This window comes from Xiphophorus hellerii, chromosome 9 (assembly GCF_003331165.1).
Source record: "Xiphophorus hellerii strain 12219 chromosome 9, Xiphophorus_hellerii-4.1, whole genome shotgun sequence".
NCBI lineage: Eukaryota > Metazoa > Chordata > Actinopteri > Cyprinodontiformes > Poeciliidae > Xiphophorus > Xiphophorus hellerii.
Window position 1 is genome coordinate 28475658 of NC_045680.1, and position 142699 is coordinate 28618356.

Consider the following 142699-nt stretch of genomic DNA (forward strand, 5'->3'; position numbering starts at 1 on the left):
TTCGTGTTTATTTCTGTTACTTTGTAATGTTTGTTCGGTTACCCAAATACCTCCTAACCAAGCTGATCTTGATCCTCATTTTATTCAATATCAGAGGGGACCTAGTGCTTTTTTTTTTCTTTTTTTTTCCTTCTTCCATTTGACTCCTGCTATATCCTCAGCATGCTTTCACATTCCTGACCTGTCAGATTCTGGTCCACTCACCACTCTGACATCCACAGCTCTTCCTCTTCTGCGTCTTTGTGTGTTCAGTCCTCAGGAGGGCTCTCACTCTGGAACAAAGCTTTGTCAGGAACTCTTCCAACCTTTGTTTTCTCTGCTCTTCAACGCTCTGTCACCAAGGACCAACAAATACAATCACTCTTGGTTGAAACTCCAGCAATGCTGCTCAGGCAGGTGGGGTGGGAGGACTACAATAAATCCAGTTTAAAACCGAAATACTGTTTTGTGTGTATTGATCATTTTTAACATTATCTAAAACTAAAGTAGCTGAAGGCAGTTGTTCATCAAGTTTGGTAACATGCTTGTATGCTTGTAAATGTTGTGTTAAATAATTTTCCCACCACATTTTTATAGCACTTTATCAAGTCCAAAGGACTCCAAAAGTGCACAACCTTCAGTCATTCACACATTGATGGTGGAAAGCTGCTATATAGCAGCCGCTGCTGCCCTGGGGCAGCCTGACAGAAGTGAGGCTGCCATGCACTGGTACCACCTGCTGGCGCCAGTACATGGCAATAGTTTATATGTTGCTACATACAAACTAATTGCAAATGTAGTGGTATAGAAATATACATATTCCTATACAAATAGTTTCCAGGTGTGACGCTCCAGTTGGGTAAAGTGGGCGGAGTATATAAGCGGCCGCTGTGCCCAGTCAGACATGTGTCTTCCTCATCATCCACTGTGTGGCCCGCGTCTCTTGGGTTCCGGCGGAAGAAAAGGCAACATATCGCCAGTGTGGTGCATGCTGTTTTGATTCCCTGGTGGTAGGTTTCCTCTCTCCCTGCACTATTGCTGATCTTTGTTAGAAAATCTAAATTTAAGTATGATTGTAGGTGAAACGCTATTGTGCTGCTCTCCTCTGCTTCCTCGTTCAGCGAGTGTGTGTGTGCGTTTTTGCCTGGATTGACAGGTAAATAATTAACGCTCATTGGAAGCTCCAGTTTGTTGCAGTTCTGTCTAAAATGATTAACTTTCATAGGTTTCCCCATATTCGAACCATTGCTGCTCTTTTGGATCCCGGATTTTGCACGTCATCAGTCAAACTTGGACTGTGGTGGCGCCTATACGCCTTAATTGGAGCGGTGTTTGGGGTGTGGCATCGGCGCGCCGAGCTCGCTCCCTGTAGTGGCGTGACCAGAGCCACACCGGATCTTAATATTTAACTTGGATTTTCTATTTGTTTCTTTATTTAGTTTCCAGCCTTTTGGTTCCTTTAGATAATTATTTATTTGGGCTGATATTGTTTTTCTTTTGTTGTATTAAGTATAAGGTTGTTGTATTTGGTTAACTGTTTTTCTGTTGTTTGCAGTTGCTGAGGCCCGGTGGCGGTGCTGGTGTGGTGACGGTGTCTCCCTCTTTTTTGTGCCGTGATTCCTGAGTTTGGGTTGTCTCACTGCATCTGGTGCTTTTACGGTTTTTTTGTTTGCTGTGTTTGGTGGATGCCGTCCCTATAGTGGCCCCTTCTGCCGGTGACCTCAGCTACTATAGTTTTTTTTTCTGTCTTTCCTTAGTTTTTTTGTTGTAAAGAACTGGTTTTAAAAAGAGTTTTAAAAGAATTTGATAAATAGCTTTTTGGTGTATTTGAAATTGCCTCAGATGTTTTAATTCATGCATAACCGAACCTGTGTGCTTTAAAAAAAAAAGAGGTAATATTCTCTGGGTGAAATTCCCAGGGTGGCGCTGTGAGCAACTTAATTGGGTTTAGAAATTTAAATTGCCCAATATTCTTGATTTTAACCTAGTCTCGCCACACAAAGCATAAAGTACTCCTTTAAAACACTTTAAGATCTACACTACAATAAGAAGTGTTCGATTTAAGATTAAAATCAACAACCCTAGTTTCATTTTCAGGAAGCCAAAACATTCGGTACATGCTGAGTTTCATTATGTACATTATCAAGTTGCACAGTTTATTAAAAATTGATTATTTTCCTCACACATTTAAAACAATGACAAACTAGCATATAAATATGATTTTTTCTAATACAGTAAGATGATCCTGTAGTTTCTGATTTAATCATGAAGGCCCTGCTCCAGTGTCTAAGGTTTCCTTTTAGAGTTCAGGTGTGGTTTGAGTTTTTAGTTTATACTAAAGTCTCTTTTTCGTTCTTGAGTTAAAATGTATTTTGTTTTTAATAACCCTTAAGTATGTGTTAGATGTGTTCTGATGTAAATAAAATATATGAAAGCTGTGATTATTTGAGACCAGACAAGAAGCATTAAGCATTTAGGACATCATAATATTTTTTCCATAATTTATGGTTCAATCTTGGATCAGTGAAAAGCATCCATCCATCTATCCATCCATCTTCTTCCGCTTATCCGAGGTCGGGTCGCGGGGGTAGCAGCTTCAGAAGGGAGGCCCAGACTTCCCTCTCCCCAGCCACTTCTTCTAGCTCCTCCGGGGGAATCCCGAGGCGTTCCCAGGCCAGCCGAGAGACATAGTCCCTCCAGCGTGTCCTGGGTCTTCCCCGGGGCCTCCTCCCGGTGGGACGTGCCCGGAACACCTCACCAGGGAGGCGTCTAGGAGGCATCCTGACCAGATGCCCGAGCCACCTCAACTGGCTCCTCTCGATGTGAAGGAGCAGCGGCTCTACTCTGAGTCCCTCCCGGATGACTGAGCTTCTCACCCTATCTCTAAGGGAGAGCCCAGCCACCCTACGGAGAAAACCCATTTCGGCCGCTTGTATCCGCGATCTCGTTCTTTCGGTCATGACCCAAAGCTCATGACCATAGATGAGGGTGGGAACGTAGATCGACCGGTAAATCGAGAGCTTCGCTTTTTGGCTCAGCTCTCTCTTCACCATGACGGACCGGTACAGCGCCCGCTTGACAGCAGACGCTGCGCCAATCCGCCTGTCGATCTCCCGCTCCCTTCTTCCCCCATTCGTGAACAAGATCCCGAGATACTTAAACTCCTCCACTTGGGGCAGGACACCCCCCCTGACCCGGAGAAGGCACTCTACCCTTTTCCGGCTCAAGACCATGGCCTCGGATTTGGAGGCACTGATCCTCATCCCGGCCGCGTCACACTCGGCTGCGAACCGCTCCAGCGAGAGCTGCAGATCACGATCTGATGAAGCCAAAAGGACCACATCGTCTGCAAAAAGCAGAGATGAGATCCTAAGGCCACCAAATCGGATCCCCTCAACACCTTGGCTGCGCCTAGAAATTCTGTCCATGAAAGTGATGAACAGAATCGGTGACAAAGGGCAGCCCTGGCGGAGTCCAACTCTCACCGGAAACGAGCCCGACTTACTGCCGGCAATGCGGACCAGACTCTGACACCGGTCATACAGGGACCTGACAGCCCGTATCAAAGGGCCCGGTACCCCATACTCCCGGAGAACCCCCCACAGGGCTCCCCGAGGGACACGGTCGAACGCCTTCTCCAGGTCCACAAAACACATGTAGACTGGTTGGGCGAACTCCCATGCACCCTCCAGGACCCTGCCGAGGGTGTAGAGCTGGTCCAGCGTTCCACGACCAGGACGAAAACCACACTGCTCTTCCTGAATCCGAGGTTCGACTATCCGACGGACCCTCCTCTCCAGGACCCCTGAATAGACCTTGCCAGGGAGGCTTAAGAGTGTGACCCCTCTATAATTGGAGCACACCCTCCGGTCCCCCTTTTTGAACAGGGGGACCACCACCCCAGTCTGCCAATCCAGGGGAACTGCCCCCGATGTCCATGCGACATTGCAGAGTCGCGTCAACCAACACAACCCTACAACATCCAGAGCCTTAAGAAACTCCGGGCGCATCTCATCCACCCCCGGGGCCCTGCCACCGAGGAGCTTTTTAACCACCTCGGCGACCTCGTCCCCAGAGATTGGAGAGCCCAACCCAGAGTCCCCAGGCTCCGCTTCCTCAGTGGAAGGCATGTTGGTGGGATTGAGGAGGTCTTCGAAGTACTCTGCCCACCGGCCCACAACGTCCCGAGTAGAGGTCAGCAGCACACCATCCCCACTATAAACAGTGTTGGTGCTGCACCGCTTCCCCCCCCTGAGACGCCGGATGGTGGACCAGAATCGCCTCGAAGCCGTACGGAAGTCTTTCTCCATGGCCTCTCCAAACTCCTCCCACGCCCGGGTTTTTGCCTCAGCAACCGCCCGAGCCGCATGCCGCTTCGCCCGCCGGTACCCATCAGCTGCTTCCGGAGTCCCACAGGCCAAAAAGGCCCGATAGGACTCCTTCTTCAGCCTGACGGCATCCCTCACCGAAGGTGTCCACCAGCGGGTTCGAGGGTTGCCGCCGCGACAGGCACCGACAACCTTGCGGCCACAGCTCCGATCGGCCGCCTCGACAATGGAGGCACGGAACACGGTCCACTCAGACTCCATGTCCCCCACCTCCCCCGGGACGTGTTCGAAGTTTTGCCGGAGATGGGAGTTAAAGCTCCGTCTCACAGGGGATTCCGCCAGACGTTCCCAGCAGACCCTCACAACACGTTTGGGCCTGCCAGGTCTGACCGGCTTTCGCCCCCACCACCGGAGCCAACTCACCACCAGGTAGTGGTCAGTGGACAGCTCCGCACCTCTCTTCACCCGAGTGTCCAAGACATACGGCCGCAGATCCGATGAAACGATGACAAAGTCGATCATCGAACTGCGGCCTAGGGTGTCCTGGTGCCAAGTGCACATATGGACACCCTTATGCTTGAACATGGTGTTCGTTATGGACAATCCATGGCGAGCACAGAAGTCCAGCAACAGAACACCGCTCGAGTTCAGGTCGGGCGGGCCGTTCCTCCCAACCACTCCTCCATGGGCTGCCACCTTATCGTGGTGGAGGGGTTTGAGTGTCCCAATGATCCTAGGAGCTATGCTGTCTGGGGCTTCATGCCCCTGGTAGGGTCACCCAAGGCAGACAGGTCCTAGGTGAGGGACCAGACAAAGAGCAGCCCAAAGACCCCAATGATGAAGGAAAACTTTGGACTTGGTGTTCCCTCGCCCGGACGCGGGTCACCGGGGCCCCACTCTGGAGCCAGGCCTGGAGGGGGGGCACGATGGCGAGCGTCTGGTGGCCGGGCTTTTACCCATGGAGCCCGGCCGGGCTCAGCCCGAAGAGGAAACATGGGCCCCCCCTCCCATGGGCCCACCACCCGTGGGAGGGGCCAAAGGGGTCGGGTGCAGTGTGGGATGGGTGGCAGCAGAGGGAGGGGACCCTGGCGGTCCGATCCTCGGTTGCAGAAACTGGCTCTTGGGACGTGGAATGTCACCTCTCTGGTGGGGAAGGAGCCGGAGCTAGTGCGTGAGGTCGAGAGGTTCCGGCTAGAAATAGTCGGTCTCACCTCGACGCACGGCTCTGGTTCTGGAACCAGTCTCCTTGAGAGGGGCTGGACATACTTCCACTCTGGAGTTGCCCAAGGTGAGAGGCGTCGGGCAGGAGTGGGCATACTTGTTGCTCCCCATCTCGGCGCCTGTACGTTGGGGTTTACCCCGGTGAACGAGAGGGTAGCATCCCTCCGCCTACGGGTGGGGGGACGGGTTCTGACTGTCGTTTGTGCTTACGGGCCGAACGACAGTTCAGATTACCCACCCTTTTTGGAGTCCTTAGAGGGGGTACTGGAGAGTGCTCCTCCTGGGGACTCCCTTGTTCTGCTGGGGGACTTCAACGCTCAAGTGGGCAATGACAGTGATACATGGAGGGGCGTGGTTGGGAGGAACAGTGAAAAGCAGATAAAACAAATTGGCACTGGAAAGGCAGAATACATTATGCATTCAATCCTCTCTTCCTCTTCAGAAGGATCGCAGACCCGGCTGGAATGGCACTCCTCCACATTTCCAGAGGATTCATGATCAATGACAGAAAAACAGACATCCACTGAGACCTTTTATGATTCATGTGTTAGAAATCAGTAGCAATGCTTTACTTTCTTTTCCTCAGTAGCCAACTCACAAGACTTTTATTTGAACACAGTCTTACATAATTACAATACAACCCTGCATTCAAACGAAGCAGACAACATGAGTCTTAGGATTGATCCTGATAAAATCTCGTCTCAACAACTCTCTCTTATTGTGCTTTAAACATCAACCTGCCAATGGGACTAAAGATGGAAACTAGCCAGCTGGCTATAATATTATGCATTTATATGTAAATGTTCATAACTACATATCGTGCCAGTTTTAAAAAATAAACTTGTGAACTTCTGTAAATTAAGTCTTCATGATAATGTGGAGAATTGTGTCTCTTTTTGTCTCATTGATCCAAATGTGGAAATGGTGATTCCTAACTTTACCAGTCAATATTGTTCAGTCCCGTGATCACTCTGTAGAATCGGCTTTTTGAGTTTTATCTCATGTTATGTTATGTGCTCACCAGACTCAAAGGTTCCAAGTGTTTGCCAAAAACTTCTGCTACTCCCATAGCTTTGTAGAAATAGGAGGGGCATTGCGAGAGCAAGAGTTTAGGTGCCCTGAATGGATTCCTCAAACGTACATAAAAGGATCAAATCAACACTCCAGGTATGTTTTTGATGATACGGAATAACATTAGGTCTTTTTTTGTAATGTCTGTAAAGGATGAATTGTAATGTTTGGTGTGGAACCTAGGAAGAATAGTGTGTACTATGGCACAGAGTAATGGGGATCCTTAAAAAAACAAATAACCAAATACAAACTACTCCTCAATCCAATGCTCATAAAAACAGATATATGAAGGAGGATTGTTGTGATGATGTGCTGAAAGCAGTGTCGGAAAGAGCAAGGGCTTTTTAAAGAGACAAAGGCCAATTTCAAGGCGTGTAAGTGGGAAGTCAAATTTCTTTTAAGTCATGTTTGATATATACAATATTTCTATACTAACTGAAGGTAACATAATTACTTTATTGTGCTATAAAATAGAATGATGTGCCTGGAAAATTCATAATACGGCCCCTTTAAGATCAAACTTACATGTTAAACTAAAAACACATACAAAGACAGCTGCCAATATAATTATTATATTGTACTCTGAGCAAACTTTTAATATTTTGCCTGGGTGTAATGAATAGAAAGCATAGGTTACAGACTAGCATGTACCACAAATCTAAGAAAAATTAAGAGGTTTACAAGAATGTGTGGATATTGGGCAAGCTCTGATTATTCTATCATGTAAAACTAGTGTTGATGATGTTACAGGCTGCCTGCCTGGAGACGTGGAGAAAGAATGCAATTCAAATGCACACAGAAAAATACTGCATCCACAGGAAATGGAAGCAAAATGGAAAATGCTGCAAATAGCAAAATACCTGCTCCATACTCCCCCTACTGGTCTAGAAGTTCCATTTTATGAAAAAATCTTTCAGCATTTCATACTTGCCAATTGCAGCATTTTCATTTTGCTTCTATTTCCAGTGGTTGCAACAATTTTTGTTTGCATTTGTTTTGTTGATTGGAGGTTTTTGCTCCTATATTCTGTGATTGCAGTTCTTTTCTTTTTGTTTTGGATTTTGCATCACATTTTCACCTATCAGGCACCCTATAGAATAGAGAAAAAAAAGAGAAGTCCAAAAGAAACAAGGCAACAATTTTCATATTGTTAAGGTATTTCATCATTGTGAGCAATATGTACAATATAATAACAGATACAATATACATTCTAGAGTTGAAAAGATTATAGCATTGTCCATGATGCAGTATAACAGAATTATTTCCTAAAGAAAGATACAGCATTTTCCAATTAATTCTGGTCAAACAAAATATGTGGATCAATGCAAATTACACTCATGGATCAATTCTTATAAACAAATCATTCATTAATATACTCATTAAGGGGTTCACTCTATATTACACTGTAGCACAGTAATATCTTTCCCTATGGTATGTGTCCAGTTATCTGACAACCTGTGATAAACTCTGATGTATTCTTTCATTTCAAACACATTACAGCTTGTAGCCAGGGTAATTTAAACAAGATATAATCCATCTGGGAGTGAAACCGGGAAGCTATATATCAAGGTTCTCAAAGTGATGTCATCAAAATACAAATGTTCAAAGATGCATGTTCAACAGAGGGGAACAAGTGTATATAGACACAGCAGTAAAAGATAAAATAGATTCAATATCAGTTGAAGACAAATGTTTTATCTACATCATGAAACATACGCTGTTTACTGAAGATTAGTTCTCAAAGTCTTTAGGGCATATTGTTTAATAGTCAGAACTTTTTATTCAGTGTACTTTAGATTATAGTTAGAATAGTTTACAGTGTCCCTGATTTAAAATGGCAGCTTTCACAGATTGGGGACCAGCACTAAATTTTGAAACGCAACTACTGTAGTAAAATATTTAGCTTTCACTCTTGGTCTTAAAAATATTGTGATGGAAATTTAAACAGTATGTGAAAGTGAGCTGAATAAACAAGTCCTTCTGCTGCTGACCCTGAAATGTAACAAACAGAAATGTGTCAGAACAAGTTAATTATACATAAGAAACGGTGTCAAACAGTTTTCTGAATATAACCACTAAGCATTTATTTTCCTGTCACTGTGCAGCCCAATAACAAATATTAGAAACAATATTTGAGTGTGTCCTGTCTGCAGGTGTAAAGTCAAAAACAGCAACTCAAAGTGTGAAATGTTTTGAACAGAATCTCATTATGTAGAAATGAGTGTGAGCTTTTCTCTGGGCCATGAAGCATAACATGTTGCAGAGACAAATCGGTTTCTGAACACCGAAATGATCATTTCCTTCAAAAGACATCTGGTTTCTTCCTCATACTTTCCATGATGATGTACAAAGAAGAAAATGTAAAACACATCAGATTTGATGGTTTTTTCTGCCAGGAAGTGATTTAACCATCTTTAGCTGATAAAAAGAATTTGTTGTGAATTAGACTTTCCAAGATGCAAGAACCCCTGACAGAAGAAATGTGTTTATGTTGCACCAATCAGTCCAAGCCCAAGATGGTCATTTACTCAAGGTTGCATGTGACTCTGCATACTGTGCTATTGGCATCACGGCCTTGTTCCACTTTTAGGCTCATAAGAGCTAACTCTGGTTGGAGCAGAACCCCTCTTCATGAAGCTGATCTATCAGTATGCAGATGAACCCCTTTAGCATTTCTATCTGCTCAAACAAAAAACATAACCAGCTCTGAAGTCAACTAAAACACAGTAAACAAGCCCCAACAAACTAACTCTGCAAAAATTGCCATTATGCCCCTGAGTGACATAAAAATCATTAGTTATAATTTTGTATCATCAACATCTTTTTTCAGGATTTCCACTTATGTAAAACCAAGTAAAGATATTTTATATTAAGAGCTGTTAAAGTAATTTAAGTATTTTGAAGTAATTCTGCAGCTATTAATTTCTTACAGATGTGCACAAAGGCAAGTCAGAACAGTCTCCTCAGAAAATATTCAGATCTCTTAAGAGTTTTGTTTTCACATGTGTATTGTATAATGAGGCAATGCAGCCACAAAGGAGACATTTTGTGTTTTTTTTGTTGTTTTGTTCTAGATAATGCAGAGGGTTGAGTCAGGCAGATCAGTGGAGCAAGAACCCCATTTATGTCTCAGATTTACACTGATTTATGTATCTATAAATCAGAATTATACTGATTTATAGATACATTTTCTACAAATGTTTTAATTCAATTCATTAAAACATAAAATTTTTAGTTTGCTGGTTGGGTAAAAATAAAAGTCACATTTCTGGATTTTTTTTTCATTTTTGGGGGTCCACATGTCCTTTTCAAGTCATAATTTTGACCTGTGTGGCAAAACATTTTGATGTAATTAAACTAAAACACTAAATACTCAGGCTGAGAATACAATAAAGAATATCAAGCATTTACCAGGAGACACCTGTTTTTGTGACAGGGCAGTGAAGGGGCTATGGAGAAGTTATTCCCTTCTTTCTACAGAAGCTATTAAAGAACAGCTTTAGGAGCGGAAGAAAGCAGCTTCAAGAAAATTTGCTGATGTCAGTAAATGTCAATTTCCTCTTTTCACATATTTAGCACATTTTACCAGCAGCATTTTTAACTGTATTGAAAATAATTTTAAAAAGTGGCTCTGAATAGTTTCTGAAGAGACTGTAAATCTGAAGTTATGGGATGTGTTTACTGTATATAGCCGCTCCACTCAGTGGGAGTACAAATTAGGGATGCAACAATATGAACATTTGGGCCAATATCAATATCAATATTGCTGATATGGCTAATAACCAATACTATATATGTCTCACTTTCCCAGTGCTTCTCTGTTTGAAGTTTGCTGCATCAACATTACTATCACATGACCAAAAAAATACCACACGACCAACCTCCTTCTCTCCCGTCCATAAACAAATGGCAACAATATAGAAAAAAATATCAGTTGTTAATATTGGCCTAGTTTTATTTATCAAATCGATGTATTAAAAAAGTTACTAATCGATTGATACTGATGTTAGTGCTGATATATTGCGCATCCCTAGTAGAAATGATTTTTAAAATATAGGAGTAGGTTTTCTAACAGTGGCACTTGAGAAAGTTCCAGCTTCTTCCTGCCAGAGTCTCACTGACAAACATCAGTGAATCAAACGAAAAAAAATTACAACAATAAGAGCAAGGCATATCTGTAGTCCATTAGAAAGAAGTACAAGTAGTTACAATCCTTTTAAATTACATGTTGAAGGCTGCAGTTATTAAGCTGATCAATGTCTGAGATCAAAGCCAAATGGATTACAACAGTCCACTGGTATTTATTTGCAGTCCTGAGATACATCTTCCCAAGTACTGACGTTGTTTTCTTCAGACTCAGAGAGTGCTGCTGTACACAGATCACTGAAGATATCTGGAAAAACAGGGAGAAAAACAGTCAGTTCAACTTCATAGTGAGCAAATGATGAAACATGAGAAACACACAGGGTCACATTCAGGAATCACAACTCAGACTGAAGTAAAGGGAAGAAACCTAGAAGGAAGACAGACAGGAGTAGTCATCACAGGCAGCAGAGAGAATTTAAAAAATAAATTCCAAATACAGTGAAGCTCAAATGCTATCCAGAGAGGTCAGTTTGCTTCAAATATATGTGAAATGGCAAGCAAGGAACAAAAGCAGAAAAAAAGGAGAGAGAATGAGAAGTTATTTTAGAGTCAAAACACCAAAACAAAATAAGCAAGTCTACCGTAATCATCCAGGAACCAGGTTCAGGTTTAATAGGAGGTAAAGGAGGATTTGTTAGAGACAGAGGGAACAAAGAACACAAATAGAAATGGATGTTTTAAGGGGGAAATCAGTCAGTGTTGTGACTGATGCAAATCTAGACAGTTCTTTTTAGATCATACTTTTAGTTCATGATCTACTTGCTCTTTACACATCACAATCAGCTGAAAGTTCTCAAGAGGGAATGGGAGTGAAAAAGTTCTTCCTCCAGTGTTACACCTCTGATCCACCCTGGAGGCAGAGGCAACTGTGGAACAAGTGTTACACAGTTATATGATCGAAGGCAAAGAAAGCAGCAGCACAGAGGGAGCAGAGACACTAGAGCATCTTCCAGTGCCTGATTGACCTAAGAAATAAGTTGATCAGCAGAATCTGATGCAGATAACATCAAGCGAGTTTTCTTCTACATTTAAGACCCAAATGACTCCTACCTCTGGCAGACTCATCTGTCAGCACCAGAGTCAAAGTTTGGTTCTGGCAGGAAATGAGACTGTTTCACTCAAAACATAAAACAAGAGCATCAGTAAAAATTACTCAGTTTCTATGTATATTTAAATAAAACAAAAAAGGGCTGTCAAACTATATTGATACCCCTTTAATTAGGCAGTGGTGATGAGCTCCACATCTTCAGGGTTGGAAGGCCTCCTTCCCATCACCCTAATCTTTTAAAGATTTAAAGATTCTCTATCAGATTCAAGTCAGAGCTCTGGCTGGGCCACTCAAAATCATTAAAGGGTATTCATGCAATATCAACATTGTTGAGCTTTATGTCATGTTGTAGTGTTATTCCCTCATCAAAAACATGTGTGTTGCTTTTATTCATGTTATTCATGTTTATGCATGTTTGAAAAATCCTTTAATCTCCCATGACAACCATTCTGGCATGCCGAAAAATTTACATGATTTACATGACTGTGCTACAAGATGGGATCATGTGCCTGGAAAATATACACTGCCTGGCCAAAAAAAAAGTCGCCACCAAAAAATGGTCACACTCTCTAATATTTTGTTGGACTGCCTTTAGCTTTGATTACAGCCCACATTCGCTGTGGCATTGTTTCAATAAGCTTCTGCAGTGTCACAAGATTTATTTCCATCCAGTGTTGCATTAATCTTTCACCAAGATCTTGTATTGATGATGGGAGAGTCTGACCACTGCGCAAAGCCTTCTCCAGCACATCCCAAAGATTCTCAATGGGGTTAAGGTCTGGACTCTGTGGTGGCCAATCCATGTGTGAAAAAGATGTCTCATGCTCCCTGAACCACTCTTTCACAATGTGAGCCCGATGAATCCTGGCATTGTCATCTTGGAATATGCCCGTTCCATTTGGGAAGACAAAATCCATTGATGGAATAACCTGGTCATTCAGTATATTCAGGTAGTCAGCTGACCTCATTCTTTGGGCACACAATGTTGCTGAACCTAGACCTGACCAACTGCAGCAACCCCAGATCATAGCACTGCCCCCACAGGCTTGTACAGTAGGCACTAGGCATGATGGGTGCATCACTTCACCTGCCTCTCTTCTTACCCTGATGTGCCCATCACTCTGGAACAGGGTAAATCTGGACTCATCAGACCACATGACCCTCTTCCATTCCTCCAGAGTCCAATCTTTATGCTCCCTAGCAAACTGAAGCCTTTTTTTCTGGTTAGCCTTACTGATTAGAGGTTTTCTTACGGCTACACAGCTGTTCAATCCCAACCCCTTGAGTTCCCTTCGCATTGTGCGTGTGGAAATGCTTTTAGATAGATAGCATTTATTGTCATTGAACAGAATTCAACGAAATTTCCATTGCAGCTCCCGTTCAAAAGGTCAAATATATACAGTAAAAATAAGCAAACACACAATAATAATAATAACAATATATACAACTAAATTAACTAAAGGCACTCAACCACACCAAAGAAGTAGCAGCAGGTCCAATTATGGCAAAGTACAGATGATGTGACAGTGCAAAGTGCAGAACAATATGGCTGTGTGGGGGTGGGGGATATGTATGTGTGACTTTTGCGTTCACAATTAAACATACTCCTGAGTTCTGCTGTTGTTTTTCGTCGATTTGATTTGACCAAACGTTTAAGTAATCGCCGATCACGATCATTCAGGATTTTTTTCCGACCACATTTCTTCCTGGAAGACGATGCTTCCCCACCATCCTTCCAGTTTTTAATGATGCGTTGGACAGTTCTTAACCCAATTCTAGTAGTTTCTGCAATCTCCTTAGATGTTTTCTCTGCTTGATGCATGCCAATGATTTGACCCTTCTTAAACAGACTAACGTCTTTTCCACGACCACAGGATGTGCCTTTTGCCATGGTTGTTTAAGAAATGAGGAGTTACTCATTGCATCAGCTGGGGTTAAATAACTTGTTGCCAGCTGAAAGATAATCGCCTATGCAGTACTTATCCAATAGGAGGCTTGTACCTGTTTGATTAGTTAAATCCAGGTGGCGACTTTTTTTTTGGCCAGGCAGTGTAGAACACCATTTCTTTATTATTATTTTTAATTTAGAGGGAACATGTTAAGATTATTTGAAACTCAAATCTGTCAGGTGTATGAATAATTATGAACTTAACTGTACATACCACGACCCTTTGGTTCTATGATCCCAACTGTGATCTCACTAAACTAAACTTGAATAAAGTCATTAAAAAGAGCAACAATAAATAACATAAAAACTCCAAATGATACATTGAAGTAGTTTATCACCATGACATGGATGAGGGGTCATCAGGGTTCAGTGGTGAACAGAGATCACAGAAAATTGCAATAACACCTCCCTCATTTCAGATGAGAAAAAACTAAATAAATCTTTCTGGAAAACTGGAATCACCAGCAGACCTGGACATACATCAAGACGTCCAGGAGGGACAGTTCTCCTGACAGGTCATATGTGCCTTGGTGGCTCAGCACTGCGCCGTGTGTCTGACATAGCACAGACCAACACTCACATCATGTAGATTTTAGTGACAGCAAGCCTTCTGATTTAGTTGGAACATCCACTGCCTTCATGCTGCAAAGAGCATTTTAATGAAGTTTTTAACTATTATTGTACTATAATAATGTATATATGTATATGTATATATATATATATATATATATATATATATATATATATATATATATATACACTGCTCAAAAAAAATAAAGGGAACACTTAAACAACACAATATAACTCCAAGTAAATCAAACTTCTGTGAAATCAAACTGTCCACTTAGGAAGCAACAATGATTGACAATCAATTTCACCTGCTGTTGTGCAAATGGAATAGACAACAGGTGGAAATTATTGGCAATTAGCAAGACACACTCAATAAAGGAGTGGTTCTGCAGTTGGGACCACAGACCACTTCTCAGTACCTATGCTGTCTGGCTGATGTTTTGGTCAGTTTTGAATGTTGGTGGTGCTTTCACACTCGTGGTAGCATGAGACGGACTTCACAACCCACACAGGTGGCTCAGGTAGTGCATCTCATCCAGGATGGCACATCAATGCGAGCTGTGGCAAGAAGGTTTGCTGTGTCTGTCAGCGTAGTGTCCAGAGGCTGGAGGCGCTACCAGGAGACAGGCCAGTACACCAGGAGACGTGGAGGAGGCCGTAGGAGGGCAACAACCCAGCAGCAGGACCGCTACGTCCGCCTTTGTGCAAGAAGGAACAGGAGGAGCACTGCCAGAGCCCTGCAAAATGACCTCCAGCAGGCCACAAATGTGCATGTGTCTGCACAAACGGTTAGAAACCGACTCCATGAGGATGGTATGAGGGCCCGACGTCCACAGATGGGGGTTGTGCTCACAGCCCAACACCGTGCAGGACGCTTGACATTTGCCAGAGAACACCAGGATTGGCAAATTCGCCACTGGCGCCTTGTGCTCTTCACAGATGAAAGCAGGTTCACACTGAGCACATGTGACAGACGTGACAGAGTCTGGAGACGCCGTGGAGAGCGGTCTGCTGCCTGCAACATCCTTCAGCATGACCGGTTTGGCAGTGGGTCAGTAATGGTGTGGGGTGGCATTTCTTTGGAGGGCCGCACAGCCCTCCATGTGCTCACCAGAGATAGCCTGACTGCCATTAGGTACCGAGATGAGATCCTCAGACCCCTTGTGAGACCATATGCTGGTGCGGTTGGCCCTGGGTTCCTCCTAATGCAGGACAATGCTAGACCTCATGTGGCTGGAGTGTGTCAGCAGTTCCTGCAAGATGAAGGCATTGAAGCTATGGACTGGCCAGCCCGTTCCCCAGACCTGAATCCGATTGAGCACATCTGGGACATCATGTCTCGCTCCATCCACCAACGTCACGTTGCACCACAGACTGTCCAGGAGTTGGCGGATGCTTTAGTCCAGGTCTGGGAGGAGATCCCTCAGGAGACCATCCGCCACCTCATCAGGAGCATGCCCAGGCGTTGTAGGGAGGTCATACAGGCACGTGGAGGCCACACACAATACTGAGCCTCATTTTGACTTGTTTTAAAGACATTACATTAAAGTTGGATCAGCGTGTAGTGTTATTTCACTTTAATTTTGTGTGTGGCTCCAAATCCAGGCCTCCATTGGTTAATAAATTTGATTTCCATTGATGATTTTTGTGTGATTTTGTTGTCAGCACATTCAACTTTGTACAGAACAAAGTATTCAATGAGAATATTTCTTTCATTCAGATCTAGGATGTGTTATTTGAGTGTTCCCTTTATTTTTTTGAGCAGTGTATATATATATATATATATATATATATTAGTGCATACCAACAAGAAAACACAAAATGCATAATGCAGACATATAAAAGGGATTTTTTGGGTTTAGGGTTATTTAAAGAATACAGAGAAACAAAGTTAGAGTGTCTTTCTATAGAGATGAGAAAATCTCATCAGACCTAATTTAATATTTATTAAATTTTCATAATACATATCCTTCTTAATGTTATAACCACATGACGCTGCCAATTATGACAGAAACAAGTAAAGGCTTTCATTTTCTGACTGCTGAGTTTCTTTTTGCTTTCTCTTCTAAAGTCTGACAGCACCAGAACTTTAAGTGGGTAAACATTAAGGCTGTGAACAATTACTCTTTCATAACACAACAATGGGCAATGGAGGGAGATCTGACCTTGTTAAACAGGATAAAATATAAAGACATGCAGTGGGCTTGAGATGGGTGGAGGGAAGAAAATAAAAGAAAAACTGCTGCGTATTTTCACACAGAGAAATTACATGGCTACAGTGCTTTAAAAAATTATCACATCCCTTCATCTCTTTTATATTTTATCACATTACAGCTGCTCCCTCCATGAATTTATCAGATAGTCCAACACAAAGAGTGAAGTAATTCACATCTGAAACAGACAGAAATGTGACAGGGGGGAAAAGATGAGATGTGCATATTTTTATAGATGGATGCTCAGTTTTACCTAAATTATTATTGAGCAGCAAATATTCAGAAAATATTTATGGTCCACATTGGTCTGCTACAGAGCTCCACTTGAAACCCATATTTCATCTATTCCTATGACATGTTCAGCTTTTCCTAATTGTGGTGGTCACATGAAGAATCTTATGGTCAGAAACTTGATCTCCATTTGGTCTCAATGCAGTTATTAAACAACCACTTATCTGGGCCCCTACAACATCAAATCCTCTCTCTGCTGTCAAAATTTGGCATAGCAAAGGAATAGATGCTAGACTCCAGGGCTTTGTTAGTAACTTGTATTCCCAGGTTATCTTCCCAGGACTCCTTTACCTTAATCATATTCATTCATCCTCTGTTTGCATACATCTAATGTCTAATGCAGTTCACGGTGTTTCATTGAACTAAAGCCAAATCGGAGAAGATATGATAACCTGGATGATAGCTTTCCTCAGTGCAGACACACACAGGGATATTGTGTTTTTATAAATCATAGCTGGAGTTTTGTTTTTTCTATACATTTGGCTAAGTCCTCATTAAATGTTCGTATGACGTACCACTAGGTGGTATGTATTGTTAGAGTTGTCTTATATCTGTCTGTCATTTGGTTAAAAATATAAAAATTAAATCTGAAAATAAAGTGTTTAAAAAAGATATGCATATTTCAAGCAACAGGCTGGATTCAATGATATTAAAATTCAACGCATCATACCAAAGCTCTTCCATCCCCACATACTCCAACCTCCTATCCATGAGCTATACTCTTCCTCCCATCCCTGCAGCACTGGTCTGCTCACATTTACCCAATCCATTTCCTTCAGTGCCACTGGAGAGTGAGGAAGCAATTATGAGGCTGGAGTAAAGGGCGGAAGACGGGAGAAGATGAGTGGGTGTTAGAGTAAAGCCATTGGCAGTTAGTCAGAAGTGGCCAGTATTGTTATTTAATAGAGTGACCTCCTTTAGATGGTGTTTGAAGTGTAGAGAAAAGGACCAGCCTTGGCCCCTCTGTTAAAAGGTTCTTGATTAGCCTAGAATATAGAACACAATAAAGAGAAGGGTCTTCACTGAGACACTGCAGTAGCTTTAAAACAATAACACTTTTCACAGTTTATATTCTGTATAAATCCCATCCCGAAACTTTATCATAAGTATATGAAGCATCTACACAGAGTCACACTAATTACACTAGAACTGTAACAAACAAAAGTTGAGATGAGATAAAATGAGAGTTACAGTGAAAACAAAGACAATTATAGCAATGGCAATCTTCAGTTCAATACTAAAGTTGCTCACAGAGCAATGAAGAATATTGTGCTGCTCATGTAAATGCCCTGAAGAAGGGGAGTGTTTTAATAAAAGAGCTGGACACGGTGCTTCTGCTCCAACGGTTATTATTAACTCGATTTAACAGCAGTATGTTAGCAACAGCGCTAACAACGGAGCTAACAACAGAATTTAACATTCGGAGTGCCAAAAGAACTCACAGCTTTCTGAAAGTTAATAAACTCATTTACAATATACAGGCGTGTATATATATATACTCATACCTGAAGAAGGGGAGTGTTTTAATAAAAGAGCTGGACACGGTGCTTCTGCTCCAATGGTTATTATTAACTAAGGAGGAAGTTCCGGTGCTCTTCACTATAGCTAGCGCAAGCGCTAGACTCCCCCTGCTGGTTGAATTTGACCACTGCTTCAGCCAAATCAGACTAGCCAGCCTCTGAAATAATCACATTTCAATCCATCACATACTCCCCCTCAAAGTTAGATGTTGTCCTCAACATCATGAAATACTTTTATAAGGGCGGTTCTACAATGAGTCTTACAAACCTGGAGTTATGAAACATACAATCTTTTGAGTCACATTTTGTCACTCGAAAAACTTAGAAAAGCTTCATGAACACTGCTAAAGAACAGTGAAATTTTAAATTTCCACATAAGTCAGTTCACAGTATTTCTTATAAATCATATAAGCAAGTTTATAATGTCCTCACTTGTGGTGCCTTAAGCATCCTCAAAACCAGTCTGCTTTTCTTTTCACTTCTTAAGTGCCACATTTGGAAAAAGTCCACATATTTCATTTTACAGTCCATACAAGTAAAGGTGCTGGTTGTTGCATAGCTGTACAGGATGCATCCAAGTTGGAAGTCTTGCATAAGTGGGAAGTGCAGCAATACTGTAACACGATGGAGAACCCATTTTATCATATTTTAGTGTCTTTGGGGGCCGACGCAGTCTTTGTGGTCGATGTGGTCTTATGTCCATTTCACATTCAGAAGAGCAACAAGTGTGATCAGTTGGGGTCATGGATGTCGCTGCACCAGTATCAGGTGAGTGTTGAGTTTGAATCACCTGGTTTCCTGACTGATGTTCAGAATCAAAGTCAAGCTGGTGAGCTTCCAATGCGCGCTCCATTGGTGCTGGTTCAGAAGAATCAGGTGTAGCTACAGGTGCCTCACTTGCTGATGTCGCTGGCTGAATTGATGAATGAAATAAGTTCATGGGATAATAATCATCTTCATCATCCTCTTCCTCACATTCCTCCCTAGTGTCCTCTTTTGCTGTAGCTTTTCTTTTATTCTTTACAGGTCTGTTTGTCCTAGTTTCCAGTGGTAAGTGATTGCAAGGCAAGATGTGATTCCTGTGAAGTGTTCTACATCTTCCTTTCCCATGTTCAGGTGTTAGTTCATACACTGGGACATCTTTTCCCACTTGGCGAACAACGGTATGTATGACATCCTCCCAATAATTCCTGAGTTTACCAGGACCACCACGAGGAGTCAAATTCCTCACTAGCACCCGGTCTCCTGGAAACAAAATTGAGCTCCTTACTTTTGCATCATAGATTCTTTTGTTTCTTTGGACAGATTTCTGCACATTTTCTTGTGCAATGGCATACGCCTGCTGCATCCTTTCTTTCCACTGTTCAACATAAGCATGGTGATCCTGGTTACCGGTTTCTGCTGGTAAACCGAACAACAAGTCAATGGGTAGTTTTGGGGAGCGGCTATATAACAGATAAAATGGTGAGAATCCTGTCACCTCTGTGCGTGTGCAGTTGTAGGCAAAGACAAGTTTATTCAGGGAGTCTTTCCAGTTTGTCTTGTCCCTGTCTGTGAGGGTTGTTCGCTCCACACTCACTGCTTTAATGAAAGCTTTTTCATTTCCTTTTTTCAGTTTTGGGAAAGCCATGTTCACTGTTTTTAAAAGTTCCTCTGTCTCTTCATAGTTCATTTGTTTCTGTCTGTTAATAATAATACGTTCAATAACATTAAAGCCTATTATGGGACGGGGAAGATGGCTGCCTCTCATAACAACCATTGGAACATAGAACCCTTCAAGACCAGCTGCTAGTTTAAACATTACTTCTACCCATCCTATGTATGGCATTTATGTGCCATTAGCACCCTCAAGTTGTAGGGGAACATCTGAGTTAACAATTTCTGCTATATCTCGAAGTTTCGCGTCTGGGATGTTCTCCGCTTTCCAGGCTTCATCAATTGCAGAAACCTGCGAACCAGTATCCCAGAGCGCCTGTGTTTTCTTCTGCTGTAGATAGCAGCTAACAAGACACTTCTTCCCAACAAGGTCAACTAATGTAGAGTCTTTCTTTGATAGTGTGTTTTTCTTTTTACCTGTCATAGTTGTAAAAAGAAAGATGTATGTTTTCAGCAGTTGTTTCAGTGTTTGTGGGTGGCTTACACTCTTTATGTTCTGGCCAATGACTCTCCTGGCACTCCTTGGAACAGTAAAGTACTCTTTTGCACACTGAACATTGTCCAAACGTTTGGGATCCTTCCATTCCTCCACAATTGGCACATTTTTGGGACGTTTTGGTGCACATGGTTACTCCCTGTCCCTCGGGGGCAACCTTCCTTCGTTTAAAGGGTGTTCTCTTGCAGTGGAGGGCGTGCGTTGATATCCTCTACATCCAGCCTGGAAATGTTCGCTGCTTCCACACCTGTAGCAGTGCTGGCAGAAATTTTCTCCCTGCTGCTGACATGCAAGGCACCTTGGTCTGGGGCGTGGAACTGGGTATCTTTGTGGTGCAAATCTCTGTTGAAATTGAGTAGTTCCTCTAATTGACCTCGGATCATAGGTTCCTTGATATTCCTGCAGAGGTCCTCTTTGATGATGAGCAGCTGCACCCTCGGTGCTCCAGGGAGCAAGCTGTGGAGTAGCATAAGCCCTGTGGTGGGGAAAACCATATTCTGCTTCTTGACACACATCAGGTTGTAATTTAGTTTTATCTTCTTTGTTGTAAATGGATTCTCTGATTTGTGCAACTTCAGTTTTGAGATCTTTGAGCAAAACCATATCTGCTTTGATTTCTTTCAGGTCAGACAGCACATCTGGGGGAAGTGCAGCAACATTTTGGTGTCCCCCATGTCTCCTTTCATTATTTGTATCATTAGACTGAACTGCGTGCACACCGGTGGACCTTTGTGTGGTGTTTCTCTTCTTATCCTGTCTCTCTTTGTCATTAGCAGAGGCAGTATTGAGAACCTCTAAGAGCAGCTCACATGAAGTACTTGATTTCAACAAGTGAGGTTGGAGATCAGTCTTTATGTTATCACTCTGAAGGCCTGTGAGAACCGTGTGCATGAACATGCTTTGCACTAATGCAGGATCGTACTTAAGGCCAGACTCAGCCTCTTGTGAAGCAAACAATATTTTTTGGCGCAAGTCCATTGCTCTGATCACAAAATTCTGTGCTGTCTCTCTGCTGCTCTGCACTTCTGTGGTAAGTTGTTTATATAACTCAGTTGCACTTCTCTCTTGATAATGTGAACGAAGGATTCTCCTAAGAGTGGGAAGGGACAGGTCACTCTTTCCTTCTAAGTAGCTGCGCAGTTGTAGGCCAGGTACTATTGCCCTAATGACAGCATCCACTATCTCTGGTTCAGGGTAACCTTTGCTAAGACCATTGTCTATTTGGCGGGCCAAACTGGAAAATGTTAACCTGTCCTTTTGTCCAGGGTCGCCAATTTGACCTGAGATCTTAAATTCTTTTCTCCATGGGGGGTTGTTTTCATGGGCAGGGGAAGCCTGGGCAAACACTGTTCTAATGTCCTTTGTATTTTTGTTTGCCAGGGTTTTCATTTCAGTTTCTTTCTGTTGAACTATGAGTTTTAGTTGTTCCAGTTCTCTGCTTAATTTCTCGTCCTCCTCATTTTCTTTTTCTGCTGCGTTGTTTTTGACAACTGTCTGCACTGATTTTATCATGTCCATTAAACTCAGCAAAGCTGACATTCCTTCATCCTCTAATTGTCTCAGTTCGTCACTTTCAATATACTTGCTGATCATTGAAACAAGAATATTACGACTTTTGCCTGAAATATTGTCATTGCTTGTTCCTGAAATTCCCAGGAAACACTGGTAAGTTGGAAGAGGGCTCCTTTAATTTCAAACTGTAGATTGTCCATTTCTGAATCCATTTTTTTCATATATGTATATATATTTTTTTCTTCTTCTACGTCAGTGGTAAAGTGTGCTGAAGAATAGTGTTTGCCAGTTACCGCAGAACTGTTGTTTCCTAGTAACTTTTCTGCACCTCAGAATACACAGTCCTCTTGGCTGGGCGTCACCTTGTTGTAGCTGCACTCTCCACTACCTGGGTTTTGATAATGGGATGGTTGATATGGGGCGTTCTCCTCTGCTGTAGGATTCCAGCGCCTCACCATCAACATCCGAGCGGTGCCTCCAAATGTAAATGCCCTGAAGAAGGGGAGTGTTTTAATAAAAGAGCTGGACACGGTGCTTCTGCTCCAACGGTTATTATTAACTCGATTTAACAGCAGTATGTTAGCAACAGCGCTAACAATGGAGCTAACAACAGAATTTAACATTCGGAGTGCCAAAAGAACTCACAGCTTTCTGAAAGTTAATAAACTCATTTACAATATACAGGCGGGTATATATATATACTCATACCTGAAGAAGGGGAGTGTTTTAATAAAAGAGCTGGACACGGTGCTTCTGCTCCAACGGTTATTATTAACTAAGGAGGAAGTTCCGGTGCTCTTCATTATAACTAGCGCAAGCGCTAGACTCCCCCTGCTGGTTGAATTTGACCACTGTTCAGCCAAATCAGACTAGCCAGCCTCTGAAATAACCACATTTCAATCCATCACACTCACAGATTATGCACAATATACTTCGGTATATTGTGCATAATCTGTGAGCAGCACAGACTCTCCGCACACAGAACAGCTCAATCTAAACACCAATTCTCACCGTATGGGTTATTGATAGATCACGATTGTCAATTTGGTAGCGTAACATATTTTATCACATTGTGACCATATGTTGTAGTACTATACCAACATGCTAGCTAATATTAAAGCAACAAAATAAACGTAGGTAACCATGGCAATCAGTGAGCATTTAAAGCAACTGTTTCTACAGTTAAGATGCACACATATCCGTTGTGTTTACAAACACAACAGATATATAGCTTGTCAATGGTAGCAGGGAAAACAAACAAAGCCATTCAGTCAATGTTGCTCATGCTTTCAAATACTGAGCAATTAAATTCCAAGCAAGGAGAATGTTTAATACATTTTAATGCTGGCAAAGATTTAATGGCCCTACTTGTTGAGTTGCTTACAGCGCACACAATTTCCGGTAAGCTGCATTGAGCTGGCAAATACACATCATGGCCAAACAATAGCAATTGGGTAAAACCAAATCTAATTGTTCCAAACCTCAACACAGTCCATGCCTCCAGCAAGCAATCATTCAAAGGTTCAGTAGAAATAGTGTAGAATGAGGGGTTGGTTTTTACCAGATGTACACAGTTGAAAAATTTACCTTTGCGCAGATTTGTCAGGTGAATGTCCACTTTGAGTCCACCTCGAGTATGCATGGCCCTCCGCAAAGGGTCGCAGATGAGGGCACTCCAGCATATGAGGGCTCCCACATATGCTGGAGTATGTGGGGGCCTTAAATTAAAGGCTAGTAACCTGTTCAAACCAGCTACTTTCTAGGTATAATGCGGCAGCTGAAGAGGGTGAACAGATCATAACAAGAAAATAAATCCATCTGTTATGTTTCTTCTCATAACTTAACTACATGAACTCAACAGAACCTCAGTGGAACGTGACTTAGTTTATTGAACATTTCTCCCAAGAACATAGTGAGATCAATGCGCTGATACCACATTTGGTATTCTTCCACATAGTACACAAAATAGTGCCATTGAATAATGTATTGTTTTATTACATACATAACACCATCCATCCATCCATCCTATTAAATGTTTAATTCGTCTTTTGAGCCAGATGGTTAACATCTCTCTTCGTTACCAAAAATTAAAAATCCTGTTGTGTGGTGAGAAACTAACTTTACTAGCAGAAGGTATTATGTAGAAGGACAATGGATTCAATTGTCATCCACCAAAACCAGATTTTTGGGTGTGGTTGAGTCCATTGTAAGAGCACAAACTCTCTGATAATAACCAACCATTACATCTGATTCAATCAACATTCTTAAAGAAAATCCAAACATGCTTTATGTTCCCTTAGTAAACTAGAATCAGTGACCTGAAAATGGTTGCAGGTGAAAATTAGAGGTGATTTGTTACAAGAAATAGTTTTATAACTTAGCTTGGCCTTTCTTTTCAAGCCAGAGAACATGCAAATGTGGGTGCAGACATTTTTCCCTACACTGACCTTTTGTGAATTAATGACAGTTTCATATGGCTTGAGAAGGTTAAAGTTTTAATGCATCATTAGTGTACGCTCTGCTGCCTCCTCTACTCAGCCACCAGCAGGCCTCAGCCCTCAGATCAACATTACTCTGAGTCTGAATATAAATAAAATTCAATAATTGTGCATGAATTTGATGTAATTCTTGCTCTATTTGGCTCATATTGTAAATTAGTGTCAACAATGTGTTTGAATGGGTTAGTGATATGTGATATGTACATATATGATATGTACATATATGTACATCAACCTATACTCACAGGAGCAAGGACAGAGTACACTGGATGTACAACACAGGCATATGCTTAATTTGGCTTCTGTAGTGTAATATACACCCAAACACACCAAAACACAAGTAGCATATTTAGGAATACAGAAAAATATGAAGAAAACTCTCCACACGCGGACAGCATACGTTTGGTGCACACAGCAGAGCACTATCAGTTCCGCTTCAGTTGATTCAACAAAAAACAAAAAAGAGCCACGGAATGGGGGACTTATGAATTCTTCATGCTCCTCATGGAGGCGAGACAAGTACGGGTGAGAGAGACCTTTTAAAAACCCATAGATGAAGACGACAGGAGACAGTCTTAAGAGCTGAAATATGTATGAGCTGATGAAAAATGAGAATAGTTACAGCAAGTCGAGCTTTTATCTAACAGAGTATCAGTTCCCTCCAAGTCCATGTAGCCCAAAACAGTCTTTCAGCTCAACTCCAGACACTGCTTGTTCATAGAGCTAGAGGCTTTCTCTTCTTTGCGAAGACGTACACTTAGAAGGAAACAGATTAAGTATTCATTAAAAGTAACTTTTTTGTACTCGCCTTCCACAATTTGCATTGGAGACCTTTAAAAACAAATATTGTGTCAGATTGCTTGATCATAGTTATGATGCAGTCAGAGATTCCTTGGAAGTCCCACCGAGGTCTGAACAGGGAAGTTGTTGCTGTGCTCCTTCCTGATTTGTCAGAATCATGGACATCTATTTCAACTATTGCTAAGTTTTATAAGTGAGGCAGCCATATTGGATAACAACAAACCTCCAACTGCTAGGGCAGGGGTCTTCAAATCCAGGAGATTTGGTGTATTGTCATTTTAACATATGTCTCTGCTTCAACACAGCCGAGTTAGAAAATCAAGTCATTAGCAGGACTGAGGAGATCATCCAACCATTTGATTCAGGTGTGTTGGACCATGGACACAGCTAGAAGTTGCAGGACTCTCGATGACCTGAATTTGAGGATGCCTGTTCTAGGGCACATCTGTTCTTTTTCCAAAACCAAACTCCATCCCAACAAAAATAAAACTAAATCACCTTTTTCAGACAGCAATTGGCAATCTTTGTAGCCAATTGCTACAAAGATTAATGTACATGTGTGTTTTTGTTTTCATACCATAACACTACTTTTGTAACTGTAGAGTAGTATTTTCATGCAATAAATTGTATATATTGTAAATCCAAATGAAACAAATGACATTCCAAGAACGATTGAGCAATTGTTCAGCTCAAGCTGAACTAAGAAAATGAAAGGATCTCGCCAAAATTGCGTATCAAACCGCACAGACCCATGTTGTACCGCTTAGTGGAAACAAGGCATAAGACTTCCATCCCTGGAGTCAAGCATGGAGGTGAAGACATCTACAGGCGTTTTCTGACAGAGACAAGTGTGTAGGAAGCCCAGGCATGTGCAGAGGAGGGGGGGAAGGAGGCTTGAGCCCCTGCCCTTTTTATCCTTGATGCCCCTAGTGCCCTTTTTGAGTTTTTTTTTTTCAAAAAATTTTTATTTTTATTTTTTATTTTTAATCTGTATGTCAGAAGGCCTGTTTGTGTCCCTCAGCAATAATATTTAGCTAAATATAATAAGTTAGTAAAAATAAACTAGTCTGGCTGCCCTCAGTCTAATAATGACTCTCAGAGCCTCCATGGTGTTCAAACACCGGGTCCATGGTGAGGACGGGGGCGGATCTGTGTCCTCTAACTATCAAATTATGGGCAAGAATATTTTTTCATACACTGGTTTGTGAATAAAAACGTAGGTCTGATGCTGACGTTAGAAAAACTGTTTCTATTTATAATTTTATAATTGTACTTGCAATAGCGGGCCAAAAACCGCCTGGCCCCTAAACTCAGAAATGCTTCGGCTGCAGAGAAAACTTCTGACTTTAACTTAATCATTCTGCTAAATGCCCGGTTCGCTACAGGCAGCTTGAGTCGGTCCACCGACACATATAAAGAATATCTGTCTTTATATCAGACATCCTGATATAAGACAAGGTACCGACTGTCACCGCGAGTCGCAACGCAGCTCAAAGCCCCGGTACCACCCGGTACCACCTGCTCTCTGTTCGCTCTGCTTAACGTTTCTACCAGGCGGTTTAAAGCCGCTGCTGACGGGATCTGGGCTGGAGGTTCGCGGCTGTAAATAGAACTTATTGCAGAACCTCAAGTGTTAAAGGAAGATTCGGCCCAGAGCATTTAGAGTTCACAAAATAAACGTCAGAGAAAATATTCTAGCAATAATTAGATCTGCAGCAAAAAGCCAAACATGCCACAATGAAATTAATCAAAATGTCCCCAAAGCATCGGCAGACTGATAGGGGCCACCGGGGGATTCCAGGTAGATTCCAGGTAGATTCCAGGTGGATTCCAGAGATGCGCATCGCAGCGGCTGTTCCTCCAGGGCCGGCCCAAGGTAATATGGGGCCTTAGACAGAAACCCCCCTCCCTCCGGAACCGTCCTACTAAGCACTTCAGCATCACTAACATGTTTAAATATAGATAAGGTGAAGTCTGTGAGTAGGAGACCAGGTTTAATGGCAGAGTTTAAAATCAATCACTGATTATTGGTTATTTGCTGTGATGTATTTGTGAACAAACCCAATTCAAACACAAAGATTACACCATATTGTAGCCATGGTAACACAACAATCAAACTATCAAGATGATTCTTTAAACTTTTACAAAGTAAACTTCCTAATTAAATCCTAAATGTACTATTAATTTTTCTCAGCTGAATGCATTAAATAAAATGTAATAACATTGTCATTCTCTATAAATGAATGCTACAGGTTTAGATCTATGATCTGTGTTACAATTAAACCATTTCTAGAGGCCCCTGAATGTCTGGAGGCCCCTGAATGTCTAGAGGCCCCTGAATGTCTGGAGGCCCCTGAATGGCCCCTACCAGCAGCTACTGAGTTTTCTTTGCCTTGATATCCCAGTCGTATAATTCTAGGTCTTAGAGGTGCTAACATCAAACTATTATATAGAGTAAACCCCTTTGAGTTTTTTGATCTATAAATCAGTCTGCAGCCAAGTTGTTCTAGAGTTTAAATAGACATTATTAGGGCTTAATTAGTAAACGGCAGCAATTTTGCTTATTTCATCACTTTATAACCAGAGACCTTCTCTCCTCTGGTCTGTTTAACAGCGACAGTCTCAGATCAGCTCAGACCTCCAGGACTGTCAACAGCAGAAACAGAAACTTTATACCTGTTGGGGAAAATATAGACTATATTTGCTTTGCATTTCCCCGCATGATGCCAATGATATAGTAGGATCCAATTAGAGTCTTGATTAATATGGGTTGTTGCTATGTTGTTGTATGGAGTTTTTGTTCAAAGTGCCCCTTTTTAAAATTTGAGCACCTGCCCCTCCATAGGTCTCTGCATGGCCCTGAGGAAGCCAGTAAGTGGGGTCATTTACTTAAGGCTGAATTTTGATAGTTACTATCAAGTGTGCGCGAGACAAGACAGCAATATGCTGTTATTTGTAACAGGAACGTAGGAGCTGTGTTTTCTTAAAATGAGTCTTCATAGAGGGTTTATATGAATGCCAGTGCAATAATACCTTCCATATCGCCCAGTTTTTGTAGCAGTAGTGCATGCAATAACCATTGAGTTACAAAACTTCAGAGGTGCACGTCCAGGCTCTGAGGTAGCACGGTGTGGCTTCTGCTCTCTCTGCCCGATTCAACACATCATCTAAAAACCTAGCTCTTCAGTGTCCCTCAAACAAGACACTGAAGATGAACCAAGGATGGATTTTCTAGCATATCAATTGAAAACATAAGCAAAGGAAACAAAAACAGGAGCAGTAGTAGACCGGGGAGCTCTATAGGGGGCGTGGGGGGTTATGACAATTCCAAGGGCCCCTGACCAACAGGGGGCCCTCCACATTTTTTTTTGTTCATAGAAATAAAAAAAAAAAACATGGAGCCTTGTCAATTACTAAATAAATTATATTATGTTTTCTAAAATTGTTTTTAGCAGTAAATATTAAATATTACCACTCCCAGACCAAAAAGCACACATTTGCCCTGAACACCCCCCTGGATCTGCATGAAATTATTCGTTCCTGCTTGGAGAGCTTGATGGTGACAGTGTTCAGCAGCAGTTAGAATGACTATGGCGGTTACTATGCTGCTAAGAAAAATAATAAAGTTAGGTTTTCAAAAATAGAAAGACAGAGAAAGAGGTAAAAGTGTCAATTTGTAACCCAGTTTTTCTCAGAGAGGTTGGTAGACTGTGTGAGATTATCAACCATTCAGCATAGTTAGACATAGCAGACTACAGACTACTGCTTGCCTCTATTTCACTAACATTTAATGAATTAAGGAAAGAATTACCAACATATTCATATATTGAACTTGTACCTGTACCTTTTATCACATTTAACAACAAATGAGACAGTCAGCAGCAGCTCTAACCCATGTCCCTCCTGACCAGCCTCTCCTAAGTGAAATTAAAGCTGCAGTATGTAACTTTTATGGAAAAAAAAAATCACATATTTGTTAAAACTGTCATTATGTTGTGACAGTATGGCATGAGAGATGATTTGTGAAAAATCTATTTCCTCTGCTTTCTCCCACTGCTATCTAGAAACAACCAATCAGTGGCAGGAGAGTTTTACTGCTGTCAATCACAATCTCATGTGGCTGCTCATCCTCCTCCCCCGTACTCTGTGCTATGCTGTAGCTAGCGCAGCCTATTGTGAATGCTCAGTCTAGTTAGCATAGCTACCAATGACAGCAGATAAATATTTTTCCTGTAACGATAAGTTGTTTTTCCACCATTAGCACATTTAGCAGTCAGTGAATGAGATTGATCGACAGTGCTAAGAGCGTCCTACTGGTTCTGATTGATTATTTTGGTCGGAACGTTGCATTACTTTAGCCAGTAATAGTAGTTCAGGGAGGAGGTGGAGGATATTGATTGTTTTCACATATTATCTGTCTCATAACAAACTGTCATGACATGGTGACAGCTTTAACAAATATGGAGAAAACATATATTTTATTAAAGTTATATACTGCAGCTTGAATAAAATGCAAATACATAGCATTTTTTGAGAAGTCTGGATTGCCTCATGTACATTTTGCATGTTGCCTATGACTGTTGCTCGTGGGGAGAGACATTTCAGTAATCTAAAACTAATAGAAAAAATTTAAGCAACCTACTTGCATACTGTATGTGGACTGTTGCGTGTAAAATTCATGAGCAGTAAATATTGTGCTAGTTATCAGTATTGGACCAAAGAAAGCAAGGCAGTTGAAAGCCTTTAAAATTGTGACGCTTTTGATAGGTCAAATAGACTAAAAAAATTGTAACAGCAACTGCGGGGGGGTTGGGGAGGGGGGGGGCAAATACATTTTTTGTCATGGGGCCCAAAATTCCTGACGGCACCCCTGGTAGTAGACTCTGAAACCCTCTTAAAAACCTGTTCCCCTTCTGGCCTGTAGTGGCGCTGCACAAAGAACCACTGGAGGAAATGAAACAAAAGCCTCTTCAGATGAAACTGAATGCATCTTCCTTCTTCACAAAATGTAAACAGAAAAGGAGTAGCATCAGATTTTAGCGTTTGTAGAATTTCTCTTTGGTAAAACACCACAAGGCATTTCTCCCGCTAGCACGATGTGCATTTAGTTTGGTTGTATTTATCCAGGATACCCTGTGCTGTAGTCCATTTACTACTTTTGGAGTGATCTCTGGTCTGCTTGGTATTCAAATTTAAATTTGAACCACAGCAGAGTTCACTTTAACTGAACAGGGACTGAGGTTTGTAGGCAGAGCAGAGTTCACTTCTTTGGTCTGGATCAGAGTTCGATTCCACATTCACACCTCTGGAAATGAACCAGACTTTCTAGGCAAACTAGAGTTTGATTAAAGTGTACTAAACAGGGCTGGTGTGAATGGTGTGTCAGCTTTTGTCTTGGTTCAAAAACTTATTTCCTCTGATGAAGAGCATTTTTGTTAACATTTTAGGGTTGATATGTTGTCTCCCCTCATTAAAATTAACCTACCATAAGAGATTGTGCTTCTGTTGCTAAATGAGCACACTTGCAGAATCAGGATGGGGTCAAACAACTGTTCACTTTATATAAAATAAAAATAGCTAGAGAGCTTTGCAAAGGTAAAAAGTGAAAGGACACAGTTTTGAATTCATGGAAGCGGTGTAGACTTACCAGTTTCCATTTTCTCCTTCCTCCAGAAACTGGAGGTCTTTTGCTTCACATGACGCATATGTCAGCTGCACCCGGTACCGGCTGCTGCCACCCTGCAGAAACATATGACTGTCAAATGCAGCACAAACCACAAACTGATGAAAAGACTAAAACTGATCCAGCTGAATCCAACACTGACTGAAGACAGAAACACCTGCAACCTAATAAGTCAGTCAGTCAGTCAGTTAGTCCGTCAGTCCATCCGTCCACATCCATGATGTAATAAGTTGAATTTTATCAAGGCTTCAACATGTTTGAATCTTTTTTAATGCAGGAACAATATCTGTATTAAACAGACACCCCAAAAATTTAAATATGTTATTTCCCTTTAAGGGTTCCCATTCATGTCTACAGTTGAAATGTATAATTTCACACAAAAAGGTTTTACTTTAGCTTTCATTGCAAAAATTTGACTGAATGCTTAAAAGTGAATGAACCACTACATCCCAGTATATCAATATGTGCAGATTTCTAATGTGACTCAGAAGAACTCTACTGACTTAGGAAAGGCCAACATGTTTACCATCACTGGTCAGCAATGTTTGCAACCCAGAGAGCCACTTAGAAATTTAGTCCAGGTTAACAAAATTCAATTAGAGTCACAAAAGCTACATGAAACGAATTCTTTTTACATCTGCTATTGGAAATGTGTTCATATTTTTAAATTAAACTATTTTATTTTGTTTTTAGGTTTTAAAAATATTGAAAATCAAACTTTTATATAAAGGGATTAAATACATTTCTTCAATGGAACATTTAATTTACATTGTAAATTATGTCAAAAAAGGCCACATTTGCAACCAAAAGACAAGCAAAAATATTTCTTACCTTATTGGTGTACATTTTTGCATAAATTGCATGGAAAAACTGCTTCAACTAGCATTATTAATTACGTTTAGATTAAAAGAAAGGTTGTTTAGCTCGGACAACAACTCGGACAAAGTTATTAAGATTCACAAAGAAGAGTCTTAAGAGCCACAGGCTGCAGACCCTTGCACCAGATGTATGCTGGTAGAATCCCTTCAGCCCTTCATTTCTCATTTCTTAAATGTCAAGTGGTCAGTTCCTCATGCTAAAAAGACACAAGTCTAGGGAACTAATTAAGCAGTAGAGGTGTCCAAATTCAGGAGGTTGAGATACATTTCAAAGAAATGAGAGGAAACTGACTGATGATGGTGACTGACTGAAAAAATGTGATGAATTATGCAAGAGCTATCTAGCATCAACAAGTGAAGAACGAGTCATTCTGAGCTACATTTTTTTTTATAAAGTTAAATTTGGAATAAAAATGTTTTCGCCTTATAATTCTTTAAGTTTCATTCCACTATAAAGAATCCTGAGCTAAGTTAAGCTAAGGTCACATACATTTTTATTGTTGACTTCATCCTCAGAAGAGTTGGAGGACTCCTCTCCACTGGACGGAATTGTCTCAAAGTCCTCTGTGTCCATGGAGAGGAGACGTCTCTGGGTCCAGCCTAAGGACACACTGACAGACATTAGTACTTTTCAAACAAACAAGTGTCACCACTGAGGGGGGATATTGCTTTAGAAGGGTAGGATGGGTAGTGTGACCCTGCAGCTGGGAATCAACAGAAGTTAATCTGCAGAACAAATAAACTCAGGACCCAAAGGGAAGGCTACCAGTTAGTCAGACAATGACCATAGCAATGGGAATGATATTAAAATTGACATTTTAGCTATATCTGTCACAATTTGAGGTTGTTGTTAGTGAGGATGAACATGAGATGAACCAAGGTTATGGTGTGAACTGGTTTACCAACTGGTTCAATGGTTTCACTGAAATCCAGAAGAGTACAAGGTCCAGGCAGCACAGGTGAGCAAAGGCAATAGCTCTGACACTGGAAGTAACTGGTTGTAACTCGACAGGACTGACGAAGCCATGTGACTTACAACTTATGACTTAAGAGTAGGATCCGACACAAACAAGAGACACAGGTGGGATAAATACACAGGGAAGGTAATCAGGGGAAAGAAGGGGCAGCTGGGGCAATCAAGGGGAAGACGCAACAATACAATAACTAATTAACAAAAAAACACACATCCCTACAATATCAGACCAGTATAAAGCAAGGCTGTATTGGTAGATTATAAAACTTTTCAGTTTTAATGCAGAACTACATTTACCGAAGAAGACTTTATTTACAGTTTTAAATATTAGTGGCAGAATGACTGTCAGCTAATTAGTATGGCTAATACAGCCAGCAGCCTCAGCTCGTGTCATTTTGCATATTCATGCAGATGCAGTACAGTCAGAAAACGGCAACAAATTAAAAAATTAACTAATTCAAAATTACATTAAGATTTGAGTCAAATACCATTAAAATAACTTTGTTCCAAAAAAAAACAACTTTTCTCAATACACTGTAAAACTATTTGAGAGGTGAGCAGCACAAGGCAAACCGCCGTTTCTTCTGAATAAACACATCTTCTTTCAACTTAGTAAGTTTTACGGGTTTTTTCACACCTGATAGTTCAGTAAACTCGGTTTGACTGAGACCAAAACTGAAAAATTTGTTACATTTTCAGGCGGTGTGGTTCACTTTCACCAACCAAAACCTTTGAGCAACCTGTTCCCCTACGTACGTACCTGTGGAGGCGCTGCACCTAGAACCACTGAAGGAATCTTCTGAAGAAGACACTGAGCACAATTTCCTTCTTCACAAAATGTAAACAAAATGGAGTGGCATCAGAAATTAGTAGTTGTAGGATTTCTCTTGTTTTTGGTGAAGGACCACAAGCCATTACTCACGGCTATGACTAGACTTTGTTCTGGTTGTTTTTACCCAGAATGCCCTGCGTTGCAGTCCACATTCTGTTTTTGGAGCGCATTTCTTGTCGGCTTGCATCCACATATGCATTCAAAGTGCACCAGAGTTTGCTTCAACCGAACTGAGGCCTAGTTTGGTAGGCGGACGAGAGTTCACTTTTTTGGTCTGCATCAGAGTTTGATTACTCGTTCAAATGAATCAGACATTCTAGGCAAATGAACAGAGGTTAATTTAAAGCAGTCTTAACAGGACTGTTATGAATGCACCCTTAGACTGCCTTCCAACAATGCAAACCAAACCTGACAACATATGTTTTCCTATACTGACAAACTTTGAATCGCTTGAAAAGGATCCTATACCGAAATAGATCCAGACTGGTGAAGAACTCTTTCCTCCCTGACATTGCATTATGGAGCAGCCAACCAGGTGAATCCCTCCATTATGGACCGATATGGAAGAGACAAGAAGCAGGATGAAATGTAAATCATCTGTAGAACTGTTTTACACATCTAAAACTCTATCATTATTTATTAATATATGTGAGATATAATATTGGATACTCAAAATTTTACATAAGGGTGGAAGACAATCTATCTGGCAGCTGGGAAACGTAGAAAGCAGCAAACCTCTTTAGTATTTCCACACAGCTCTTTCACACAGTGAGTTCACTGAAAACAAGGGAACAGGCTATGTAGTGTTTTATGCAATTAGTTCCAAAGTCTTACATTCAACATATGACTCCTCTACTCAAAAATTCCGAAAGTTGTTGGTGTTAATATATAGCTGACTTGAAGCATTTTGAAGTAAAACCATTCCAGAAAGGCTACCATACAGTTTAAGTATCAGTGAGTTGATATGAATCTGTCAGGACACAAAGCTTAAAGTCAGTGATAAAAGACGTCCTCACAAATGTCTCCATGCGTCCTGTGGTTACCTGGCTGTGAGGTTGATCTGGGGACGGCTGCTTTGCTACCAGTACCACCAGCGATGCTGCTGGTCATGCTTTGCTGTTTCCCGTGTGCAGCCATTGCACCACATAGCGTATCTGCAGGAAAGCCAAATCCTTTACACCAACCTTAGCAAATAAAAACTAGTTTCATAGCAAGGTTGGAGCAGTTGGAAAATGATCAGTTCAATCACAAAAAGCAGCACTACACATGCAGGACTCAAAATACCCACAAACTGAATAAAATAAAAACAATCTCATGCAGCGACAAACATTTTATCTAGTTTGCTCTTAATTTGATGCTCGTGCACTATATATATACAGTATATAACCCTAATTCCCAATTCAGGCAAGAAATATAGACATAAACAACCATCCACAACATAAAATGCCACCACCAATCACAACATTTATCAAGCCTCAGCAAAATGTTATGTTTCTTCATATACCTTCATAGCCAAATGGAGTGGGATCACTCTTTATCTCGTGTCTCTTGCTCTTAATGCTAGCAGAGAGGGGACCTAGGAAACAGGATGCAACCAGACACTTCTTCAGAAATTAGCCTATTACAAAGGAGAGCGTATAAAGTAGCCCAGGAACATCCATTAAGCTCCTCTCGCATATTACAGATTTAGTATCTGCCAGTTAAAAGAGGAAGCTTTTGTTCATTTGCACATTTAATAATGAGCATTACTAAAAAAAAAACCACATGAATCACACACACTGAAGAATTAGTCCAACTATAAAGAAGGATAAAGAAATAATTTTAAAAAATCATGTTTAGTCACTTTCTTGTCAGAAAAAGAAGGTCCTCAACCATGGTTCATGTACTAAAAGATCTTCATCTGATGGAAAACTACAAACATCTTAAAGTTAGGCGGCATTGGGAAAGTACTTCATTCCCATCTAGTTCATGTCTCATCAGTGTGAGTATTTACTGGCTCTGTAACGATGTGCAACACTCTGCTACAACCCTCGTCTGTCAGTAGCAGGTTAACTATAACTAGCTAACCTAACATTTCACGGGGATTTGTTTTTTAAATCTTAACACAAAACACATAAACTCATCAAACTCTGTACCTTTGGTGCGTCGCATGGCAGAGGAAGAGGAGGCAAGAGAGGAAGTGAGAGAGAAGCGTCGCGTGACCTCTGCCTCTTTTACTGTGGGTTCTATGACAGAATAAGAGGAAAGGAAAGGAGAACGGAGAGGGAAGGCAGCTACTGAGATCCATGCTGTTGTAACTTGAGCAAAGAGCAAAAGAAACAACAGATGAAGTTGGGATGAAAAGACAGTGTGTAAGAGGACACAAGTAATGTAGGGGTTATTATTATTTAATGTGCACTAAAACATCTTACATATGTGTAAAAGCTTAAAATGCAACAAAAGAGACTAAAACAAATTGATGGATCGAAGAATGACAAGGAACCATGACTCAATGGCAAGTTATACATGTGGCATGAAAAATTACAATTGAACAGTAAAGGAAAAGGACTTCCAGCTGAGATGATGCAAATAAACTGCTTGTTCTGAGGAGTTTCTCACATTTTACGTCCATGACAAGTTGAAGGAGACATCACAACACAATATACACAGTAAAGTCGGGACTAAGTATAACACTTCACAAGCTGCCGATGTGGGACTCGCCAGAATCAGTGTCAACTTGTGATGCAACACCACCGCAACATGACAGAGGAGCAGCTTTTAACTATCTTAAAGGGAGTTTTCAATCATATGACAAGGTTGTTACCTTGGGATTTCACTCAGACAGGTCTGAACTTCCCCCTTCAAACAAGCAGGTGGCCCTCACTGTTGGTAGTGATTAGGGGGGAAATCAAAACACTCAATTCGCAGTGTGACTGTCATCCTTTCTGCAAGCCATAGAATGTTTCAGAAGGGGTTGGATGTTGATCTCGACCCCCGCCACACCTTTATCTTTTCCCCATCATTAGTGTAATTAGGAACACATGCCTTGAAATGACCTGACACCCAATGTTGTGACGAATTTCAGGCAATGGTTTCCTCCAAAAATGTTAATGCAGTCAGTGGTTTTTTTGACATGGGTAACATGGGCAGCCACCCAAGGCGGCTTCTCGTCCAGTGCGGCATGAGTTCTCGGAACATCCTCTCCCACCCCCGCCCCTCTTCATGCGTGGTGTGCACACACCATCCTTTTGAGAGCTCAGTGTTGCTCTGAATGTTGTTCGTCCAGAGGGCCAAACAGATTGGGACCGCCCCTGAATGCACTTCAACATGTCAGGACAGCTGGAGTACACGAGGGTGACATTTAGTGCAAAGCAGATCTCAGATCAGATCTCTATATTTTGTTACCAGCCATCTGACAGATCCCAACCATATCTATACATTAAATCTTTTTAAAATGACTATATCAGAGTTGGGGAGGGGAAGGCTTAGAGAGTAATGTGAATAGAAGTTTTGCTTTTATAAAAAATATATTTTTAGAGACATAAACATGTGGAAAATGACTCAGTTGCATATCCCTTAAATCACAAATCTAAAACATTTATTTCTAACTGCTCAGTATTTTCTGTTAAAGTCCTGCATAGTTTTATGTTATTTAGGGGTGCACCAATTGCAGTTTTCTGGCTGATCGCCAATCTTTTATCTTTTATAAAGCTTAACCTGCCGATTCTGATTTTGGCCAAAACCAATTTTTTTGTCTCAAATGTTGCTCAATACAGCAAGAAAGTTGTAGAGTTGGAAACAGCGGGGCAACTCCATCCATCCATCCATCCATCCATCCATCCATCTTCTTCCGCTTATCCGGAGTCGGGTTGTGGGGGTAGCAGCTTCAGAAGGGAGGCCCAGACTTCCCTCTCCCCGGCCACTTCTTCCAGCTCTTCGGGGGGAATCCCGAGGCGTTCCCAGGCCAGCCGAGAGACATAGTCCCTCCAGCGTGTCCTGGGTCTTCCCCGGGGCCTCCTCCCGGTGGGACGTGCCCGGAACACCTCACCAGGGAGGCGTCCAGGAGGCATCCTGACCAGATGCCTGAGCCACCTCAACTGGCTCCTCTCGATGTGAAGGAGCAGCGGCTCTACTCTGAGTCCCTCCCGGATGACTGAGCTTCTCACCCTATCTCTGAGGAAGAGCCCAGCCACCCTACGGAGAAAACCCATTTCGGCCGCTTGTATCCGCGATCTCGTTCTTTCGGTCATGACCCAAAGCTCATGACCATAGATGAGGGTGGGAACGTAGATCGACCGGTAAATCGAGAGCTTCGCTTTATGGCTCAGCTCTCTCTTCACCACGACGGACCGGTACAGCGCCCGCTTAACGGCAGACGCTGCGCCAATTCGCCTGTCGACCTCCCGCTCCCTTCTTCCCCCATTGGTGAACAAGATCCCGAGATACTTGAACTCCTCCACTTGGGGCAGGACACCCCCCCTGACCCGGAGAAGGCACTCTACCCTTTTCCGGCTAAAGACCATGGCCTCGGATTTGGAGGCACTGATCCCCATCCCGGCCGCTTCACACTCGGCTGCGAACCGCTCCAGCGAGAGCTGCAGATCACGACCTGATGAAGCCAGAAGGACCACATCGTCTGCAAAAAGCAGAGATGAGATCCTAAGGCCACCAAATCGGATCCCCTCAACACCTTGGCTGCGCCTAGAAATTCTGTCCATGAAAGTGATGAACAGAATCGGTGACAAAGGGCAGCCCTGGCGGAGTCCAACTCTCACCGGAAACGAGCCCGACTTACTGCCGGCAATGCGAACCAGACTCTGACACCGGTCATACAGGGACCTGACAGCCCGTATCAAAGGGCCCGGTACCCCATACTCCCGGAGAACCCCCCACAGGGCTCCCCGAGGGACACGATCGAACGCCTTCTCCAAGTCCACAAAACACATGTAGACTGGTTGGGCGAACTCCCATGCACCCTCCAGGACCCTGCCGAGGGTGTAGAGCTGGTCCAGTGTTCCACGACCAGGACGAAAACCACACTGCTCTTCCTGAATCCGAGGTTCGACTACCCGACGGACCCTCCTCTCCAGGACCCCCGAATAGACCTTGCCAGGGAGGCTTAAGAGTGTGACCCCTCTATAATTGGAGCACACCCTCCGGTCCCCCTTTTTGAACAGGGGGACCACCACCCCAGTCTGCCAATCCAGGGGAACTGCCCCCCTGTCCATGCGATATTGCAGAGTCGCGTCAACCAACACAACCCTACAACATCCAGAACCTTAAGGAACTCTGGGCGGATCTCATCCACCCCCGGGGCCTTGCCACCGAGGAGCTTTTTAACAACCTCGGCGACCTCGTCCCCAGAGATTGGAGAGCCCAACCCAGAGTCCCCAGGCTCCGCTTCCTCAATGGAAGGCATGTTGGTGGGATTGAGGAGGTCTTCGAAGTACTCTGCCCACCGGCCCACAACGTCCCGAGTAGAGGTCAGCAGCACACCATCCCCACTATAAACAGTGTTGGTGCTGCACCGCTTCCCCCCCCTGAGACGCCGGATGGTGGACCAGAATCGCCTCGAAGCCGTACGGAAGTCTTTCTCCATGGCCTCTCCAAACTCCTCCCACGCCCGAGTTTTTGCCTCAGCAACCACCCGAGCCGCATGCCGCTTCGCCCGCCGGTACCCATCAGCTGCTTCCGGAGTCCCACAGGCCAAAAAGGACACCGAAGGTGTCCACCAACGGGTTCGAGGGTTGCCGCCGCGACAGGCACCGACAACCTTGCGGCCACAGCTCCGATCGGCCGCCTCGACAATGGAGGCACGGAACATGGTCCACTCAGACTCCATGTCCCCCACCTCCCCCGGGACGTGTTTTGAAGTTTTGCCGGAGATGGGAGTTAAAGCTCTGTCTCACAGGGGATTCCACTAGACGTTCCCAGCAGACCCTCACAACACGTTTGGGCCTGCCAGGTCTGACCGGCTTTCTCCCCCACCACCGGAGCCAACTCACCATCAGGTAGTGGTCAGTGGACAGCTCCGCACCTCTCTTCACCCGAGTGTCCAAGACATACGGCCGCATGGTGTTCGTTATGGACAATCCATGATGAGCACAGAAGTCCAGTAACAGAACACCGCTCGAGTTCAGATCAGGTGGGCCGTTCCTCCCAACCATGCCCCTCCAGGTCTCACTGTCATTGCCCACGTGAGCGTTGAAGTCCCCCAGCAGAACAAGGGAGTCCCCAGGAGGAGCACTCTCCAGTACCCCCTCTAAGGACTACAAAAAGGGTAGGTAATCTGAACTGTCGTTCGGCCCATAAGCACAAACGACAGTCAGGACCCGCCCCCCCACCCGTAGGAGGAGGGAGGCTACCCTCTCGTTCATCGGGGTAAACCCCAACATACAGGCGCCGAGATGGGGAGCAACAAGTATGCCCTCTCCTGCCCGACGTCTCTCACCTTGGGCAACTCCAGAGTGGAAGTATGTCCAGCCCCTCTCAAGGAGACTGGTTCCAGAACCAGAGCCATGCGTCGAGGTGAGACCGACTATTTCTAGCCGGAACCTCTCGACCTCACGCACTAGCTCCGGCTCCTTCCCCACCAGAGAGGTGACATTCCACGTCCCAAGAGCCAGCTTCTGCAACCGAGGATCAGACCGCCAGGGTCCCCTCCCTTGGCCGCCACCCTTCACACAGTGCATCCGACCCCTTTGGCCCCTCTCACGGGTGGTGGGCCCATGGGAGGGGGGGCCCATGTTTCCTCTTAGGGGTAAGCCCGGCCGGGCTCCATGGGTAAAAGCCCGGCCACCAGGCGCTCGCCATCGTGCCCCCCTCCAGGCCTAGCTCCAGAGTGGGGCCCCGGTGACCCGCGTCCGGGCGAGGGAACACCAAGTCCAAGGTTTTCCTTCATCATTGGGGTCTTCGGGCTGCGCTTTGTCTGGTCCCTCACCTAGGACCTGTCTGCCTTGGGTGATCCTACCAGGGGCATGAAGCCCCAGACAGCATAGCTCCTAGGATCTTTGGGGCACTCAAACCCCTCCACCACGATAAGGTGGCAGCCCAAGGAGGAGCAGTGGGGTAACTATTAATTGTAAATGTGCAGACATAACTTGGTGGGGTGGCCTGTCAATCAACCCGTTTTCATCGGAGAGCAAAAGAGGACAGTGGTTGATTCTTAGACCTTTGCCAAGCTAGATAACATCGGTGGATAAGATCGGCTTCACATGTAAAAATCGGCTGATCACCAATCTCCAAAAATGAAGGAAATAAGCACCGATAAATCGGCTGGCAGATAAATTGGTGCACCTCTATTATTATTATTACTACTATTGTTATTGTTGACCTAGTTTTTTAAATGCTGTTTTTATCAGTTTAGGAACTCTTTTAAATAACTTTTTTGTGTTAACATTATCTAACATTATCTAAAGGGTAGTAAAATATTTATAACATCAGTAAATATGGGTTGTCAAACATAACGGCAATATTAATCATGTAGATCCGTATCGGTCAGAATTCTTATTTCGGTGCATCCTTTGGATGGACACTTATGCAACAATTTTTGCAGCCTTGTAAAAAAATTCTTTAATACTTTTCTTAAAGCAAATTTACTCATTTTTAAGTTAAAGTATATACATCACATTAAAGGTAGACAAAGTTTGAAATTATAAATTTTTTATTTTATTTTTTTAAGTCACAAAAATCTGTCTTTATCAGGTATGCTTTGAAGAGACACTTATGTTATTGCCATGTTTTCTGGAATTTTGATATGAACACCTAATATGCGGATCTAAAGGGCATTTTGTGCAACATCAAGTCCTGTCATGTCTCTGAAGCAAGTGTCTTGCTTTAGTTGCACTCTTTGCAAAAGTTTATTTTTACTGAGCTCAGTGGGGTGTAGTTCACAGTGTTTTGCTGTGTCATGACAGGGGTCATTGCTTTTTTTGTGATGTTACTGTTTGGTTTCTGTTCATATAAAAATATCAAGGATCTATAAGGGTCTCCAACTGGTAAAACAATTATTAGACACATAATTAGGCATCAAGTGACGACTTCAGTTTCAAACGTCCCACATCCTAACAGGTGAGTAAAGCATCTGCACGCACTACGCAATGTTATTATGTGCACTGTTTTCTCTACCAGTGGCAAGCATATTCAGTTAAATAATAGGCAATAACTCAGCACAGGGAAGAGCTTGTTGCTTAAAGTACTCCACTCATCTATTATTTTCCATTAAGCCAAATTAGTAAAATGTGTATGGTCCAGGAAACTTTATAGCCTTTATTTTCCAGGGTGCAAAGACAAACGATGACATTAAAAACAATAAGAACGAAAAAGATGCTGTTCAAGACAATAATATGATATATACAGGGGTTGGACAATGAAACTGAAACACCTGGTTTTAGACCACAATAACTTATTAGTATGGTGTAGGGCCTCCTTTTGCGGCCAATACAGTGTCAATTCGTCTTGGGAATGACATATACAAGTCCTGCACAGTGGTCAGAGGGATTTTAAGCCATTCTTCTTGCAGGATAGTGGCCAGGTCACGACGTGATGCTGGTGGAGGAAAATGTTTCCTGACTCGCTCCTCCAAAACACCCCAAAGTGGCTCAATAATATTTAGATCTGGTGACTGTGCAGGCCATGGGAGATGTTCAACTTCACTTTCATGTTCATCAAACCAATCTTTCACCAGTTTTGCTGTGTGTATTGGTGCATTGTCATCCTGATACACGGCACCTCCTTCAGGATACAATGTTTGAACCAGAATGGTTCGGTAGTCCTTGGCAGTGACGCGCCCATCTAGCACAAGTATGGGGCCAAGGGAATGCCATGATATGGCAGCCCACCCCCATGCTTCACTCTGGGCATGCAACAGTCTGGGTGGTACGCTTCTTTGGGGCTTCTCCACACCGTAACTCTCCCGGATGTGGGGAAAACAGTAAAGGTGGACTCATCAGAGAACAATACATGTTTCACATTGTCCACAGCCCAAGATTTGCGCTCCTTGCACCATTGAAACCGACATTTGGCATTGGCACGAGTGACCAAAGGTTTGGCTATAGCAGCCCGGCCGTGTATATTGACCCTGTGGAGCTCCTGACGGATAGTTTTGGTGGAAACAGGAGAGTTGAGGTGCACATTTAATTCTGCCGTGATTTGGGCAGCCGTGGTTTTATGTTTTTTGGATACAATCCGGGTTAGCACCCGAACATCCCTTTCAGACAGCTTCCTCTTGCGTCCACAGTTAATCCTGTTGGATGTGGTTCGTCCTTCTTGGTGGTATGCTGACATTACCCTGGATACCGTGGCTCTTGATACATCACAAAGACTTGCTGTCTTGGTCACAGATGCGCCAGCAAGACGTGCACCAACAATTTGTCCTCTTTTGAACTCTGGTATGTCACCCATAGTGTTGTGTGCATTGCAATATTTTGAGCAAAACTGGGCTCTTACCCTGCTAATTGGACCTTCACACTCTGCTCTTATTGGTTCAATGTGCAATTAATGAAGATTGGCCACCAGGCTGGTCCAATTTAGCCATGAAACCTCCCACACTAAAATGAGAGGTGTTTCAGTTTCATTGTCCAACCCCTGTTGGACAAGGGATATATAGTATATCCCTCTGACCACTGTGCAGGACTTGTATATGTCATTCCCAAGACGAATTGACGCTGTATTGGCCGCAAAAGGAGGCCCTACACCATACTACTAAGTTATTGTGGTCTAAAACCAGGTGTTTCAGTTTCATTGTCCAACCCCTGTAGATATAAGATGGAAAGACAGGGGTCACAATGAAGAGGACGGTGCAGACAGAGATGCCTGTGTTAATGATGATGTGTTACCTGCTGGAAGAGACCTTCTGTTGGAAAGTCCCTGCAAGGTGAAATGCTTCCGAGCGTTAACAGCTGAGTGGGCTGAAGCATCAGCTGGGCAGCAAGGAAGAGAAGTTAGTAAAGCAGGGAAATTCCATCACCAGCAGTCCTCAAGAAGTGAAGTGATTGATAGACTCTGTCAAAGACCTGGAACCGGACCTCGGCGGTGGACTATAAGTGTTGTATCACTGTCAGTGTTTGCTTAGAACCTGCATTTCACACTAATACATTATACCATCATTTTCAAATACAGATTCCAGTACCAACAAGGTTGGTGTTTGATAGTGAGGAGAGCCCAATTTCAGAAACACAAACATGGTAAAATATCTAAAAAAAACCCAAAAATGCAGAAGAAAACTAGCCTAAACTCATCCCTGACAATGGATTAGCTTTTTGGTGTAGGGTCGAAAAGTTGCGTCTTCTCTATGGCACACGAAAGGTTTTTTTCAGGAACTTTTATTTCCCCTGGTAATTTTTGTGAGCATTTTCACAGCAGACGCTGAATGGTAACTCCTTTCACTATATCGATGAGTAGAAGAGAAGAAACTAGAACCAACATTTCTGTCACACACAATGACTGCTCTTTATAACATACAGAGTCAATAGAAATCCATTCAAAGGTGTAACTGAAAGATATTTAAGAGGGATTTTGGCAACACAGACTTCTGTGTTCTATTACTTCACAGTTGAGAAAAGAGAAGTAATGGCTTACAACCCCACTATTCTAGCCATATACTTAAAAGATAACACTGGATTTCAAGAGATGCTAACAGCCTAACATCCAGGCAGCAGAGACAATATTCCACAGTAACCTGTCTTGGACAATGCCATCAGTTGTTGACAAGTCCTGCCAATCCACCTCAGTTGCTTTTGCAGCTCCTCATTAAACCTTCCTCTGGCTGTATGGTTAGAATGAATTATGAATGATAGTCTATATATCAATCATGTGAGCTTTTGGAATGCTAATCAGCTGTTCCCATGTGTAAAAACAATACCTTCTTACCAGGCTTATGTTCAGGAGCAAAATCCTTTCACTGCTCAGCATCCAAATCTAGAGAGAATAATTTTCCAAATAGGCAATGCCTCAACCAAATAAATTCTTAACAAAAGTCTACAAAAAAAACAAACAAATCAAACCAGAACCAACACACTACAAACCAGACTAACACAGAAGTAATAGAAAATCAAACAAAATGTAATCTTGGACTCATTCGTAAATATTGTATTAAATATCCACCAAAAAGGGGATGCTGCGGTGGCGTAGGGGATAGCGCGACCCACGTTTGGAGGCCTTGAGTCCTTGACGCAGCTGTCGAGGGTTTGATTCCCGGACCCGGCGACATTTACAGCATGTCTTCCCCCTTTCCTGTCAGCCTACTTTCATATAAGGCACACTAGAGCCCACAAAAGACCCCCTGGAGGGGAGAAAGAATATATAAAAATATCCACCAAAAAATGATTCCTATCTCATTTTTTTCCTTTTTTCCTGAACTATGTTTTTGGCATTCATGTTAAAGTAGTACCTTAGGATCAACCCATCTTTATATCAAAAAAGAAACAATAAAAGATTGAAAAATCTATCTTGGTAGGAACTTTCATTTAATTGGACCACTGACCTTTTTTCTGCCTCATGTTGGGACTCGGGTTAGCTCTCCTGAATCCTGACTCTGGACTAGATGAATCTGACTGTCTCAGGCCCATCCTCCGGACATTCCTGTTGGGATAGAGAGCAGGTCTGCCAATCAGAACTTTAAAAAAAATTTTTGAAACAGGACATTTCATTGGCCTTTGTTTAGCCACAATAAGAAATAATGATCCAGTTTCTTTAATCGTTAGGGTTATTTGTATTGTCACTTACCTCATTGGGACTCCATAGTTATTGTTCTGGCTGGCCTCTGTGAATCCAACACACACACAGCATTTGATTTTGCAGTAAGTTGTCATATTTCTGTATATTCTAGAATGAAACTACAAATGTTGTAATCTACTGTCTCAGCAATTAGTAATCTAAACAAAGCCATATCAATAATTAGCCCACTGAGGCTTTCAGTCTGCAAATATTAATTCATATAAAGTGCCTTTAAATCTAGACTAGACTGCCTGTTTAGAGTTGCTTTTGAAAAAATTATCACTAAGTTATAAAAATTATAACTTAATTTTTTTTGGGGTCTGTGGTCATTAATTCAAAATACACTTCTCACTACTCCAGCAGCCGAACCTAGCTCTGGTTTTATTACGAGTTCATTAACTATAAACACATAGTGAGTGTTACAGAAAGTGGCGAGCCAGCCAGGAGTAGGAAATAGAAGCATAAAATTTATTTCTGACCCTGATCAAAAAAAAAAAAAAATAATAATAAAAAAAAAGGGCCAAGTTCAGCAAGAATAGAAAATATGGAAATAGTCAACAGAGAAAACGTCAAGGTCCCGAACTCGGTCATTGTCAGCGGTATTGCCGATACGGAGGCTGATGAGGATGTCTTAGATTTCCTGAACAGGTATGGGAAGATAAGGAGAATCCTAAAAGTAGATGACTCGCAGTCCTCTTACCACCAAAATGCCATTGTGGAGTATGAGAGTGGAACTGCCTTGACAGCACTTGAACCCTTACTCCCTTACATGTCTGAGAGCTCAACCAAAGTCTCTTATCAAATCACAGCCCTGTCCAGTGAGTACGTGTCTGACGTCACAGACAGAGCCACCCACCGTTTTTTTTGTGAGCTGCAAGAAATTGCTAAATTAGGTAGAAAATCCTTTGAAGCTGTCCTGCATGAGCATCTGTCCAAATGCTCTCAATCAGTCACAGGCAGCTCTGAGACACCTGAAACTGAGAGTTTCACTCTCGAAACACAAAGTGAGTTAATGAACCCAGTTGCCAGACCAACCCAAGAAAATTTCCAACTTTTTCAAAATAAAAATGCAGAGCAGTCTAAAACTACTCTAAGCAGCTCTGACTCTGACTCAGTTAATCAACCTCGACTCAATCTAGCCTCCAACTTATCACAGAACCTTGTCACTCACCCTGAGGTGCAAAAAGTCATTGTAGAGCATATAGTGTGAAGTGAAGCCCCAGTCTCACAGGTGAGTGCCTCTTTTCGTCTCAGGCAGTTTTCAGGCAAATTACCTTGTCCTAGTCACGAGGCTGATTTTGATACATGGCGCAACAGTGTTGAGCTCATACTTAAGGATCCAGATGTATCTGTCTTGCAATGCTCAAGAAAGATTTTAGACAGTCTGATGCCACCTGCATCCGATGTAGTAAAACCCTTGGGCCCTACAGCATTACCATCAGCTTATCTTGAACTGTTAAATTCAGCTTTTGGCACAGTAGAAGATGGTGATGAGCTTTTTGCCAAATTTCTCAACACCCTCCAAGACCCTGGTGAAAAAGCATCACATTACCTTCATCGCTTGCAGACAGTCCTCTCTAAAGCTTTGAGCAGAGGCGGAGCAGTCCCCACTGAAGCAGACCGACACCTTCTGCGTCAGTTCTGCCGTGGATGTTGGGACAATGCCTTACTAGCAGAGCTCCAGCTTGAAAGAAAAAGAAATGACCCCCCTTCATTCACTGAGCTGCTGTTGCAGTTGAGAATTGAAGAAGACAAGCATAGTGCAAAAGAGAGTAGAATGAAAAAACACTTTGCTGCTACTAGACCAAAAGTAGCCTCCCACACTATTACTGCAACTTCTGACCTTTTTGAACCCACAGTGCGAGACAATCTCACTGAGATGCAAACCCAAATAACCCAGATGCAGAGTCAGCTGACAAGATTGAAACCCCAAAAAGTAGTTCAACCTGTGGTTCCCCAAAGTGATCTGATCGCAGAACTAAAAGCACAAATTACTGAGCTGCAGAGTCATTTGGCTAAACTAAAACCACCAAATTCCATTAAGAAAAATGCTAGTGCACCTAAAGCTAAGACACAAACTAAGCCTAGAGCACCTGAACAAACCGCGGCAGTCCAAACTGTAAAGAGTAGGCCGAAGCCTTGGTATTGCTTTCGATGTGGTGAAGATGGCCATATTGTTTCAGCTTGCTCCAATGAATCAAACCCGTCCCTTGTAGCTGATAAGAGGAAGCAGTTAAAAGCAAAGCAGTTACTTTGGGACGAACAGAACAAACAAACACAGTCTTTAAACTAGAGGAGGCCCTCATTGCGGGACAAATGGGTGCTGTTAGTGAAACCAGTCCCACTAAACATTCAAGAAAAAACAGGAAACGTTTCCATCACAACAAATCAGCCAAAGTGAAGTTACCCAAAGGCCTAGTTGGAGCCAAGTACACTGCTGAGGTGCTAATTAATGGGCAGGCTTGTAATTGCCTTCTTGACACCGGGTCACAAGTGACAACCGTATCACAGTCGTTTTATGATAGTTATCTCTCACATTTGGAGATCCATTCCATACACGACCTTCTTGAAGTTGAAGCCGCAAATGGTCAGAATATTCCATATTCAGGCTATATTTGTATTGATATCACATTTCCAAAAAACAGTTTTGGACATGAAATTATCGTGTCTTCTCTTGCGTTGGTTGTTCCCAACACGCGCTCCAATGTCCAATCTTCTCTCTTGATTGGCACTAATACCCTTGACCTTCTCTTTGAAAGTTTTTCTCTCACTAACACAGATTCCAGTACCCTTCCTTATAATTACAGAGTGGTGCTGAGCGTGTTACAAAAGAGACACAGGCAGAAAGAGACCAGCAATCTTGGTCTTGTCAGACTGTCAGGAAATGAGCCTGAAATCATTCCTGCAGGCCAAAGTAAAGTCTAGGAGGGGTCAGTTCATGTGAAAGTTGACACTCCAGATAAGTGGATTGTAGTTGAGCCCCCCAATACATCTTCCTTACCAGGTGGTGTTTTGGTCACTAACTGTTTACTCACCCTTCCTGAGAACCGATCGCATAAGCTTCCTGTGGTCCTGCGAAATGAAAGTAAACATGACATAGATATTCCTAGAAACAGCGTCATTGCTGAAATTCATGCTATGCAAGAGATTTTGTCCCATTCTCATATCTCTGATGAGTCAAACCAAACTTCTAGTCCACAGCCTGCTGAGCTTAATTTAAACTTTGCAGATTCCCCAGCCCCTGCTGAATGGAAAGAGCGAATTATGCAGAAGTTGAATGCTATGCCAGAGGTTTTCGCGCAGCATGATACTGATTTTGGATGTACTAATAAAGTAAAGCACCAGATCAAACTGAGCGATCAGACCTCTTTTAAGCACAGGCCTCGCCCAATACGACCACAAGACGTCGATGCTGTACGTCGTCATTTGCAGGAACTGTTAGAGGCAGGGGTAATCCGTGAATCCGAGTCAGCTTTTTCCTCACCCATCGTGGTAGTAAGGAAGAAAAATGGAGATGTACGACTTTGCGTCGATTATCGAAAGCTAAACCAGAACACAATCAAAGATGCTTATGCACTTCCTAATCTGGAAGAAACTTTTTCAGCCCTTAGTGGGTCGAAATGGTTTTCGGTCCTGGACCTCAAAAGTGGTTATTACCAGGTGGAAGTTGAGGAGGCAGATAAGCACAAGACAGCTTTTGTGTGCCCACTGGGATTTTTCGAATTTAACCGTATGCCGCAGGGTGTAACTAATGCTCCTAGCACGTTTCAACGGCTGATGGAGAGGTGTATGCGCGACATAAACCTTAAGGAAGTCTTGGTCTTTTTGGACGACCTTATAGTTTTTTCAGAAACCCTTGAACAACATGAAACACGTCTTCTCAATGTGCTCAATCGTCTCCAAGAATATGGTCTAAAACTATCACTTGAGAAGTGTAAGTTCTTCCAGACATCTGTGAGGTATTTGGGGCACATAGTCTCTCAGCGCGGTGTTGAAACAGACCCTGAAAAGGTTGCTGCTTTAACAACTTGGCCAAGCCCTACAAACCTAAAAGAACTCTGTTCCTTCTTAGGTTTTGCGGGGTATTATAGACGGTTTGTTAAAGATTTCTCCAAAATCGTTAAACCCCTTACTAACTTAACTGCAGGATATCCCCCTCTGCGCAAGAAAAGTAGCTTTCGGCTAAACCGTGACCAGTACTTTCAGCCAAAATCTCCTTTTGGGGAGAGATGGACAGAGAGCTGTCAACGAGCATTTGAAACAATAATATACAAACTAACTACTGCTCCAGTGTTGGGCTTTGCCGATCCCAAGTTACAGTATGTATTACATGCAGATGCCAGTACAACTGGACTAGGGGCAGCTCTGTATCAGGAACAAGAGGGAGAGATGCGCGTTATCGCATACGCGAGCAGAGGCTTATCGAGAAGCGAAAGCCGGTACCCTGCTCACAAACTTGAGTTTCTTGCCCTCAAGTGGGCGGTAACAGAAAAGTTTTGTGACTACTTGTATGGTAGTCCTTTCACAGTGATAATTGACAGCAATCCTCTAACTTATATTTTAACCACCGCTAAGTTAGATGCAACAAGTTATCGCTGGTTATCTGCTTTATCGTCATTTGAGTTTCAGCTTCGGTATAGAGCTGGAAAACAGAATACGGATGCAGAAGGTTTGTCTCGCCGCCCACATCCTGAACCAGTAAATGATCTCGTCTCCCTGAAAGAACAGGAGCGAATTCGCCAATTTGTACAACATCACTTACCTGGCACAGATCCTTTCACTCATGTTCCTTCTTGTGCTGTAAATGCAATCTGTGAAAAACATCTAGTATTTCAGTCTTTTGATGCAGATCTTTATGATCTTACCTGTCCCCTTGTAACATCTCTGTCTATGACTGCTAACGCGGTCCCTGACAGTTTTGATCAGTGCAGCGTTTTTCCTGTCATCCCAAGCATGTCAGAAGAAGAATTGAGTCAAAGTCAAAGAAGCGATCCTGCTATCAATGAAATCATACATCAGCTGGAAACAGGTGAAACACCATCTCCTGTGGTGCGAGAAGAAATTCCACAACTTTCCATCTTTCTGCGTGAGCTGAACAAACTTGAGCTGCAGAATGGGATTTTGTACAGAAAAAGGCAAGTAGGTGAAGAAATCCAGTATCAACTTATTCTCCCTGAAAGCCTCAGATCTATGGTGTTGAAAAGCCTCCATGATGACATGGGTCATCTTGGCTTTGACCGAACCCTTGATTTGATCCGAACCAGATTTTTCTGGCCAAAAATGGCCTCAGATATTGATCAAAAAATCAAAACCTGTAGCCGGTGTGTTTGCAGAAAGACTCTGCCGGAGAAGGCAGCGCCTCTAGTAAACATTCAAGTAACCAGACCTCTCGAGTTACTGTGCATTGACTTTTTGACAATCGAACCAGATCGCAGCAATACTAAAGATGTCCTTGTTATCACTGATTTCTTATTACAAATAGTATGCTGTATCAATTCCTACACCGACCAAAAGGCTCGTACTGTAGCAAAAGCCCTGTGGGAAAACTTTATCATCCACTATTTGTTAACCTCATTCGGCTGCATTTGGGCTCAAGACCTTGCTTTTAATGTTACTTTGAGTCATCGCCAGCAACAATCCCACTCGCAGTATGACCAAGCTCTAAAATCTCACCTTCGAGAGAGTTACCAACTGGCTAGTAAAAATGCTGCTAAAGTGGCTGAACGGAACAAAATCAGATATGACCAACATGTAACCGAATCTGTCTTGGATGTTGGTGATCGTGTGTTGGTAAGGAATGTTAGGATTAGGGGTAAACACAAGTTATCAGACAGGTGGGAATCCGTTGTCCACGTAGTTGTAAATCAAAAAGACAACTTACCTGTATATACAGTTAAACCTGAGAACCAGGATGGTCCGACCAGAACTCTCCACAGAGACCTTTTGTTACCTTACGGGTTCTTGCCAGCTGTCCCTGAGAATCCTGCTGTGGTCCGGGAGAATTCCAGCCGCCCAAAAACACGCCAATACCACACTACTGATCATGATGAACCTGAAATTGAGTACAACTCAGAGGAGGAAGACAACTATCCTTTGTATAACACTCCCGGCCCTCTGCAAGAAATTTCTAGGGTGGTTGAAGAATACAAGGTTGTCGTTCCTTCTAAAACTTATCTGAAACCTGTTGTTGAGCAGCTTAAATCAGACCATACTCATGTCCCAGAACAAAACACATTACCTGATAATGTGTCAGCAGACAACAATATAAAAAAAATGGACAACTTACCTGAAATGGACAACTCGGTGGAAACACTGAATCTGAACCTAAAATAGTCAGGTTACCAGAAACTCACCTTGATGAGATGGGAAATGCTTCAGACCTTAGTCAAGCTAATACTATGGAAGTGACTCAGACTGAAGTGAATGAGACCGAACCTATGACCAATGAGGACAAAGGACATGACCCTGAGGCAGAGCAAGCTGCTAAAAGACCTTCTCGACAGAAAACAAAACCAAAATTCTTAACCTACCCGAAATTAGGGAACCCTCTTGTCAGTGTAGTTCAATCCCTGTTCCAAAGTTTAAGTGAAGCTGTCACAAGTTCTATTGAAATCCCTGAGATCCAGTTAGTTTAATTTGGATAGTATGCAAAAGGGACTTGCATAGATTTAAGTGGGGAGGGTGTAACCCAGGTTGAAATAGCCTCTTCATAAAAATAATAGTAAATTAGATAAATAGGAAATAAATAAATAGGAGAATAAATAGAGAATTAATCGATCTTAAAATTGTTAAAATATATATATATATAAATATAAAAAGAGCAACAATTAGAGACATTAAAATTGATATTCTTCAGATATTTCACAACGAGATATTAACATTCATGGAAAAACCTTACATAACCTTACATAAAGTATTAAAGCAGAAAGTACGGCGGCCACCGTAAGAAAGGTTTACAGTATTCAATTATGCCGCATAACTGATCAGTACAGTATTGCGAGGGAACGCAAAAGGTTTTGCGAGCTAACACAAAAGTATTGCGAGGGAACGCAAAAGAAAAAAAATTCCCCATGTCCCCTAGAGCAGCGCGGGGGGGGGGTGTTACTCATTCTGCTGCAAGTTGGCTCAATTTTGACGCGCAAGACGTAACCGGTAAAATCCGGTTTATGATTTTCAAAATAAAAGATCCGGAAGTAGTTCATTATTTCTTGCGCGGCCCGGTACCAATTGGGCCCAGTGGTTGGGGACCACTGCCCTAGAGGGCTCCGTACTAGAGGGCTCCTCTAGAACTACCTCTGTCATGAAGTGCGGTGAAGAGGGGGTGAGGATGACGCTGAGGACCCAGGTTGGAGTGAAAGAATGGTGATTTTAATGATGATATGAATACAAAATAAAAAAATCCAGGCAGCACAGAATGAACGGAAGGCTAAGGCTCTAAACTTGTAGCAACTGGTAACAATTGATATCTAACAACAGGTTTGCTGCGACAATACAACTAGACCAGACGAGGACAGGAGAGGAACAAGGAACACAGGTGGGATTAAATACACAGAGGGTAATCAGGGAAACGAGACACAGCTGGGAACAATCAAGGTGTAGACAGGATAACACAGAGACTCGATAGACACAGAAACCTAAAATAAACACACAGAAAAACTCAAATCATTACAACCACGCCAAATATTTAGGTGTGAGTTAAATATTTAGTTTAGAAATAAATATTTAGTTTGAAAATTTAATGTTTAGTTTGCAAAATAAATACTTAATTTGGAACTACATATTTAAAGTCTAAATATCTAACTCAGATTTAAACATTTAATTTGAATTATATATGTAGCCAGCAAAATAAATTTTCAATTAGTTAATTACATATTTAGTTTGAAACTGACATTTATAAATGTAGAAAAAATATGGTGAAAATAGGACTTTGACAAATGAACTCCCACATATTTTTCTCTATCACAGGCTAAATAAAACAAATTATTGCTGTTAATTTTTTATTGAGGAAGTTACAAATGGCACCCTACATTTTCCTCTATAATTAGGGATGCAAAAAATTAATCAATTAATTGCAAATAATGGTTTATTAGATTGAAATTTGTTCCAATCGATAAACTAATGATGACACTAAACCTTATTTTAGTGTTGCAGTTTGGCTGCCACCCAGAGGAGGGCACCGTTCGTCAGCCTTTAGCGGAGCCAATTTATACAGGAATAAATATGGTGGAGTGATACCAGAACATGAAAGAGGAAGTGTTCAAACGGAGTTGGGATGTAAAATGCTCTTTATGCGGTTCAGTTTAGAAATACAAACACTCAATAAGCGCCTCAATTTTCACCATACTAGAGCTGCGTGTCGGAGAATTGTTTTGGGTGTTGTACTTTCTTAGGTTATGCATAGAATATGAGCCTTTACAGCAAGATTTACGTGCAACAAAGTGCAATATAATTTTATCTGAATTGATTTCTGCGGTTCATGATCATGCAGCTAACTAAAACATTCTCTTAAAAATATTGGTGGCTGTAATATCAGAGACTGAACCATTAACATGAAGTTATTTTTTGTAGGAGAGGGAAAATAACACTACGATTAATGCAAAGGTTGGCATCCTTGCAGATTATTTTTCATCTGGTATGCTTAAAGAAGTGTGACAGTGTGCAAATTATTAAAAAAGCATGGTATTTGTCTTTTTTTTTCCCTTACATTGCTTTCATTTCCATACCATCTCTGTGTTTTTAATATTACCCTGAAAAAGATAAATAGACTGAACATTTACGTATTTCTTCTCTTCCTGTAAAAGTCCCTAAAAGTCCCTTAGAGTTGCATTTTGATGGAAATGTAACCTCAAGCATTCAAAACCACAGATTCCACTACATCATCACTTATAAAAAAAGATTAAAAAAAAAAAAGTCTGGGAGAAACTAATATCTTACATTTGTGCAAACTATTTCATAATTTAAGGGATTAACATTTTTAACCATGACTTTAGGTTTTATTCTTAAAGTGACCAATTTAAAACATCTTACCTCTCACCTTGTCATCTTACCTCTTTTTTGTTTGATAAATTTGTTTGTTCTACGGTGCTATATTGAACAGTTTTCTGAACAGTCCTGGAAAGAGTCTAAATGCCAAAGTCAGTGGAGAAACATCCTTAGACCTCAAGCATTTTAATAGGAGCCCTCATAAATACAAGAAACAATCTCAACTTTCTACAAGACACGATTCTGGGGGAAGAAATATCTGGAGATGAACTCTAAAATAAACTTTAGGCCTTAGTCAAAAGTGTCGCACCGAGTGATCTGGCCTATTACCTCCCATTCCAAGCAACCAATGAGCTTGTCCCAAAAATGCAGACTGTGCATGGAACCATTCAACATGCTCTAAATATTGTACTCAGCAAAAATAATGTATTTGCCATCACAGACGTAGCAATGTTTTATTCATAAAGTCTGATTATTTGGAGGTGTGTGCAGACAGTGGAGCAGAACGCAGTAACGGGTGCCTAAAACGAGCAGTCATGCTGCAAATGAGGGGAGATTTATTGTGGGGCGCATGCTCATTCCTTCCTCCATGTTTACAGCTTGTCTCACTTAATTCAGCCAAATCTACATTACTTTTCTATTCAAAAGATGAATTATTAGACTGTTAAGCCGGGCAATCATGGTGGGGAGTTGAATGTACAATGTGTAATAAAACAGTACAGGTAATTTCGTACCGCCTTTATATTTCTGCCCTTATTTGTCAACTATTCTTCGGCTCCTTCTTTAATCAAAACGTGCTGGTGGAACTGCTACACTGAATAAGTAATATCTCATGCACAATTCCATTCCCTGTGAGGCTGGTACCCTCTGAAACTGAATTCTAACTAGAAGCACAAGTTGGGAAAGCTACAACAGAAGTTGCATAATGCTGGCAAACCCCTCAGTTGCCTTGGTTCAGATTCTAAAACCACTTCTGTTGCTGTCAAAGTGCAAATACAGATCAGACAGAATGGAAAAAGATTCCATCCTGTCTATATAACATGTAGTCTCTGTATGCTGCCTGTTGCTCTGGATGGTTGACCATCCGGATGGCTGACCATCTGGATGGCTGACCATTCAGAGCAACAAGTTTCTAAACTAGAAACTTGTTTCTAAACTAGCCCAGCATTAATACTACTCCTTCGAGCCTTCACTGTTCATTAGAATCACTTAATGTGACTGAGTAAATGTTGGTTGAATTTAATAACTAGCCAGCTTTCCATTGACATGTATTCTCATGTTCAGTTGTCATGGAGACGGTTGTAAATAGCAATTTCTAATCTTAATGCAGTTATTTTAAAATGCATAAGGCATATGTGTGATAAAGTGCTGAGTGTTTAATTTAAACAATAATCATGCCCATGATTTACTGTCACCTTTTCCTCACTTTGCTACTTTTTCCTACTACTCTCCAGTTATAAATTAACAGAATTCATTGAGGTCATTAACTTTAACCTCTTTCTGCCTTGCCTCCTCATAGAAGCTACACCTGACACTGTAGCTTTATACAGAAAGCTACAATTGCTTAAATTTTAAGCTAATTTTATTTTGCTCAAATTGTCGTGTGAACTTTAACCGAAGTTATGAAATGTCGCATAATATTAAAAAAATTTAAATGCGGGTTTCCATCTACTAGTTTGGAGTGAATCGACCAGATTATAATTTCATCAGATGTTGACATGGCTTTAATAAACAGGAAGTAGAGATGGCAAACTAGCATAGTTTGGACTTTTTGTGTCCCTGGTGGGACAGAGACCTCTCTGCAGGTAAGCTGGAGCATAAACTGTCAGAATTTATTCCGCAAATGTGTTTCTGTTTCCATTATTTCTCTTATAAGCTGTTTTTGGAGGATCTCTCTTATAAATTGGAGCTTTCTAAATAAACATAGCTGAACTATAATAAATAAAAGTATAACAAAGTTTTTCTGCAACTCTTTCCATGAAGATCAGACGGACGTCTTTCAATTCTCTCTCAGGTTATTTCTTCTCAGCCTTTATGTTGGATCTTTGTGTTTCCTATCAGCCTCCGTCTCCACCCTGGAAATGTCTTTGGTTCCTCTCTCTAGCTGTCTATCTCTTTGTCTATCTTCACACATCATTCCATAATTCCCCCTTTCTTCTCTCCCCATCACTTTCAATCTGCCCTCCCTTTCATTCTCCACCACACCAGTTTCATCCCTTTCTCTTTCTGCTTCCTCACACACTGAGTCAGAGGTGTTAATCATGCACACGCTCGCTGCACTGGGGCTCCTGAGCCTCCTGCAGCCTCGGCTCTGCAGGCTTTCATGACAGCGCTACCATACTATTAGGCAGTCTGCTCACACACAGGCACAGGGACACACACTCCACTGCGCACCCCCACAAGTTGCCAGTTGCTAGAGTGTGCTAACAGAGTGTGTCTTTCATGTCAGTCTGGACCACCAAGTAGAACTGTGGTCCTGCTGCAGAGAGTGGACTGAGTATGGAGAAAGTTGATTGTTACGAAACATCTTTGTCTTTTTTCTTTATAACCACCACAGTAATATACCAGTTGTTATAGCAATTTGCAGATGAATTATTGAATCAACAAAATCCTATTGTCAGCAGCAAAAAAGCCTAACACCACTAACATCAGATATGGAAGTCCATTTATATTATGGAAGGAAAAAATGAAAGCCCAAAAGGTAGTCATTATTTTTTACCAAATTTTTGGCTAAATAAAGAAAAGCTGGTAGAAAAACATTTTTATTTTCCTTCTGGGGAATAAATTATAAACATTTTATAGACTGGAAAATACAGAACCCAGAAATTTAAGTGACTCTAAATGTCAAGGCAAACGTTACATATTACATGCTTTATTTATGGTTGTGCAGGTAAAAGAGAAAGAATTCACAATAATGTTTTGGGGGGTATTTAATTGGGGAAAAAAAGAAAATGTTGACCCGTGACTACTTTCAGCTTGGGGATTTTGGTTCTTTGTGCAAAAAAGTTTGGACACCTTTGCCCTGAGTGAGACCAGAACTGATAGGTTTATTTTGTCACAACCTGCAAAGAACCAGCCAGAGACAGAGATTAGGTTTCTTTTGATTTCTTTTCTGCAGAATAGGAGAAGTGAGAACAGACGCGACGAATCGCTGTCAAACACTGTCTGGACTCAATTCTACCAGTTCTTTCTTTGCATTTCTCTTTATTGTATAGAAAAAGGAGGTTGGGCTTCTCTTCACACAGTCACACAGAGAATTGACCAACCGTCTTTACATTCTGGAACCTCTCATGGACATGCCCTTATAAGGGCATGTGGCTGACCACAACTAATCAGTTACATATGGAACTAATAACACATGAATGTTTAACGTTTTTAGCTTCTAAGCAAACATCCTAAACAAAGTTAATAACATACTACAAAAGAAAGAGAAGTTAAGTAAATATAAAAAGAAGAATAATATGAGAGTAATAATATAAAAGAATAATATGAAAAGAATAATATGAAAACATAACTTGTAAAATAAACTCATGAGTAAATGAACAGGAGGATAACTTTCCTAACAAGAACACACAAAGGAACTAAAGGGGATCCATGACTAGTAGTAATAACAGACTTTAGCTGAGAAACATTTATTTCAGATGTAAAAGCAATACAGAAAAAATACTGTAGGATGTTTAGTTAATCATATAAAATATTGTCAAATGGATGTCGCCGTGTTGTTAACGCTGTAATAAATCCAGGGTAGATGAGGAATGCAAGGTTCTATGAAGCTAGGTCTGTCCAGCCAGATAATGGATCACCAGAACAGATCAAAATCTGTTTTGTAGAGGTCACCAGATTCTCTTGTTAATTGACAGGAATATACTGAATAGACAAACATGTAAATATGGAAAGATATTACAACTGCCTTAAGATGATGCCTTGCAGTCGTGTTATTTACTTATGGAGCTTTTGTTTGAAATTATGCCAGGTGTCTGAATCCAATCCTACGATGGCTATCTTCTCTGTAGGGTGTAAAACTCAATTTAACTTTTTATTAAATTAGATTTTGTATTATTTTAAGATTTTGCAACCATCCTAAGCCTCCAGAGTGAAGAGTCTATGTCTTAAAGTGGCTCACATGGCAGAAGATGACGATGTTGCACTCCTGCGTTTACAAAAAGAAAATCCAATGGATGCTGAATATGCAGCAAGTCTGTATCAAATATGAAACTACTGTGCAATCAAGAACAGAATGAATATGAATAGCTCCATCAGACTTGTTGTCTGGCAGACTGGTTTCCACCATTGTGCACATTTTATCTTGCAGTTTTTTGTCTCCTTGAAGGAAAATTGTGAGGATATCACAATGAAGTAAAAAGCGGAAGCGGGGCGTCACGTGACACAGTGGTTACAGCGAGCCACCACACACCTCAACACTCTTGTCCTCAGTTTCTTCACCTTCTCTCTTCTCTCGGTTCCTATCAGATTACTTGCAAATGAAGACCACTAAAGCTGAAATAATTATAATTTTTTTAAAAAGTGGAAATAATGAGACATGTTTGTTCAGACTCAGGATGATTTGGATGAATCTAGAATTTGTCCTGAATCCAATTTGGAAAACATTTGATTTGTGCTGTTCAAACTGACATTAAATTCAGATATGGATACAAAAAAAATGTCAAATTTGAGCCACTTTAGTCTACAGTCAATGTGACCATCATTAAATTCAATTCAGTTCACCTTATTCATACAGCACCAATTTAAATGACACTAAAATTGGTTAGAAGTTTTTTATCCAAGGAAACTTAGATAGAAAAGTTTCCTTAAATACTTTTCTATCTAAGATTTTAAGCAGGTTGCTTAGAATCTGCTTAGGAAAGCAGACTGCATCAAGTGAGATTAATTTTATTATAAATGTTCATTTTGAGTGTAAATAAGCACATGTTCTAAATAATATTTTCCATATCATGTTATTGCCCAGTTCTGACAAACATATATTTACTGAGGAGTTCTAATTTTATATTTTGCAGAAGCTCATTTCACAAAGGCCTAGCACATCTCCACTATGACAGAGTGTGGCTATGTTAACAGTTAGCAATGCTGACATAATAAACTCACACCAACACAGATCAGCTGCAGTACTCAGACACACACAGTGTAGACTAGTCTAAATACTGACTTTTAAAAAATGTTTGATATGAAACTGGAATAATTTGGAGGAATGTTTCTCTTGATTGTTCAACAAAGGAACCTGTAAGTATTTTTTTTTAAAAAAAACAAGTGTTTTGAAGTTGTGTAAATCAAATCTAATAAACAAAGTAGAACAGAAACATTCAAAGTAAGCCGTTGTTGGTGTGTGAATGTACCTCTGCATGCTTCTAGCTGGCCTGTAAGAACTTTACGGATCTCTGACACCCACATATTCTTCACATCCATGGAGGGAGCCTTGGGTAAAAATATATACAATACATACAGATCAAGCACACTGGCAACAAAAACCTGGAAACACCAAAATGTGATACATTTGTGTCTGGAAGGGAATCTGCATGGCACAACGCTGCCCTCCAGTGGAGGACTGTAGAAAAGACATGATTAAATTTTCCATACCTGCTCTTAGAAATTACTTGGTTTTTATCTAAATTTAAACTTGCTTCAATTTATCATCATGATTTTGACACTTTTTTATATTACAAAATATATTAATATTTTTTAGATCTACTTGACAGCATCTATTAGAGTAGATTTACAAGTTTTTCAAAGTAAAATTGTACTTTTAAAAATGAGAAAACTGGGGAATTGAACTGTTTTGTTCTTAATTCAAAAGCCAACTAAGTGTTTGTACTTATTGCTGTGTATTAGAATAATATATGTGGGTTTATTGTTAATAAAATGCAGTAACACTTTCTGCGTAAGCAGCCATAGGGCATAGCTGCAATTGTCAGTCATGAAGTTGTAATTAAAAAAATTTCATTATTCAGTTTGTCTTGTTGACTCTGAAATGAAATAGAAAAGATTTTATAGCTCAGGGTTTTTTTCAGGGTTGTGGAGAAAGCAGCCTATTGTTTCAAAATGACTTTAATTTAGTTTTTTTTATATAATAAATGGAATCTGCTCACCTGTTTTCAAAAATATCAACCACCTATGCATTTATTTTTACTGGGCTTAGATAGGGAAATGTCTTACAAATATTTAAGTAAAATTGTGCATAAATTACTTCAGTGGCACATAAAAATTGCAAGTAACCACAAATTTGGGATATTACCCAAATTTGGTAATATCCCAAATTGCACAAATTGTGCATTTTGTGCTTAAATACAGTCACAAGGAGGATTTAATTAGAATCTTTTTACCTCAGTTACCAACACATTCTCACTCCCGACTCGTCATATATTGACAAGTTGGGATGATTTCTGACCATGCGTCACATATTGACGCGAAGGGTACCCCCTTCGCGTCAATAGTTGACGACTTGGGCAGGGTCCTTCAGCGTCACATGTTGACGATTTGGGTAGGTCACATGTTTTACGTGGATTATTGACGCGAAGGGTTCTCGCAACCGCTGCCGAACCTTCAAAACCCGACGATTTGGTTAGGATTAGGGCAAAAATTACGGTAAGGGATAGGGTAAAACCCCTTGCGTCACATATTGACGCGAAAGGGGTACCCTGCGCATCAATATGTGACGAGGACAGCCCGTCCGATGCGTCAATATATGAGGAGTTGGGAGTGAGAATAGGTTGCAGTTACACAGATAAAGTCAAACAAAACTTTGAACAAAAGTCATAAGCAAAATTTGTGCCACTCCTAACAACATACCTGGATTATGTAAACTTCTTCTCTGCCATTGTACCACACCTCAAACTTTTTGTTGTCCCCTTTGACATTTTCTGTTATCCCCACCGAGCTCATCTAGATAGCAAAACAGAGGAAAACATGAAAGATACATGAGCTGCAGTTCAGTTAAACCAGCCATATTCATCAGCATTCGTTACAAACCTGAAGACTTCTTCATCTTTCCATTTACTTTGTAATGGGCGGTTTGGCTGTTTTGTTTATTATTGCCATGGTACTAGAAGTTCACATGTCTGTTTATCTTCCTTCTCTAAGGAATCATATTTTTCATCTATAAGATGTTTCATATAATTTATGCAGGTTTAAGCTAAAATAATTTGTTAGTAAAGCAGCAAACCTGAGGCAGACTGAAAGCAAAAATCATACAGAGACACCCTGTAAAATCTGCAACTGGTTTAACTGGTGAACAAGGCAACGTTTAAAGTAACTGTTAAGCTCTGTATGCTGGTTACTGTGAAAGAGAAACGAACACAATCTTATGTGGTGTTTATGGCACTTTGTGCTTAAATATGCATTGTATGTTTTATTTTAGTTTTCACAGTGTTTCATGGTTCTGTGGCTAAATAAAAAAAATGACATCAATACAAGGCGTGGATAATTGAAACCAGTGCAGCTACACAACCCACAACATGAATAATTATAGATTATAGAAACATGGTGAGAAACTACAAGACAGAAGCAGAGCAGTTTCACCTGCCCACCTCCACATACTCACCATTAGGTATGTATCCCAAAAGTTGGATGCAGATAGTAATGGGAGATAGGTAGGGCTTGCATCCCAACAAAGCTAACTTAATGTTTTAATTGTTTCATGATAGGAAAAAAGGGATGAATGTAACAGTTTATTCACTCAATTTAACAAATTACATCATCACGTCATAAACACATAGTTTATGACTTACTTTACATGAGTGGAAAGGGATCACAAAGAAGTAAAGTCTTGTATAAACTTGCCTCTATCTCAATAATTACAAATAAATGTCGTGATCTGTGTTGTCTGTGTTTATTTCTGAGTTTTCGGTGTCCTTGAGTCTCTTCATTGTCCTGTCTCCCCTCGATTACTCCCAGGTGTGTCTCGTTCCCTGATTACCTCCTGTGTATTTAGTGTCACCTGTGTGTCTGTGTCTTTGTCGGGTCTTCGTCTCATTTGGCGTCTGTTCTGCCGTGTGTCAGGTTAGTCCATTCGTGTTCTCTATTGCTATCTGTGTTGAGCCTCAGCTTCCGCTCAGCAGTGCTGCTAGAGATTTGGACTGTGCAATTCTGGATTATTTTACATTAAATCATCATTATTCACCTCTACCTGGGTCTCCAAGCGTTCTGCCTCACCATCTACACCGCAACTCATGACAATAAATTTCATGGGGATACATATTAAATTAACTTACCACGTAAGTTGCAAGAAATTTCAATTTCCTCATTATTAACTAGGAAGTACATAAGAATTTCTATTGTTTTATTAAGTTTTTGAGTTGAGCATTTTTAAGTTCCTCACCCAAATTGTTCCACAATTTTACTCTACTTACAAAAGTGCACATTTGTTTTGAAGTAGTATGCACTGGTTCTGCTATAATAAGACCAGAATCTTTGGTCTTAAGAAAGATAATTTTTGTAATTTAATGGGCAATAACATTTCCAGCATTAAGAATAACTAATAGCACTTTTAAATTAAGCAAGTCCTTGGTTTCAATACAATTGATTGAATATTAGTTTGTTTTCTAGCATTCACTTCACATAAATTTTCATAGTTTTCTTTTATGTCACAGCACTTTAGTGTGACACAAAAATCTATGTGTCACGCTAAGGTTTATTAAGTTTTGCCCCCGACAGAAACACAGTGATATGAACTGCATATGACACATAGGGACGATGCTGCTTTCTAGTTGACCTGTTCTGTAGCTAACTACTGTTTATGCATGTGTAAATGTTATAGTAAATGTTATTACCATATTAATAACATTTACACTGCATGTGTAAATGTCAATAACATTTACACATGCAGGACTTTGTGCCTTGATGAATAGAGTTGAAAACCCCTTTAGTTATTGTAATAATTTGTACCACTGCAAATAAAACTTATTGTTTGAAAATATCCATCATCTAAAGTAAAATTTAAAACTGACTCTCGAGGTCATTTGTACCTTCTTCTCTGGACGAATATCTGAGGGGCCACTCTCCCTGTTCGGAGGTCACATTCTTGAGAGCTTAAGGACCTCTGAGGCCTCATCTCTCCACAACTGTCTCTCAGTTAATGCCTTGGTATTAACTGAGACATAGTTAATACCAATACTTCTTGATTTAATTGGATCTGGAAGTCCAACAGAATCTTTGGTAGGCCATTCTTAATTCCTATTGGCTGAGCCTCTCACATTGACTTCTTGTACATTCCATGTTTTTTTGTTGTTGTTGTTTTTTACCAACTTGCATCTTACAATTTGTTTTTAATTGTAACGTCAAGTGAGATTGCTAAGTCTAGCATTTTAAAAACACTTGAACGTTCAGTTTAAAGTTAATCATAACTTTTAACTTTAAACATAAAGTCAACCTTAACAGAAAACTGCTGTAATTAGCAATTATTGTAGTTTGCTAGTCAGCTGTCATTGCTGCACATCTTCATAGAACAGTGGGATGTTATATTTCCAGGACTCATTACTGGGCTCCAGCAATGAAATAAGAAACAAGTTTACAGAACTAGTCAAAGCGTTTTAGTCCACTTCTGTCTCTGACCTTTAGCGAGTGCTTAAAGCCGTAGGATGGGGTCTTCTCATGTCCCTCAGTGCTCTCCTCCCGTTTCTTACAGAACAGTAGCATTTTATCATACAGGAAGAGGTGCCTCTGCATGGGCTTAAACCTGGCCAGGTCCTTCACCTGTAACCCACAAATCTGTCTGTTACTTTCTTACCATGTGTATTTTAATCATCAATAAAATTTTAACTTTATTAGAAACATAAAGCACGTCAGCATGTCAGATGATCTGAGACAGCAGAAAACAAAAACTACATATCCATCATCATCTGCAAAATTCAGTTTTCTTGGCTGTTGTAGGAACATATTGTTCTCTCATAAAAGGCATTCACTTGTTTCTATCAAACTCAAATCCACGATCTGTAATTACAGTTTTCTTATATCACTCCTAGTAAAATCCTGAAAATATTATCTGACTCTGATTAGCCTGGGTTCCTCTTGGGAGTGAGCTTAGAAGTGATAGCCTTCTCTTCCTGCATTAAAACAGTTCTACACTGAATCCTTTAGTCATGACATGCTTTTAAAAAACAACCATAACCACTGATGTTATAGCAACTTTTAAGTTAGACAGTTTTAACTTCACGTTTTTTCCTAAACCTAAGGAAGTTTGCCTTTTTTGCTAGAGAAAGATTTTTTGTTGTAATTTTTAAAGTCAAACTAAAACTTCTACACAATAATTAAAAAGAAAAAAGGTCAAAAACAGACACAAAGCACCTTCATATTGACTGGTTCAAATTGGGGTGTTTGGGTATACCTTGGTATGGCCTTTTTTATGGTCTGTCCACACATTAAAGGATCCCTGCATCAGCAGCTTCCCCAGTTCACTCAGGTTGCCCTGTAAATTAGCAAGAAGGTTCACAGGGTTTAGACTTGAACATAACCTTATTACAGTTTTCAAGGTCTGCAGCATCATGAATTAGTAAAATCACGTGTCATCATCTAATCAAAGACATACGTGTAACATTTCTTTAATCAGCTTCTGAAACAATGACCTGGAAAGTCTTTGTTTCTTTATTAAAATCCATAGCAGACAGGGTTTTAATCTGAACCCTGTCTGCTGGGTTCAGATTAAAACCCTGTCTGCTGTGGATTTTAAAGTTCCTCCTGAGAAATATGACCAGCTCAAGTCACCTCATGTTTTCTTATTACTCACATTTTATTTTATTACATGCATTGTAGAGTTGTTTTTTATGTTTGTATGGCTATCGGGGTGTACTTTTTTGGTTTATTAAAGAAATCAACGATTAGTTGTAAAAATAGACTTCACTTGAGAAATATTTATTTTAGATGTATAAACAATAAAGTAAAAATACATTAGGCTGTTTGGTTTATAGAAATTTAAGTAAAATATTGTCACATGGACATTGCCATGTTGTTTATGTTGCAATGCATTTGGGGTAAATGACAAATGCTATGTTCAACTGCACTAGTTTTGTCCAGCCAAAACAGCGATGAGTAACGCTAAGCCTTTTCAATTTGAACCAGAACATGTTGAAATTGATGAGAATGTAGAAATCACAAGAGGCAATAAAGATAAGTACCAAACAGAGGAAAGAGTTTGTGCTGCTGCAACCTTCAGCTTCATGAATGAAACAGGTGGGACTCTATGATCAGTTAGTAGTTAACATGCTTTCTGTCAGGTCGGGTCTTCAATCTCGTGTTGGGTTCATGTTTTCACATTTGTCATTTAAAAGACCTCCCAGCGCTGCCTGTCTTTGGTGTTTCTTCCAGTTTCTTTTGCTCACTGTCTGGTGACAGGGTTTAGGCGTTTGTGGATGGTAAATGGTTTTGTACTTGTATAGTGCCATTCACCCATTCACGCACGCTAATGGCAGCAAGCTACCTAATAGCTAATACCTAACAGCTGCCCTGGGGCAGTCTGCCAGAAGCAAGTCTGCCATGCACCGGCGCCACCGGGCCCTCTGACTCCCACCAGTAGGCAAGGTGGGTGAAGTTTCTAGCCCAAGGACAGAATAAACTTACAGAGGCATGTGGAGCCGGGATGGAACCAACAACCTGCCGATTATGGGGCGAACATCTACCACCATACCATACCGGCATAGTATTCGGTTTTAGTTTGCCAGAGTAGCGACCACCTGTTAGATCCTTCATCAGTTTTGCTTGTACAAATGACTCAAAGTCTTCTAGAGAGAAATGTTGAGAGCACAAAAGTGACTCCTTTTTAATAACAGAAAACAGTGACGTAGTTTGGTATTGCCTAAATTTACACCAGTCAAACATAATGACAAACAACAACTCAGGTGAAGTTAGCCTTCCTGTGTTTACTCTGTATATTCCAGTACAGAATGGACAAAATTGTACCAGAGTTTGGTGCATTCTGTACCTGTGCATGAATTGTCCAGGTGAAAAAATGGCAACCTCTGTGGATAAAAAAGATATTACGATAGATGTAATTTTTAAAAATAATTATGAGTTTTTATGTATCATAAGCAGCAATTTTTTTAGTTGGCACAAGAGTTACAACATATTTTGGCCAATATGTTAACTAATTGTGGATCCCTTTAGAGACTGACAGTGTAGGAATGGTGGTATTGTACGGATCCTGGAGGGAACATGGGGAGTTTATTTTTCTTTTGTGTTCCCTCGCAATATGCTTACTGCATTATTTGCTGGTCTATTTTGTATACAGTCACGAATGTCAATTTAACATTTCAAATATATTCACATTTAAAGAGTCTAAATGTGCTTAACTGGGTTAATTTGGGGAATCTCATCTGCCTGACGCGTGTATCAATCAACTCCAGGCCACTTCTTTGTTCAGTCACAATTATCGATTTAATCCATTTTGATTATCATGCTTCAAACTTTACAAGGACTGCGACACAGACTGACCGGGCCAAACAATGCACAAGTGCCAACAATCAATGGCACTACAACACAGTCAACAGAAACTATGACCACCCCGCGCATCCACTTCCTCATACACACAAAGCCAGCATGCCAGTAACCTTCCCATTCATATTCGATGACAATCACGCCCACATCGACACACCCACCACCGGAGTGTCAAAGCCGTGTGCTCCTGTCATATAATTACTTATTTCATTCATATGGCTCTTACAGAGCCTCAGTGAAAACGTGTTTATTATTATTAACTCTTTGGTGCAAAAAACTGACTGAAACGCGATTTATTCACTGCATGTTTATGTCTCTGTAAAGTTGAGATGGAACTGCACATAAAAATGGCCCTTTAAACCATTCAGACTACCAGCACAATAGAGACAATCAAACCTGTCTCATTACCCCACGATAATAACTCAGAAATAGTCCAAATAGTTTCGATGTATTTTTTTATTTCTTTCCGTCTAACAGAAAGTTTCTGTTTATATCATAGGTTTGTGGTGCCTTTCAATCCTGAAGAAAAAGATATAAAACTTCAGATATTTCACAACAAGATAATAGCATGCATGGAAAAACCTTACAAAAGCCTTATATTATAGTATAAAGTACGATGGCCACCATAAGAAAGGCTTAACGTATTTAAATATGCCGCATGAACTAATCAGTTCATTATTGCGAGGTAACGTAAAAGTTTTGTGAGGTAATGCAAGGTAATGCAAAAGAAAAAAAATCCCCATGTACCCTAGAGGCTCCGTAGTATTGTACAATTGAGGTTAAATGTGGATACATAAAATTACAACCTGATTAAACAATCTCATCATTTTCCCATTAAAACCCAATACATGAACAAGGGTGTACATTCCTTTTATAATGACTGATATTTCATGCCAATAAAGCAATGCGAAGAACATCATGAAGTATCACAACATAACCAGAGGTAATGAATGATGTGAAATAAGAATAGACTGCTTTGGAAATGTGTCTGCAGAGAAAAGGAGTTCATGAGAGCTAGTTTGTGGAAGCATACAATAATCACTAGTGAAAATCATGACTTTATGATTTTACAATAAAGTTCATTGTAAATTCAAACTCAATTCAAATTCAAAGATACGTTATTGATCCCAAACGGAAATTAAATATTTTTGTACCTCAAATTAATTAAAGATTGTTCAAAGAGCAGCAATATCAGTAACGCGTTACTTTGCAACGCGCTACTTTTTTCAGTAACTGGTAATTTAACGCATTGCTTTTTCAAATCCAGGAATCACATTAAAGTTACTTATCCAAATTACTGTGCGTTATTATATATACATATACTGTATATATATATATATATATATATATATATATATATATATATATATATATATATGTATATATATATTTGTAATTTAATTTTATTTCCTCTACGACTCTTGGGGAGCGACAGCCGTTTCTATGCGACAGTGTCAGCAATGACAGAAACGTAAATAATGGAGAGAGGAGAGACATGCGCATTTTGTTGCTGGAAAAACGAGAACTATTTTGAGTTTCTGTCTGATTATTATAAACGACTTTATGCTGGTTTCTTCTTTAAAGTTGCTTGCAAATTTAATGAGTCGCGGGTTGCTGTGTTTTGGGGGCTTGTTTTTGAACGTGAAATTACTTAATTGGGCTCGGAAATAAGTAGAGACACACAAAACGCCCCAGAATTTGTCTGACATCCATAGGCACATGCCAGGGAGGGGAGGGGGCTTGAGCCCCTGCCCCTTTATCCTTGATGCCCCTAGTGCCCTCTTTGTTATGTTCCGGGGTTCTCTGGTTCTCTTGGTGGGGTTTTCCTGTGCGCCTTTTCCACCTCTTTCCACCAGATGGCGACAGGTTCCGGTTGGAGTGCGGTGGTGTCATCATCATCCTCAGCTGTCATCGATTACCCTCATCAGCGGAGCATACATTAGGAGTTGACCACCAGTCCAGCGTCGCCTGAGTGTTTGCCAGTCACGGTACCTCTGAGCCCCCTTGGGCCCTGTCTCTGTGTTCCTCGTTGCCTTGAGCCTTCCAGTGATTTTGTTTGTGTTTTCTCTGTTGCCTTCAGGTGATCCCTTTGACACTCTGGACCCGCTGATTAGATCCTGGCAGTTTTCCTGGTTTCAGAACCTCCCTCGTGACACCGTGGAAAGTACCCACTGGTTGCCCGAGTTCCCAGACTCACCTCTCCGTTGTTTTGCAAGTATCTCCTGGATCCCACGGCTGGCGGTCGAACCACTCCTCTGTGTCTCCGTTGCACCCGAGCCTACCTGTCCATTCTCCGCCGCACTCCTCCGTTGTTCCTGGACCCACTAAGAAACCGAGACCCTGGACATACTCAGTTACCCTCCAAGATTCAGATCCAACCACCACAAGTAAGAAACAACCTGCGTTTGATCTGAGATTTCCATGTTCCCACGACCCCTGAACTCACTAATCTGCTCTTTCCCCTTGCAGTGAACCACTGCTGCCCGTTACCGCTGATTCCCTGGACCAGACCACTTTGCCACACTCTGATAATTGTGTAATCTTAATAAATCACTTAAACTAATTCCAACTCTCCTGTCTTGTGTTCTGCATGTGGGCTAGAAACCTTAAACCCATCATGACACTCTGAGTTTTGTTTTTTTTTCAAAAATTTTTTTTTAACATTTTTTATTTTTAATCTGTGTGTCAGAAGGCCCTGTTTGTGCCCCTCAGCAATAATATTTAGCTACATATAATAATTTAGTAAAAATAAACAAGTCTGTTAGACTGGCTGCCCTCAGTCTAATAATGACTCAGTCATTGTTATTACCAGTGGTGGAGAAAGTACTCAAAAAATGTACTTAAGTAAAAGTACAAATACACAGGCAAAAATGTACTCAAGTAAAAGTCAAAGTACCACATTAACATTTTACTTAAGTAAAAGTAAAAAAGTACTGGCTTTTAAAAATACTTAAGTATTAAAAGTAAAAGTACTTGCTGAATACGTAACCTAATCGCTAATATCATTAAGTGTGCCGATAGTATTTAATTTGAATACATCATAAATGTGCCATTTTAATAAACAATGTCACAGATTAAACATGTTCTTATTGTGTTTATTCTCTGTAAGAGTTTAGACTTAGATATGTGATTCTATGCATCATAATTTCAGGGATGGAAACATCTTATTTCCTGTCCTAACGTAGCATGAACTTCATTAGTGACATTTATTTAGAAAGAAATCCAACTGAAAGGGGATGGAACGAAGGTGTGGGGGGGAAGACATGCAATCGAGGAGCCACGTAGCAGAGTTGTAGTCAAGACCACTGAACACGAGACCAAGACCAGCGCCCTGCGCTACATGACACAATAAAATGAAGTGCACCTATCAAAATTGGTTCTCAGATTGATCTGAAAGATCCACATTTCCATAAAAACACCTAGATATAAATACTTAGAGCTGAAATATATTTAATCAGTATCAATTACAACTCATTTCATTCTGTTTTGCTTTCATCGCTGTGCTACAATCCGCAGAGGTCGCCTGCCATCCCTATAAAAATAACGCCCTGGGCGGTTGCCCATATTGCCCATGTCAGAAACCACAACTGTCTGCACCATTAAACCATGAAACATAGCAATTAACTGTAATTGCTATGTTACAATTACAGTTGTAATTGTAACATTACAACAACACTATGAACACTGTCCAACGGCGCAACAAGCAGAAGGAGCACCATGACTGTTCTCATCCTCCCTCCCACTGCATGTTTGCCACCATGACAGGAGACAAAATCAATCAATGAGCATGCTCTGTGTTCATACGTTCAACTTTTACTTATTCGGCAATTAAATAAATGTGTGTGTGTGTATATATATATATATATATATATATATATATATATATATATATAGCTACATATAGCTATTGCAGTGTATACAAGAACAAAGAACGGCTCTCAGTGAGGCTTCAGTCCCATCAACCTTAGTAAAGATCCGTCCAGAAGAATCGGATCGTTCCTGAATCCACACAATAATTCAGCGCATGAGTGACAACTTTTTTTCATCGCAGATGCAACATGTGTCTCAGTACAGCTAGCTTTGCTAGCATCACGTCCACAGATCTTACCTTTCTTTAAGCTTTCCTTCCAAGTGACGCTAAAAGTTGGACAAAGTCCCACCGTCTGTGAAAGCGAAGCGCTGCTGGTTTTACATGTCGTCATATCTTATGATTTATGCAGCTATTATCGATTAGTTAGACATCTTCTCCCGCTCAGAGGAAACCACTGCGCATGTCTGGAGCTCCGCGTGCTAGTAAAGGGGGAGGCGATGGGTGACAACAGACACTAAGTCACGTTATTGCTTGGATTTTACGGCGCCACCTTAAAGTCCCTGAACTTCATATTTTAACGGACAAAAAGAGAGCAGTGCGACTTGGATGTAACGAGTAACGCGACACTTTTGTAGAAATGTAGTGAAGTAGAAAGTACAGATACTTACTGTAAAATGTAGTGGAGTAAAAGTAGAAAGTACCCATTATTAAATCTACTTAAGTAAAGTACAGATACATGAAAATTGTACTTAAGTACAGTAACGAAGTACTTGTACTTCGTTACTTCCCACCACTGGTTATTACTATTACTCAGTCACCGGGTCCATGGTAAGGAGGAGGGGGCGGAGCTATGCCCTCTAACTATCAAATTATGGGCAAGAATATTTTTTCATACACAATTATAAGACTGGGATATCAAGGCAAAGAAAACTCAGTAGCTGCTGGTAGGGGCCATTCAGGGGCCTCCAGACATTCAGGGGCTTCCAGACACTCAGAGGCCTCTAGAAATGGTTTAATTGTAACACAGACCATAGATCTAAACCTGTAGCATCAATTATAGAGAATGACAATGTTATTACATTTTATTTAATGCATTCAGCTGAGAAAAATTAATAGTACATTTAGGATTTAATTAGGAAGTTTACTTTGTAAAAGTTTAAAGAATCATCTTGATAGTTTGATTGTTGTGTTACCATGGCTACAATATGGTGTAATCTTTGTGTTTGAATTGGGTTTGTTCACAAATACATCACAGCAAATAACCAATAATCAGTGATTGATTTTAAACTCTGCCAATAAACCTGGTCTCCTCTCACAGACTTCACCGTATCTATATTTAAACATGTTAGTGATGCTGAGGTTCTTAGTAGGACGGTTCCGGAGGGAGGGGGGGTTTCTGTCTAAGGCCCCATATTACCTTGGGCCGGCCCTGGAGGAACAGCCACTGCGGAATCCACCTGGAATCTACCTGGAATCCCCCGGTGGCCCCCATCAGTCCACCGATGCTTTGGGGACATTTTGATTCATTTCATTGTGGCATGTTTGGCTTTTTGCTGCGGTTCTAATTATTGCTACAGTATTTTCTCTGATGTTTATTTTGTGAACTCTAAATGCTCTGGGCCGAATCTTCCTTTAACACTTGAGGTTCTGCAATAAGTTCTATTTACAGCCGCGAACCTCCAGCCCAGATCCCGTCGGTAGCGGCTTTAAACCGCCTGGTAGAAACGTTACGGAGAAGCAGAGCGAACAGAGAGCAGGTGGTACCGGGTGGTACCGGGGCTTTGAGCTGCGTTGCGACTCGCGGTGACAGTCGGTACCGTGTCTAATATCAGGATGTTCCGCTATTGTAAGGACGATTATAAAAATATAAATAGAAACAGTTTTTCTAACGTCAGCATCAGACCTACGTTTTTATTCACAAACCAGTGTATAAAAAAATATTCTTGCCCATAATTTGATAGTTACAGGACACAGATCCGCCCCCGTCCTCACCATGGACCCGGTGTCTGAACAACATGGAGGCTCTGAGAGTCATTATTAGACTGAGGGCAGCCAGACTAGTTTATTTTTACTAAATTATTATATTTAGCTAAATATTATTGCTGAGGGGCACAAACAGGCCTTCTGACATACAGATTAAAAATAAAAAATAAAAATTTTTGAAAAAAAAAAAACAACTCAAAAAGGGCACTAGGGGCATCAAGGATAAATAGGGCAGGGGCTCAGGTGTGTTTTTTCGAGAGAAGAACATAGTTATCGGTAGATGTTGTCGCTCTTTTTTCTTCTTCTGGGCAAAAAGATTCTTATAAACCGACATGCCACCATCGATTATGTTAAATATGGCAAGCTGTTTTACGTACGTGTACATATTAAACCGCAACGTTGTTGACACACAGGTAGAGAAGAAGCGGAGAGACTGTTTAGCCAATCAGAATGCAGAACACAATGCACGATGCAAATCCGTGAAGCAGCGAGACCGCGAAAGGTGAACCGCGAAATAGCGAGGGTTCACTGTACTCCGATGTTGTTTTGTTACTCATTCTGTTGCAAGTTGGCTCAATTTTGAAGCGCAAGACGTAACCGGTAAAATCCGGTTTAGGATTTTCATAATAAAAGATCCGGAAGTAGTTCATCATTTCTTGCGCGGCCCCGTACCGGTCCGGTGGTTGGGGACAACTGTTTTACCTGATTCCTGTGACAGATCCCCCTGGAGTATATTGTGAGTTCCGCTTTAAATCTAGCTGAATTTTACAAAATGTATAGGAAATTATTATGATCAACAGAAATAAAGGCTTGAAAACATCTGTGTGTAATTACGCTACATAATGTGTTTCATTAAATGATAAATATCCTGAAATAAATGGACTTTTAAATAATACTCATTCACTGAATGGGTCTGTCTGTACACACATTGTTCATTAAAATTCATTTTAAAATATTTTATCATTTGTCTCATTACATTAAACATTTTTGTTTCATTGTGGAAAATATGACTACACTCTTGTTCTGAAATAAATGCTCCTTTAGTAGAAGCGATATGCACACATTCTGTTTCCATCATCCATCCATCCGTCCATATTCTTTTTACTCACCTCAAATCCAGTGATGGCTATTTGATGCATGGAGTCATTGACAGACTTGACAATGTCCAGCATGGTAGCTAAGGCCTCCTCCAGCTCAGCCATCTCCTCTCCCTTACTGCATTTTAACATTTCCTGTCAGACATGAAATAAGTAGTCAATTCAGGAAATAATACAACTCTGCTAGTTTTATTTGGGGCATCTGGTTTTAAAACCATGCCATTCAGTGGGTTGTTTGAGTTCACGGAGGAAAACTGTGGACCTCAGCAGTTTGGAGTAAGAATTCCAACCTTCTTGTTTTTTATCATGAGTACGAAAAGAACTTTCCATCACGCTGCATTCAATGACCCTTTGGAATGATTTCCTGTGAACCATGTCTCTTATCAGACAAGAGTTCTTCCCAGGATGGATCTGTGATGTAAACAATTTTTCAATGTACCAGTCAGGAATTTTTGTAAACTCACTTACATTCTTGTCAGATCCAGTTTTTTCCCCACTGTTCTTTAAAAACATATTTTTGAGTAGTCCTGCAGTTGTAATCCATACTGTACTGTCCAGTTGTGAAAGAAGTACATCACTGGAAACTGTATTTAACAACAAGAATCCCTTCATGGCTCATCAAAGAGCTATGAAATAAACTACGAACCATGGCTAAACAGATGTGGTAGCTGAGAAAAAGATGACTTTTTTGACAGCTAATTGGGTATGTGTCTTTGTCTGTCTGAGTTGTAAAGAACTGTCAGACCAAATAGTGAAGGCTATACTCAAAGAGCAGGGGCTAGAATGTGAATACAACCTCCAGGAAAAGTACTTCTGAACAATCTGAACATAGGTTTAATGCCTAGTCAAACTCATAGCTAATTATTTAGCAAAAATTGGTGAAGTGTCCTTGTGTCCAAAGAGAGAACAAGTACTGGATTACCAATTCTGTCTGTTTGTACCTTAAGCATAAGCTGGTATTTGGTGATCCTCTGTACAGGCTTCAGCAGGTAGGCATCCAGGGACAGTTTATGGTCCAGTTTCTTCTGACACTCCTGTTGTCAATAAGGACAAAGGTCTTCATCAGACTTAGAAATATGTCTTGTATCGTACCGCTGTGAGGACTCATGTTTCTTTGGAGGATTCTTCATCAAGGTATGAGTCACGTTTAAAAGCCTCCGCGTTCGCTCTGCTTGTGCAGCTCAATGTCAACCGCTAAGCTATAGTTGCGCTTTTAGATGTGTGTGTTAAGCATGCAGTGAAAGAATTATATATCTTTGTGAACAAAGAATTATGTGCAGCGTGCGTCTACATTTCACACAGGCTGCCCTGTGTTTATGTGTCCATTAGTTAGACTGGTGGTTAACCCCATGGAGGAGCAGCATTCGTGATCGCCTTGTAGTCACTCACCATGCTGGTCTTATTTATGATTATGATGATGATGATGATAATTATTATTATTGCTATTATAATAATCATCATCATCATCATATTATTATTATTATTATTATTATTCAAACTGCACCATATCAAATCCTTTACCTACTTGCAGTTCGCTGCACGTGGAAATCAGGAAAAATTTGTCCCATAAAACTCAGGCAACCAGAACAGTCTCTGTGGTGCTTATTATAAACTCAATACACACAAAATGCAAGAGCTACTAAAGCCACATAAATTACATTTCCCATTTGTTCCTGTGTATCCAGCAGAGAGATGCGCAGTGCAGCGGATTTAGCTCTTGCAGGGCTGGTCCAAGGTTGTATGAGACCTTGAGCAGAATTTAATTTAGGGGCCCTTCTTGCTGCCAAGAACATCAGCACCACTAACAGCATTTCAACGTGGATTTATTGAAGTCTGAAATGAGTTAGTTTAATTGTCTTAACCTTAAAATCTATCAGTGACAATTGTAGTTTACTAAGATATATTTATTAACAAATAGAGCTCAAACTCAAAGATTTAACTTGGTAACGAAACTATGAAAATTGTTCTTTGAACTTTTACAAAACAAACTTGCCAGTTCCTTAAAATCTTAAATTAAAATGTTAAACGATCTGTGCTGAAGCCATTAAATCAGATTTAAAAGCATTGATATTCTCACATAACAAATGCATAATTTTTATACTGTGGGCTATGTTAAAATATTAGCATTTATGTGGCCCCTGATGGAATGGGGAACCTGAAGGAGGTGGTGACTTAATTTGCATTTAACAGAAGTACAAATAATTGATATTTACTTTAATTGTATTTTTTTTATTTGCTGTTTTTATGACTATAGTTGTGGGTTTGAGTATTTTTGAAAATGTCATCCTGTAACATAACTACCCATTAATATTTATACATTTCCTGTCAACTTAACATCTTTTAATACAAAAACACAATGGGCCGCCTCGGTGCCCCGACCACCGGGCTTAGCTAGTTTTCTGGGGGAAATACTGAATGTTGCATCTTTATAAAAAGAAATTAGGCTGTTCGTTAATGCAGCAAATGGTAATCTTCATCCAAACACCTTTTTCTAAGTCATAGTAAAGTCCAGTGCGTTTTACCTGAAAGAAGAGGCTGTCTCCACACTGCCGCCACACCACCTCAGAGCGGGGTTTATTCTGGCAGTACTTCTCATACACCTGAAGCTCTTCTTTCTGACAACACAGACATGTCAGAGTGAACAGCAGCACTTCATTCATATGTTCGGGACCAGTTGACTACTCCATGTTTTATGAGGCTTTACTTTAGACACTGACAACTATGGGGTGCCGTTTATAAAGTTACACAGCCAAATATTAACAGCAATAATATGACTAAATATCTCTTATGACTAAATATCTATTTAGTCATAAGAGAAAAAAATTAACTTTTTTTTTTATGTCATATTTTCACCATGTTTTTCGTTCATATATAATTCAATCTGCGGAGACTCAGACGGAGAAAAACAGCAATTAAAAAAGTTCATTGACATAAATGGATTAAAGTTCTTTGGCGCTCAGCCCGGCAGAAGACATTGTGCTGTGAATTGCAATTAGATTGGATGAGTATTCCCGATGCTGATTAGGGATGTCTTCCTCCCAGGGCCCGTACACTGTTGGTGGAGGTCAGAGATAGGATGGAAGCCTGAAGAGCTGGGAGAATGGAGGTGGAGAAGGAGCGGAGGTGGGTTAAGCGTAGTTGGATAGCAAATAATGCCATGGATGAAGGTCATTAAAAGCGGGAGCTTGATCGATGATTGGTCGTGACGGGGCATGGTCCGGTGTTGATAGGTTGGCGGCGATGAACGTAACGCAGCAACTGGATGATGCAGGTGAGGCTGAAGAGTCTTCCAGTTTGAATTTACACCAAGACTTCACGCCAGTTTCAAACTAAATATGTAATTACTAAGTTAAATATTCAGTTTAATTGAATTCAGTTTATTTCTATAGTACCAATTCACAACAAATGTGGCCTCCAGTCATTTAAATTCAATCTTAAATACATTCTAATCAATCCCAGTTGTCAAGCAGTGCATGAAGCTCAGTTCATTATTCAAAGGAGCTCAGAACTTTTCTGTCTAAAGAAACCCAGCAGACTCATCAAGTTATGTTTACAAACTAAATATTTAGCTCTAAACTAAGATATGTAGCTAGCAAACCAAATATTTAACTTCAAACTAAAGATTTCCCTCCAAACTAAATATTTAACTTATATGCAAATTCACTTGCTAATAATTGAAAGTGGACTATCAAAACAAAAGCTTGATTTTGCAAGCCTTTAAATAAATGCATGCTGATGATCTAGCTAGCACAGTGACTGTTGCAGTTGCTGTAGAACTATTGGTAAGTGTCTGCATTCTCATTAAAACACCTCGTCCTGTTTTAAGCTGAAATGATGTACACATGGAGAGAAAAAGAAACAATGATGAAGAGGTAACATGAGCAAAAACTGAAGTGAATCATTTATGAGAGCAGTTTATTCACTCTATTCTTTCTTAAATTAGGTTTGTATGCTTTATTTAAGTCTCACTAAACTGTTTATTCAACTCAAGTAATGTGAGTAATGTACATGTTTGGCCTGAGAAAGGTACAAGACTAGGTTATTTTGAGTAAACTGGATTTGAATATTTTTGTTACTGGAAGTAATGCTTCAGCTCAGCAGTGCGGGAAGCTTCCAGAATGTTTGTGGACTTGAACATTGGAAGAAGCAGAGCTTCTATAAAAGTGAGTTATTTGCCTTCAATATATTTTCATGTGTCATGTATGCCTTTACAGGAAAAAAGGGTGAGCATTCTGACTGATTTTGTTTAAGGTGAAGGAAACTCTGCAAGTTTTTAATTTGCATCTTGATCAGTTGGACGTGTACTCATGCATGATTCCTCTTCACATTCTCTCATTTATAATAACCAGCCAGTGTGATGCTGTATTGAAGGGACATTGAGTAGTATTGTTTGGGTTGGGGAGGATTTATATTGATTATATTTGGGTGATTGACATTGGAAAAAACACAGTTGGTTGTTGAAAGAAGATGTATTATTCATTAAATTAATAATACATTATTCATCATAATTATTAATAATTACATAAGCCAAACATTGATGCTAAGTTCTCAATAGTGATCTAAATATTTAGTTTGAGGCTAATATTTATTTCTAAGCTAAATATGTACGTAGCTAGTTAATATGCAAATTCAACTGATGATAACAGCTGACTTATCCCATTAATAACTTCTTTCTCTAACTACCGACATGCAATCTAGTTACTGATGGAAAAGACGATGGATGGATGGATGCAGTCTATCACAAATCACCTGGCTTTTTGATGTTAATTTTTGACTGGAACTTTACAAACAGCACCCCATAGACAATTACAGTACTTCACCCATTTTAGTCCATCTCTGAATTAAAATAAAATCTGATCCTTCCTTTGTCTTCCAAATGTCCTGTTTCTCCAAACATATATCACACATCTCAACTTCAGGTATGCCATGTGGGCATACCTGAAGTTTGCCCACATGGGCAAAGTTTGCCCACATTCCTTTTCATGGTGCATAGGAATGTTCGTCTGGTTCCAGTTTATGCTTCTATATGCAATCAAATCTCCCATGCCAAATCTATCGCTGCAGTGTTTGAATCTGTTCATCTACTCACCCTCTTCAGAAAACAGGTTCCAACCAGTTCTGGATTCTCTGCACAGTTCTCCAGCTCCATGAGGAATGTTCTGCAGATAAAAAACAGTCCAAACTAAATTCCTGCTATTCCACAGGCTCTTATCAGACCAATCTTCATGAATCCATATGCTGCAAATCAGAATCACATTTGCACAGTTAAAAAACTTTCTAAAAGCTAGTTTTAAACACTTAACAGTCCAAATAAGTTTTATCTGGTTTAACTTATCTAAACCTAAACCTGTTGCACATTCATTCATTCATTACTTTGTCCTGGCTATGTGTGCTTATAAAATACTTCCACTATTATCATGATCCTTGCTGCTGTCTCTATTGACAGATGGGAGAATAGGGGTATTTTTCCACCTGATAGTCTGGTAGACTCAGTTTGACTGGCGATTAAAGTTGCAAATGTTGTAAAATTTTCAGCTGCTGTGGTTCACTTTCTCACTGCATGTGTTCAATGAGCCAAACCCATTGAGCAACCTGTTCACTCCCTCGCCTGTGGTGGCACATCACCAAGAACTACTGAAGGAAACAACTCAAAAAACGTTGAACGCAACATTCTTCTTCATAAAATATGGACAAGAATGGAGTGGTGTCAGATTTTAGTGGTTGTACTGTAGGTTTCTCTTTTGTCTTTAGCAAAAGACCACAAGACACACACACTTGTTTTGGTGGCATTTACCCAAAATGCCCATTGCTGTAGTCCACTTCCTGCTTTTGTAGCAGTCTTCAGTCTGATTGGCATTTACATATACATTCGAACCGCACCAGAGTTCACTTCAACCAAACCAGAGACCGAAGTTTGTAGGCGGACAAGAGTTCACTTTTTTGGTCCGCATCAGAGTTCAATTGCGCTCCTCAAATAAATAGTATTTTCTAGGCAAATGAACTGGAGGTTGATTAAAATGACTAAACAAGTCTGGTGTGAATACACCGTATTAAAATGTTGTCAGCTCCAAGGTAAAAAACTATCAGAGAAAAGGCCATTCCAGATAATTTTCACTTGACAGTTAATATGTACATTTTACATAATTTTTTACAAAACCATCTATGGGTCTGATTTGGACATTTCAGATCTCGCAATAATTGGTCACTGTCAATTGTCCTTAGAGGTGAGTGCATGCATGTTTGTTTTTTCTTTTGAACATCTGTATTGCCCTGTAATGGACTGGTCATCTATTTATAGTGAACCCCCTTCTTGCTCAATAACTACTGGAGATAGGCATTGTACTCTTCTACAAGGATAAATGAGTGTAGACAGTGATAAAGTAATGTACTCACAAGCCATATTCACAAGACATTTCCATCATAAATTTGCAAGATAAGCTGCTTCCTAGCTGCCTGGCCATTTTTAAAGCACAAGCACATACAAAATCACACATAACATAACATGTCTTACTAACCAAATAAATGGTTTCCTTGTCTTCCCTGTGATTTGTGTTAACAACCCTGTCTACTTCTTCTACTTATATTCTACTTACATCAGAATATAACGACACAAAGACAGACAACAAAAAATTTGACCTACTTGTTATGAAAATCATATATTTCTGGCAGGTTGCCAAACAGCACATCTTGCTTATTCTCTAGCGTGGGGGGGATGAGATGGCAGAGCCCCGAGTTATTCAGCTCAGCAACATAGCCCTGTGGAGCAGGTACAGAGATAAATAGAACAAAATGAAGGAAAAAGTAGTCAATGAAGGCAAATTAGGTTTTCCATCAATCTCTCTAACAAATGTAAAAGTCAAGAGTCTCCCTTTGTTGGAATAACATTTAAGGTATTCTTTAGGTGTTGGGTAGACTGACCTGAGCCAAAACCATCCTGTCCTGGCCTGAAATAGCCTGGTAAAAACCAGCTCCTTGTTCTACGCTAGTTGCTTCATCCAGAGGGTCCAGACCCTTGTCTACTTTAAAACAATTGCTTCCTGGAGGTGGGGACTCTTTTGTAGTTTCAAAACAACAGGCAGACTACAGTCAAGCAGAATTGCACAGGAAGGCAATTTTTTTATTGTATTTCCTTTATTTAACCAGGTAAACCCTGTTGAGATCTACAGTAGATCTCATTTTCAAGAGGGACATGGGCAGAAGTTTGCAAATGGCCAGGCTAGTCCTACAGTAGGGTTGCTTATAGAGGAAAATAGCAGTGGATGTTAGCTACTGGAAGTTAATAGTTTGGAGTTGCTGTGGGACTTATTCCAGCACATTCCTAACATCCTTTCAACTGTTGCCAGCTTGCTATCTGAGTGTGGAGGGAGTCGGATGGGTGAGTATGACGCTATTGTAGTGAGCTTCCAAATTCAAGTGGCTTTTTGGAGGCCTAAACATATACAAAAACTCACTTAATTTTGCACATATAAGGATGCGAACGCAACATAAAATTTGCAGTAGAAATCACTCCACAGTGCTCTATACAATTTTCAGAACATCCTCTTCATCTACCTTACTTTGCTACGGAGGTATGAAATTTTATAAAATTTATTAAGCTTCCCAATACCTACCTTAATCTCTCTTTTACCCATGCTCCTACTAGAGGTTTTAATTGATAGGCTAGAAATTTAGAAAGTTTTACTCACAAGGCATGGTGGATCTAAAGATATCAATATACTGACTTTTTATGCATGTCCAACAGGTGTAGCCAGGCTTGAAAGTTTGTTTATTCACCATGAAAATTAAATTGTCTCATCTCCTACAAGGTCACTGATCCCTGGTCTGCAACAACACTTAAAACTCAAAAAGTTTTATGTTGACAAAATCAACATGAAACTTTACCCAGAGATAAAGGAGTTGGCGGTCCATTACTTAGACCGCTGGCCAGTGGGCGTGGCCGCATGACAAATCTAATGTGATACCGTGACCAAACGTTTTACCCTAATTTACATATGAGTACGATGCCCAGGATTGTCCATAATTTTCTTGATTTTATATTGTTTTTTGATTGATAACATATTTTTAGTCCCTGTGAACAAAGTCACTGGAGTCTGTATTGAATTATCTTCCATGAGGGTCTACAGAAGTTTCAAACTTTCTCTAATAGACAATAATTTCAAATAACATTTTCAAAGTTTTCATTAATCCTTTGCCATAATCAGGAGGTTATTACAGCTTCAATCAGGAAGGTTTAATTTCAGCCAAATTTGGAAGATTAAAGCATTGAATAAACATTTATTTCTTAATAAACCTGAATCTTAACAAATCGTAATATTTAATATTCAATTTACAACATTTTGACCATTTACATTTATTTTTAACAAATTTCACTATTTGCTTTAATACAACAGTAAGATCCTTTTGCCAATCAATGAGACTATTGTATGGGGAGTTTTTATATATTTATAGGTGATGTGTCTTCTGTGCCGAGGCTTTGAAGCGTGTGTCAATCCAGGAGGATTTTTAAGAAGCATGTATCGAGGCCTGTGTTGATGGAGCAAGCGGTGACGTTCGAAGCCTCATATTCGGGACGAACCACATGAAACTAAAGCAACCACAGACTAATTCAGTCTCGCGCTCCTGTGTCACTTTCTCTTTCCCTCTCCTCATCCTGGCTCCTGCTCCAACTACTCACAACTGCAATCAGTTAGATCATCAGCCCAGGTCTTTTATTCCAGCACTCAATCTCCCAGTATTTAGTCTCAGTCGCACTTTCCCTGTTTGTCCAGTGACTCCTTGTCACTCTCGTCTCTTCCCCCTGATGTTCCCATGGTTTCCTGCGTGGCTTTGTTGGATTATTTTCTGTTGCCCTGGATGTTCTAGTTTTTTGTAAGTTGTATTCTTGATTTCATCAAATTCTTAACTCTCTATATGTACCCTACCTGCTGCAACTGAGTAAACTACTACACACAAGATGACACATATAGTAATCCCCTAGAACACAGGTGTCAAACGCCAGTCCTAGAGGGCCACTGCTCTGCAACTTTTAGATATGCCTCTGCTGTACCACACCTGAATACAATAATTAGGTCATTAGCAAGGTTCTGGAGAACTTATCTACAGAATGGCAATTAAACCATTTCATTCCAGTATTTTGTACCTGTGGCACATCTAAAAACTGCAGGACAGTGGCCCTTGGGGACTGGAGTTTGACACCCCTGCTCTAGAATATTGGGAAGGTGAGAAAATCTTTTATCTCCACTACTATAAATCTGAAGATGTGTTTCTAGCTACATGCGCACTCAGAATGCCCAAGAAGAGCTTTATCTGCCGAGATGAACCAGAGCACAGTAAAGGTATTGGTTTATAACACGTCACAATCCTACCCCCCATTTGTTTCCAGTTTGTGTTATCTGTCCATTGTTTCATATAAACAGATTGAGACTATGATATAAGAGAGAGCTGTAATAATGATTAACAAAGAGACACAATCAAACCTAATAAACTAGAAACAAGAAGAACTGACTAAGGTAAATCTAAACCAGCCTGATCTTATAAAAGAGCCTAAGGAACACAGAATAATAATGAAACTAGAATCAATAAATCAAACTCCAAACCAACCCAAGATCCTGACAGAATCTACTTGGATATAAGGAAACAAAAAGACATTGCTGAGAATGCACATATACTGTACCTCCATGATGCTCTGTAATTCCTCCACATAAATTCTTTCTGATTCAATCAGCTCTGTCATTATGTGTCTGCAAAGAAAAACAAAATACCAATAAGCACAGTGAGCAGAACCCCTGAAAGAGATGGATCACTCAAAATTTGAAAGTTTATTTGTGAACTTATTCTGGGGCAACTAGCATGAAACTAAAGCAAATCTTACATTGTTTACCCTTTCTTTATCAAAATAAATGACAGGAATAAATAGCTGCAGGAGCAGTGTTGTATAAAGTACTGAAATCTCAGAGTCAAGTAAAAGTATAGGTACCTCTCCAAAATATGACTTTGGTAAAAGTTCAAGTCACTGACTGAAATGTTACTTGAGTTAAAGTCTTAAAGTATCTGAAACTTCTTGTACTTAAGTATGGAAATTGCTGTAAAAATGGATGTACTCAAGTAATGTAATGAAAAGTACAAGTAAAAAGTAAAACAAGGCAAATGCAGTTTGAAGGACATTTTTTATATTTTGGTAAACTTGTCAAATACACTTAAAATAATGTACACAACCAAGTGCAGGCAAAATTAAACCTGCTAATAGATATACCTGCAGGCATCATTTAGTTAAGAAAATTAGGTGCTTTACCTATAGCACAATGTTAACTTAACCTGCTTTACAACTGAACCAGCTTCTTAGTATACCCTCCAGGACAGAAAATACAAAGTTTTTGTAAGCCTTAAGTTTTCCCTTCAAGTAAGGTCAGTGCTGAAAATGAGAAAAATAAATAGTACAGAAAATGCGGCCAACATGAAGAAAAAGAGCTGTTACGATTACTCTACTTCACAAATCCGTGAATCAGTCAATCCTACAGTCAGTAGGTGGTGCACACAACTGGTCATTATGCAAAAGAAAAAAAGAATTGGGAGGGAAATGCAGCTTATTGGCATCTGTAAACCTGGTTTTGAACTTGCATGCCTTTCCTATATTCGTTAAATTTAGTCTAAATTGCTATCGCTATGGCTTCTGTCCCCACTTGAACAGAGGAGTCTAGGTAGCCTGCTACAGTCAACATTAGGCCTAAGCTAAATACACCACGTGTGGAACTGAAACAATGCCAAACAAAGTTCATTTGTGCTCAAGATTTCACAATACAGTAGTGCCTAGTGACCAAGCTATAGTTACTGAAACAGGAGGATTGTAACCATTTCATAAGAAGTTACCTCGATGTGTTTCTTCAAGTTGGACGGGGAGTTTTTGTAAGATAGAATTTCCACATCTTCGGGCAGGAATAACATAAACTTCATGCGCTACGACAAATCTTTAACACCCACGAAAGAGTGTATTGTGTTTAAATAAGGCCATGGGCTCTCATCACCAGCTGGTGGTTCCCCTGGAGCCGTGTCCGACGTAGTTGCAGTCGTTGTGGTCTCCGTCTCCTCCTCCATGTGGCTGCTGCTGATTGCGAGACTTGCTTTGTGTTTAATGGGAGAAGCGAAACAGGTGTATCCTATTGGTGGTGATGAACAAGCCCAGGCAAGTAGGCTACCGACTTTGTTGCGGTCAATCAGTAGGTGGGGTCAAAACACTTGCGTTTCTCTCTCTCGCTTTTTTGTAACGAGTAACTAAACCACACATTGAAAATGTATCGGAGTAAAAGTACGCAATTAAGTTCGGAAATATAGTGAAGTAAAAGTGAAAGTCATCAAAAATGTTCATACTCGAGGAAAGTATGAAGTACTCCAAAATATACTTAAGTAAAGTAGTGAAGTATTTTTACTTCGTTACTATACAACACTGTGCAGGAGTCTGTTCTTATAGCACAACCCAGAAAATAATGAATTGTTTGAAGAAATATTTATGGTCTGACTGACTGTTAATCAGAGTAGTTTTTTTTTTTTACAATCTTAGAGTTGTGTATTTGATTCCAGCTTTCTCCTGTTACATGTCAATGAACTCTTTGGTAAGGCACTCAACCCCATGTTGCGTAGTGATGTGTATGTCATTGCATGAATGTAATCACACTTGACTGAGTGGGGTTTTGGTAGCAATTTGAGTGGTTGGTATGACTAGAAGCTCTATATAAACTCAGTCCTTCTACATCAGAATATGCAGAACATAGTAAGAGTAACTTCATTTTCCAAAAACAAGAACTCATCTAGAACAGAGAATTTACAAAATATTGTACTTTAAAACCAGAAGTGTGTAAGGAATTAAATCAACGACTAAGACAACAACAAAGACTAGCAAAGAGTGGCACACAAAACCTTAACCCAATAGAGCTGGTGTGAAGACCTTCACATCAAATAAATATTAAGACAGTAATACAAGTTTTATTATGCAGCACAGTTTGGAAAATCTTTGCACTGTATATGTGACTGTCTGATAAAGGAATTAGTTAACTGAAAATATAAAACTTTGTTTTTAAGTGTGAATCTTTGTGTGAAAATGTGATGATAGTTTTGAACAAATACAAGATGGCTTTCTACCATGAATGCATAGTGCTGCACAAGAAGACCCTAATTTCTCATTAATGTACTGTGTCTGAACTAGAAACAAGCTTAACTTTTTCTGTTCAGTCACATCCCCTGCAAAAATTTATTGGAGCTGGAGGATTGTTCAGTCCAGAAATTGTGTTTTGGAAATCTTTGCAGCACTTCCACTAGATGTGTATGAAAATCAATGTTTTAATAGCATAGTTGTCCTGTGGACTCAGTTTGATTGGGTGAGAAAATCTGAAAGCTTTATGTCTGACATCTGACATTATTCAGTTATAACATCAACTAGTTTGGGCCACCATCAGCCTACACTAAGCTGTTCGGCATAGGGCTAGCTAGAAAGTAATCTATCATGTACAGTAGCTTTTTTTACAAGAGATAAATGAAACTGCTAATTAACAAACTGGCAGAAAATTGGATCACAAATGCTTTTACATACTTACGTTTTTACAAATAAGAAGTGAGCAGAAGGTCAACAAAGGGTTTTCAGTGAACAGCCTTGTTATTACAGAGAATGCTGTTACAAAGCATTCTTGTTTCGTTTCCTTTCAGCCTGAATGTGTTACTACAGTCTGGGACAATGCTCGCAACATTAGTGTTACTCACAGCCTCATTTATCCTGTTTTATGTAATTAGGTCTATTAGATATAATGCAACTGGCTAAAGCAGCTCTGTCAGAAAATGTAAAGGGCAGTGTTTTTAGAGGGTGGTGTCCCCTGAGGAAATTACTGACTTTCTGACACAAACACTGTCCAAAAAGTGTTGTCAGTGAAGTTTGTGAACCCTGTACAGCTAGCTCTCCCACCAACAGTCTCCCAGAAATTGTTGGCTGGGAGAGTGATGGGCATGGAAATGATTTGATTTCCAAGAAACTGGAAGAAGGACCTGAAGCATTCACAGTTGCATCACAAACCGAGAGTCATAGGCTGAAGGACCAATGGTCAGTCAAAACAGGAAGTAAATGTCTCCAGAGACAGAAGTTGTCTTGGAGGCACATCAGAATAACTGGCAATTAAGAAGTGTAACATTTGAGTTCACATACTGTAACTCTTAATGATCATATTGTGTGATTACCCAACATGTAAGGAATATATGTAGATGTTGCCTTATTTAGTAGTTGGATGTAGTGGGTACTGAAGACACCCACATAAACTTAGAAAGAGACCAGGACCTCCGGAGGAATAGTCTTTCAATGATTTAGTTTAAAATCAAATAATTACATGACATTTTTGGCATTAACCAAATGCAGCATTTTAGGTTAAGTTAGGTGGTACTTTATTACACCACAGGAAATTATGAGGGCAGAACATAGGATTCTTTTTCTCATGTTACAGAGTTACTCGAAACAGGCTGGACATGAATAAAAAACTACAAACTTCTCAAACATCTCACAGGTGACAGTGAGGAGTGGAAAAAACTTTTAACATGTCTATAAGTGCCAGGCGGATGCTATATGTGTCCAACTGAAACGTTAGTTAAAACCTCCTTTTAGCTAAAGAAAGTTAACTCTTCTATTGGTGAGTGGTGTGTCCATACGTTTTTCTCAGTAAACAGTGGATCCCTGACATTCAGGTGAGTTAGGAACCACAGCTGAATAGCTAATACCTGTAAATAGAGACCTCATCTTAAGATGCCTATTGCTGCTTATTTAAACACCAAATATACCATTGACAGGAAACTGTCTTAGCACTGCCATAGGACCTAACATCCATGGTCTTCTTTGTCTCTGCTCTTGCTGGTACAACCAATCAACACAAAAAAAAACAAGTGTCACTCCTTGATTGGAATGCTGATTCACAGCTGCATTTTATATTAATTTAGATCACCTATTCATGGAAAAAATTCATGAATATGTGAATTATCCACAAATAATTTGGAGTTACGCGCCACAGAAAAATCTGTGAACACTGAACTGAAAATAGACTGAGGTCCACTGTACTCATTATTGTTGAAATATTTTGTTTATGATCCAGTTCTTTATCTGATTTCCACAGATAAAGAATGAGATCAAACATCAACATGGAAACACTTCTTTAGTAAGACCTGAATATTCTGTGGGTGTTATTTTTTTACATGACTGTAAGTCAGGCATACTCTCCTTGTTGTTTGTGTCTGTAAAGGCAGAAGAAATCTGATAGTCTTGACTTTGTAAGAAGAACATGGAGCTTTAAACCACAAGCCAAATGAGATAACGAAGTAGCTCCTCCTACTCCCCCATGAGCCAATCACAAAAAACATTCCCTCTCCCTCTACAGCACATCCAGGGCAGTTTAAAACAACAGTTCACAGTTTATTCAGCTAAACTGGAGCATAGGAGTGTTTAGGTGTGAAGTGGGAGTTGTTCAAAGAGCAACAGATTGGATAAAGAAGAATCAGGAGTTTTCACAGATGCATATATGCTGAACTGAGATGAACAGATCAGGGCATGGAAAGTTGGATCTTTACTTGAACCAAGTCAAAGACTAAACCATAAAGTAGCCTGGTAAGTCAAAACATGTCTGAATATCAAATGTACAAAGTACTGGCAGGTAGAAAATTTCATAGAGGTGAGGAAGGCTGATTGTGAACAAGCTGTATCCTAGGGGATAAAAAAGTCTTCCGAGTTCCCAGAGTTTAGCAGAGATATTAAGCTCTCTAATGTCCTCTCAGATAACAACATGCAGAGTATGATAAATCATTAATCCAAACTAATTAAAATATGTTATTTGCTCCATGTTTAGTAAAGTATATACCTTTGAAACATACATATTTATATGTTTCTAAATTGATTAGACAGCAAATGTCCTATGATAACTGAAGACAGTGAGAGGTTCCAGTAACTGCTCAGTCTGTTTCATAAGAGCCGAATGTACTTAAACATGTTAACTGAAAAATTATCTTTATAGTTCTGCTTCCATTTGAGAAGCACTATTTAGGTTTTAGAGTGATTAGAAGTGCAAATTAAACAGAAATATGCTGTGTGACACACACAATGTCCAGTTTCCAACTAGCACATGGTTTTAAGTTTGATGCTCATAGTTATGTGTGCCATTTCTGTGGTGGTGTCCAGCAGAATATTTCTTAAGCAGCAGCCCTGTGATTCAAATAACATTCTGCTTAGAGTTCACTTTAGACAGAAAAGAATCTGCCAACATCTAAAGCTCTACAGACCTCACTTCATCAAGTTAAAGTCAGAATTCAACAATAGGAAAAACTGGGCAAAAATGGCCTCGATCCAAGGGTTCTAAGCCAAAACCACTACTGACCAAAACATTATTCAAAGACACAATTAACATTTGTCAAAAAACATTTTGATGATTCCAAGTTATGAAACAAAAGTTCTACCTTTTTGCAAGGTGTGTGTTTTGTCACATGTGGTGTACAGTCAAACTAAAAAACGCTGAAGACTGTCTGTAACTTATAAAACCTTGAATTTCTCTATTTAACATTATGGTTGACCTGCTGTAATGCATGGCTTACAGATATCCCTGATTAAGATGACTGCATTATGTCCTCAACCTGTCATCGAGTTCAGAGGAAACCTGACTGTGGGTGTTTACGGGTGAGAGTGAAGCAACCAATTACTAGATTTGTAGTAATTACTTTTACACATGTGACTGGGTTTGTTTGGATAGATTTTTTCTTAGTAAATTACATTTTAAGGTTATCTTTGTCTGATATAAAAATTTGTGGAAGGAGTAGGAGTTCTTCCAAACGATGCCCTGACTTAGCCCTTCACTGCTGACTTTCCATTCTTGTTTTCAAAAATAAGGCAAAAGTTCAAGAAATCCCAAAGTTTTAACGAGTCTATAATCAGTGTAGATTACCGGTAGTTCAATCAGGGATTGACCTGCCTATGCATTTTGTGTTTTAACAAACACAAAATAATTATAATTCTTAAGATATCTTAAGATATGGCTTAAGGAATCTCTTAATTCATACCTCTAAGTATGGAGTTCTGCTGAGACAAGTTTAAGTCTTTCAGATTTTTTGCACTGAAGATGATTCATTGCAGTCCAAATTGCTCTAAATAAGCGCAGCATATCCCAAATACCAGGATCAGCAGTTGCCATCGCTGCTTGGACAGTTTTTACACCGTTTACACACTGCTGTTTTTCTTCGATTTGATTTGACCAAACGTTTAAGTAATCGCCGATCACGATCATTCAGGATTTTTTTCCGACCACATTTCTTCCTGGAAGACGATGGTTCCCTACCGTCCTTCCAGTTTTTAATGATGCGTTGGACAGTTTTTAACCCAATTCTAGTAGTTTCTGCAATCTCCTTAGATGTTTTCTCTGCTTGATGCATGCCAATGATTTGACCCTTCTTAAACAGACTAACGTCTTTTCCACGACCACAGGATGTGTCTTTTGCCATGGTTGTTTAAGAAATGAGGAGTTACTCATTGCATCAGCTGGGGTTAAATAACTTGTTGCCAGCTGAAAAATAATCGCCTATGCAGTACTTATCCAATAGGAGGCTTGTACCTATTTGCTTAGTTAAATCCAGGTGGCGACTTTTTTTTTGCCCAGGCAGTGTATATCAATAACCAGCAGGAAGACTGACATCATGAGAGCTCAAACAATTTCAGAGGAAACAGAGAATAGAGAAGGTGTCAACACGTATTCTACCTATGGCACAAAGAAGAGCAAACAGGAAGCTGATCATCCTCTCTGCCTATGTGCTCACATGCAGTTGACCCAGCTGAGAGTAATTTCCACCGTTAAGCATGAATAACCTGTCTTTAACACCTTTACAGAGTAGCTTGTGGGTTTGGTGGTGGTGTCATTGTGAAGCCTTGTTTTCCCCAGATACATGTTTTTGTATCTGGGGATACAAAAAATATGTTCGATTGCAGAACATGATTCACATTCTTCAAATGCCACAGTGGCTCTAAAAAGCCTTGCTACAATGCCAAGGTTTATCCAAAAATACAACCACAAACAATTTGGTTTTTGTTTATTTGTACTTTTTACAAAAATACTGACTTCTGTTCTGCACAATTCAACTAAAAACAAGCAAAGAGAAACAGAAATAAAGGCAAGAAAATAAAAATTAGTGAGACGCTGGGGAAGAGAATAATCTTGATCCCCAAATTTTGAACTCACATCAAAAGGTTTTGGGCAAAAAGTGACACACAGAAAACATTCCAGCTGAAGAAAAGCAACCCCAGTGCCTGATCGTGCCACCACTGTCTTTCACTGGCAGAGATCTTCTTTCACGGATAAGCAACGTTGATTTTTGGTTAAAATACTGTTTTTACTTGAGCCCCAATGATTTTGAGTTCATCATAGAACATTATAATGATCTTAGCCAACTGGCTGCTTGATTCTCCAGTTTTAGACTCATATTTTTATTAATTTAAAAGAAGGCTCTAGTTACTGGTGACTGTCTTCACTCTCGGACAGTGTACAGTGTACACTAGCTGTGTTTCCACTGCAAATGTGCACAAATATTGATCGATATTCTGCAGTTAAAAAAAACAAAACAAATTGTGATGTTTCCAGTAAATCAGAAATTAATTTAAAATCACAAGTGAATAAGCTTGTTCACACAATAAGTCATTAAAGACCATGGCAGTGATGGGTGCAAACAGCTACATGAAATATAATCAGAATTCAACTATGGTGCTAGCGCTCACCATCTATCAGCCATCAGGGGGGAGACATCAGCATTTTATTTGGGCTTTGGAGCAACAAGCCTCTTATTAGGAGGAGCTACTTACAGAAGATTCAACACATTCAAATGTCACACAACTTTTTATGAAATATGCAATGCTGTGAGAGCTCTGGTGGAGCCAGCTGCACAATGTTCGGAACAAAAAAACCCTAAAAATAACTACAAACCAGAAATATCCAGCTGACCATGACTCATGTGATGCTATAAAAAGTCTATCTATCTATCAGCAAAATGTATCTATTTCGATGCAGCTGAAAAACCACCTCATCCCAGTACAACAACTTATCAAAAACAGAGTTTATTCAAAATTGGGATATTTCTATAGAGCAAATTTATTTTTGAAATTTCAATTTGCACAATTCTATGGTTAATGGAAACGCAGCTACTGAGGGACTTTCTTTCTGTCCTTTTCCTGACACTTTTATAGCATCCTTTGTAACCTGAATTCAACCTATCTTTTACCTAAAGGATAAAAATGAACATATTATCAAGGTTTCTAAATGTAAGTGCTAGCAAATCATTAAATACATGAAAGAAAATTGACCTTAAAATTTTAGGCCATGGATTACTAGTCTGGTATGTCTTTGTTAAAGTGATGAGTGAACGTCAGGACTATCCAAATTCTTACCAACCTACTTTTTATGATCATCTGACACCGGCCATGTCACCTGAGCCAAAGCGTGCTTTAAAGTGTTGCTCCAAATGCTGGCAATTTTTACAAAGTTTTATCCTTTCTTTATAGACCTTACAAGTTACATGAAACCAAACCCAAGCAGAGAGGCACTGAGCCACAGTGTAAGCCCAAATATCAGCCCTAGCAACAGGAGACGAGTCGATCTCCTTTAAACACGCAGACACAAACAAACTGGGACTGCTACATGACTCCAGCGATCAGGTTCAGCTCTCTGTATTTTAATGCTGGCTCAGGTAAAGGGGCTGCCTCTTCATGCAGGTAAGCCAAACTGGTTTGCTCCACTGGGATCCCTCCTGAGTCTCATGTGTCTGCTGACTTGTCTTGATGTCAGAGGCAAATAACTAGTCTGTCATTTACTTTTAGCATGGCTCTGTGAGCATCCTGCTCTATACCGCCCTAATATGCAAACATATTATATTTTCATTTGGATTTACTTTTGTTTGCATCCTAAACAGCTTTCATCTGTCCGGGAACGTCTCCCATTAAACTACACATCTGGGTCTACACCTATGTGTGTTGACTTACCAGGGAACTTGTCAAAAACTATTCCTTTTTCAGATTAAAATACTTTTGTTTTTTAAACCACATTAGTTAGAGTTAAAGTTTGAATTTATTTCCTTGTAAATTTATTATTTGGGAGTTTGACATTAATATTTTAAACATTCATATTTTGTGCATGTCTTTTGTCTTTATGTTATTTACCTTTGCTCATTTTTTATTTAAAAATACAATAAAATATGTTGTGTTTTTGGTGCGACTTCTAATTAATGCTATTTTGAAGTGACATTCTTCTTTGAGTACATTTTCCCACAAATCTACCTAACTGGTTAGGAAAGGCATGTGAGAAAAAGAAAACGTTTTAGTTCCTTCATCATGACTTACCCTGAAATACATTATATAAGCTATAGCATTGATTGTAAGAAAAATATGCACTATTACAAAAAACTAATTGCACAGAAAGAAAACTTTAATGTAATCTGGTTCCCAATACAAACCAAAATGCAGCATTTACGTCATTTGTTGGTAACCTGGTAAACATGGGTGCCAGCAGCCTTATCCCATGTCTCCTTAATCAAAACAATCACCTAAGTCTTTTAACACATAGCGACCCGACATGATAATTACAGTAGAATGTTGAGAAGACTTTTTGAAACAAATGTTCTTTGTCAGTAAATAATTATTTAGTCTAGAGTTTTTCCTTTCTCTGTTGCATTTCCTTAATCAGAACAAACACGTAACGTTTTTAAACTTTGACAGTAGCTGACTACATTGATTCAGTAGGGAAAATATGCAAGCATTAAGAAAACTATTTTCAGAAAATCTAATCAGCTTGATAATCACTGACTGCTAGCTTACAAAAAAAATAAAAATTATCTTTAAATAAGCACATTGCCTCTTTTTGTTTAATGATGCATCTGTAAGGATGGTTATTGATGCTTAGTTGATAAATATCCATCAGATTTCATTCAGTTTGTTATTTAAAGCAAATTTAGATGAGTGTTCCTGCTAAAGAATATGATTCAAAATGTAATTACTTCTGTATTTTTTCAGGTGTTTTATGGTCGCTCCAGTTCCAGGTATTTCAGTAACCCGAGTGGTTGAAGAACAAAAAAGTGGAGCAGAGAACTGAAACCAGCGCAGGCCTTTAAGAAGAAAAGGAACAGGCAGCATGCTGCCTTTTGTTTGCTGAAGGAGGGAAGTTGAACTCTTCTGAGATCTGGTTTCACCATGATGGTGCACCACTATTTCTGCATGCAATCCAGAAAATATGGAGAAAGCACTTTGCTAAAGAACCTGAAAAAGGCCTACTGGATATGACAGCACTTGGTAGTTGGAGGGACAGAAAGAGAAAAGGTCAAAGAAAAAGAAACAGAAGACAGGAAAATAAGAAAACTCAAACAGTGAAGAATGTGCTGCTGATGTTCAAATATATGTAGCCATAATGTTCATGAATTTTCGGCGCATCCACAAGAGGCAATGTGTGCGCCTGCTGACCACAGCCATGGTGCTTTGTGTGCTGATGGTCTGCTGGGAGGAGCTGGAGTTTCATGTTGTGAGCCACATGAGATCTTATTCATACCGTTACCTGATCAACAGGTACAACTTCCTCAATACCACTTCTAGCTCTGGCAGCGTGGGGAGTCACTCAGTGACCTATCCATACCTGATCAATCACCCCAACAAATGTAGAGCTGAAAATGGCAAAGACTGGGATGATGTTCTTTTGCTTTTGTTCGTAAAATCCTCCCCAAAGAACTTTGAGCGGCGCCAGGCCATCAGGGAGACATGGGGTAATGAGAGCTTTGTCTGGTCAGAGCTGGGGGTGCGTGTGAGGCTTCTGTTTGTTATGGGCGTTTATTCAGGTGTTGCACAGAGGTTCCGCCTCCAACACGCCCTGCAGGAGGAAGACAAGACCTATGGAGACCTGATCCAGCAGGATTTTATCGACACGTTTCATAACCTGACCACCAAACTGATCATGCAGTTCCACTGGAGCCACATTTACTGCTCGCAAGCACGCTTTCTCATGACAGCAGATGATGATATTTTTGTTCATATGCCAAACTTGGTGAGGTACTTGCAGCATCTTCTGGTTAGCCAACCAGATACAAAGAACCTTTGGGTGGGACACGTTCACAAAGGAGCTCCTCCAGTTCGTTGGAAAGGCAGCAAATATTTTGTCCCATATGATTTGTACCCCTGGCCTTCGTACCCAGACTACACATCTGGAGCAGGGTACGTAGTTTCAGGGAACGTGGCTGCAAAGATCTACCACGCCACTCTGGTGCTTAACTCCTCGCTGTACATTGACGATGTATTCATGGGAATGTGTGCCAAAGCTATGGGGGTGTCTCCCATGCAGTATGTATACTTTTCAGGGGAGGGGAAGGCTCCATACCACCCCTGTATCTATGATCACATGATTACATCACATGGCCACTCCACAGATGTGCGTTCACTGTGGCGAGCAGCCATAGATTTTCCAGCATCCAACAGCTCCAGAGGATTTCTGGGTAATCTGTACTGCACAGCAATTAGGGTAATGCTACTGTGTCGGCCGTATTACCAGAACACTTATTCCTGTACTGCTGCTTTTACATAAATGATCTCTGAGACACTGGTCAACAGTTGATATTACAAAAAACAAAAATAGTGGTTCTTTGTGTTTGTAATAATGTTTGTGTTAACTGAGTTGTCTTCACGTTGTCTTGCAATAAAGACCAAAGATTTCCTGTGCAAGTGTGTCCTACTTTTGAGTGATCAGAAACCTTAGCTTATATGTTGCCTAACTTATTTGAACAGCTTTGAGCCCTTAAGGTGTATTCATGAGAACACTTCTCACAACTGTGATTCACACGAGTTGAGTTTTAGCTCTGCATAACCAACAATAACGTATAACATTAGAAAGTATGAAATCTAATCTTTCCAATGACAGAAAATACATGGAAATCAAAAAAGTTATTTTCAAGTGTTTTGAGCACTAATAATGTTTCAGAGCTATTTGTAATTTAGAAGCATAATAAAAGAAATATAGACTTGGGTTGCTTTGGCAAAAAAGAACAGTTTCTTTCAGTCAGTAGATAGTCAGCATAGCTAGCGTGGGGCACAGCTCTGCTCACCGCCTTGGCACTGTCATATCACATTCAACACAGCAACCTAGATCTGCATGCCTGTGGCATACTGTGTATTGTAATAAGAGTTCAAAAACCCAAGTCCTGCAATTCACCCTGAGAAACTTTCCAACAGTATCTTCAGGTTTTTATTTTTAGTGACCCGTTGTTAAGTCATTCATCCATTATTATTTTTAAACAATCCTTTGGTAAGCCAGCTGCAGCGTCGCACTTTAAGCGCACATCACAGCAAATAAACAGTTGTTTTCATGCAGTATCTCATCGACCACTAGGGGGCGTCCAATGACAACCTAGTGATCTGGGGACCACAGTTTAAGACTGGCCTCTAGGGACGAACAACATCGGGGAAATACTTTTTTGCTTTTAATTTATTTCTTACTGGAAATTCCTTTTAATTCTTTGTGTTTTGATATTGTTTAACAGTTTAGCATGAAATCCTTCTCTCAAATTCTTTTGATTAACAACATTGATGAATTACATCATCTCTATGCAAAAAATAGAGAACATATTTTCCCAAGGACCTACTTTCTGCTCTTTTTTTATATTAGCACATGTTCAACAGGCGTCTCCATCCTTGCTTAAGACAACATGTCCTGTTTCACTGAGATCCTGAAGGTCATGCAGACTGGGGCTGTTTGCCCTAACAATACCCCCTTCCCCCCTGTCACTCCCATGTACTTAAACCCACCACTGAGATTAGAATCAAGACTCGAAATGAATCAGTTCAACAACATAGCTCTGCTGAATAATCTGGCTGAAAAATCGTGTTTTCCCATCATGTGTCATGAGGTTGGAGGAGCTGTTAGTACAGACCAGAAATGGCTGACGTGGCTGTCACTGATTTATTCTTGCTGACTTTACCTTGTTTTTAAAAATAGCTATAAACCAGAGAAAAACTTAGAAAAGTTTTTACTTAACAAACATTGTTAGAAAGTTTGAATTTCTTCTTCATTAATATAATGGTCTGATGACATCAGCACCTGGGGTCAATGGAGTGCGTGCTGACAGCAGCGTTTCTTCTTACCTGCGTCTATTGGACAGGCTCTCCTCACTCTCGTTTGATACAGCAACATGGGTGGAGCCTCCCTGGCTTTCCTCATGCATCACCTCAATCTGGGAGAAATATAAACACACAAACACTTACACATAGTTATGGATTGATCTTTTACTAGTGTAGGATTTTTTTATGATTATAAGATGACCATAGCATAAGAAAACTGGATTTAAATCCAGTTTTAAATTCTTGGATAAAATCTTGGTCTACTACTAGAGTTCATATACTGTATATGTGTGTGTATGGGATGTGGTTGCTAAAATGACATCATTTCACCTTGTGGTGCCACACAGACCTCATTGACCTTAATTGACATTAAGGTCAATGTCATTGTCATCTGTTCTGTTTCGTTGCATCATGGGAAGCTGTATACTGTAAGTGATGAAGTACCTTGATGCCCTTGGTCTTGCGTATGTTCTTCTTCTTGTTAGGATCTGCTTCAGCTGGCTGCTTGCCACTGTTTGAGTTATCAGAGAGCTTTCTAGCCAAGGCTGAAATTAAATGAACAAAGAAATTAATTATATTAAAGCCTTAATTGCATTCATGCTTTGGTTGAACTCAGGTAGTTGAAGTACAGTAAGAGTATCAATTAGCCTAATTCAAGGACAGTCTGTATAAGTTTACAGTCTGGGGCGGTAAACCTTTAAATCAGGGGTCTCAAACTCCAGTCCTCGAGGGCCGCAGTCCTGCAACTTTTAGATGTGCCTCTGCTGCACCACACCTGAACAGAATAATTAGGTCATTAAGGCTCTGGAAAACTGATCTACACAAGGAGGAGGTCATTAAGTCATTTCATTCCAGTGTTTTGTACCTGTGGCACATCTAAAAACTGCAGGACTGCGGCCCTCGAGGCCTGGAGTTTGAGACCCCTGCTTTAAATGGTCTGAATCTCATAGACAAGTTTTCTATTCATTTGCATGACTCCGTTGAATTGAAACATGTCCCACTCACGCTGTTGGCCCCCAGGAGTCCTGGCAGGGTTCTTTGGTGCGGGGCGTTTAGGAGACGACTCAGGCCGTGGGGCCACCGGCTGAATGGGTCTGGTCTGTTTGGCTGACAGCCTCTTCAGGCTAACACGTCGCTTCTCAAACATCTCTTGAACATCCTCCAGTCGCCTGAGTGCTTTCAGGACCCTGCCCTGCAAATGTACATTAAAATCAAATGTCTCAACATTATTTCTATTCAGAATTTAACTAATGGTTTTCTATGTATTGTACCTTTACATCCTCTGACAGGATAACCTCATACTGGTTGTGGAGGTTCCTCAGTTCTGTCACGTGGTTCTTTTCTGCCAACTCCAAGAAGTTTTCAATGTCTGTTAAAGCTGATTCTGCCCCTTCCTGTGACTGACACTTATCCACAGCTTGGGAAGCCAGTAGGTAGATGCCAGACTCACACCACTGGTTAACCTGAACACAAAAAAATACCAACAGGGTAGATGTGGGTCAGTTATTGGTGCCTTTGTAACGTTTCTTAAGCTCTAAGACAATAAGCAAATATTATTGACAAATCACTACTGCAGAATTACAGGCTAATTGCCAACCTTCCATTCATCAACAAAATTATTGAAAAAGCCATTTTAATAGTTAAATAGCTTCCTAACTATAACCAGGCACTTTGATGTCTCAAGTATTACACATGAACGTGTCAGACTTGAATCCAAACAGATGTCCCAAATGTAAACTTCCACACTAGATTAAACTAGTGGAATTCCTATATGAATGCCTTGAGTTTGAGTTAAAAGTTCTCTGTGTTCTGAACATTTTGTCTAGCAGTCATTTTCAAGCCTTGTGTCTGGACTAATTAAAGAATACATTTACATGCATTAAAACCAAACATCTGATTTGTTTTCTGAGACTGATGTTTCCAAAATGCATCAACCGTTTCACATCCATACCTTCTCAATACCCATGTGTACATGCAAAGACTTAGACAAGACATCAGACTTCTTCTTGGCTCCGTTGCTGAAATCATCGCAGACCCGCCGGAGCTCCACACACTTTGGCCGGATGGAGTCCACGGCGTAGTGGTCACTTTGGATGAGCTGGTCACCGTGCATGGCATGGAGCTGGGCCTTTTCTAGTGTGGGCTATAAAAATAAGTAAAATCAAAAGTATAGCAATAATAGTTAACTGACAATTTTACAAAAAATAATTTTGTAAGCATTTAAATCTGAGGTTTTGGAATAATGCTAATGAAAATTAAAACAGTTTTAACTGCACTGACATGTTGGGCAAATGTTCAAAACCTGGAAGATAAAGCACAACACCCTAGTTCTAAATCCTTCCATGGCTTCCTGGAGCTCAGAGAATAGACCATAAAATACTGAACAGCTTAGCACCACAACACATTAAAGATCTGCTGGTGTTGTATCAACCTTCCAGACCTCTCAGGTCTTCTGGTTCTGGTCTACTCTGCATCCAGAACCAGAACCAAACATGGAGAAGCACCATTCAGCTACTATGCACCACAAATTTCCAGAAAACTGTAGAACAACTGAAACACTGAGGCTAAAAACCCACCTGTTTAGATTTGTATTTGATTAATAACTGGAACATTGATCAATACATTTGCTTGATGTGTCACGATCTGTGTCACACATTTGTGTGTTTATTTTGAGTTTCTGTGTCCTTTGAGTCTCTGTGTTGTCCTGTCCTCCCCATGATTATTCCCAGGTGTTTTGTTCCCTGATTACCTCCTGTGTATTTAGTGTCACCTGTGTCTCTGTGTCTTTGTCAGGTCCTTGTCATATGCACCAGTCTGTCTTGCTGTCCCTTCGTTTAGCCTGTTTGCTACCGACGTTGAGCCCTGGCTTCCGTTCAGTCGTGCTGCCTGGTTTTGTGGACTTTTTGGACTTCATTATTAAAAATCATTTTCTCTTATCTACCTGGGTCATCTACGTCTGCCTCACCACCTTATACCACCGCATTTCATGACATGATGATGGCATTTGACAAAATGTAATGGTCTTTGCTCTTTCATAATTGGTGACTGACTGATGTAAAGCACTTTGAACTGCATTTTTACTGAATTGTGCTATAAACATAAGCTTGACATGACCACATGGTAACATCTGTACATCCACCTCTTTTTTGCATAGACCTAATACGGAACAGATTTTTGAATGTTTCTGTGATGGGATCTTCATCAGAACTCCCTTAAAAAAGAGAGGATTTATTTTAAAGGACTGTTTGTAGAAGAGAAAAAGAAAAGCATGTTGATGTAATGTTTTACGTATGTGTCCTTTTGTAGTTCTTTTGGGTTGACAGACCTGAACCTTTTCCTCAAGTGTTTTGAGCTCCTTTAGCAGATGTTCCACTCTGGCCACACAATCTCCAGCATCAGAAAGGCTTTTAAGGGAGTCCATCCGTGTGTCCAGAGTCACTTTAACCTGAATAAGAAAAGTTAGAAAAGATTCATGAAAAGCGTTCATGGATCTCCTATTCTTATTTGAACAGGTTGTTGTTGAAAATGAGAATTTGTTCTCAACCAACTTACCTGGTAAAATACAGGTTAACATACAGGTTAAGAAAAAATAAAAGCATGCCTTATATGTATGAGTGGACTGAATTGACTTTTTGTAAAGTCAATTCATAAAAATGAAAAAAATTAAGTTTGTTGCCCATTTACTCAGGCTATGATGCTTGCAAGACATCTGGGGCATCATGCATAAAGCGTGCATGTGCACAAAAAATGTGCGGCGCCAAATTTGAGCAACAATTCGGCATTAAAAAATTACTTCGCGTCAAAGTTTGCGTAAAAATACGCACACGTTTTCCCTGGCATGAAAATGTGCGGCAGCCACGCAAACTTTTTTTGTGGACAATATCAAACTACAAAGCGTCAAAACTCACCTAAATAAACTGAAATCTGACTACATTCAATGTTATTTAGACCAAGAAGTATCAAACCCGATGTTTTTCATGATTTTAATATTTTATTGTTTAAACGTAAACGATGAAACTGAACCGCATTTTTCCTCAGACAATAACATAACAAATGTAACAAAATAAAGAAAATAAAATAAAAGGCCTGATTGGCCTGTGCGCTGAAGCGCATGAAATGCATCTTTTGGGTAATTTCATTCTGACTGAAAAAGAAAACAGAATTGGATCAGCAGATTAACTCCAGACAGGTCAGGTTTGATTATTTTTAAGGTGATCAAGGTGTGTATAATCACACGTATTCAAGTAGTTGCGCAAACCCAAATCTGATAATGTCTATAAACGGGTGTTCTCTTACAGAATAACTGAATCTCTTTTTTTAAATCTTCCTGGTCACAAGTATCAGATTGTGTTCAGAAAGTCCAGCTAGCATGTTATAAGATATGACTATTCTCTGAGAACCACTAGTAAATATTAAGTCAATCTTTGTACTGCTTGATGAAGTAATTATTTTAGGCTTTTGAATTACTTGGACAAAATCAAATCTATCGGTTATTCTTCTAAGGTTCATTCTGTAAGATGTATTTCCCCAGTTTATGTTAAAATCTCCACAGATAATGGTCTCCCTGTTCAAATTACATTCTTCCAAGTAATTTTTCAAACCTATCATCAAAACTAATATTTGAAGAGAGAATGATAATAAATTACAATTATTGTGAAAAACATTTGAAGAGATAACATAATATTTAAATCTAAGCATTCTAATTCATAACCACTCAGCCACTGAATTTCCTGACACTGAGTGTTATTTTTTATAAATACAAAAATAACACTTGGTCACTTTTTATATAACAGATGTTCTAAATGTCTGTCCTGCCAAAGTCCTAAAGCACAAAACTTTAGAAAATGGGAGGAATCTTTTCTTCAAATCTTTCAGGGGTTTTATTCTTGAAGGTGTTTGAAGGGAGGACAGAAATTATGCAAATGTTGTTGGACAGAGGTTGCCATGCCGACAGAGGTTTTACCTCTCTGAAATCCTGTTCAAAATGGCGCAGCTGCAGGCACTGCTCCAGCTTCAGATGATGCTTACACCAGAACTGTTCGAAAGCATTCTCTGTCTCATCAAGCTGGGCCAGGAGTCTACAACAGAAAAGATCTACTTCACCAGACATATTTGGAAGGTGGACATTTTCCGAATATAGATTAAGATTAACAACACAACATAAAAAGTGTCAGTTACCTTTCTACCGTTGTCTGGTTCTCCATCTCGTCAGGTTTGAGTTTGTGGCTCTCCGATTTGGCTGTCTGGTCCTTGATGCAGGTAAACAAGGTGCTGCCTTGTCTTAAAGCTAGCCTCAGCTCCTCCTGTTTCAGAGGCATGAAAGCATGTAAATAGTAAACAAGGTAACTTGTAAAACATTTGTACGTCTACACATTCTCGCTGCTTTCCTTTCATGTAGGACATTTTATGGCATTTGTTAAGAGAACTTTAGTTGTATGAAATATTTGTCTTTTCATGTTCTAAACGTGCTGCCTAACCTTGAGGTTATTGTGTTTGTCAGTGTGCGCTGTGAGCAGGTCTTTGGTGCTCTGGACGTCATTGGGAAGCTCCGTCTCTGCCAGCTCCGACCCAAACCTCTGTAGCATCTGCGCTGTAGTTTTCACTGTCAAGGCAAAGTTTTCTATGGCCTAAAGAAAAACCCAGACACATTCTGAGACATAACTAACCATTGGACTTGCTAACCCCAGCAAAAGACATTTAATTTCTTTATAACCACGGAGCTATCAAAATATTAGCTTTAGCGCAAGATAAAAAATACGCATTAAACTGAGCATCAGAATATTACACAGTTTATGGGTTGCTCTACCACCACCCCACGAGAAACAACTAGAACCTTCTAAAATAGAAAGTTGGTTTTAAAGTGTATTGGTTCATGACTTGTCTATAGCTGTTTTGCCACGTAGCAACATGTTATTATAGTGCGTGAATGAAGTTTTCAGTAATGGTATTATTCAAGGTCTCGCTTCAGTACTGATGATTAGGAATCACTATAAAATCATGCCATTACTACATGGATGCAAAGATGTTAAATCAGCTAGTGAAGAATGTCAGGGCCCATATTCTAAAAGAATTCTAAAACGAAAAGCAGCTCCTACAGGCATCTTTTTTTTTGTTTTTTTAGAATTTTACCTTGGTGAGAGAAGTTATTCACAAAGTACCTGAGTCTTTAAGGTAGCTCCGAACATGATAAAATTCTAATCCATCCCCACCAGATCAGTGAAATGCTTCCCTAATAACAAACCCTCAAACACCAGTGACCTAAAAGAACTGGCAAATGACATAAAAGAGCCTTTTGGCGAACGAGACAGGGAGTTTTTGAGGAGTATATAGAAGCAGCTCAAAGCCAAGATTAGAAACAATGAGAAATACAGGAATTATTTGGAGAATAAAGTACAGAGGAACAATATCAGAGATTTGTGGTCAGGGATGAAGATCACAGGTTTCAAACAAAATGAGGATCAGATAAACGGACATTTATACTGTTAAAAATTTCAAGTACTTGTCTGTATATATTTTTGTAAATATTTGCACTATGTTTTGCACCATATGGTTGTCTGTGTGTGTTTACAAAACACTACTTCCCTCCAGCAGTCAATCTGGAAATCTAATCAAGCCTCATCATTAACCAACTCATAAGTAATCTTCTAAATAAATATCCATGTATGTAATATCTGTGACATATTTGTGCTATGAATTGTTTGAAAAGGGTTCCCCATAGTTGAAAGAACTAAACACACCATGACATTGTGCTCACCCAAGGCTGGGTTTTAGCTAGTTACCTACTTATGAAGTAGAACTTAAAGTAAAAATATAAATGATTTTATGCTCAATATTTACTCACAGTTCTGTGGTGTATCCACTGACTGTGAGAGTACTCAAGACTTCCTCCAAACTCCTGGGTCAGCTGGCTTTTATCCACATACCCATGAAGATCTGACAGAGAGTTCAGCATAACAATCTGAAAGAAAAGCACTACAATCATTTAAGTGTTCAGAACCACATCCTACATTATAGATGTTTTGTCACAAAAACATTTACCCTTTATGATAAAAATATACATTTAGTTATGTCTGGGAATTAAAGACATAGCAATGTAATGTGCAGTAACAATGGGTAAAACTAAATATTTTAAGTTTAGAGCATGTGGTGCTTTAGTTTAACCTTGTTTCTATTGTAATAGAGGTCAGTCAATGATTAAATATAGTAAAAATCAGAAAAAAACAGTAAGTCAAAGTGAAAAGTCTGTCACTTTTGGTGAAAAAAGTATTTTTTACAAAAGAATCTTAATTTTTTACCTACTGACAGAAGAAATACAAAATCTTCAGAAACCAAATAATTTTTCTTTCAAAAATGAATACTCAGTACAAATGTACACACCTTCATTTTAAAGTCATCCTTGTGGAGCTTTATTCCAATATCAGCTATTGTCCTCTGAAAGAATCTGGAAGGTCTCAGCACCAACACCAACTGGAGGTTTCCTGGAAATGCTCCCTGATAACAACACACAGAGGTGCATCATTGAGCTGTTTATTCTCTTTCTGCTAATTAAAGTTTTCTTCAGATTCCTGGTTGTAACCTGTCTGCTGTAGCAGGATACAGTTAAGGGCCCCATCCCAATACTCACTTCTACCCTTGTTCCGCCCCTGTGCCCTTCAAATGTGCGATCATATTGAAGGGTTTGAGTTCATAGTGTGTCTTAAATTGTCCACATCTGCCCTTCGCACCGCCCATTTTCAATCCTATTTCTGCTCTTATGCTGAGTCTGCTTCCATGCGGACTTCGGCAAAGTGTATTACCCACAGTTCATGTGACGTTTTGAGTTAGAAGGCAGAATTATGGCAGTGTTTAATTTTTTTCCATCTTTATAGAAAATTCAAAGAAAACAGTATGTCATGACACACATTACCCACATAGCACAATATGAGTGAAACAATATTAAAACAATGTCAGGCAGAAACATTGAATCTACGTTGAAGCCTGGCATCGAAACGGAATTGAAAGTGGTCGGTGACTTACATGTTGAATCAACATTAGGGTTTCAACCATAACTGACACTATATCAATGTTGATTCAACCATTAACTGCATGTGGATCAACATGCACATTTAGGTGGATTTTATATTGAATCGGTTAGGAATCAACATTGATTCAGCCATCATTTGAATGTGGATCTGGGTGCAGATTTTTGTTGATTTAACATTGAATCAGTTAGAAAACATTTATTCAACCATCATTTGAATGTGGATCTGCATGCATATTTGTGTTGATTTTATATTAAATCAATGTTAGGAAACAATGTCGATTCAACTATCATCTGAATGTGGATCTACATGCACATTTGGGTTGATTTTATTGAATGAAAGCTAAGAAATCAATGTTGATTCATGTAAAAAAAAAAATTTGGTCTGATAGGTTTACATCACAACATACCACTAAAAGTTTCTTCACTGGTGTTAACCACAATTTTATTGGAAGATGATAGGTATCACAGGTATATGTTGTTCAAAATTATCATACATCAACACATTTCCAAAAATCTGTTTACAAAAGGCTAAAAATGACATGGCATTAATATAACATTTTATTTACAAAAACAGGGATAGATTTTTAAATATATTTGATTCCTTTTTGATTGTCAGAACAACAGTCAATTGTCTATGGAAGAACAGCATCCAGGAGGTTAAGCCTTGTACCATTTGAACTTGTACCATGAACATATGGTACAAGTTGGGGTAACCAAAGTTTGACTCTGGTTGGCATCACTTTGGTTCCATGATGCCTTCCTCCCGTTCTGGCACATAATGAAGTCATTTCTTGACAGTTTTACTGTAGTCCTCGACAGTCAGCTTTGGGTTAAATTTCCAAGCAGCACCTGAAAAACAGAAAAATAAGGCTGAGGAAGGCACCGGTCAGAAAGATGATAAACATTTCAAAAGTTTTGAAAGACATTGAAATATTAAATAGTGTACTGGTTATAGGTCTGAGAACAAACACAAACCATATGGTTCCCCATGTACACACAGTTAAATTAATAAGGACACGCTAATGAATATTCATTAATATTTATCTTAATGTTAGTTGACATATATAATTACATTTACCTATCAAGCTTCAGCATAGTGTAGCATTTATGATGCCGCACTCATGTTAAAATGAAGGAATCAATATTTAAAATAAAGGGCTGTAGGGGCGTACCATGGTGGCGTAGGGGATAGCGAGACCCATGTTTGGAGGCCTTGAGTCCTCGACACAGCCATCACGGGTTCGACTCCCGGACCCGACAATATTTACCGCACGTCTTCCCCACTTTCCTTCCTCCTTTCCTGTCAGCCTACTTTCATCTAAGGGACACCAGAGCCCACAAAAAAAAAAAAAAATGGCTGTTTATCAGAAAAATTAAAGATAAAACTCAAGGAGGATCAGGGTTGACTGAACACACCAGAGACAGAAAAATAGTGCAAAAGGTGATTTGTACTGTAGTTGGAAAAATATTTACAGTATGTATAGTATAAACATCCATCAAATAACTGGTTCAATCTTCCATTAATCACAAACATTTCCAAATAAGTTTATTAAATCCATTCAAAAATGTTCATATGCTGATAATGATCCCACACAATAGTTCAATTCAGTTTCACCAGTTACAAATCCAAGAATAAACAGACTGAATCAGTCGTTAGCAGGTTTAAATCAGTGTTTCACCTGCCTTAGATGTTTTAGGTGTTTCCCTTCTGCCACACCTGGATTGAATCTGTGGGTGATTAACAGCCTTCTGGAGTTCTTGATGGCTGCAGAAGGTCATGCAATCATCTGAATCAGTTGTTCTGGAACAGAGGCACATGTTATGCTTAGGCATATTAGTAAGCACATCATAATAAAAAATGAAAAACAAGTGATTCACAATCACAAGAATTTACAGCTCACCTGCAGAAGCCAGCCTTGTACTTCCTTGACCACCATATGCTCTCCCAAACCAAACAATAGACCCCGCCCTACTTTTAAAAACTCAAATCCCACAAAATCTCATAGGATTTCATACTTAGGCCTAGAGTGGTGGGCAGGATAAAAAAAAAATACAAAGGGAGACATAACTTCAATTATTAAAAATATCTGGTTTGCCCCAAAATAACCAGGATTACTATAGGCACAAAACAATGCAGTTATTTTTCAATAAACACATTTAAGATAAAAGTAATATTGCCGAACTTACCAAAAAGTGCCCAGAGTAGAAATCAATTCAGAAGCCGGTTGCAAACAAGCCAGCAGCAAAGTGGCTGTTTGGTTGGGACAAACCACTAGGGTAAAACACGGGAGGCGGACCATTCCACTGCTTGTAGTGACTTGTAGATGTTTTTTGTATCAACACGTTATGCACAGTCAGTAATCATTTTTATAAACAAGAAATTGTACAGAAAGGAGTCACAACCCACTGTTCTCAACATGTAGTGCTTACTTCGAAACATGATTAACCCCCACCCAGTAATAAAATATTCCGACCCAGAGCTCAAAGAGAGCGAGGGTGGCAGGGGGAGGGGTGAAAAGTGGGGAAGGATTAGGGAGAAATGGGGAGATATGGGGATGTAGTGGCATCTACCCCCCAGGACGGGGGGTTGGGGTGGAACAAACAGCATACTTGGATTCAAAATTGATTAGCAGTTTTTCCCCATCACTGGTCCTCAAACTGACCTGCATGAGTGCAATTCAGCAAAACCCTGTTAATCAGCCATCAATTGAAATCATGTGTGCTGAAGTAGGGAAATGCCTAAAACTTGCAGGGCAGTGTGCCTTGAGGAGTAGTATGAAAAACACTGGATTATACATTGGCATTTCAATCAATAGAATTTGACCAGAAAACAACATTGATTCAATGACATATTTTCAACATTAGTTAATTGGCTAGAATTGGACAATTGTTTGATGGTTTATTCACCATCAGTCATCAACATTATCCATAAATTTAACCTTTGTGACCATAATTCAACATTGAAGTAACATCTTTTGCAAACAAGCCAACGGCGAAGTGGCTATGTGGTTGGAACATCCCAGTCATATAAATAGCGGGGGTAGACCGCACCACTCCTTGTAGTTGTAGATGTTTTTATGTCAATATATCACACACAAACAGTCAGTAATAATTTTTATGGACAAGTAAGAAAATGTGCAGAAAGGAATCACCACCCACTATCCTCAACAGTGCTTAATTTAAAACATGATTATCCCCATTCAAAAATAAAACGCTCTGACCCAGAGCTCCAATAAGGAGGAGAACAGGGGAAGTGATGTGACAAAACAGCATACATTAATTCAACATTGATCAGATGTTGATCATACATCAACATTTCATTCATTAGATTTCAACCACAAAACAACATTGAATCAATGACACATTTTCAACATTGGTTACTTGGCTACAATTGGATGATTGTTTGATGGTTGATCCACAGTCAGTTGTCGACCTCAACCAACAATCAACCATTCTGACTATAATTCAACATAGAATTACCATCATGTGCTATCTGGGTAGTAATGAAAAAGTTTGATATGATAAACTGAGCAGAAAAAAGAAGAAATAAAGAATAGTCACATACTTAGTTACTTTCCCTGTGAGGAAAGCAAAACAAAATGCTATAAAAACAAGACAAATTTCAAATCTTAAATTATGCTATCAACATATTGGTATAAAGATTGGGCTTTTGTGATGCTGCAATGTTTAAACACTCTTAAATAAAATTATTTCACCTTAAAAATGGAGGTGATTTTTAGAAAGGGGTATTTGTGAATAAAAACTAAGCCAGAGGATTAAATCATTAATATCATAACTTAACTACTTATTCGATGTTAGAGAACCAAATTTTATTATACTAAAACTTAAAAAATGGGGTAGATTTCTTGAACAATATATACTTTTGAAAATCTTTTTCAAAATATTCATGAAGTTGTAATTGAAAAAAGGTCCAGTGTCTCAAAATCTCAGCCACACAACACACAGAAATGTATTTATTTTTTTTAATTTCTTTTCCAAAACGTCATTGCCAGGAAAGCTTCATAGTTATAAATTTAATATCTTAAATTTTTGTGGGAATGGAAAACAAAGATATTTGGTTCTTATTTTCTTTAGCGATATCATTTATGAATTTTAAACAAATGCTTTCTTTTCAGACTAGAGGAGAAGAAAATTCTCCTCTAGTCTGACATTTTTCAGTCATAACAAAACACACTTGAACAGTCAAATATTTCCAGCAATAACTTAGGAAAGCAAAAATACCTTTACTGTACACTTAAAATAGATTTATTTTTTTGCAGTTGTTGTAGTTGTACTTTTTAGCAGCACAAATACCTAAACAGTGACCAGTTCCGCCATTTTGGATGACGAAGTTTCGACACAGGCGTTCTGTCCCAACTCTCAAATGTTTACATGCATGTAGCCTGCGCACTTGAACCCTTCTGTGCACTTTGAGTCCACACTTGATAGAGGGGTGACAGGTGCAGCCCTACGCCTGAGTATTGGAACCAGTTCTAGATCTGGCTTAGCTCTCTGCTGTTCCATTTTACCTTTCATCTGTCTGTTCCGATTACCATCTTGTTTTGGCTGTTTCTTGTATCAGTTCTAATGTTGTTTTGATCCTTTAACAGTTTGTGTTCACACCTCACTTTCTGCTCATGAAAGCTCAATGGAGTCTGGTTCATGTCTATCAAGTCCACTTTGTTCCCCAGTTTTGATTAATAGTAAATGTGGTAAACTTGCTCAGAAGTGTGACTACTGCTGTTTAAAAGTGTGTTTTCTTATGAGGTGGCGTTTGGAGGAGAACTCACAGCAATCCGGGATAGAGAGGCCTTCACTGAACTCCATTTATCCTTACGTCGATCGATGATGATGATAAAGCCGATACTGGCAGCATCCAAGCTGGAAAGAAATGATACAAAAGGCTTTAGAGTGGAATGTCTGTTATGTTCCCAAAGTCTGGAAAACATTTCCAAGTACTCTGAAAAAAAACCTAAAAAGGGACACATATCTTCAATCACAGGGATGAATTTCACTGAACATATTTTATTTCAAATGTAGTTCTCAGTACAGAAAGGAGGAAGGCAGCAGTTTTGTCAATCAAGCTTGTCTATATGCTGCTCATGGAGCTTATTGATTGGAATTTTGTCTCTTTTCAGTGAACCAGTTCCTGTGGCTCAGCTACCAAAGAAGAGCCTGCACTTCCGGCTCCCTAATGGATCTTAATTTGTCATCATTTGCCGTCAAATAGAAATGTTTTGCGTGATAAGTCTTTTTGCATTCAGTGTTCTCAATATGAGAAGCCTTATACTTTTCTAATTTTGTATATTTGTTCTGTTATGAAAACATGCATTCTTACTTTTGTATATTTTCATTTCAAAGTTTTAATTAACAAAAACAAATGAACAGTGGCGCAGTTGGTAGAACTATTGCCTTGCAGCAAGAAGGTCCTGGGTTCGATTCCCTTCCCAGCCAGGGGTCTTTCTGCACGGAGTTTGCATGTTCTCCCTGTGCATGCATGGGTTCTCTCCGGGTACTCCGGCTTCCTCCCACAGTCCAAAAACATGACTATTAGGTTAATTGGTCTCTCTAAATTCTCCCTAGGTGTGAGTGTGTGTGTGCATGGTTGTTTGTCCCGTCTGTCTCTGTGTTGCCCTGCGACAGACTGGCGACCTGTCCAGGGTGTACCCAGCCTCTCGCCCAGAACATTAGATGGAGATAGGCACCAGCAACCCTCCTGACCCCACTAGGAACAATGGTGTTAGGAAATGGATGCATGGATGGAAATGAACAAAGCACTGCAACCAAATCTATCAAACGGACAAATAATAATAATAATAATTTATTATTATATAATATTTTTATCTTCACCCACATTCACCCACTGTTTTCACATAATGGTACAGTCCCATATCCTCACCTGTGTTTGGCCACAAAGCTGCCATGCTAATTAAAACAAAGTTCTGTTGTGAGCAAAGCACTTCCACTGGGAGTGAGAACTGAGCAGCAAAAGAGGGAAAATGTGGGGAGAAGGCTCTTTCCTTTCAATTTTTCTTTCTCTCTCTCCCCACCTCTCTTGTGGTGTGATGCTCAGACTCTGCTGTTTGTAGTCCCACCCCTTATAATGAAAAACGACTCTCTGTGAGGAGACTGCTCACGTCATTGACTTCTAAGAGCCGAAATGTGCTTGACCACGCCATCACTGGAGCTGTGCTAATGGCGAAGAAAGCATCATTCCAAGAAAACTGTTCATCTGTCGTCAATGATGGCTATCCCAATTAGCCTGAGCACTCATGCCAGCCTTAAGTGTGGGGAAGGAACTGTAGCATAACAGAGAGCAAGGGGGAGAGTGTGAGCAGTGCATACACAAGCTTGATTGGCAGTGCTTAGACCCTCCTCCTGACTGTGAGTGGTTGTTTCTGACTGAGCTGTGTATTTCTGCAGATGGCAGTAGTACCACAGGGAGGAGGCAGAGGAGTTCAGTTTGTTCACAGATTATTTGTTTCATGTTATACTACCACCACATAGTGACAATTTAATAAATCAGTAAAAACATTTTTGTATATTACATATTGTAGTTTTAAAGAGTAAAACCTCTCTTTGACAAACATATGAGTCCTAAGTTTTCCTGTGTGTGGACTTACCTGGGTATGCTGGTCAGATAGGTGACTACATTAAGGAAATCTTCCTCTGGCACTTCATTGAAGCCTGAGCACTCTGGGAAAGTGATGATGGGGGCACCGTCCTTTCCTCGCCCTCCTGCAGCACAAAAACACCCATGTAATATTTATTGCCCTTTTTAATCTTTGCTTCATTGCAGTTCATTGCCAAAAATCATGCAAAAATGTTATCCTGTCAACAGAAATGACATGATGATGGTTCATTCCCAGCTGTGATTGTGTGAGAGGTAAAGGAGAACACACAGACTAACCATTGCTCCACAGTATTGACCTCGTAAACTATTATTAACAGTCTATTCTTGGGCACAAACAGTATATACTCCTTTAACCATGGAGCATTAAATCAAAACTTGAGTCATTCAGAGTCTGATTAAAAACATCCTCTAAATTCTAAATATCTCAACTGATTTAGAAAACTGTTAGTGAAATCAAACTGAAGTGAATTAGACTGCAACCTAACTCTTTACTTTGTATTCAAGTTAAGTATAGTCCCCACCTGAATTTAAATAAGCTAATAGGTACAAGCGTCCTATTGGATAATTACTGCAATGGGAGATTATTTTTCTGCTGGTAACAAGTTATTTAACCCCAGCTGATGTGACCATTAGCTTCTCAGTTCTTAAACAATCATAGGATACATCCTGTGGTTATGGAGAGGATGTGTGTCTGTTTAAGAAGGAATCATTGGCATCAAGCAGAGGAAACATTTAAGGAGATACAGAAACAACTAAACTTAGGTTGAGAACTGTCCAATGTATGATTAAAGACTGGAAGGATAGTGAGGAACCATCGTCTATGAATGTGGTCTGAAAAATATCTTGAAAGATTGTGATCAGTGATCATTTGAATGTTTGAAGTCAAATCAAAGAAAAATAACTGTCCAATTAAATGTTAGTCTGTGACCTTAATATTGGTGGCTACATTTATAATACACTATTTAAATTTCTTCTTTCATACTCCAAATTGTAACTAATTCAAATGCTACGTAACAAACACTGACTGTGCAAATATATTATGGATCAATTTTAGCTTAAAAACTAGGAAGTGCAGACATCTCACTTCAATTTGTCACTTTAAAACTTGCATTTCCAGTGAAAGAGGGTGGAACTCTAAACTGACACGTTGCAAGACGAATGGAAAGTGTGAGTCAGGTGGACTCACTTTAGAAGTAGTGCATAAGGTTTCCCTGAAAAGCAGCTCTGTTAATGTTTTGATGTCAGGTAATCACATGTAATTTCTATTCTCTGTATTAGTAGATGTAATGAACTATATCTGCTATTAGGATGTTAGTTTCAAAAGGTACTTTTAACCTGACAAATGAGCCTCATCAGAACACATACCCTATTCTTTTGAATATGACTGTATAACATCAAAGACATATCCAACTTGTGAATCTAAGCATCCCATTAAGCTGCTGTAAAGCTTATAGTGAAAACACATCAACGACACTTTCTGAACAAAATAGATGCTGAGCAAGGAACTTTTGCAAAACATTGTATTTAGCTGTTGTGAGAAAACTGAAGGAACAAGAGGCATTCTGGCAGAACCACAAACACAGCTGTGCCAGTTCTAACAGCACATCTGGAAACTCTGAGGGTGCCTAGACTAATTAGGGATGTGGAAGAACTTAGATTCCTGACCAGACTTAAAATTATAGTGGCATGGTGGCCTACCAAATTCAGTTGGACATCAAAAGCTGGGGAAGCTGAATTATGAAACACATGAAATGTATGTAATGGAGTGTAGAGCTACCATGTTGTACACACTTCCACCTGGAAGACAAATTATTAGCTGTAGAGGAGCATTTACAACCAGGAGCTCTGGACTCACTGCTGTTTATTATGTCTCTAAGAAGAAAACGTTAGAAGTCATCTTATTTGACCTGAAACAAAAATGCAAAGTACTAATCTAAAATTACATTTACTCAATCTAGAATATTCATACAGCTGATTTATTTTCTTTTAAAATTAAGGACCTAATAAAAAGTCTGCTTTAATCCATAGCTATTTGAACTTTTAGTTTGATTTATGATTCCGTTTTGATCATTTCCCTATTATTTATTTTCTTATATCTTATCATTTTGGTTTTTCTTTTGTGTCAGTTTATTTATTATGGATTTGTTTCTTTAGATTAGTGATTCTTCTGCTTATTGCTTATGTAGCCAAGTGAAAAAGTATGGTTTCATGGTGGCCACCAGAGGGCACTGTGTGTAAAGATGGAGCACTTAAAAGCCCCTTGAATTGCATTGTTGCTGAAAATGTTCTATATAAATATAATTATCTTACCTACCTATCTTACCTTACCTTCACTTTGCAGGCTTGTTACAGATAAAAAAGCTAAACGGAAAGAAGTAGTTTTCTGCAGTTTCCTGTGACATGATCATGTGACTACTGATTTTCTGCTGTCTTAAAGAAGGAAAATAGACCCGGAATTTCATCTTTATTGCAAAATCACTTGTTGATATTTTTTTGAGAAATGTGTAGGAAGGGAGAATTGATGTTTGTTCCTAGCAGTTAGTAATGGCCAAATGAAGCCTCGTGAAGCAATGAGGCTTCCCAGCTCATTGCTTCATTACCCAAAGGTTCATTTATTGTTGCTTCATTCATTGCTCACTAGTGACATCTGCTGTTACACTAAAACTATACCGTCCCGGTCATTCAAATAAATCATGCTTAAAAAAATATTAGAACACAGTAGTTAGGTTAGGTTAGGTTAGGTTAAACTTTATTAATCCCAAAGGGAAATTAAGGTTATCTGTTGCTCACACATTAATTCACATCCACACAACATTAAAATCGTACATCTGGAGACATCCATAAAAGATACAAGAATATAATAAATAAATACATTCCCACTAAAAGAAGTCTAGTAAAAGTGCTTAAATATGTTAAAATACTAGTTACCCCGTCTCCCTCCTAGTCTAGTGTATGCCGATATGTCACAATAACCTTTGTATCAAACCCATGGATGGTCTATTGAACACAATTTAATATGTCGTGATTTGTACTCAAAGTACAAATCACAACAAAGTTGGTAAAACACAGCTAAGGTTGTGTTTTCTTTTATTTTATGGACTGATCTGACAATAAAGATATTTGTTTTGGTGTCTTGGTGCAGTGATTGTTGGGGCAGACATAGTGTTTTGTGTTTGTAATTTCCTGAAAAATAAAAATTCTTCTAGTTTTATTTTTATGGTACTTCTTGTTCTGATTCTTCATAGGTACCTACTAAGGCTGAAACGATTCCTCGAATGATTCGAGTACCTCGATAATTAAAATTCCTCGAGGAAAATTTACCTGCCTCGAAGCTTTGTTAATTTATGTTTTATTATTTAGCGCACCGTGTCTATGGAGTTAAATTTGTTTCACAATTATTCAAGCAAAAAAAAGTCAAAAAGAGTGTTATTCAAGCAAAAAAAAATCACGTCAAACAAAAAAAACTTATAAGTTGGATTCCATTATAGTTATATATAATGTTAGTTTTATATATATAGTTATATACAGTATAAGTTATATAATAATATAACTGATGGATTCCATTATAATTCCATTCATTTGGAGATATAAAGTGAATTGAATATCTGAACATTATGTACAGAAATCAAAGGAACAGGAAGCATTAAATCTCCCTTGTTTCTAGCCCTGTTACTGGGCGGCTAACATGAGGGTAATGGTGTATTGACAGTTGAGTCATGCTAAAAGCTCTTCTGCAGCTTGCCCTCATGGCTGCCCACTGAGCAAAGACTTAGCAACAGGGGTCTCTCTTACGCTTCCAGACCTCTGTCCTCCCATAAAGGAGAACACCTGACCTTATTTAGTTCAGTAAAAATAGTTTTGCAAACTTCTTAATGCTTTGGTGCATGTCCCCAGCTGGCACAATCATGCCATGTCATTTACAGACGTGGTTTTTAAGGAATGGATTTGTGGTGGAATTACACCTCTAAAAAACGTCTCTGTTCATTTGAACAATTACAATGTTTTTTTTTCTTTGTGATGGTTGTGTCCCTGTCTTTAGTATATGTTAAAATTTAAAATCTATAAATAAAGTTTAAAAATAAGTGTGCACGCAGTTTAATCTATAGCCAGAATGGCTTCTCAAAGGAGTTTACTCACATAAGTCCTGAATTCTCACTCTTATACCTCATTCTGTATTTTCTACAAGAAAACCCAGTTCAACAAGCTTACAAAGGTCTAGTTTTCAGGTTTTTGTCATTTTCTCCTAGCATTAGCTTGGCCAGCAGAATTTGCAGATTTTCCACACCTGGAAATATTACAAGAGGTCTTGAATGTTATCATTTCTTAAATTAGAGAAATGTATTTCTAATTGTCTTACTAATAGCCTTATACCTTTTCCTAGATTGATTGGTGGCAACATTTACTTCACTAAGACCATAAATAAGTTACTTCCCTTATGGTATTGCACACCATATCAGAATGGGACAGAGAGGGTTAATGATCTACCTGAAAGTAAGGCAAACTGCCGATGAAGCTGCTCTATGATGTCCACAGCCAGCAGGGGCCTGATCTCCTGTTGCATGATTTCATCTGAAACAAAAGACACTGATCACATAAATGGTAAGCAATAACAGTTGCATGGATTAGTTTAATTAGTCATAGTTCATGTTCAGTATGGAGGGCTTGAAGACAAGTTATCAAACAAGTAAACTGAAAAAAAATCAAAAACAGCACTTATTACTGATGACAACAAAATATTTTTCACACTGTTTTAAATCGTCCCCAGATAGAATCCAGCATCAGCTCAGAAAGGAGAGATCTCAGACTGTGGGTACAATAAATCAAGTATTGGGAAAGCATAAAAATAGGTCAACACTTCTGGTCTGATTCAATGAGATGAGTTTGCTGAATGGAAGAATGTCTTCTATGGTAGATGAAGCTATTCATCATGCCCTATTATAAATACTTGAGTCTAAACATACAACCTCAGATGTAGGAAAGATCATGAGAGGGTTTTTTTGTGACATCGCTCCAACTTGTGCCTCAATTCAATTCAAGCTTTATTAAAGACACAGAGTCTTGTCTGTAGTCTTCTGGTGCTTTTTTGTCAAATAAGATGAAAACCGGAAATCAGATCAGGTCTTTATACGGATTTGTGTGTTGAAGGACAGACCCAAATGTAGGAAGGAGCTGGTAACATGGATCATTTTGAAGGTTTTAATGAAAAAATGAGAAAACAAAAACTTACAAAGATCAATGGAGTTACAGCAAAACCATAAATTCTGGGGAAAGAAACTAGAAGGAGACACATGGAGAAAACGGGAAAGTGACAGGAAATGACAACCGACAAGTAGTAACTGAAGATGAAAGACTTAATTACTAAGGAGGTTGAATGCTATACAAAATACCTAGGCTGATGAGCTAACAGGGTGCAGGTGTGAGGGAAGGGAACAGGAGACAAAATGAGGAGAAGGAGAGAAAACGTGGCAAGAGGGTGAGGGAGTACACAGGGGAACAGGAAATAAATCTAACACTAAAGACGACTAAAGAAACATAATTAAACTAGAGTAACAGAGAATAACTAGAAAAAAAATAAACATAAGGATCACCAAGGAAGAACTGAAGTGGAAATGAGGCAGAACTAATAGAAAAAATTAAGTAACACCAAAAATGATAAAATCCTAAATCAAACTCAAACAATCCCAGTTCCTAACAGTTTTGTATTAAATGTAATTATTTTTGGGCTGCCCTTTCTGAACTTATCCCCTTTTACTGGAGTTAATATGATATATAGAAAGACAAGTAGAACAAAACCAAGTAGAGAAAAAGCCTTAAGACCAAAGTGGTAAAACCATACTGGTTTCTGACAACCCAAAGCTCAAAGTTCTGTGGGCAGTGAACAAAACAGCTTTTGTCATTGAGAATAAAGACATAATTCTCCTGACTTCACTGTATTTGTCTGAAACATTGATAGGTTGTGTACTGATGGGGTGGAGAAAGTTAGGAGAAGAGCACATGGCCTTTAATAATCAATGTACCTCTGTTCATAGCTTAGTCTGCTGACATACCAGGGCGGTTCAAAACACAGCCCTTCATCACAGTCTGGGCTGTTTAGACATGCTTTGTATACTTTTGCAGCTTTATTAACCAGTGATCATATGCACAAAAAATGTATCCTCCACCCAACAAGGGACTTTTAATATTTAAAGCTGCTGTTTACTTGATAATTGTAAACAAAAATGTGTAATAAGTACCAAATCTCCAGGTAGATGTATCACATGATATAATGTTTGTTCCGTTTTCAGTAGCACAGGTCTTATTAGAATTCATCTGGAAGTAGAGAAACAAGGCAGACATTTTTACAAATCTGTATTTTACACAGACAAAAGATCTAAAAACTCTGGACAGAAGCATATTTGTAAGACAAATATGCAGAGATAAACTGTGTATGCCAGAGGCAAAGTGAAGTTATGGTAATACTCTATAGGCATTTCAACTTTAAGCACAGAGTCACTGAGGTGACTACAAAAACAATAAAAAAGAAAAAAAACTAATATCATCTCTGATATGTACACTGAACAAAATGAATCTTGCTGACTGGGAGCTGACAGCACTTTGAAGAGTTATGGACAAGACTCTTTAGAGCACATCTGGTTCAAAAATGTATTCCAAACTTTGGCTGAAGTGGCGCATTTAATCAGACTACAGGACATACAGAACAGAGAAAACTAAAGAGAACTATGTTGGGTTTATCTACTGTTTAAATTGAGGAGTAAACACTTTACCCTGTAAAAAAAAGAAAGTAATGAGTTAATTAGACCATAACAAGCGCACACTAAATGGCATGCGGGTCTCCCTTATTCTGCTCCAGATGCAGAGATAGGATCCTTTCAATCATCGCAGAAGATTTGCACTTGACTCAACCCAGGTTACAACAAAATGCAAAATGGAGCAGCAAAATGTTAAACAAAAACTGGGAAAAGTTGCACTTCTTATTCAAATGGTGCTCTAAAACAAAAGCAGTAAAATCTTAAATAAATTATTATGTCATGTTTGTTATGTCTGTACCTCAGGCTCGAGCCTGTAACTAAATTTAATCAGTTTGGTTGGATCAGGCTCAGATACAATGTCTATGGACTTGGTCTGGGTCGGTTTGAATTGTTTTTAGGTTAGATCTAAACTCTAGAGCAAATTTCTCCTCTAGATGCAAACCAGGAGCAAGTTGTGAGGCTTCAGACGCCAATAGGTGAAGTGCTGATGGGGTCTCATAATTTAAGTGGAGTCAATTAATTTCATTGTTCTGTCAGTGGTTTTTATCACTGCTGAGAAAAGGTTAGATATGTTCATCTGCTTGATTAATGTGTGACGGGATTCGGATTTTCTGTCCGACTTGTTAAATATTAATTAAACCACATAAGAATTAATTGTAACAGAAAAGCCCATGTTAAAATCATTTAGACATTGAGGGATAAAAATAGAATGTGATGAAATATTTTTTACACCGTTAGTCAAAATGACGGACAACAAAAAAGTCTAGTGTGACCTCTGGTTGATATTTATTTTTATAAAGACCTGGTTACATATATACAAGGCCTTACACTGTTGCTGCTTGTGTGTTGGTGTGGGCAGACGTTGGGCCGCTCAAAACCAACTAAGTGTTGTTTGAATTAGGGATGCACCAATATAAAAATTTTAGCTGATATCCAATATTAATACATTGTGGCCAAAATTTACCAATGTTGTATATAACATATTCATCAGACCGATACTGATATTTGTTCAAAGATTGACTGTCCGTCGATCCCAGCATTAGTGCCGATATATTGTGTATCCCTAGCTGCTTTCATGAAGGATAATGAATGCAGATAATGAAAGTCTCAGTCATTTCAACCTGGTTTTTTGAATCAACTGTCATGATTTCAGCTCTGCCTTGACACCTTACTTGCCCTCCCTCAGGCTGATTACTCATTATCCTCACCTGCACTGTGCCGAGTCTCTGGTTGGTTCTGACTGATTTTACTTAAACGTTACATTAACAGTGATTTCACTGAATTCCAAAGGCCTGTTCAAACACCTGAACATCTGAACACCATTAGAGCATCTGTGGGACGTGGTGGAACGGAAGATTATCATCATGGATATACAGCTGACAAATCTGCAGCAACTGCCTGATGGTGTCATGTCTATATGGACACAAATCCCTGAGGAATGTTTAAATTTATGCTAACCAAATAAAAAAATATAGCTCAGAAGTCAAAAGTTGGTCCAATCCAATATTAGCAAACTGTACACGTTAAAAATCAGGCAAATTTGGAGAATAGGTTGAGAAAAAAAAATCAAAGACTGGTCAGCTGGAGTATTCAGGAAATTTGCAGGAACAAAATGTATACATTTTTATGCAACAGGAGCCAGGCATTCACAGACAGAATATTCCTCTTGTTGGAACAGCAAAGCAGAAAGGGAAGGTGCAGATTGATGACTATTTCAAGACATAACAGAAAGTCTGTGTTTAGAAACTCACCAGGAGACAGAGTAAATGAAAACTTTGTGAAAGCCAATAGTTACTCGGGGATAAATTTGAGAGAAACCCTGAAGAAAAGGAAGTCAATGTGAATATTAATATAAGCATGTATTAGATATGATATCAACAAAAAGTTGCTGGAATTTTTTTGTATACTTGGTAATTACACCTAATAAAGACTGTAGATTTGAAAGTCGATAAGTAGCAGATACAGAAAGATATGCATGAGGTTCTAATTTACCTTAAAATAATTCCACACATCTTAGTGGGAGTGACCTGTTTTGTGACTAATCAAATGACATTTGTTTATAAAAGTCGACATGGCCTCAAGAAGAGCAAGGGGGCCTTGAACACCACATAAGAGTCAGTAAGGGTTTCCATAAAAACAGAATGTTAAATGGGAAAGACGTGTAGAATGTTTAAAAAAGCGAGCAGACATGTCAGATGGATGGGGTTTGCTTTTTCTTTAATGCTCTTGCATGGTTTTCTATATGGCATAACATAACAAAACTGTAAGAAAAACTTCCAACATACAATTATTTTACAATTCTCTCTTAGGCGAAAAAGTCATGTCAAGATGTCTGAAACCACAGTGCGTGAACTTTACCTATAACATTTTTCACTCTCTTCATGTTGTCACCTCTGAGGCTGTAGCACATGCAAAAGAGTAAATCCACAGAGAACAAACTCCTCTTCCATAAGATGATTCAAAGATCAAATATCCAACCCTGGTCCATCAACAGCAGACGTGTCTTCATCACCATCATCATCAAAGCCATTCTGAACGTCCAGATTAACAAATCTTTGTCTCCCTCAGCCTCCTGTCACATTTAACAAACTTGCAACAAAACACAGTCCCATACATATGCAGCTGGGGCTATTACATGTGCTTGTGGTCAGTTTTTCCAGATCCAGCTGTGAAACAGCTCTGCTTTGAGCTGCAAGCAACCAATGAGCTGCTGAAGGAGAGCTGGGCGGGCGCTCATGTAAAAAAAAAAAAAAAACTGAAACTGAAGGAGAAAAAGTCTGTGTGAGTGAGACAAAGAGAATCAGAGAGAGAAGAAAGAGAATCCAGAGTCATATGTTTGATTTTTGCAGACTATGATGTCTCACTTGGCAAATTGCCTGTGTCTGCAGCATTTTCTGATGTTTGGGTCATCCTAGACTGCCAATGGTAAACTTTTATGGTCTGGAATTCTTTCTATGAGATTTCTTTACAAGTAAAGAGTGTACCAAGGAAAAATGTGCAATCTCAGTTAACTGAAAAATTTTGACTTAGCAACCACATTTTGTTTGTCCTCACACATTCATTTGATTTATCTAAGATGACCAACACTTTCCCAAAAGTTGGCACAGCGAAGCTTTTGTGTCCAATCACTGTCTTCCACTTATCTAAGACTGGAATGTGAAGGCAGCAGATACTCGGGGACCCTAGTCGGGGACTAATAATTCCTCTCACTGGCAACACTCTCCAGCTCACTCCAAGAAATCGCAACGTGTTCCCAGACCAGAAAAAATATGCCCTTTACCTAGTTCAAAACTTGGCCTCTTCTATGAAGGAAGATCATTTTGGTGGCTTGAGTCCAGAATCTTGTTCTCTCAGTAAGCCCATAAGTCATGGCAAGACATAATGAGAGGAATAGAATCTGATAAATCAAGAGCCTTGTTGTTTGGTTCAGTTCTTTCTGCAACACAACAAACTAATGTTACAGCACACAAAGTTCAAACTGTCTGTCTGTCCCCAACAAGACACCAAGATCCTTCAGCTGCTTCACATGTAGCAAAGACTGAGCCCAAATTCTATCTATATACTATTATATAATTCACAACAAATGTCTCAAGGCACTTTACAAAAACATAATTTCAATTTAATCATGCATACAATATAATTGATCCTGGTAATCAAACAGTAAAGTAAACTCAATTAATTTTTCAAGAAAACTTTAGAAGTTTCTATCCAAGAACATCCAGGAGATTGCATTGAGTCAGGAAATCGCCAATAACTGGGTGATTAACAGGCTCCATCAGTAATAGGTGGCATGCAGAGAAGGTCAAGCAACCACGTGAATCAAGAGTTATGGAACAGAGATATCTCAAACATTTAGGACATGGGCCTGAGGACCACTGAACTAGGCAAAAGTTCAACATATGTTCTCTCAAGGCTCTTTAGAAAAACTGGTCAAATTCATATCCAAGTATTTGGAAATATTAAATCAACCAAAAGCATATAGAACTGACAAATTCAGATTCAGTGACATACAGTGCTAGTTCATCAGAACTTGTTGATTAGTTCATAAAGTCAATCAGCATCCTCACGTTATCAAGTCAACAGCATTTGCTAGCCAACACCCAGCTATTGAAATACTGTAAAGGTCTGCAGATGAAAATGTGTTGCACCCAAACAAAACATAGAAGCACAGTGATTGGTATGAGGGGCCGTTTAGGACAAAATTTACGTTTTGTCTCTCACACACTACCAAAAACTCTCGCATACTCCAAAAAAGTAGCCACGCACACTCCAAAAAATTACGTTTTGTCTCTCACACACTACCAAAAACTCTCGCATACTCCAAAAAAGTAGCCACGCACACTCCAAAAAATTACGTTTTGTCTCTCACACACTACCAAAAACTCTCGCATACTCCAAAAAAGTAGCCACGCACACTCCAAAAAATTACGTTTTGTCTCTCACACACTACCAAAAACTCTCGCATACTCAAAAAAATTACATTTTGTCTCTCACACACTACCAAAAACTCACGCATACTCAAAAAAATAGCCACGCACACTCAAAAATTACTCACGCACATTCAAAAAATACTCAAATTGCGTATACACACACTACTAAAATGTCACACACACACACACAAACGTTAACTTTCTCGCTCACATACACTACTATCAGCTCGCTCACATACACTGTACTAACAGCTCGCACATTCACAAACGTTAACTTTCTCGCTCACATACACTACTACCAGCTCGCGCACATACACCCAAACGTTAACTTTCTCGCTCACATACACTGCTAACAGCTCGCGCACACACACCCAAACGTTAACTTTCTCGCTCACATACACTGCTAACAGCTCGCACATTCACAAACGTTAACTTTCTCGCACACATACACTGCTAACAGCTCGCACACACACAGACGTTTATCTCTCACATACACAAGACTAAAGTTGAACACACACACAGTACTAAGACTCGTTTTATGAATGTGTGAGAGCGACACTCTTTATGAATGTGTGAGAGCCAGACTCTTTTTGAATGTGTGAGAGCGACACTCTTTTTGAATGTGTGAGAGTTGTCACGGAAGAGGCGGGGCATAATTTTTGGATCAAACTGCGCATGCGTAGATCCTAAACTATAAGTTTCGATTGTTGACTCACTGTATGTTCTATTACTTAGTATATTTGTGCTTTTAAATATATATAGAACGTTTAACTTTCTTGTAGATTAATTGTGCTATAGAAATAAATGAATCTGATTGATTGATTAAAAATAGCAAAATTGCTGTAGTACAATCTGTCCACTGGGTGCCAGATTGTAGCACTGCGGGCAGTCGTTGAATCGTTTAATGCGCCTGTCAAAGTGCTGGTTGCCTCCGGAGAAGATAGAATGGTGTTTAAAATGGCAGCTGCCTGACCAATTCTCTCTCGTTTCGAATTAGAGTTAGCCATGTTCGGTATAGCAAACTCTTTCTTCTTCGGCACTAGTTGGCGCCGGTTAATAATTCCTGTAATACTGGCACCCAGTGGACAGATTGTACTACAGCAATTTTGCTATTTTTAATCAATCAATCAGATTCATTTATTTCTATAGCACAATTAATCTACAAGAAAGTTAAACGTTCTATATATATTTAAAAGCACAAATATACTAAGTAATAGAACATACAGTGAGTCAACAATCGAAACTTATAGTTTAGGATCTACGCATGCGCAGTTTGATCCAAAAATTATGCCCCGCCTCTTCCGTGACAACTCTCACACATTCAAAAAGAGTGTCGCTCTCACACATTCAAAAAGAGTCTGGCTCTCACACATTCATAAAGAGTGTCGCTCTCACACATTCATAAAACGAGTCTTAGTACTGTGTGTGTGTTCAACTTTAGTCTTGTGTATGTGAGAGATAAACGTCTGTGTGTGTGCGAGCTGTTAGCAGTGTATGTGTGCGAGAAAGTTAACGTTTGTGAATGTGCGAGCTGTTAGCAGTGTATGTGAGCGAGAAAGTTAACGTTTGGGTGTATGTGCGCGAGCTGTTAGCAGTGTATGTGAGCGAGAAAGTTAACGTTTGTGTGTATGTGCGCGAGCTGGTAGTAGTGTATGTGAGCGAGAAAGTTAACGTTTGTGAATGTGCGAGCTGTTAGTACAGTGTATGTGAGCGAGCTGATAGTAGTGTATGTGAGCGAGAAAGTTAACGTTTGTGTGTGTGTGTGTGACATTTTAGTAGTGTGTGTATACGCAATTTGAGTATTTTTTGAATGTGCGTGAGTAATTTTTGAGTGTGCGTGGCTATTTTTTTGAGTATGCGTGAGTTTTTGGTAGTGTGTGAGAGACAAAATGTAATTTTTTTGAGTATGCGAGAGTTTTTGGTAGTGTGTGAGAGACAAAACGTAATTTTTTGGAGTGTGCGTGGCTACTTTTTTGGAGTATGCGAGAGTTTTTGGTAGTGTGTGAGAGACAAAACGTAATTTTTTGGAGTGTGCGTGGCTACTTTTTTGGAGTATGCGAGAGTTTTTGGTAGTGTGTGAGAGACAAAACGTAATTTTTTGGAGTGTGCGTGGCTACTTTTTTGGAGTATGCGAGAGTTTTTGGTAGTGTGTGAGAGACAAAACGTAATTTTTTGGAGTGTGCGTGGCTACTTTTTTGGAGTATGCGAGAGTTTTTGGTAGTGTGTGAGAGACAAAACGTAATTTTTTGGAGTGTGCGTGGCTACTTTTTTGGAGTATGCAAGAGTTTTTGGTAGTGTGTGAGAGACAAAACGTAAATTTTGTCCTAAACGGCCCCTCATAGATTGGAACTCACATACAGCATACAATAGGCACATAGAAAACACACAAACAACACATACACGTGGACGATGACACGTTGTTTTCCACACATTGACTTGCTGAGAAGGTTGTTACTACCACCAAGGAAAGAACTAAATCATGCAGGATGCCGGCCTTCCAGGACCCACTTTGGGCACCACTGTCATAAACCTTTGTAGTTAATGATCATTGTCTTTACATTAACCATGTAGTTGGTGCATCTGCACCACCCTGCTTTCTTGAATATTTGGTTTGATTTTGCATTTTTGTCGCACTTAAGTGTTTCATATTGTAGAAATACTTTGGCCACTCCAAGACGTTTTTTTTTTTTTTTTTTTGAATAATCCTGAGACGGCCTTGCTAATGTCCTGCTGATCATTGTCAAGGTAATTCTGGTAGAGGGCTAAATTCTTAATTCTATCAATTGTGGCAAGTCTTCCAGATCTTGGAGAAACAAAGCACTCTGAAATCATTGTTCTGCCACTACCATATTTCTCAGTGAGATGTTGTGTTACTGAAATGCTGTCAGCTTTAGGTCAGCTTAACATGACCCACACCTTCCAATAAGGTGCTTCCTTTCAATTGCTTTCAGAGTAATCCCTCGGCCCCATCTCGGCTCTTCAGATCATGTTTCTGTTATGCTCATCCCAGCATACCAACCCCTGCTCACCAGACAAAAACCTGTGGTGAAGAAGGTGTGTGGCCTGAGGGAGCTATGTCTGCACTGCAGAACTGTTTTGAGTGGACAGACTGGGGCATGTTCAGTGAGGCCACTACGCACAGCCAACACACGGACATGGAGGAGTATGCAGAATCTGTGTCAAACTACATCCAATGGTGTATGGAGAAGGTTACAGCAACAAAGTCAATAGTCACACGGGCCAACCAGAAACCTTGGATGACTAAAGAGGTGTATTCTAGATATGAAGGAGCATAATGCTGCTTTCAAATCTGGTGACATGGACGCACTTAGATCAGCAAGGGCCAATCTAAATCGTACCATCAAGGCAGCAAAACTTGCCTACAGTCAGAAGATCCAAGGTTTCTTTCATGATGCCAGCAACACCAGACAATTGTGGCAGGGCATCCAGTCTGTGACTGTCTATTAAACAACATCTCCATCCTGCCAAGATGACATTAGCTTCCTTAATGAGCTCAACAGCTTCTTTGGAAGATTTGAAGCCCTAAATAAAACCCCTGCAAGGAAAGCCACCCCTCTCCCTGATGAACACATAATCTCTATACTGCCTCCATCATTTGACCCATTCCAGTTAGCAAACCTAACCGCTTGACCGAAGATGCCATCTCCTCTGCTCTTCATCTGAGCCTGGTACATCTGGAGAAAAGAAACACCCACGTACAGATGCTGTTTTTGGACTTCAGCTCAGCATTTAATACGATCATTCCCCAGGATCTGGTATGCAAACTGGTCTCCCTGGGCCACCTTGCAATACTCCACTGTGCAACTAGCTGCTGGACTTCCTCACCGACATAACTCAGTCTGTCCGTGTGGGTAATAACACCTCCAATGTCATTTCTTTAAACACTGGCTCCCCACAGGGCTGTGTCCTGAGCCTCCTGCTGTTTACCTTGATGACGCACGACTGTCGTCCCAGGTTTAACACCAACCACATCATGAAATATGTAGATGACACAACAATTGTGTGATTAATTCAAGACAACAATGAAGTGAACTGCAGAAAAGAGGTACAACATCTTGTGGACTGGTGCAGAATAAACAACCTGCTCCTGAATGTCGACAAGACAAAAGAGATCAATGTCGACTTCAGAAGGTCTCGACCGAACCACACACCTCTCCTCATTAACGGCAAAGCAGTGGAGATCATCAGCAGCACTAAGATCCTTGGGGGTTCACTTTACAGACAACCTCAGCTGGACAACTCACATCACTTCACTGGTGAAAAAGGCACAGCAGTACCTGCACTTTCTGAGACGAATGAGAAGGGCTTCCCTCCCGCCTCCCATCCTCTCCACCTTCTACAGAGGAACCATTGTGAGCCTGCTGATCAGCAGTATCTCCATCTGGTCTGGGAGCTGCAAGGCGTCAGACTGGAAGTCTCTGCAAAGAGTGGTGAAGACAGTGGAGAGGATCATTGGGACCCAACCTCCCCTATCCATACCATTGCACACAGACACTGCGTAGCTGGAGCAAACCAGATCCTCTCTGACTCCATCCATCCTCTCCATGGTCTGTTCATCTGGTTGGCATCTGGCCAACCAGAGGCCAGATTGCGCAGCATCCCCTGCAGAACAGCCAGACTAAGAAATAGCTGTCTCCCACTGGCCATCAGATTGCTCAACAATTCCATCACTGAAACTGTCTGAGACTGCTTGAAAATACTAAGTTATATATTTTTAGCAATACATTATTATTTGTTTATTATGTAATTATAGGCACACTTGTGTTTCTGTGTGTGCTCCGGTGGCCAAGTAATGACATTTCATTGCCAATTTTACTTATGTTTCTTTGTGCAATAAAATAAAATAAATCTAAGTCTAAGGTCCACTTTTGATTTGTTAGTTCCAGAATATCTCCCCAAAAGTCTTCGGGGTCATTAAGAAGTTTTTTGATAAATGTCAGTCATATCTTTGTGTTCTTTTTGGTCAGCAATGATTTTGACCTTTGACCTCTCCCATGGAATTGATTTTCTTAATATTGAATCTTGAACATTGAATTTAACTCAGACAGGCCTGCAGAGCTTCAGATAATGGTCTAGAATAGATTGTTGTGTGACTTCCTTGTTGAATCATTGCTGTGCTCTTGGGGTAACTTATGATTTGGTGGACTTTAACATTTTACTGTTTATGTATAAAGCTCACAAAAACTTATTATGTTTTGTTAAGAGAGAAAGTTGCTATTATGTTGAGGGATAGATGTTTGTTACATACCAGTTTGAAGGAGTGGTCTACTTCAATCCAGGTAGTAAGATTGTGGAATGGTCTGGAGAGTGATATTAAAAATACCAGATCAATGTACAGATTTAAGAGAATGGTAAAAGTTATTTGTTTGTTTGTTTGTGTTTGCTTTTTTTTTAGGAAACATGAAATAGAATAATATGAATCCATACAGATTGTTTTCTGAGTTGAGGTTTTTGCTTAGTTTTTTTTTTATTTGTAAATCCCTATTTGATCATATTTCGTGGGATAAGAGGTACAGATATTACAAGAGTTTTTTCTTCTTTCTGATGCCTTTCATTTATTGATTTGTATATTTTCTCTATTGTATATAATTGTTTTATTTTTAATGAAAATGAATAAACATAAAAAATATTTTTTGGTTGTGTCATGATGTGTGGTGTAGATGGTGAGGCTGGATGCTTGGAGACCCAGGTTGAGGTGAATAATGAGGATTTAATGATAACATAATCCAGAAATGCACAGTCTAGACACCTGGCAGCACGGCTGAGCAGAAGCCCGGGCTCAACGCCGGTAGCAACAGGTGAACGCAGTGGACAGAACGACAGTCAAGACAGATTGACGCTGAAAACGACAAGGACCCGACAAAGACACAGAGACACGGGTGACATTAAATACACAGGAGGTAATCAGGGAACGAGACACACCTGGGTAACTAATCAAGGGGAAGACAGGACAACACAGAGACACAGGAAACTCAAAATAAATACACAGAAAAAACACAGATCGCGACAGGTTGACTGCCCTAAGCCGGGAAGGTTCACCACAACTTCATGTTTTATTCAGTTGTGGATTTTGGCTCTTACTTTGGTTCACTGGAGTTCCAAAGACTTAGAAATTACTTTGTACTCTTAGATGTTGTACTGCTTTTTGAAATCTTTCAGCCATCCTATATGTTTTATTTAAATTATTTATTAATGTAAGTCACATTATAATCAGATTAGGGTTTGGTTTGTAAAATTGAGCTCAGCTTTCTAAAAATTGTAGTTTAATCACAGTTAATAAATGGCTAAACAAGCCGGGTAAGTACTTGTTTCCAGGGGACAGATGAACTCGGTAAGGTATCAAAAACTTTTGTTTATGTTCTCCACAGTCAGTGAGGCTCCTGCTTCTCTGTCCTTCCTGTAAATCTTATTTACAGTTATTTTTGTCAAGGTCAGGGAGAGAGGGGGTGTGGAAGCAGGGGCAACATGTTCTCAGGAAGAAGGCGTGAAGAAAAGAAAACAATTAGAGGATGTCTAATGACAGCAGCTGGAGATAAGATTCTGCTTTGTGTCTCAGTCTCTGCTCTCACAAATATAAGCTAGTGACATGAATACAAATGATCACCTCCTATAATACAAAGGATCGACAGAGGTACAGCACTGAGAATGTTAATGCAGAACACAGAATGGGTCATGGCTCAGACAAATAACATATGTCTCCTCTACTGTAAAATGACAAATTATACATAATGCCCACAAGTCTGAACCAAAAGTAATCAGTGCCATATTAGCAGGCAAGTGCATGCGCAATGAATAGCGGACACATGGCTCCGAGACCACTTTTGACCAATGTGCAAGAAGATGATACATGAACAAAATTGCTGCTGTCAGGATCGACCTGAATGAGACGGAGAAGGAAAATATCTCAGACAAGCTGCCTTTGATCTCTTACTACTACAGTGCATACTTAACTGCCTAGTGAACATGACAGTGTACAACATGGAGGAGCGTCACCTGAAATCCATGGAAGGATACAATCAATGTACACTCACCGACCACTTTATTAGGTACATCTGTCCAACTGCTCATTAACTCAAATGTTGAATCAGCCAATCACATTGCAGCAACTCAGTGCATTTAGGCATGTAGACATGGCCAAGACGATCTGCTGCAGTTCAAGCCGAGCATCAGAATGGAGAAGAAAAGTGATTTAAGTGACTTTGAATGTGGCGTAGTTGTTGGTGCCAGACAGGCTGGTCTGAGTATTTCAGAAACTGCTGATCTACTGGGATTTTCACGTACAACCATCTCTAGGGTTACTATGCACTCAGTTCTGTGAGCGCAAACATGTTGTTGATACCAGATATCAGAGGAGAATGGCCAGGCTTTGAACTGAAAGAACAGCAACAGTAACTCAAATAACCACTAGTTACATCTGAGGTATGCAAAAGAGCATCTCTGAATGCACAACACGTCGAACCTTGAGGCAGATGGGCTATAGCAGCAGAAGACCACACCAGGTGCCAGTCCTGTCAGCTAAGAACAGAAAACTGAGGCTACAATTCACACAGGCTCACCAAAATTGGACAATAGAAGATTGGAAAAATGTTGTCTGGTGTGATGAGTCTCGATTTCTGCTGAGACATTCGGATGGTAGGGTCAGAATTTGGCCCTACCAGGATGGACATGAAAGCATCGATCCATCCTGCCTTGTATCAACGGTTCAGGCTGGTAAGTGGTGGTTCAGTGGTGTGGGGGATATTTTCCTGGCACACTTTGGGCCCATTAGTACCTATTGAGCATCGTGTCAGTGCCCCAGCCTACCTGAGTATTGTTGCTGACCATGTCCATCCCTTTATGACCACAGTCATGACATGCTATGTCATAAAAAGTTAGCCTAGACCAGAACAGGTTAGCTGTGTACTACTACATAAGTGAGTTGTGCAAGTTTATTCCAACCGAATCTCTTTAAGAAAACTGGGATAGATTTAGTTTGCTTCATAGTGTTGGGCTCTGACATCAGCTCCACAAAAAATGTAGGTATAGCAGAAAAAATGTTTGTAGACAACTTAGACTATATGCACACAGCAGGTCTCAATGTCTTAATGCTGAAAATCCTGAAATTTATTTATTTATTATTCATTTTTGTGGTCATTCAGACTGCTAATTATATCTGATTTTTGTGTGAACAGTTTACGACCTGCATGCACAAAGCAGCGCTCTGTTTACCGAAGTAAGAATGGATTGTCGTCGTCTGTGTATCGATTGTTGAGCGATGGGAACCAACAGTATTACTGCAAGATCATAACAAGAATAAGGGTAATAAGCAAAAACAAAGCACAGTAAATAGCAATGGCCTTTTATGGAAAATTGTTGCAACTTTTGTAGAGACGTTTGTTTGGATACGTAGTCAGAACCAGGAGTGATGTGATGTGTTTCACTGAAAAACTTATTTCATAATTTCAGATTGTCAAAGAACACCTTTGACTTAATCTGTCAGCACCTCTCCTCAGGACTCTCAACAGAATATTTCATCTCCAATAAAGTAAAAGTTAGGGGTTGGTGAAAAAACTGGAATTATGCTGTTCAGACTGCCATGGGAAATCCATGGCAGTCTGGATTGCCATGGATTGACCGTCTCAATTTTCCATATTGACAGGGTCACATATAGAAAAATAGAAAATAAAACATCGGCTTTGGGTTGGATTTGGAGGTTGTGTGAATGTAAAGCCCTATATAACCTGTCTGTCAGGAGTAATGGGCAAACATGTCTACCAAACTATTTAGAGAAACTTTTTAAAGAACACTCAAAACAGCAATTCTATCAACACTAAATACCGATTCTCACCTTTAGGTCATTATTTGAGAGAAAATCTAAACAAAATCATTTTTAAGATAGAAAATAAAATTAGATTTCAAGGGGGAATCTAAATCTAATCACACTAGTATCTATATTATACTGACTTAGTATCGATTTTACACACATTTTTACCCAATATTCTCTCCATCAAGACAAGAGACTCATTTATAATTCCAATTGTGCTACTTATGACTGGCAGGTTCCAGTTAGTTGAAATAAATCCCATCTCCTACTTGACCCACTAACCAGCTTCTCTGCTCTCCTGTGGATATTACCGACTTTTACACTGGGAAATTGAAACTCAGCATGTCTGTTCCATACCCTGACCTCTCATTACAAAGTTAGCTTCACATACAAACACACCAGCAGCTACCGCAGTCATCACTTACATATTACAGATCCCATGGTGCTGCTGTTCTTTTTGTCCAACAGTGTGCAGATAAACCGCAGCTGTACCAGCATTCAGTCCAGTAGAAGAGGCACACACAAGCAAAACATCCACTGAAGCACAGGGTCCACAGACACTCCCACAGCATAGTCCTTGGGGCAACTGCAGGACCCCTCCACACCGCTACGTGTTTTAGGTCACTGGACTGTGAAAATGTGTGTGTGTGCAATTGTACTACTTGTAACTAGTACAATTGAGTACAATTGCAGTACACACACACAGAATGTGTGTGTAGCAGTGTTTTCATCGAGGGCAGCTGAATCTTTCCCGGTAACCCTGTGACTCGCTTAGCAACTCTGCTTTTTACCACAGTTAACACAAATATCCTCAACAATATGTCATTACGTGGCGGGGACTTCCCCTCCTCTTTGCATCCTTCCATATTTACTCCAAGCTTTCCTTCCCCTCATAGCCTTCTCCATATTTTCCTCTGTCACGAATTGTAAAAAAACACAAACTTAAACACATTTTTGCATAACTTGCAGATTTGATGTTTTTAATTGTTGTATAGAAAACTTGCATTTTTTATGGTTGTGTTAAAAGGAGCAGAATTATGCATTTTCCAGGCACAGCGTCATTTTATAGCAGAATCAAGATCAAACAAAGATCAAATGTATCTTTTAATCAATCTTTCATCTTTGTTAACTTTAAACTACAGGCCCCTATGGCCTCCTTTCTTAAGACTTTTAAAATTTAATGTTCCCCATGTCAGAACAGAAAGTGGGAAGAAAGCTTTTAGCTTAGATACATCAGTATCTCTGAATGTGTTTAAGACCATCATAGATCCTACATTCAAGCTGCAGTAGTGCAATTGTTTTACTTGAGTCATTTATTGTAAGTTTGTTATTGTGACTGTGTTGTAACTGAGTGTTTTGGGAGGGGTTTCCCTCTTGATATCCTGCCAGTCTTGGCCAGGTCTCTCTTGTAAATGAGATCTTTTGATCTCAATGGGACAAACCTGGTTAAATTAAGGTAATTGTAATAATAATTATTATAGAAATGCTGTACAACTGTTCTGGACCATTGGACTGAGTAGTAGCTCATATGATGAGCTCAGAAGACCCCCCAGCTGTTTACTAATTGGTTAATGACCTGTACTTGTATCGCACTTTTATCTCAATTGACAATAAGCTGCTTGGAATTATTGCCACTCAGACAGTGAACCTTACTAGGGAACCTAACTCTGATATCTGCATCTCATTTTTAAGGACACTGAAATCTCAATTTGTGTGATCTTGTGTGATCTCCCAAAACAAATTAAGCACTATCCAGTTTGTGCAAAAGAGGAGTTTGCACATTATTATTATTATTATTATTATTATTATTATTATTATTATTATTAGGGCTGTTGTAAATGAGTATTACGTGGATTATTCTTAAGATTAATCGCGTAATCGAATAAAAAAAATATGATATAGCAAAATATTGGTACTATATTTTAACATAGCAGCAGTTTTAATATTGAATGTCAACATCGGCCCAATTTTTCATATTTGCAGATCCCTAACAATTACTATTCAGTAGTATAGAAAATTAACCTGCAACAATAATAGCTCCATTTTTAAGTTAACCTGGACAAAATTATGTAAAAATATGGAATGCTATTCAATTTAACAACAAAGCAACAGGCTCACAAAGACACTTATAAACAATTTTTAATTTATGTATTCATCTTCAGTTAATTTAATAGATGAAGCCTCACCTTGCCCAGCCTTTTATAGCTTTTTTGTCCATGTTAGAAACAGGATGTGGCTCCTTCGCCACACATAAAAGCATAAATGACAGCGTTCCACCACACATGTTGTGAAAGTTATTCTGATTATCTGAACATGGAGCGGTAAATAATGAAATAAAATTTTAGGAAGCTTCGAGGCAGATAATTTGCCCCGAGGAATTTTAATAATTGAGGTACTCGCATCATTCGAGGAATTGTTATTATTATTAATATTAATATTTGCTGTCATCGTATTTACGGTGATAAATATGATAATCAAACATAAATCGATTACTCGATAATCCATACATCTTCTTCTTTATCCCGGGTTGGGTCGCGGGGATAACAGCTAAAGTAGGGAGGCCCAAACTTACTTCTCCCCAGCCACTTGTTCCAGCTCCTCCAGTGGAAGCAGCATGGCTAGCAATGAATTAGAGTAAATAGCTGTTTTGCTCATGTGTCTTTGAGACCCCCTGGAGCGGCAACCAACTTTACTAATTAACCTTGGTGATTGAGAACTACTTTCAGAACTCCTTAAACAGCATTCCATTCCGTCAGTTAAATTTTTCTACACAGGTTAGTGGAGAAGTAGTCAGTAGGTTTTGCATGACCAAAACTTCTCTAAGTCAGTGAGACTGGAGTGCAGTTATTCACTTTTCATCTGCAGTCTCACCAGCTTACTCAACCTGATTGAGCTGATCTGCTCAGTCTGAGCTGCTTAGTGCAATGTAAGAAGAGAGAAAATTAGGCCAAACTGTGAAATTAAAGACCAACTGAAGACCAACCCTATTGTTCTATTTTCTTGTTGTGGTCAGGTATGATCAACTGTACGGAAGACAAACAGGTTCCAGAGGATATACAGTCTCTGGCCACCCGCCTTCCCTCCCTTGCAACAAATAGGAAGAGGAAGCAGACAGAACACAGACAACAGGGTGAAAGCTGGTCAGAGGCTGGTGGGGGCGGGAAGATTGGATAGCAATGATTCGAGAACATTTGAGAACAGCACTAAACACTCCTGTCAATAGAACAACAGACTTACTGTATAAGTAGATATATATACTTTGAATTCTGCTTCAGATACTGACTTTCTTCTTCTTGTCACTGACAAACCTCATGCTAAGCTAGTGAATCACCACAAATCTGTAACATATATGTTTTCTGACAAAGTTTGGAACTATAAAGGTTATCTAACATGATAACCTTTAACTAATGAAGTAGTGGAACAGATCTCAGGGATGCTCAGCTAGGACGTTTGCATCCCCTGCTCAGAACAGATGAGACCATGATTTTGGGCGGCTGATTTCAAACAAACCCACCATTATAGTTTTAATGCCACCATTAACTTTAAGGAAACTTGTGTGATTGCTAATCCTTCTATCACACAATCACTCAGATACTTCATTCCATGTTGCAATCATTGAAAACTTAACAATTGTGTGTTGCATCTTTAATTTCAAAGAGTAATGTTAAAAATCTGTTAGGAAGCCTGAAATGACCTTATAATGCACTAAATATTCAACATCAAAAGCCAAGACATGGCAAATTGTATGACACCATACCTTGGTATTTTTTATTTAATCGTTTGAAAGCTTTATGGTATAAAAAAAAACTGAAACTTTTTGGGGTTCTGGTTCAATCACTTCTACTGTTGGATTTTGCAGAAGGACTTTAATTCTGTGTTTGAATGGGGAGCCTGAGTCACGGTATGATAAAATTTAACACTGATATAGTCAGGGCCGTGCAGAGACCGATGCAGGGGCAGGGGCTCAAATTTAAAAAAGGGGCACATTGAACAAAAACTCCGTACAACAACATAGCAACAACCCATATTAATCAAGACTCTAATTGGATCCTACTATATCATTGGCATCGTGCGGAGAAATGCAAAGCAAATATAGTCTATATTTTTCCCAACAGGTATAAAGTTTCTGCTTCTGCTGCTGACAGTCCTGGACGGCTGAGCTGATCTGAGACTGTCGCTGTTAAACAGACCAGAGGAGAGAAGGTCGCTGGTTATAAAGTTATGAAATAAGCGAAATTGCTGCCATTTTACTAATTAAGCCCTAATAATGTCTATTTAACCTCTAGAACAACTTGGCTGCAGACTGATTTATAGATCAAAAAACTCAAAGGGGTTTACTCTATATAATAGTTTGATGTTAGCACCTCTAAGACCTAGAATGATAAGACTGGGATATCAAGGCAAAGAAAACTCAGTAGCTGCTGGTAGGGGCCATTCAGGGGCCTCCAGACATTCAGGGGTTTCCAGACACTCAGGGGCCTCCAGACATTCAGGGGCTTCCAGACACTCAGAGGCCTCTAGAAATGGTTTAATTGTAACACAGACCATAGATCTAAACCTGTAGCATCATTTATAGAGAATGACAATGTTATTACATTTTATTTAATGCATTCAGCTGAGAAAAATAAATAGTACATTTAGGACTTAATTAGGAAGTTTACTTTGTAAAAGTTTAAAGAATCATCTTGATAGTTTGATTGTTGTGTTACCATGGCTACAATAATTGTGTTTGAATTGGGTTTGTTCACAAATACATCACAGCAAATAACCAATAATCAGTGATTGATTTTAAACTCTGCCAATAAACCTGGTCTCCTACTCACAGACTTCACCTTATCTATATTTAAACATGTTAGTGATGCTGAGGTTCTTAGTAGGACGGTTCCGGAGGGAGGGGGGGTTTCTGTCTAAGGCCCCATATTACCTTGGGCCGGCCCTGGAGGAACAGCTGCTGCGATGAGCATCTCTGAAATCTACCTGGAATCTACCTGGAATCTACCTGGAATCCCCCGGTGGCCCCTATCAGTCCGCCAATGCTTTGGGGACATTTTGATTAATTTCATTGTGGCATGTTTGGCGTTTTGCTGCAGATCTAATTATTGCTACAGTATTTTCTCTGACGTTTATTTTGTGAACTCTAAATGCTCTGGGCCAAATCTTCCTTTAACACTTGAGGTTCTGCAATAACTTCTATTTACAGCCGCAAACCTCCAGCCCAGATCCCGTCAGCAGCGGCTTTAAACCGCCTGGTAGAAACGTTAAGCAGAGCGAACAGAGAGCAGGTGGTACCGGGTGGTACCGGGGCTTTTAGCTGCGTTGCGACTCGCGGTGACAGTCGGTACCTTGTCTTATATCAGGATGTCTGATATAAAGACAGATATTCTTTATATGTGTCGGTGGACCGACTCAAGCTGCCTGTAGCGAACCGGGCATTTAGCAGAATGATTAAGTTAAAGTCAGAAGTTTTCTCTGCAGCTGAAGCATTTCTGAGTTTAGGGGCAAGGCGGTTTTTGGCCCGCTATTGCAAGGACGATTATAAAATATAAATAGAAACAGTTTTTCTAACGTCAGCATCAGACCTACGTTTTTATTCACAAACCAGTGTATGAAAAAATATTCTTGCCCATAATTTGAAAATTAGAGGACACAGAGCCGCCCCCATTCTCACCATGGACCCGGTGTCTGAACAACATGGAGGCTCTGAGAGTCATTATTAGACTGAGGGCAGCCAGACTAGTTTATTTTTACTAAATTATTATATTTAGCTAAATATTATTGCTGAGGGGCACAAGCATTCCTTCTGACATACAGATTAAAAATAAAAAATAAAAATAAAAATTTTTTGAAAAAAAAAAAACTCAAAAAGAGCACTAGGGGCATCAAGGATAAAAATGGCAGGGGCTCAAGACCCCCTCATCCCCCTCCTCTGCATGTGCCTGGATGTAGTGATTTAGAGCAGACTTTAAATAGAACATTATATATTGTATTTAATACATATAATGATAAGAAGGAAACCCCAAACAACAGAAGAATTAGATGATATTGACAGATAGAGTGAAAGTTAATAAAAGACGAAGAAAATTAAAGGTATCAGCAAAAATAGAATATTAGCTGGCTGTTAGGGGCAGATGAGAATAATAAGAGGGTCCAAGACACTAATCAATGCTGATAAGAATAGGAATACAGTATGAACAATAGCCAGTTATCAGGTTAGCAAACCTTGTGATGGAAACATAATATATCAGCTCTCCCCCTCAAATTTAGTTTCCATAGCAACACTCTTCATAACCCCACACTCACCAAGCATCCCCACCCCCAGTTTCCTGTGCAGTGCAGGCTGTGCAGTAACACTGTGCAGTAGTCTCCAGCGTGGCACATTAACCTAATTCACTGCCGGCCAGAAAATTACCCGGATGAAGAACCTCCGAAGGGAAGGTAGGAGAAAGAACGAGGCATTGACAGAAAAAAGAGAAGGGAGGGTCCAGAGGGGAAGAATAAGCAAAGGATAGAAAATATCAAAGGGAGAAAAGAAGGAGCAAAAAAAGATGGAAGAAGGAGCCAATATAAGAAATGTAGAGAGGAAGAATGACAGCTGAATGCTGCTGATCTAAGTCTATTAAATACTGATCTAATGATGTTTAATGAAATCAATAAATGTTACACATGTTATACCAATATGCAATTGTGAAACTACATTCTGTAAAAATACATAAAATGTCATAACTGGATCAGTATCTTAACAGGACCTGTCAGAAATTACAAATTATATATTCCTTTTGTGCCCATGGTCCTTGCTGAAAGCATCCCCTTGCATCCTTCAGCTCCTAGTGGTCCTGTTGAGAGAGCAACCGTTGCCTGCATCTCTTTAATCTGCCATGCTGCACGTCCCAGCACATGTTTCCTTCATACGGTAGGACATCTTCTGCCTCAATGAGAATTTTCAAGGGCTATATTTTTTTGAAAAGCCCTGTATGTTCCTACCGAGTAAAACTGAATGACGGAAAAAGACAAACAGGCAGATCAACAAAGCAAGGGGGAGATGTATATTGACTCACCGACATGCGTGATGACACACTGCACTCGTTGTAGCAGTTCCTGAACCGACATCTCGTCCTCCCTCAGCCAGCACAGCATCTCAGGGTGTGGGGAGCATCCACTCTCTCCCTTCCTCTGCTGCCACACCTCTTTCTGTCTGATTTCACTCCTGTTTCCTCTCCCAGATTTCTAAGGTTTTCTTCTCAGTTGTTCAGCCAGGTGGCTCCTTTAATTTTATTTTATTCTTGTTAATCAAACAAATTTTAATGACAACTCCTCCACTTCCTGTAACCAGATCTGTCCTGTGATGTTAGCGATGATGCCACTCCCAGATGTGTATCGAGACAAAGCATATCCATCAATTTATTTCCATTTTGATAAAGTAAGTGCAAAAGAAACATTAAAAAACTGTCAAAAAACAAAATTAGTTGATGAAATAAGATGTAAAAAATTATTAAGAATTAAACATGTAGCACTCTGAGAATACAAAAAGCTTTTTAAACTGGGTAATATGCTCCAACTTAGGCCAAAAAACGAAACTTTTTAAGTGAAAAAACAGAACATTTTACTAAATAATTATCCAAGAAGGCATTAACTACCCAGATGTCCAGCTTTTTCATGATATTCCTCTCCTCAAAGTGAGGAAAAAATAATAATTTTACACAAAAGAAATACCTCAAAATAATAATTTTAAAAAAGCCCCTTGACAAATGGCGAAGAAATTAAATCAATCCCATTTACAAGAAACTGGTGGAGCTTGATGAGTGGGTATGTCGCTGTTCCTGCTGCTTTGATAAAGCTCTGTTTGCTCTTATAAAGGCGCAGCGTCATGCAGAGGCAGAGGATGAGTCAGACGGCTGCTCTACCTGCTTTCAGGGAACAGAAAGGGAGGGGTCACAGGGTTGAAATCCTGGAGCCTGGAGCAGCTCTGGAAAAAGATAATAATAATAATAATAATAATAATAATAATAATAATAATAATAATAATAATAATAATAATAATAATAATAATAATAAAATAGTGACAGTGATAGAAATGTGATTAAATACAAACCAATTTTTAGCTATGTGGATTCCATTATAATTTCCTAGACTTGCCAAAGTCATCTTTCAAGCTTTTATTTTTGTTTCATTCACTAAAAGTGACCAGGTCCATGGTGCTGATCCTGCTCCAGGTTTTCACAATTGCAAACAATGCCAGCCGAGGGCCCCATCATCTCTGTGGGGCCTTGCTCTCATGGGGACAGTAGAGATTGCAGCAATTAGCTGAAGACATCTGTGCTCTTCTCTGCCTTTCCACTCACTGATCTTCTGTCTGCCCATCCCTCACTAATATAATCAGCATCAATGACAGACCAGCTGCCAAATAACTTCCTTTTATGATTTCAAGACATCAGAGAATACAACACGATCATGTTCATGTTTGTGCAAAACATGAACATGAAGAGCTTATTTACTTGATGCACGGCTGCAAATGCACAGAGCATCTTACTATGAAGAGAAAAGAAAAAGAGTGTGAGAGGCATAGAGCTCTGCGTGGTTGGGCTGAACTGCTAAAATCAATTCTCATTGATAAAAATCAAGTAAAAAATTAAGCAATTTTGTTCTCAGTTTCATATTGTTCATCTCTTCTTGTCACAGCCACTTGGGGGAGCTTTTTGGACCTAAAACTGAGAAATCCCCAATTGACCTGTGGGAACGCCTATTGCCAGAGTCTTTCCATCATGCAACCCTTCCCAAGTCATGTTTTCCTGCTGAGGAGTTCTAGCTTACGAGTGTTTCAGTGAGCAGCTTGGAGCAACTCAAAAATACTATGCAAGAAAATCCTAGCAGATCGTGCTGAGCAGTGAATTCCTGTCTCCTTGAACAACTTTTCACTTTTTTCTCTCATCAGGGGCGCCATATAGGGGGGGGGGGGGGGTGGGGGGGGGGGTGGGGGGGGGGAATTATGACAATTCCAAATTTATTTATTTATTTATTTTGTTCAGAAAAATAAAAAAAAATGTGGCCCTGTCAATTACAAAATTAATTATATTGTGTTTTCTAAAATTGTTTTTAGCAGTAAAAATTAAATGTTACCACTCCCAGACCAAAAAGCCCACACTTGCCCTGAACAACCCCCTGGATCTGCATGAAGTGATTCATTCCTGCTTGGAGTGCTTGACGGTGACGGTGTTCACAGCAATCAGTGGAAGACAAGAATGACTGTGGCAGTTACTATGCAGCTAAGAAATATAATAAAGTTAGGTTTTCAAAAAATAGAGAGACAGAGAGAGAAAAAGGTAAAAGTGTCAATTTGTAATCCAGTTTTTCTCAGAAAGGTGGGTAGACTGTGTGAGTTTATCAACCATTCAGCATAGTTAGCTTAGCAGACTACTGCTTGCCTCTATTTCACTAACATTTAATGAATTAAGGAAAGAAATTACCAGCATATTCATATATTGAACTTGTACCTGTACCTTTTACCACATTTAACAACAAATGAGACAGTCAGCAGCAGCTCTAACCCATGTCCCTCCTGACCAGCCTCTCCTAAGTGAAATTAAAGCTGCAATATGCAACTTTATATATATATATATATATATATATATATATATATATATATATATATATATATATATATATATATATATATAAATATTTTTTTTTATTATTTATTTTTTTTTACATATTTCTTAAAACTGCCATTATGTTGTGACAGTATGGCATGAGAGATGATTTGTGAAAAATCTATTTCCTCTGCTTTCTCCCACTGCTATCTAGAAACAACCAATCAGTGGCAGGAGAGTTTTACTGCTGTCAATCACAATCTCATGTGGCTGCTCATCCTCCTCCCCCGTGCTCTGTGCTATGCTGTAGCTAGCGCAGCCTGTTGTGAATGCTCAGTCTAGTTAGCATAGTTACCAATGACAGCAGATAAATATTTTTCCTGTAATGACAAGTTGTTTTTCCACCATTAGCACATTTAGCAGTGAGTGAATGAGGTTGATTGACAGTGCTAAGAGCTGGTTCTGATTGATTGTTTTGGTCGGAACGTTGCATTACTTTATCCAGTAATAGTAGTTCAGGGAGGAGGTGGAGGATATTGATTGTATTCACAGATTATCTGTCTCATAACAAACTGGCATGACATGGTGACAGCTTTAACAAATATGGAGAAAACATATATTTTATTAAAGTTATATACTGCAGCTTGAATAAAATGCAACTACATAGCCTTTTTTGAGAAGTCTAGATTGCCTCATGTACATTTTGCATGTTGCCTATGACTGTTGCTCATGGAGAGAGACATTTCAGACATTTAGTTTTACATTTCAGTAAAACTAATAGAAGAAATTTAAGCAACCTACTTGCATACTGTATGCAAACTGTTGCATGTAAAATTCATGAGCAGTAAATATTGTGCTAGTTATCAGTATTGGATCAAATAAAGCAAGGCAGTTGCAAGCCTTTAAAATTGTGACGCTTTTGATAGGTGAAATAGACTAAAATAATTGTAACAGCAGCTGCGTGGGGGGGGGGGGCAAATTAATTTTTTGTCATGGGGCTCAAGATTCCTGGCAGCGCCCCAGTCTCTCATCTTTGTCTTTGGGAAACCTACAATACAAGACAGGAGATTTGAGTTGTATATTATACAAACACTAAAATTCCCAACTTTTCATCTTCAAATTTCATAGAATCTTTCTTCAACAAAACTCCTATTTTTTATGCATATCTGCTGACAATAAACAAAAGCTGCTTAAATTATTAGTAAGCTTGTTTTGAAAACTATTCCAGTTATATCTTCTGTTGTCTGTATTATGTGTCAGATATGAATGACATTAAAGGCATCAGAGTTGTCATACTTTTGATGGAGAGAAAGGATGACATACAGTCTTTACCACCTGTGTAAAATTTGCAAGTGAATGTTATAACAGTAATATTTATTTTATTTTCACAGTAGATTTCATGTCAGATAATCATATTAATGTTAGGGAATATATTCAGTCCTCACATATAATATACTCCTCTGAGCCCTTGCCCCTTTTATCCTTGATGCCCCAAGCACCCTTTTTGAGTTTTTACTTATCTTATTTTATTTATTTTTACATGGTTTTTTTTTTAAACTCCGTCAGGAGATATGCTTGTGCCCCTCAGCAATAATATTTAGCTAAAAATAACAACTTAGCTAAATACACTAATCTGGCTTAGGTTCAATTTATAACAGTAT

General features: G+C 39.7%; 2 protein-coding genes and 3 long non-coding RNA genes across 10 annotated transcripts; 3 read left to right on the top strand and 2 right to left on the bottom strand.

Annotated features, from left to right (window-relative positions):
- Positions 1-841: 841 nt before the first annotated feature.
- LOC116726070 (uncharacterized) lies at positions 842-1399 on the top strand. The gene is made up of 3 exons (XR_004340529.1): positions 842-989; positions 1059-1135; positions 1205-1399. It is a non-coding gene; the product is annotated as an uncharacterized LOC116726070 (long non-coding RNA).
- Positions 1400-7026: 5627 nt separating this feature from the next.
- On the bottom strand, positions 7027-117802 carry mcf2l2 (MCF.2 cell line derived transforming sequence-like 2). 3 transcript variants are annotated; one of them, XM_032572506.1, is made up of 35 exons: positions 117685-117802; positions 115937-116020; positions 111441-111555; positions 109608-109698; positions 104172-104285; positions 103636-103752; positions 102272-102421; positions 101973-102097; positions 101758-101872; positions 100120-100239; positions 98746-98937; positions 98066-98257; positions 97800-97986; positions 97239-97339; positions 96819-96907; positions 83340-83406; positions 80307-80422; positions 78756-78825; positions 76189-76281; positions 74608-74700; positions 73679-73801; positions 64674-64754; positions 63902-64042; positions 61142-61234; positions 59692-59770; positions 45368-45404; positions 45126-45223; positions 43480-43563; positions 35800-35889; positions 35169-35240; positions 34708-34818; positions 32350-32459; positions 30946-31037; positions 17728-17801; positions 7027-10992 (listed from the first exon to the last, which is right to left on the bottom strand). In XM_032572506.1, the coding sequence occupies exons 1-35, from the start codon at positions 117785-117787 to the stop codon at positions 10901-10903; spliced, it is 3711 nt and encodes a 1236-aa protein (XP_032428397.1). In that variant the 5' UTR covers positions 117788-117802; the 3' UTR covers positions 7027-10900. The 3 variants fall into 3 exon arrangements, with proteins under 3 accessions (XP_032428397.1, XP_032428398.1, XP_032428399.1); XM_032572507.1 differs by lacking the exon at positions 17728-17801; XM_032572508.1 differs by lacking the exons at positions 34708-34818; positions 35169-35240; positions 35800-35889; positions 43480-43563.
- LOC116726074 (uncharacterized) lies at positions 68550-69398 on the top strand. 2 transcript variants are annotated; one of them, XR_004340534.1, is made up of 3 exons: positions 68550-68763; positions 68856-69162; positions 69377-69398. It is a non-coding gene; the product is annotated as an uncharacterized LOC116726074 (long non-coding RNA). The 2 variants fall into 2 exon arrangements; XR_004340533.1 differs by lacking the exon at positions 69377-69398 and adding an exon at positions 69245-69276.
- Positions 86942-95399, top strand: b3gnt5a (UDP-GlcNAc:betaGal beta-1,3-N-acetylglucosaminyltransferase 5a). 3 transcript variants are annotated; one of them, XM_032572560.1, is made up of 3 exons: positions 86942-88289; positions 89269-89348; positions 93714-95399. In XM_032572560.1, the coding sequence occupies exon 3, from the start codon at positions 94105-94107 to the stop codon at positions 95263-95265; it is 1161 nt and encodes a 386-aa protein (XP_032428451.1). In that variant the 5' UTR covers positions 86942-88289; positions 89269-89348; positions 93714-94104; the 3' UTR covers positions 95266-95399. The 3 variants fall into 3 exon arrangements, with proteins under 3 accessions (XP_032428451.1, XP_032428449.1, XP_032428452.1); XM_032572558.1 differs by lacking the exon at positions 89269-89348; XM_032572561.1 differs by lacking the exons at positions 86942-88289; positions 89269-89348 and adding an exon at positions 90308-92420.
- On the bottom strand, positions 105226-107505 carry LOC116726073 (uncharacterized). Its single transcript, XR_004340532.1, has 3 exons — positions 106719-107505; positions 105990-106618; positions 105226-105666 (listed from the first exon to the last, which is right to left on the bottom strand). It is a non-coding gene; the product is annotated as an uncharacterized LOC116726073 (long non-coding RNA).
- Positions 117803-142699: the final 24897 nt, after the last annotated feature.

What these genes read in the sequence shown, in the direction of transcription:
- mcf2l2 (XM_032572506.1), bottom strand. Translation starts at nt 117,787, where the DNA reads ATGTCTGCCTTGTTTCTCTACTTCCAGATGAATTCTAATAAGACCTGT. An exon ending in ATAAAAAAGGCCATACCAAG is followed by an intron (nt 64,043 to 64,673) that starts GTATACCCAAAC and finishes TGTGGGTTACAG; the next exon opens with GTGAAGGACCTGGCCAGGTT. An exon ending in TCAAACACCATCTAAAGGAG is followed by an intron (nt 10,993 to 17,727) that starts GTCACTCTATTA and finishes CTGTTTTTCCAG; the next exon opens with ATATCTTCAGTGATCTGTGT.
- b3gnt5a (XM_032572560.1), top strand. Translation starts at nt 94,105, where the DNA reads ATGTTCATGAATTTTCGGCGCATCCACAAGAGGCAATGTGTGCGCCTG.